The sequence below is a fragment of the Ranitomeya imitator genome, chromosome 8 (genome assembly GCF_032444005.1).
Source record: "Ranitomeya imitator isolate aRanImi1 chromosome 8, aRanImi1.pri, whole genome shotgun sequence".
Taxonomy (NCBI): Eukaryota; Metazoa; Chordata; class Amphibia; order Anura; family Dendrobatidae; genus Ranitomeya; species Ranitomeya imitator.
The window spans coordinates 56,666,552-56,810,730 of record NC_091289.1 but is presented as its reverse complement, the minus strand read 5'-3'; the positions used below and the strand labels follow the sequence as shown (position 1 = coordinate 56,810,730).

Genomic DNA, 144,179 nt, shown 5'->3' with positions numbered 1-144,179 from the left:
TCCAGGTGCCTTCTGGGAGAAGCGAAGTCTCCCTAAGCTAGAAGATCGTTGGGTACAGCCGGGACCAGCTGCTTCGAAAGCATCACCAAACCAGGGATTCAAGCTTCAGGAGGCTAATTTGCATATTCCAGGTGCCTTCTGGGAGAAGCGAAGTCTCCCTAAGCTAGAAGATCGTTGGGTACAGCCGGGACCAGCTGCTTCGAAAGCATCACCAAACCAGGGATTCAAGCTTCAGGAGGCTAATTTGCATATTCCAGGTGCCTTCTGGGAGAAGCGAAGTCTCCCTAAGCTAGAAGATCGTTGGGTACAGCCGGGACCAGCTGCTTCGAAAGCATCACCAAACCAGGGATTCAAGCTTCAGGAGGCTAATTTGCATATTCCAGGTGCCTTCTGGGAGAAGCGAAGTCTCCCTAAGCTAGAAGATCGTTGGGTACAGCCGGGACCAGCTGCTTCGAAAGCATCACCAAACCAGGGATTCAAGCTTCAGGAGGCTAATTTGCATATTCCAGGTGCCTTCTGGGAGAAGCGAAGTCTCCCTAAGCTAGAAGATCGTTGGGTACAGCCGGGACCAGCTGCTTCGAAAGCATCACCAAACCAGGGATTCAAGCTTCAGGAGGCTAATTTGCATATTCCAGGTGCCTTCTGGGAGAAGCGAAGTCTCCCTAAGCTAGAAGATCGTTGGGTACAGCCGGGACCAGCTGCTTCGAAAGCATCACCAAACCAGGGATTCAAGCTTCAGGAGGCTAATTTGCATATTCCAGGTGCCTTCTGGGAGAAGCGAAGTCTCCCTAAGCTAGAAGATCGTTGGGTACAGCCGGGACCAGCTGCTTCGAAAGCATCACCAAACCAGGGATTCAAGCTTCAGGAGGCTAATTTGCATATTCCAGGTGCCTTCTGGGAGAAGCGAAGTCTCCCTAAGCTAGAAGATCGTTGGGTACAGCCGGGACCAGCTGCTTCGAAAGCATCACCAAACCAGGGATTCAAGCTTCAGGAGGCTAATTTGCATATTCCAGGTGCCTTCTGGGAGAAGCGAAGTCTCCCTAAGCTAGAAGATCGTTGGGTACAGCCGGGACCAGCTGCTTCGAAAGCATCACCAAACCAGGGATTCAAGCTTCAGGAGGCTAATTTGCATATTCCAGGTGCCTTCTGGGAGAAGCGAAGTCTCCCTAAGCTAGAAGATCGTTGGGTACAGCCGGGACCAGCTGCTTCGAAAGCATCACCAAACCAGGGATTCAAGCTTCAGGAGGCTAATTTGCATATTCCAGGTGCCTTCTGGGAGAAGCGAAGTCTCCCTAAGCTAGAAGATCGTTGGGTACAGCCGGGACCAGCTGCTTCGAAAGCATCACCAAACCAGGGATTCAAGCTTCAGGAGGCTAATTTGCATATTCCAGGTGCCTTCTGGGAGAAGCGAAGTCTCCCTAAGCTAGAAGATCGTTGGGTACAGCCGGGACCAGCTGCTTCGAAAGCATCACCAAACCAGGGATTCAAGCTTCAGGAGGCTAATTTGCATATTCCAGGTGCCTTCTGGGAGAAGCGAAGTCTCCCTAAGCTAGAAGATCGTTGGGTACAGCCGGGACCAGCTGCTTCGAAAGCATCACCAAACCAGGGATTCAAGCTTCAGGAGGCTAATTTGCATATTCCAGGTGCCTTCTGGGAGAAGCGAAGTCTCCCTAAGCTAGAAGATCGTTGGGTACAGCCGGGACCAGCTGCTTCGAAAGCATCACCAAACCAGGGATTCAAGCTTCAGGAGGCTAATTTGCATATTCCAGGTGCCTTCTGGGAGAAGCGAAGTCTCCCTAAGCTAGAAGATCGTTGGGTACAGCCGGGACCAGCTGCTTCGAAAGCATCACCAAACCAGGGATTCAAGCTTCAGGAGGCTAATTTGCATATTCCAGGTGCCTTCTGGGAGAAGCGAAGTCTCCCTAAGCTAGAAGATCGTTGGGTACAGCCGGGACCAGCTGCTTCGAAAGCATCACCAAACCAGGGATTCAAGCTTCAGGAGGCTAATTTGCATATTCCAGGTGCCTTCTGGGAGAAGCGAAGTCTCCCTAAGCTAGAAGATCGTTGGGTACAGCCGGGACCAGCTGCTTCGAAAGCATCACCAAACCAGGGATTCAAGCTTCAGGAGGCTAATTTGCATATTCCAGGTGCCTTCTGGGAGAAGCGAAGTCTCCCTAAGCTAGAAGATCGTTGGGTACAGCCGGGACCAGCTGCTTCGAAAGCATCACCAAACCAGAATTTTTGCCTGTAGGACATTATTGCAAGAGAGCTTGGCTGAGTAGATTACACAAGAAGGAAAACACACAGCAAGTCAGCAGGATCTAGGAGCAACATGGCAGATGTGACAACCTACATGGTGAGCTGCAGCATGTGCTACATGTTCACAGATCGACCAGAAGAAGAATCCAATTTCACCTGTCAGAAGTGTAGACTAGTGGCCCTTTTAGAAGAAAAGGTGCGGGGTTTGGAAGAAAGAATAGCAACTTTGAAACCCATCAAAGAGAATGAAGACTTTCTAGACAGAACAGAAGCATCTCTACTGGTCACAGAAGGTGCAAAAAGTGTCAGAGAACCTCCAAAAGCAGATGAGTGGAAGCATGTGACCAAAAGAAGCAAGAAGACCATGGAGAAATCACCAACCACACAACTGAAGAACCGATATCAAATCTTTGTAGAGGATGAAGATGGCACACCTAAGAATGAAGCAATACCAGCAAGCAAAAAAGAAAAGGGCACACAGCAACAAGTGACAGCAAAAAGTACAGCCAAGAAGCAACGAAGAGTGGTGGTGGTGGGAGACTCACTACTGAGAGGCACAGAAGCAGCCATCTGCAGACCGGACATAACTGCAAGAGAAGTATGCTGCCTTCCAGGTGCGATGATCAAGGATGTGACCGATAGGATACCAAAGCTCTTCAGCTCCAAGGACGTCCACCCATTTCTTCTGATACATGTTGGCACCAATGACACGGCAAGGAAGGACCTACCGACAATCTGCAAGGACTTTGAAGAGTTGGGGAAGAAAGTAAAGGAACTGGATGCACAGGTAGTTTTTTCTTCTATCCTTCCAGTAGATGGGCATGGCACCAGGAGATGGAACAGGATCCTTGATGCAAACAACTGGCTAAGACGATGGTGCAGACAACAAGGATTTGGATTCCTGGACCACGGTGTGAATTACTGGTATGATGGACTCCTCGCCAGAGACGGACTACACCTCAACAAACCTGGGAAACACACATTCGCCAGAAGACTCGCTACACTCATCAGGAGGGCGTTAAACTAGAAGAAGAGGGGACGGGAAGAAAAACATTAGACTCGAACAAAGACGACCCAGGAAAACATACTCAGAAGGGAGGTAAGAACATTTCTAAAACAATCCACAGTGAGGAGATTGGAACAAAACAAAATCCTCTAAACTGCATGCTCGCAAACGCCAGAAGCCTGACAAACAAGATGGAAGAACTAGAAGCAGAAATATCTACAGGTAACTTTGACATAGTGGGAATAACCGAGACATGGTTAGATGAAAGCTATGACTGGGCAGTTAACTTACAGGGTTACAGTCTGTTTAGAAAGGATCGTAAAAATCGGAGAGGAGGAGGGGTTTGTCTCTATGTAAAGTCTTGTCTAAAGTCCACTTTAAGGGAGGATATTAGCGAAGGGAATGAGGATGTCGAGTCCATATGGGTTGAAATTCATGGAGGGAAAAATGGTAACAAAATTCTCATTGGGGTCTGTTACAAACCCCCAAATATAACAGAAAGCATGGAAAGTCTACTTCTAAAGCAGATAGATGAAGCTGCAACCCATAATGAGGTCCTGGTTATGGGGGACTTTAACTACCCGGATATTAACTGGGAAACAGAAACCTGTGAAACCCATAAAGGCAACAGGTTTCTGCTAATAACCAAGAAAAATTATCTTTCACAATTGGTGCAGAATCCAACCAGAGGAGCAGCACTTTTAGACCTAATACTATCTAATAGACCTGACAGAATAACAAATCTGCAGGTGGTTGGGCATTTAGGAAATAGCGACCACAATATTGTGCAGTTTCACCTGTCTTTCACTAGGGGGACTTGTCAGGGAGTCACAAAAACATTGAACTTTAGGAAGGCAAAGTTTGAACAGCTTAGAGATGCCCTTAATCTGGTAGACTGGGACAATATCCTCAGAAATGAGAATACAGATAATAAATGGGAAATGTTTAAGAACATCCTAAATAGGCAGTGTAAGCGGTTTATACCTTGTGGGAATAAAAGGACTAGAAATAGGAAAAACCCAATGTGGCTAAACAAAGAAGTAAGACAGGCAATTAACAGTAAAAAGAAAGCATTTGCACTACTAAAGCAGGATGGCACCATTGAAGCTCTAAAAAACTATAGGGAGAAAAATACTTTATCTAAAAAACTAATTAAAGCTGCCAAAAAGGAAACAGAGAAGCACATTGCTAAGGAGAGTAAAACTAATCCCAAACTGTTCTTCAACTATATCAATAGTAAAAGAATAAAAACTGAAAATGTAGGCCCCTTAAAAAATAGTGAGGAAAGAATGGTTGTAGATGACGAGGAAAAAGCTAACATATTAAACACCTTCTTCTCCACGGTATTCACGGTGGAAAATGAAATGCTAGGTGAAATCCCAAGAAACAATGAAAACCCTATATTAAGAGTCACCAATCTAACCCAAGAAGAGGTGCGAAACCGGCTAAATAAGATTAAAATAGATAAATCTCCGGGTCCGGATGGCATACACCCACGAGTACTAAGAGAACTAAGTAATGTAATAGATAAACCATTATTTCTTATTTTTAGTGACTCTATAGCGACAGGGTCTGTTCCGCAGGATTGGCGCATAGCAAATGTGGTGCCAATATTCAAAAAGGGCTCTAAAAGTGAACCTGGAAATTATAGGCCAGTAAGTCTAACCTCTATTGTTGGTAAAATATTTGAAGGGTTTCTGAGGGATGTTATTCTGGATTATCTCAATGAGAATAACTGTTTAACTCCATATCAGCATGGGTTTATGAGAAATCGCTCCTGTCAAACCAATCTAATCAGTTTTTATGAAGAGGTAAGCTATAGACTGGACCACGGTGAGTCATTGGACGTGGTATATCTCGATTTTTCCAAAGCGTTTGATACCGTGCCGCACAAGAGGTTGGTACACAAAATGAGAATGCTTGGTCTGGGGGAAAATGTGTGTAAATGGGTTAGTAACTGGCTTAGTGATAGAAAGCAGAGGGTGGTTATAAATGGTATAGTCTCTAACTGGGTCGCTGTGACCAGTGGGGTACCGCAGGGGTCAGTATTGGGACCTGTTCTCTTCAACATATTCATTAATGATCTGGTAGAAGGTTTACACAGTAAAATATCGATATTTGCAGATGATACAAAACTATGTAAAGCAGTTAATACAAGAGAAGATAGTATTCTGCTACAGATGGATCTGGATAAGTTGGAAACTTGGGCTGAAAGGTGGCAGATGAGGTTTAACAATGATAAATGTAAGGTTATACACATGGGAAGAAGGAATCAATGTCACCATTACACACTGAATGGGAAACCACTGGGTAAATCTGACAGGGAGAAGGACTTGGGGATCCTAGTTAATGATAAACTTACCTGGAGCAGCCAGTGCCAGGCAGCAGCTGCCAAGGCAAACAGGATCATGGGGTGCATTAAAAGAGGTCTGGATACACATGATGAGAGCATTATACTGCCTCTGTACAAATCCCTAGTTAGACCGCACATGGAGTACTGTGTCCAGTTTTGGGCACCGGTGCTCAGGAAGGATATAATGGAACTAGAGAGAGTACAAAGGAGGGCAACAAAATTAATAAAGGGGATGGGAGAACTACAATACCCAGATAGATTAGCGAAATTAGGATTATTTAGTCTAGAAAAAAGACGACTGAGGGGCGATCTAATAACCATGTATAAGTATATAAGGGGACAATACAAATATCTCGCTGAGGATCTGTTTATACCAAGGAAGGTGACGGGCACAAGGGGGCATTCTTTGCGTCTGGAGGAGAGAAGGTTTTTCCACCAACATAGAAGAGGATTCTTTACTGTTAGGGCAGTGAGAATCTGGAATTGCTTGCCTGAGGAGGTGGTGATGGCGAACTCAGTCGAGGGGTTCAAGAGAGGCCTGGATGTCTTCCTGGAGCAGAACAATATTGTATCATACAATTATTAGGTTCTGTAGAAGGACGTAGATCTGGGGATTTATTATGATGGAATATAGGCTGAACTGGATGGACAAATGTCTTTTTTCGGCCTTACTAACTATGTTACTATGTTACTATGTTACTATGTGTGTGCTGGATGTGAGTGTTAGAGTCCTAGATAGTGCCCCATCCTTACCTGACAGTGGGATACCACACCTCTGGGCGAGGTGCAGTACCTCTGTGGTGACTGGACCCCAGGGGCGCCACATAGGGATCTGGCAACTCACTAGGTGCACAATACTACTGAATGGAGAACGTTGCTCAGGCACCTCCCTACTGGGTAGCGTGCCTTTTATACTTGATGCCTCCCAGCATTTCCAAAGTGCGTGAGTAGGCCAAAGGAGAACCACGGCAGGAAACAAGGATGCTGCTGTGCATCCATGGCTATGAATATTTCGGCGTCCCGGCCAGGAGGAGGGAGTGGGAATACGCAGGGACGCTGGCATTAGTATTACACTGTCCATGTCCATCTCATTTGTATCAAGTGGATGGTGTGTTCAGGAGACACAGGAAGGTGAAAAGGTGTCAAGTGTGCACAAAGTAGCATATTTCTCTTATAAGATATTTTACAAAATCGCCTACATTTATTTAGTTTATGCAAAGTTTGTTTCAACTACAATGAAACTATTTCTTAATAGGATGTTATACTGCAAGTCCCATCTACCTAACAAAACCAGGGACATGCAGCTGTACTGTAAGTTATTAAAGTGGTAGCCATGCCCTTGTTAAGTTAGATTAAGCAGCCTTAGGCTTCTTTTACACTTACCATGTTTTTGCAGGCCGTTTTTGCGGCCCCAATAGATTTTGTCAGAGCTCTGTACACCGTAAGAGGGCCGTGTTTACAGCTGTGAAAAAATATCGAGCCTGCTCTATATTTTTCACGGCTTATGGACACGGCCCCCATTGAAATCAATGGGGCCGCAAAAACAACGGACGCTTGCCCAGTGTGTGGATTTGAAGAACGCCGTATTTTTAACTAGGACACTCCCATGTACTTCCTGTTTATTACTTTGAAGGCCTGCAGAGACACGAGATGGACACAGAGCTTTGCACACTGTGAAGACCAGAAGAAAATGGCACTGGAGAAGGGTGGATCCTTTCTTTGAGGTGTTTTTTTTTTTTATTGTTCCATTATTGAGATTTTCCTGCTTTTTTTTTCCAATTTTATTTACAATTTCCATTTTTTTTCTTTTCTTTCCTACTTTTCAAAACCTATTCGAAACCAGAAAAACGGCGCAAAAAACATGGCAAGTGTAAAAGAAGCCTTAGAAAATCGGCATGCATCACTCCTTCCACTAAACCGTAGTGAGACTAGTCACCATTGGATGACTCTGTGGATGGAGATATTGTGCTATAAAAGCAATGAGCCAAACATGAGTGTGTGACAAATTTTACAGAACAAAGTCAAGACTAGCGTAAATCTTCATGACAGTCTCAACCAAATGGAAAAGAATGAGGAAATTGAATGAACTCAACCAGAGAAGGTGCCATCCATGATGGGTGGATTTTATTCACTTATATGGTTTGCGTAGAACTTGTATGTATCACTATATGGGCCCTATATTGTAGAAATAATGGTATTTGTATAGCGTTATTTTCAGCAAGCGTATTGTGGCATTATTATTATTTATATAGCATCATTGATTCCATGGAGCTGTATACAAATTACATACAAATTACAGACATCACTTACAGTATGCAAACTAACAATGACAGACTGATACAGAATGGCGAGGACCCTGCCCTTGCGGGCTTACATTCTACAGGATGGTGGGGAAGGAGACAGTAGGTTGAGCATACCTCCCAACCGTCCCGGATCCAGCGGGACTGTCCTGATTTTGACAGTCAGCCCCGCGATCCCGGGCGGGACATTAATTGTCCTGCAATGGTTGGGAGGTGTGTATATCACCCGGTCAGCTGAGAGCTCCCTGAGTCCCTGCACCCGGCCCGCACAGCAGCACACCACATAATGGCTGGACCTGTGATGAGGTCACAGGATGGGAGGAGTCAGGGGTCACATGATCGGGAGGAGGACCTCCGTGTACAGGACTCTGCTGGTTGCCATGGCGCCGGAGGAGGGTAAGGCAGCGTATGTGTGAGGTCTGGAGGTGTTTACAGTGTGGATGTAGCAGAGCCGTGTGTGTACGAGGTGTATGGATCAGAGCAGCGTTTGAAAGGTGTATGGAGCGGAGTCGTGTGTGTGTATGATGTGTACGGAGCCGTGTGCATGAGGTGTATGGAGCGCAGCCGTGTGTGTACGAGGTGTACGGAGCGGAGTCGTGTGTGTAAGACGTGTACGGAGCGGAGTCGTGTGTAAGAGGTGTATGGAGCACAGCCGCGTGTGTACAAGGTGTACAGAGCAGAGCCACGTGTGTACGAGATGTGCAGAGCAGAGCCATGTGTGTACAAGGTATACGGAGCGGAGCAGCGTGTGCAATGTGTATAGAGCGGAGCCGTGTGTGTCCGAGGTGTACGGAGTAGTGCCGGGTGTGTACGAGATGTATGGAGAGGAGCCGTATGTGTATAAGGTGTATGCAGCGGAGCCGTGTGTGTGCAAGGTATACGGAACGGAGCAGCGTGTGCAGTGTGTATGAAGCGGAGCGGTGTGAGTACGAGGTGTACGGAGTAGTGCCGTGTGTACAAGATGTATGGAGCGGAGCCGTGTGTGTATGGAGTGGAGCCGTGTATGAGGTGTATGGAGCGGAGCCGTGTGTATAAGATATATGGAGTGGAGCCGTGTGTATGGAGCGGAGCCGTGTGTGCAAAGTGTATGGAGCGCAGCCGCGTGTGTATGAGTAGCTATGTGTGGCCATTATACGGTACGAAGTATCATGTGTGGCCATTATACAGTATGGAGCATCATGTGTGGCCATTATACAGTATGGAGCATCATCTGTGGCCATTATACAGTATGGAGCATCATGTGTGGCCATTATACAGTATGGAGCATCATGTGTGGCCATTATACAGTATGGAGCATCATGTGTGGCCACTATACAGTATGGAGCATCATGTGTGGCCATTATGCAGTATGGAGCATCATGTGTGGTCATTATACAGTATGGAGCATCATGTGTGGCCATTATACAGTATGGAGCATCATGTGCAGTCATACAGTATGGAGCATCATGTGCAGTCATTATACAGTTTGGAGCATCATGTGGGGTCATTATACAGCATGGAGCATCATGTGCGGTCATTATACAGTATGGAGCATCATGTGCGGTCATTATACAGAATGGAGCATCATGTGCGGTCATTATACAGTACGGAGCATCATGTGCAGTCATTATACAGTATGGAGTATCATGTGCGGTAATTATACAGTATCGAGCATCATGTGCGGTCATTATACAGTATGGAGCATCATGTGCAGTCATTATACAGTATGGAGCATCATGTGCAGTCATTATACAGTTTAGAGCATCATGTGGGGTCCTTATACAGTATGGAGCATCATGTGCGGTCATTATACAGTATGGAGCATCATGTGCAGTCATTATACAGTATGGAGCATCATGTGCAGTCATTATACAGTTTGGAGCATCATGTGGGGTCATTATACAGTATGGAGCATCATGTGCGGTAATTATACAGTATGGAGCATCATGTGCGGTCATTATACAGTATGGAGTATCATGTGCGGCCATTATACAGTATGGAGCATCATGTGTGGCCATTATACAGTATGGAGCACTGTGTGGCCATTATACAGTATGGAGCACTGTGTGGCCATATTTTTTTGTTTATAATTATTCTTTCTGAACAGTGTGATCAGCAGTGCTAAATTGGTGTGGTAGAGACGTGGATATGGGTGTGACTAGTAAATGGGTGTGGTCAGAGGCGTGGCCTAAAATTTGCCGCTGCGCGCGTTGCGCGCCGCAAACTTTGTCCCTCTTTCCCAGCTTCAAAAGTTGGGAGGTATGGGTTGAGGGCTGCAGGAGCTCCGGTGTTGGTGAGGAGGCAGTGGGGTCATTGCAGGCTGTAGGCTCTCTTGAAGAGGTGGGTTTTCAGGTTCGGGCTGAAGGATTATTTAGTCTATGTAGTGATCGTACGTGGCCATGGTCTGGTGATATTATATGGCTATTATATACTAGATGATGGCCCTATTCTAACATATCGGGTATTCTAGAATATGTATGTATGTATGTATATAGCAGCCACATAGTATATAGCACAGGCCATGTACCAAACAGTATATAACACAGCCCACGCAGTATATAACATTTCCCACGCAGTATATAACACTGCCCACATAGTATATAGCAAGTCACATAAAATATAACACTGGCCACGTAGTATATAGCACAGCCCACGCAGTATATAACACAGCCCACGCAGTATATAGCACAGGCCACCCAGTATATAACACAGCCCACGCAGTATATAACACTGCCCACGTAGTATATAACACTGCCCACGTAGTATATAACACAGCCCACGCAGTATATAACACAGGCCACGCAGTATATAACACTGCCCATGTAATATATAGCACAGCCCACGCAGTATATAACACAGCCCACGCAGTATATCACACAGCCCATGCAGTATATAACACAGCCCACGCAGTATCTAACACTGGCCATGTAGTATATAGCAGCCACGCAGTATATAACACAGCCCACGTAGTATATAGCAGTGTGGGCACCATATCCCTGTTAAAAAAAATAATTAAAATAAAAAATAGTTATATACTCACCCTCTGGCGTCCAGCGAAGCTGTGTCGATGCGCACGCGGCTGCCGCCAGCTTCCGTTCCCAGGTTGCATTGCGAAATTGCCCAGATGACTTAGCGGTCTCGCAAGACCGCTAAGTCTTTTGGGTAATTTTGCAATGCATCTCTGGGAACGGAAGCTGGCGGCAGCCGCGCACGCCTCGGCGGACAACAGAAGGTGAGAATAGCAGGTTTTTTGTTTTTTTTAATTATTTTCAACATTAGATCTTTTTACTATTGATGCTGCATAGGCAGCATCAATAGTAAAAAGTTGGTCACACAGGGTTAATAGCAGCGTTAACGGAGTGCGTTACCTGCGGCATAACGAGGTCCGTTAACGCTGTCATTAACCCTGTGTGAGCACTGACTGGAGGGGAGTATGGAGCGGGCGCCGGGCACTGACTGGATGGGAGTAGGGAGGGACTAATTATCGGCCGGGCTGTGGCCGTCGCTGATTGGTTGACGCGATGAGGGATTTCCGTGACGGAAGTTGCAGACAGACGGAAGTACCCCTTAGACAATTATATATATAGATTGTTTTTATGGTAATATTGAATTTGGCATAGTGGAATAAGTTCAGTAGCAGTATGGTAAGAATATGTATAACGGTAATATTATGAAACCATATGACTATTATTTAAAGATATGTTATAATACTTATATCAGTAATATTACAGAGGCAAATAATGTGTGAGTCTTACAGTGCTGATATCTACTATATAATTGTCTAAGGGTCACTTCTGTCTTTCTGTCTTTCCTTCTTTCTGTCACGGATATTCATTGGTCGCGGCCTCTGTCTCTCAAGGAAATCCAAGTCGCTGATTGGTCGCGGCAAAACAGTCACGACTAATCAGCGACGGGCACAGTCCGGAAGAAAATGGCCATTCCTTACTCCCCGCAGTCACTGCCCGGCGCCTGCATACTCCCCTCCAGCCACCGCTAACACAGGGTTAATGCCGGCGGTAACGGACCACGCTATGCCGCGGGTAACGCACTCCGTTACCGCCGCTATTAACCCTGTGTGTCCCCAACTTTTTACTATTGATGATGCCTATGCGGCATCAATAGTAAAAAATGTAATGTTAAAAATAATAAAAAAACAAATAACCTGCTATACTCACCCTCCGTTGTCTGCAGAGCCGGCCGCCATCTTCCGTTCCCGGCGATGCATTGCAATATTACCCAGAAGACTTAGCGGCCTCGCGAGACTGATCAGTAATAAAAAAACACAATACCATCACCATAAGTGCCATTATACACAGGAGATCTGTACTTAGTATGCAGTGTCTGTGTAGAGGTTATACAGTGATCACCGGTGACATTGTACACAGGAGCTCTGTATATTGTATACAGTGTATAGTGTCAGTGTATAGGTAACACTGACTCACCAGTGACGTCTCTAGGTGAAGTCCTTCATCTTTCATCCAGCACAGACCGCCATCACTTCATCCAGCCAGGACTCGTCTCTGCAGGAAATAACACAGTTATCTCGAGCTCCGCTTGCAGCACACATTACTTAATTTTTCACAACTTCTACATTACACCACATAAAGAAAAAGAGGCGACATAGTATCACTCTACACAGTAACAGGACCGCCCCCTCATTTAAAACAGTATACTCAAAAAATAAAATAAATACATCACTGCAGTAATAATATCCCTAAATTAGCCCCTATGGTAATAATATTCCCCATCCTGGCCCCTGTGTGTCTCATTTCTGGCTTCAGCCATATGTTCTCCCATCCTGCCCTCATGAGTATCCATTCTACCCCATATGATCTCCCCATCCTGCCCCATCTGTCTCCATCGTATCCATCCTGCCCCATGATCCTTCATGATCTGTCTCCAATCCTGCCCTCAGTGTCTCCAATCCTGCCCTGTATCTCCATTCTGCCCCTTATCTCCTTTCTGCCCCCTATGTCTCCATCATTCTGCCCCGTGTCTCCAGCATCTCTGCCCCCAGTGTCTCCAGCATTTCTGCCCCCAGTGTGTCCAGCGTTTCTGCCCCCAGTGTGTCCAGCATTCAGCCCTCAGTGTGTCCAGCATCTCTGCCCCATCTGTGTCCAGCATATCTGCCCTCATCTGTCTCCAGCATCTCTGCCCCATCTGTGTCCAGCATCTCTGCCCCATCTGTGTCCAGTATCTCTGCCCCATCTGTGTCCAGCATCTCTGCCCCATCTGTGTCCAGCATCTCTGCCCTCATCTATGTCCAGCATCTCTGCCCCCAGTGTCCAGCATCTCTGCCCTCATCTGTGTCCACCATCTCTGCCCTCATCTGTGTCCACCATCTCTGCCCCCATTAGTGTCCAGCATCTCTGCCCCATCTGTGTCCAGCATCTCTGCCCTCATCTATGTCCAGCATCTCTACCCCCAGTGTCCAGCATCCCTGCCCTCATCTGTGTCCAGCATCTCTGCCCTCATCTATGTCCAGCGTTTCTGCCCCCAGTGTGTCCAGCGTTTCTGCCCCCAGTGTGTCCACCATCTCTGCCCCCATTAGTGTCCAGCATCTCTGCCCCCATTAGTGTCCAGCATCTCTGCCCTCATCTGTCTCCAGCATCTCTGCCCCATCTGTGTCCAGCATCTCTGCCCCATCTGTGTCCAGCATCTCTGCCCCATCTGTGTCCAGCATCTCTGCCCCATCTGTGTCCAGCATCTCTGCCCCATCTGTGTCCAGCATCTCTGCCCTCATCTATGTCCAGCATCTCTGCCCTCATCTGTGTCCAGCATCTCTGCCCTCATCTGTGTCCACCATCTCTGCCCCCATTAGTGTCCAGAATCTCTGCCCTCATCTGTTTCCAGCATCTCTGCCCTCATCTGTGTCCAGCATCTCTGCCCTCATCTGTGTCCAGCATCTCTGCCCTCATCTGTGTCCAGCATCTCTGTCCCCAGTGTCTCCAGCATTCTGCCCTGGGCCCCCTGGATCGCTGCTCTCAATTAAAAAAAAAAAAAAGTTCTTCTTACCTGGCCACGCTTCTGCGGCGAAGCTCCCTCCACGCAGTTGAAGCGCGCACTCGCCGGCGACTGACAATCACGTCAGATGCCGGCGACGTGTTCGCTGCGGCTGATGTCAGCTGCCAGCCTCCGATTGGCTGGCGGCTGGTAACTACTGACATGCGGGCACAGACCCGCACGTCAATAGCATTAAACTGCCGCAGCGCTGGTAGGGCCTGGTGAGCAGATGAGACGGGCCCGATGCGGCCCCCACTGCCCACCGTGCCCCATACACCAGTCAGGGCAGTAACGCCCTGGTGGCGGCCGGGGTCAATCTCAGCGGTTGCAGAGGGCCCCCCCACAGCACTGGGCCCTGGGCTACCGCCCAGATTGACCTCATTATAATCCGCCACTGTATGGGGAGCATTATAATATTTGGAACGCAATGTGGATCCCAGTGTACTATATGGAGGGCCATATGAGGCCCATTATACTACATGGATGGCTATGTGGGAACATTATAATATTTGGAGGGCTTTGTAGAAGCCTTTATACTTTATGGAGGGCTATGCGGGGGTGATTATACTGTATGCAATTCTACAGAGTGGGGTCCATCATATTGTGTTGAGGGTTGTGTGGGGGTGAGAATAATATTTGGAGGGATAGTGCAGGCCATTATACAGTGTGAACAGGTGTGGAACCATTATACTTTATGTAGGTTGATTATACTGTATGGAGGGCTGTGTGGGGGTCACAGTTGGGGGATCATACTGTGTTGGGGTCACCATACCTTGCTGGGGAAGTGTAGGTTGTGTACAGTAGGGTCATCATACAGTGCATATAGAGGGTGGTGTGGAGGAATTCACGGTGGGGTATCATTTAGTGTTTGTAGAGCACTTTTGTTGGCATCATACTTTATGAGTGCAATAAAAATGGAATCTAGGGCTTCAGTAGGAGGAAAAGTGCTTGGTAAAGGTTGAAAAGTTGTGGGACATGTTCTGTGACCCTCTAGATATTTTTTTTTTTTTTTTTGTGGGGAAGGCCCAATTAAAACTTTGAAAAATTAGGCCCCATGATTTCTATGTATGCCTCGGAATCTACGCACTGCTGCCTCTCCTTTGGAAACAGGAGCCATAAGGGTATATGCACACGTTGCGGATTTTCTGCACTACAGATCCGCAATTGATTTACAGTACAATGTAAATCAATGAGAAAAAAAACGGTGCACATGTTGCGGAAAATCTGCTGCGGAAATGCTGCAGTTTAAAAGAAGTAGCACGTCACTTCTTTTTTGAGAATCTGCAGTGTTTTTTACCCATTCCATTATAGAAATCCGCAGGGGTAAAAAGCGCAGCAAATCCACAAGAAAAACACACAAATAATGCTGCGGAACCGCACAAAAAAAGGCGACAAATCCACAGCTGCGTTTTCTGCCAGGAGAGGCAGAATCCGCACCAGAAATTGCTAAGGCTAATCCGCAACGTATGCACATAGCCTAACTGTACAAAGTGGGAAAATCAGTGTAAGTTTTTTTGGACAGTTGCACAAGTTCTGCCCCTAGATGGCGCTGCTACACTGTATAGTGAATCTTCACTTTCTGTTGGTTACTGGGCATCTATTTGTACAGCTCTGCAGAATATGTTGGCACAATGTAATAATGACAATGGCCTAACACACTCACATTTCAGTTTCTCTGAGTTTGGTAAGGTTACCAGTGGAATAATACATCTCCAATAACTGACTGGCAGATGCTATTCTGGGGACCGCTATTCTTCTCACCTCCCTTATACACATGCCCTATGTGTTGGCTGACTCCACTTGCAGCTACTTATGTCCTGGAGAAACAAAGGATCCTGCATGAATTCTGCACTGATGTTAATGCAAGTTTTCATTGCACATAATCATTATTTTAGAATATGCATTTTGCAAAACAAAACTCTTTTACAAAGTAAATGTGGGGGGTTTATGTTCATTATGTGACATATTTCCAGTCACTGTACAAATACCACATTTATCATTTATTTCCTTATAAAGGTTATTAAAAAGGACCCTTAACAGTCTGAGCATGGTAAACTGCTGCAGAGCAGAGTGAAATGTAGTGTTCATTTTTTTAATTTCTCATCTCCATTGCGGAGATATTGGGCTATGTGAACACATTAGAATATGCAGCAATCCCCTAACAGTATAGATCAGGGGTCTCAAACGCGCGGCCCGCAGGCACATACACCCCGTAATGACCGCACTCGCTCCAGCAGCCACCGACATCCGCACTGTAGTGCAGTGTATTGCCGCGCAGAGATGCGCTCATTAATTGTCCTAAATGTCCCAGGCGACCTAACAAGGTGTTGGCGGCAGTAGGGGATTATGACACTGAGTCAGAAGTTTCGGAGACCAGTTTAGGCTGGTTTCACATTTGCGTTTTTTGCCGCAGCATTTTTACCGCATATAAACGCATGCGTCGTGTTTTCCTATATTTAACATTAAAAACGCATGTGGTTTTTTTTGTTCGCGTTTTGCCACGTTTGACGACGCATGCGTCTTTTTGTCGCTTGCGGCTTGGCACGGAAATGCAACATGTAGTAATTTCTAGAGGCGTCTATTTGCCACCAGGAAACGCATGCGTTCAATTGCGCACGGTTTGCATAAAAAAAAACGCATTGCTGTCTATGTAAATGCATGCGTTTTTAAGCACATGCGTTTGGTTGCGTTTTTGAACGCATGCGTTTCAATAGAGAAAAACAAGTCTAGACACTGATAAGCCACCCCCGACCATCAAGGTGATAAAGGGATCCAAACCCTAACCCTAAGCCACCATCAAGGTGATAAAGGGATCCAAACCCTAACCCTAGCCCTAACCCTAACCCTAAGCCACCATCAAGCTGATAAAGGGATCCAAACCCTAACCCTAACCCTAAGCCACCATCAAGGTGATAAAGGGATCCAAACCCTAACCCTAGCCCTAACCCTAAGCCACCATCAAGGTGATAAAGGGATCCAAACCCTAACCCTAAGCCACCATCAAGGTGATAAAGGGATCCAAACCCTAACCCTAACCCTAGCCCTAACCCTAATGGGAAAATGGAAATAAATAAAAAAAATTAATTTTTTAATTTTTCCCTAACTAAGGAGTTGATGAAGGGGGTTTGATTTCTATTTATAGGGGGTTTTCTAGTGGCTTTTTATGATTTGCAGCTGTCACACAAAGAAAGACGCTTTTTATTCCCAAAAATATTTTTTGCGTTACCACATTTCGAGAGCTACAATTTTTCCATATTTTGGTCCACACAGTCATGTGAGGTCTTGTTTTTTGTGGGACGAGTTGACATTTTTATTGGTAACATTTTCGGGCACGTGACATTTTTGATTGCTTTTTATTTCAATTTTTGTGAAGCAGAATGAACAAAAACCAGCTATTCATGAATTTCTTTTGGGGGGCCATTTATACCGTTCCGCGTGTCGTTATAATACACACCCTCTGTAGTTCCATTGGCGATGTCTGGATCTTGATTTTTCTCTTGTGAAATTTCTCATCATGCGTACCAAAAGCGTAAACGCAGAAAACAACGCATGTAAACGCGTACAAACGCGGCGTTTTTTTAACCGCATGCGACAACGCACGCGTCTAAAAAACGGAGCGTTTGTACGCGTTTACATGCATTTTTTTCACCACTTGCGGATGCGTTTTAAACGCTGCAGATTTAAACGCAAATGTGAAACTATTCTTACATCTAGATGCTGTGGTTCCCCTAACAGTGATGTTGACTTCCCCTAAAGATCAAGGGGAGAAATAATCACATTGTTCTCTTGATAATCATATTCTGTGGGAGGGACAGTGGATACCAAGTTCTGCTATGATAGACTCTGGAGCAGGCGGGAATTTCATGGATTCTTCTTTTGCCAGGGAACATGGTATTAAGACACAACTAAGAGCCTCGCCAGTCACCATGGAAACGGTGGATGGTTCTCCATTAGTGTTATGATCAGGTGACCTGGGAGCAGCATGAAAACTTTCACTGGAGTAGGTGGTAACTATACTGACCCTGATCTTATCACCGCAACTAGAAGTAGCCGTGGGGTGTGCCTAACAAAACCTAGACACCTCGACACAGCCGGAGGACTAAATACCCCTATAGATGGAAATAGGAAAGGATAGGACAGGATACTAAGCGGTCGGTATTACAAATCCTTCCAAAAATATCCACAGCAGAAAATACAAAAACTCCACCATCTAACTAAAGATGTGGAGCGTATATCTGCATCTCCAGAGAATCCAACAAGACCGAGAAAACACTGACACAGTCTAAGCTGGACAAGAGAAAAACAAATGAATAGCACAGAATATAAGCACACTGCATGTGTGCCACAGAAACAAAAACCAGACACTTATCTTTGCTGAATTGACAGCTGAGCAGGAGAAGCCAGAAAGTGATCCAACACTTCAGAAGAAACATTGACAACTGGCAAGGACTAATGAATCCTGCACACCTAAATATCCCAGTCAGAACTGCAATCAGTAGATACACCTGGCCAGGACTGTGACTTAGAGATAACTGCATTCCCACCTACAACCACTGGAGGGAACCCAAGAGCAGAATTCACAACAATTAGTTTCCGGGCCAGTAGACCGAGAGACGGTGCTTCTGAAGTGTAAGATGGAACCAGACCATCAGGAAACCCTTTTATTTATTTATGTTGATATATTCTCCTCCCCTCATTTTCCTGTAATTTTAGGAATTCCCTGGTTACGGTCACAAAATCCAAACATCAATTGGGAAACCAAGGAGATATCCTTCCTCCCGAAGTGTAGTCCTACCATCAGTCCAATGGTAACGGCTCCAGTTACCCAGAATTTGGAGGAAACAATACAGGTATCTACTCTCCCTCTGGTTTACCAGGAATTCTCGGACGTTTGTGACAAGAGGAAGGCAGACCAACTCCCTCCAAATAGATCATATGACTGCCCCATAGAACTGCTTCCTGGGGCATCGATTCCTTTCGCCCATGTTTACCCGTTGGCAGCTGCAGAATTAAAGATATTACGAGAATACATAGATAAGAATTTAGCCAAGGGTTTATCTGACCATCTTCTTCACCAGCGGGAGCCCCCATATTCTTTGTAAAGAAGAAAGATGGGACTCTAAGACCTTGTATTGACTACCGGGAGCTAAATAAGGTAACAATTCGTAACAGGTACCCGTTGCCGCTAATTCCTTAATTGTTGGAGAGAGTTCGCGAAGCTAAAATATTTACCAAATTAGATCTTCGCGGGGCATATAATTTACTCCATATACGTCCTGGGGACGAATGGAAGACAGCTTTCAGATGCCGGTATGGACATTTTGAATATTTAGTGATGCGATTAGGACTTTGTAACGTTCCTGCTGCTTTCCAACACTTAGCCAACAATATTTTCAGGGATTTACTGGATCATTATGTAGTAATTTACCTGGATGACATCTTGATTTTCTCTAATTCCCTACAGGAACATCAGGAACACGTTACGACCGTGCTCAGACGTTTGAGAGATAATCATTTGTACATCAAACTCGAAAAGTGTGAATTTCATTGTTCCAAAATTCAATTTTTAGGCTATGTTATTTCTCCCCAGGGATTGAATATGGAGTTCAGCAAGATCCAGGCGATCATAGATTGGCCGGAACCAGGAAACTATAAAGAGGTACAACGATTTATTGGTTTTGCTAATTTTTCTAGACGTTTTATCCGGAATTTTTCAGAAATTGTCCGTCCCATCACTCTCCTCACTAAAAGGGGGAAGAAGTTTGTATCGTCTTCACAAGCCCAGGGAGCCTTTGACCGCCTCAAGGTTTGTTTTACCACGGCTCCGATATTGACGCATCCGGATCCTGCACTGCCTTTTGTTGTGGAGGTGGACGCTTCTGACTGTGCACTGGGAGCAATCCTCTCACAACAAACTGAAGACAAAGGTTTGCTGCACCCGTGTGCTTTCTTTTCTCGCAGGTTATCATCTGCCGAAATGAACTATGACATTGCAGATAAGGAACTTTTGGCAATCATTTCCGCCTTTAAGGAATGGAGACACCATTTGCAGGGAGCAACTCAACAGGTAGTAGTGCTCACAGATCACCGAAATTTGGAATTCCTTAAGTCAGCCAGATGTCTCTCTACCCGACAAGCTAGATGGAGTTTGTTCTTGAAGATCCAGGGAAATCTCTAATTGCCAGCAATGGGGTCAGGAAGGAATTTTTTTTCCTCCCTAATGTAGAACTGTTCGTCGGGTTTCTTTGCGTTCCTCTGGATCTTTGGGTCCCAGTGGCTCTCAGGTGGTCCCCAATGACCGCAGCTCGTTCTGTGGTCTCCACCGGGGCCAATCTGAGAGTCCTGGTGACCATAGTTTAATTTCTTAAAGGGCCAGTAATATTTTCATTACAATGTTGCTTATTGCTATTCCAATAAAAAACAAAATTCTATATAATTATATTATGTTGTGTGGTTTTTGTCTGGATTTAACTTTCCACAGTGACAATGATAGGGATGATCACCACTATCCTGAATATTTCACAACTAGACCTGGAAGTATAGGGGGCTCCATATAGAGAGAGCAGATGTCATAATGTCAGCTCCAGTACCAAAACACACTACAATTGTTATAGGGCTCAGCCTGTGATGGAGGCACCAACATTTTATACAGTACATCCGACACAACATACTACAGAGACTGAAGACCAGGACACAGAGCTGCAGAATACAGGAGACACAGGTTCCGCAACCAAACCAGGTGGGAGGTCTCAGCCATCAGTGGCCACTGTTCCCATGGAATGGCCCACATTCACCAACCGTTTTGCAGCCATTTGTTTCCCTTTGTCCATTGTAGTGACCAGAAAAAACATTACTAATGTATGTTATATGTCATATGGTAAGCAGGGGTGGATTAAGGGTAGCCAGGGCCCCGGGCTGTTCAGACACTGTGGGCCCCCCCCGGTCATGTGACGGGGGTCATGTGACGGGGGTCATGTGACGGGGGTCATGTGACGGGGGTCATGATATACCCGAACCAGATTATTCCAGAAAAATGGCCGGGCCCTACTCTACTGTAACCTATTAAATATTTGTTAGAATCTGCAATACAATTTAGGTATATTTTGACCAATAATATCACATACAAGGAACAAATACCACCGCACCGTGACCAGACCACAAATTACAACCACAGTGATCGAATAATATTACATACAAGGATCAAATACCACTGCGCCATGACCAGACCACAAATTACAACCACAGTGATCGAATAATATCACATACAAGGGACAAATACCACAACACCATTTCCAGACCACATATTACCACCACATAGTGACTGAATACTACAATACTGATCAGTAAAAAACAACAACACAATACTATCACCATAAGTGCCAGTATTCACAGGAGATCTGTACTTAGTATGCAGTGTCTGTGTAGAGGTAATACAGAGATCACTGGTGGTATTATACACAGGAGCTCAATATAGTATACATTGTATAGTGTCAGTGTATAGGTAACACTGACTCACCAGTGACGTCTCTAGGTGAAGTCCTTCATCTTTCAGCCAGCACAGACCGCCATCATTTCTCCCAGCCAGGACTCGTTTCTGCAGGAAATAACACAGTTATCTCGAGCTCCGCTTGCAGAACACATTACTTAATTTTCACAACTTCTACATTACACCACATGAAGAAAAAAAGGTGATATAGTGTCACTCTGCACAGTAACAGGACCGCCCCCCATTTAAAACAGTATACTCAAAAAATAAAATAAATACATCACTGCAGTAATAATATCCCTAAATTAGCCCCTATGGTAATAATATTCCACATCCTGGCCCCGTGTGTCTCATTCCTGGCTCCAGCCATATGTTCTCGCATCCTGCCCTCATGAGTATCCATTCTACCCCATATGATCTCCACATCCTGCCCCATATGTCTCCATCGTATCCATCCTGCCACATGATCCAATCCTGCCCCATGTCTTTAATTCTGCCCCGTGTCTCCAATCATGCCCCGTGTCTACATTCTGCCCATGCCTCCAGTCCTGCCCCCATTGTGTCCAGCAATCTGCCCCAGTATGTCCAGCATATTGCCCCAGTGTCCAGCAATCTGCCCCAGTGTCTCCAGCATATTGCCCCCAGTGTGTCCAGCATTGCCCCCAGACAGTGTGTCCAGCAATCTGCCCCAGTGCGTCCAGCATTGCCCCCAGACAGTGTGTCCAGAATATTACCACCAGTGTGTCCAGAAATCTGCCCCAGTAAGTCCAGCATTTCCCCCAGTGTCTCCAGCATTGCCCCAGTGTCCTCCAGCTCCAGCAATCTGCCCCAATGTCCTCCAGCATTGCCCCAGTGTCCTCCAGCATTGCCCCAGTGTCCTCCAGCAATCTGCCCCAGTGTCATCCAGCAATCTGCCCCAGTGTCATCCAGCAATCTGTCCCAGTGTCATCCAGCAATCTGCCCCAGTGTCATCCAGCATTGCCCCAGTGTCATCCAGCCATCTGCCCGTGTCCTCCAGCATTGCCCCAGTGTCTTCCAGCATTGTCCCAGTGTCCTCCAACAATCTGCCCCAGTGTCCTCCAGCCATCTGCCCCAGTGTCCTCCAGCCATCTGCCCCAGTGTCCTCCAGCCATCTGCCCCAGTGTCCTCCAGCATTGCCCCAGTGTCCTCCAGCATTGCCCCAGTGTCCTCCAGCCATCTGCCCCAGTGTCCTCCAGCATTGCCCCAGTGTCCTCCTGCCATCTGCCCCAGTGTCCTCCAGCCATCTGCCCCAGTGTCCTCCAGCCATCTGCCCCAGTGTCCTCCTGCCATCTGCCCCAGTGTCCTCCAGCCATCTGCCCCAGTGTCCTCCAGCCATCTGCCCCAGTGTCCTCCAGCCATCTGCCCCAGTGTCCTCCAGCATTGCCCCAGTGTCCTCCAGCATTGCCCCAGTGTCCTCCAGCAATCTGCCCCAGTGTCCTCCAGCATTGCCCCAGTGTCCTCCAGCATTGCCCCAGTGTCCTCCAGCCATCTGCCCCAGTGTCCTCCAGCATTGCCCCAGTGTCCTCCTGCCATCTGCCCCAGTGTCCTCCAGCCATCTGCCCCAGTGTCCTCCAGCATTGCCCTCAGTGTGTCCAGTCCACCGTTGTAAAAAAAAAACAAAAAAAAAAACAAAGTCTCCTCACCTGTCCTCGCTCCAGCGCCGCGGTGAGCTCCCTCCAACAGAGCACACTCGCCGGCGACTGACAATGACGTCACACGCCGGCGACGTGTGCGCCTGCGGCCGACATCAGCCGCCAGCCTCCAATTGGCTGGCGGCTGGTGTTAACTATTGACGTGCGGGCGCGTGCCCGCACGTCAATAGGAAACCGCCGCAGGCAGCGCCGGAAGGGGCCCGGTGAGCAGATGAGAAGGGGCCCCATGCGGGCCCCCTCTCTCTGCCCACCGGCTACGGCAGGGGGCCGGGGGCGGGCACATAAATGCCGGCGGCGGCCGCCGGCAGCGGCATTCGAATAACAGATGATCAGAGGGTCAACAGTGCGGTAGCCCAGGGCCCCCCCAGACCACTGGGCCCTGGGCTACCGCCCATATTGACCCTCTGATAATCCGCCCCTGATGGTAAGTGTGTTCTCTATTCCTTACATGATTACGCTTGTGACACCGGCTCCCCGTCCTGCCTTGGGAGGAGGTAAATTATTTAATACCATGCTGCCATCTCCTGCCTTGTCTTGGTATTATAACTTGTAGTAATATGCTGCCCTATTCTGCCTTAGTTTGGCATTACAACTTGTTTTTCTGATTTGAAGATAAGTGGCAGTTGGAGGTGGTGCGTGGGAGAGGAAAAAGGTTGCGTTACGGGCAGTTTTGGTGAGGAGAGGAGGTAGAAAATTGGGGCTCCTGGATTGGGACAAGCAGGGAGTACAAATAGCACCCTATTCGGAGTGCCCCGCTTTTACAGCAATAGAGTGCTGAGACAAGAGAAGGAACTGCAGAACTGCACAGAAGATTCCCCGGATACTCTGAACCGATTAAGGTTGCTTGATCCTCCCCCTTCACGCAGCACAGTTAGTCAAATGGAAAGTTACCGCCTTCCTCCCAAGGCCAGGACTGAGAAAAGGCTTTGACCATCGAAATGTGCGAGAAAAATTTTATCAGCTACTCATGACTGTTATATTGAAAAAATATAAGAATTGTTACCAGTCTTCAGAAAAGTTCATCTTTCAAGTTTGCACGGGACCCCCAGTGTATGCTTCTTTCATCCGCGGCCTCATACCTTGCGGGCATCAACATAACTCTGTCTCATATATCCGTCGTCTCCCCCTTTATAATTGCCACCGAACCTAGGGATTGTTAGAACCATCGGAGTCACCGTGACTGAACCATCCTCCGAGATACTAGGCCCTGCATCTCACAAGGCGGTGCGTCAATTAAAATGGCGTCACGAACAGGGGCGGTGCGTCACATCACCTCCTTGCAGATATTAGGCCACTACTGAAATTCTTTCCTGATTACACACAGGCATGTAGATACAAACCATGCATCCCACCATCACCGTACACAACCAGGGTCCTGGTCAGGACCAGCGGCCTTTACAATTCAAGTTCAAGTGGGTTTACCCAAGGTGCCATCTCTATAAGAGAACCATGTGCTTGTAACATGGACCAGTAGTAATACAGTAACATCAGAGTAATATTCTTCAGGCCCAGAGAGGAACATGCTGTGAACCCTCTCAACAAGGAGAATTGGACTCCCAATTTGCAGTAAGTACGCTCACAATTGGAGGGACACATTGCTCGCCCTTGCTGCCCCATGTTGTGCGTTCAGTGGTGGTCACTCTTACTCTGCTGTAAGTTGGCTCTTCACATTGCATGGTGGTAAGGAATCTGATTGTGCAGGAACCAGCAGTGGGACAACCAGTGATCAGTAAGTGATCACCTATTCTGGTAATAAGGCGGATGACTGGGGAACACAAGGTCTTTACACCTCAAGAATCTAGAGCTTTTAGAACCACCTTTAGAAGCAATAACTTCAAGTAATGGTCGGGTACGGGTTCCCATAGCTCCCTGCAGTGCTGTGTGTCGTGTCATTACATGCCTCACACAGAGAAAGTTAGATATGACTTACTTTGGGGCTTTACCCCTTAAGTACATGGCGATTTTTAATTTTTACACTTTTGTTTTATTTTCTGCGTTTTTCTAAGCATTTTGTATTGCTACGGTTGTGTGGTAAGTAAACAGGACATGTGCTGCCAAGCAAAATTATATTCTATGCATAAAGAACAATAATATTAGTGATTATTTTGTGCATTTGGAAGTTCAGTCAGTCTGTCTGATCAAGTGATTAAATGACCACCAAATAGCTTGCATATAGGCAATTTGCAGTCATTCAACAGCCACAGTCAATACATGAATGAAAGCCAATTCATGATCCAAGCACAGACATCCCGGCTGGCTGCAGGTCTCCTGACCCGAACTCAAAAGTTTACCTCAGTAGACACAGAGCCGGATCAAATATGATGGACTATGAATGTCAGACAATCATATTATTTTATTATTAATTAAAGGGGTTGTCGAGGGTTATCACAAAAGTCTGTAGTCACTCTATGTCACTGCACACTTGAGAATCCTCACATTGCATGCAGCACACTCTGTGAGGATTCTCTGGTGCAAGAGGTGAGACCAAGTGGCCATATGACCTTGATTTTGCGTTAGTTGAAGGGCTGCGCAATGGGGACGAGATTCGCCCTGAGTTATGCTAATCTCTTCATGGGGCTTTTCGAGTCCGTCCACATTGCACAGTCCACCCTGGCTCTAACCCATATAATTTTATATCGCCGCTTTATCGATGATCTGTTTTTTTATATGGAGAGGCACGAGGGAGGAGGCTATTGAGTTCGTGGCTCATTTGAATTTTAACTCTTGGGGGCTGTAATTTACTTCTAACATTGCTGACGGAGCTATTCAATTCTTGGACTTGTCCATCCGGCTGGATGCCTCTGGGAGTTTGTCCACAGCTACGCATTTCAAACAGGTCGATGTGAACAGCTACCTTGGGTTCGACAATGGACACCTCCCTAGTTGGATTAAAAACATTCCATACGGACAATATTGGAGGATACGTAAGAACTGTAGTAATGATCTCTGAGGAAAAAGGGGGTAATCTTGAATGCAAGCTAGGTTGTTTTCGGTGTAATGCTCCTAAATGTCTATGCTGTCCTATTATTGTTAATAGGGCCAGAACTTTTTTATCTCGCACTACAGGAGAAACTTTTCAAATTAAATGTAATGTTTCATGTCATTCGTCCTATGTTGTGTACTCGATGGAATGCAATACGTAGGCCGCACGATACAGACCATGCAGGCCAGACTTAATAAATATAGACACAACATTAGGACAGGTTACCTTCTTCACAGTGTTTCTAAACATTTTCTATTGGAACATTCAAAAACCCTAGGGAGAAAAGGGTGACTATTATTGACCATATAGTCCTGAGCAAATAGATACAGGAGACTCATTAATAAGGAGAATTACTGGATCTTCAAACTCGGTACATTGTCCCCTAAGGGCCTTAATTTATCATTGGAGAAGGTGATGGAGATCGGGTGATCTCCGAGTATTTGTGACTGCTCTGAGATTTAGTTTTTGTTGACGCAGCTGCATGATTTACGGCTGCTAGCCAGCTTGAATACATGTGGGGATTCCCTAGCAACCAGGCAAACCCTACATGTACTCAGGCAATGGCCACAATGCAATGCCCCAGTCCACAAGATCCAAACCCATGGCCGGTAATTCCACTCCCCATACCAGGCGATAATCACTGTCTCTCAACTTTTGGTTGGCCCACAGCTTTTATATCTCCGGCCGGTATAATCTGCAGTCACAGCCCATGCTGCTCCAAACGACAGATACCACGACCATACACACATATATCCAGCACCAGTTGGCAACAACATATAGTACAGTTCCAACCAGGGTTCCCCAAATGTCTTTGTGAGTTCAGTGATGGGCAGCGGAGCAGATATGCATTTCACCAGCTGGAGCTATGGTCCCTTGAGCTGATTCTGGAGAGTCTCTCTGGAGAGTGAGACAGATCCCTTTTTTACCCACATCTCCCATTCAGGACATGATCACACAGGATTAGGGGAAGGTGGGAGGAGGAAATCCCTCATTGCTCCATTGTTCAGTTAACCTGCGCATTTTTCCTCCAAGGTTTGAACACTAGTAAACCGCAGTGGGCTGATACAATGCATAATCAACAGGCATTCCACAGATTAACATACAATAAAGTCAACTTATAGGTTCATATGAACAATGGATCATGTCCCTTCAACTACTGAACAATAAGTCAGGCATAATTAAAAATAAACGCCTTCTGCTGACCGAACCGAGAAGGGTGGAATTAGAAGATGGATGAAGCATTTCTGGAGGGATGAACTTGAAAGAAACACTGGCTCAGGTGGTAGCTGTAGCACAGTTATCAAATATAAAAGGCCGGAGTGATAAGGTGGGAGTTTAGTTAGTGCCAACAAGTGAAAAAGGAAGCATCTATGAGCAGTGAAACACAGAGACAGAGAGACCGAAGAGTGGCTGGAGACTGAGACAAGCAGGACATTGAGAATTATATACTGAAGCCCAGACTATGTTGTTCAAGACCTGAAGTCCAGTCTTCACCAGATAAGACCTGCAGGTCAAACACTGAAGGTCGAACACTGATCCTTGTGCTGGGCCGGTCGTCTGTCTTGGTGACCAGGAGACGTGAGTGAACAGAGTGGTCATTTCCAGGGTAGACGTGTGGTACAGGATGTGGACTGGGGCGATGTTACAGAAGGGACCGGGGACAGTCAGTGTGATGAAAACACATAGGGTTGTCTCGCTGCCGACATCGGAGAATCTTCCTAGGATGTGAGGATTCACAGGTCTGCAGTCACATAGAGTAAGGCTACGTTCACATTTGCGTTGTGCGCCGCTGCGTCGGCGACGCAACGCACAACGCAAATCAAAATGCACCAAAAAGCACGCAAAAACGTTGCGTTTTGTGACGCATGCGTCGTTTTTTGCCGAAATTTCGACGCAAAAAAAATGCAACTTGTTGCGTTTTCTTTGCCCGACGCTTGCGGCAAAAAAAACGCATGCGTCGCACAACGCAGCACAACGCATGTCCATGCATCCCCCATGTTAAATATAGGAGCGCATGACGCATGCGTCGCCGCTGCGTTTCCCGACGCTGCGTCGGGAAACGCTAATGTGAACGTAGCCTAACTCCAAACTTTTGTGATAATCCTGGGCAACACCTTTGTTTGTTTTTTTTTTATTTAAAACAAATAATGCATTTGTTGGAAAATATACAATTAAAAAAGACAATAAAACAACAAAAGAAGGAACACAGAAAAAAATACAATAAATTGTATAAAACCAAAATCACCAAGGTACAGTGTGGTAGAGTCACTGCCTTCAATTTCATAAAAATGTAAGGTAAAAAAGCCCTTAAAATATTGTGAGCATATTCGTATTATTTACATTGTCTTTTCTTGATTCGGAGCTTTGCTGCTCTCTCCTTATGTAAAGCTCTGCCTGATAAACCATAATACTATCTATTGTTACATATCTGATTACGTATTGTCACTTCGCTCCAATTTAATTGCAATAGTGCGATATCAATAGGTCATGTAACTTACAGCCTTGTGTAATAGTGCCACATGTTCCTTTTGCTTTTTCGTCTTAGCCATGACCTCAAGCAAGTAGCGTATCCTGTATTCAGGCCCTCTGTGTACTCACCTGTTTACGCAACATCTTAAATATACAAAGCTACCACTACATTTGTTTTTACACCTTTACACAAGTTTTATGGGCACTTGTGCTTTCGTGTTTATTTTTTTTATTCAGTCTGTTTGCTAATTGCTACTTTTAAATGTATGATATTTCTGGAATTTGGTTCCCAGCTTAAAATGTATTTACATGAGTTTATTTTTTGTCCATTTTTTTTGTTACATTTTTTTGTAATTGTAACAAAGTTACAACTTTTTTCCTGTTTTAGAAATTCCATCATTTTGGTTATGTAATGAAAACCACGATAAAATAAACTACAAAAAATCATATAAATATGCAATTAAAAGCTCTTATGATGGGATGTTCAAGTATACAAAAATTATCATCTTTTGACCGGAAAGGTGATAATTATTAGATCGGAGAGGGTCTGATTCCTTGGGCTCTCACTGATCACCAGAGCAGAGTACTCATGTCCCTCGCTCTCTCCTGGCCACAAGACTGCAGCGTCTACGCCTGCGCCCTGCCTCTCCCTTCAATGTCTATGGGAGTGCCAATATCTTCACTTTTGCCATCGACTTTGAACATGTGCAACTTGCAGCAAGGAACCAACAAGGGGAAGGCGTAGGACGTTGGTTGGGATCCCAATGGGATTCATCCTGATGTAACATCAGATAATCAATTAATAGGGGATAATTTTTGTAGCTAGGGGATAATTTTTGTAGCTAGGGGATAATTTTTGTAGCTAGGGGATCATTTTTGTAAAAAAAAGGATACCTCTTTAAAGTCTGAACCTGACAGTCGGACGACTCCTGTATTTTGAATATTCTACTTCACTAAGACCAGGTAAAGTTTACTCTGAAGTGAACCCTATGGCCGGCGTCACACTAGCGCATTGCATCCGATGCGAGAGCATCGGATGCGATATGCTAATGACCCTCGGCTCCTGCTCGCAGCAGAGCAGGAGCCGAGTGTCATGCGTCTGTGCTCCGATTCTCTCGCACAGGGAGGATCGGAGCACAGCTGAGGAGGAGGCAGAGAAATGAATTTCTCCATCTCCTCCATTGCTGGGGTCCGCTTATAGCGCACATCACTCGGATGTTATCTGAGTGTTGTGCGCTGTCTCACTCGCACCCATAGGCTTATATGGGTGCGAGTGAGCCGCGAGTTTTCCTCGGTCCGAGACAATCGCAGCATGCTGCAATTGTCTCGGACCGAGGAAAACGGCCGACAAAAAGTCGGCTGCTGGGAGCGGCCCCATAACTAAATATTGGTCCGAGTGCAATGCGATTTTTTATCGCATTGCACTCGGCCGTTTTAAACGCCAGTGTGACGCCGGCCTATCCCAAAATGTAGACAACCTTCTGCAGTACCCTGCCACCATTATCCACAGCTGCTATGTAGAGACCCACAAAACTATTCTCTTCTAATTCCAATTACACATTAAATGCACCCAGTAAGATACAAGATGGAGTAGGGGAGAAAAGTGAGAAAGCTCAAGGTTGCATAAAGTTTATTTCTGACTGTTTGATGGAGTGGATGCACAGTATGGATCAGGAGGGAATGATTAGCGCTTTTGGGGCCTACTGGAGCATGCATTAATGCTGTACATAAACTCCATCCCTTTTATCATTCCCCATCCCTCAGATGAATGTAATGGAGATTTGTAACATATACGGTACCATGTAACATATTACAAATGGCCAATCTGTAAGTTAATATTGAAAAGTGCGCCCCAACCCCTTCAGGTATGATCAGATATTTTCTGTTAACATAGCACTATACAGTATATGGAGTATTGTATCAGATAGTGTAGTAATACTTTCTTCAGAATATCTCTTTTCACAGACTTTACATGGAAGAATAAAAAGCGTTCAGGAATTTTGTACAGTACCTTGTAGACATTGGGAGGGCTTAACTCTTCATTGTCAGTTGATAGGATCTTCTGACATGTCTACATGACGTCAAATCACTTTACAAGAATTTTCCCGTAAATAGGCTTAACAAAATATAACGACCTATTTTCAACTCCATGAAACAGAGTTGGGCCACTAGATTTGATATGGTTTGGTGAAGCAGCCTCTGGATGCACGTCATCAGATGATTGACAGCTCATTGCTTAGTCTCTTATTGCCCCTTTAGGCAAAGTGGCAAATACCTCGGCCTCCACAAGAAATCTCATACCTCCTAATGTCACACAGCATGACTCTTCCAATCTACTGTTGCATTAACCTCAGTCATCACGAACTCTGCATTTCTCAAAGAGGTCAGGGTCATTAAAACACCAACCAGCCCCACTTAAAACCTCTGACCACGGCCAGCAGTGCACTCATACATTCCTCCGGATACACATTAGGGCAGCACCAAACATGTACTTATGTAGGTTTGCCAGCAATAAGTCTGCAAACTGAAAACATATGATGTCATTTAATGAGTACCTACCATTTATTTTTGTTTAACCCCTTAACGACTAGAGGTATTTTCCGTTTTGCATTTTCATTTTTTGTTCCCCTTCTTCCCAGAGGCATAACTTTTTAATTTGTTTGAAAAATGTCCATGTGAGGGCTTGTCTTTTGTGGGACAAGTTGTAATTCTGAAGGACACCATTCGTTTTAACATATCGTGTACTGGAAAACGGGAAAAAAAATAAATTCCAAGTGCTGTGAAGCTGCAAAAAAAGTGCAATTCCACAATTGTTTTTTTTGTTTTTTTAATATGTTCACTAAATGCTAACACTGACCTGCCATTATGATTCTCCAGGTCATTACGAGTTCATAGACACCAAACATGTCTCGATTCTTTTTTATCTAAGTGGTGAAAAAAAATTCCAAAGTTCGAAAAAGAAAATTGCGTCATTTTCCGATACCCGTAGCGTCTCCATTTTTCATGATCTCTTGTTGGGTGAAGGCTTACTTTTTGTGTGCCGAGCTGATGTTTGTAATGATACCATTTTGGGACAGATACGATGTTTTGATTACCTGTTATTGCATTTTAATGCAATGCTGACGTTTTGATTTTTTTCTCGTTACGCCATTTAGCGATCAGGTTAATCCTTTTTTTTTTATTGATAGATCGGGTAATTCTGAACGCGGCAATAACACATATGTGTATGTTTGATTTTTTTATTGCTTTATTTTGAATGGGGCAAAAGGGGGGTGATTTGAACTTTCATTTTTTAAAATATTTTTATAAACATTTTTTTTTCTTTTGGCATGCTTCAGTTGTTGGGAGACTAGAAGCTGCCATAACCCGATTGGCAATCGTATCAATCTGACAGTGTCAACCATAGAGGACTGTTGGAGACCTCTGGTTGTCATGCCAACCCATCGGCGACCCGCAGTCATATGACATGGGCGCCGATGGGTGGGATTTCTGGTGCACTTGCCGGAAGCCCGTCTTAAATGCCGCTGTCAGAGTTTGTCAGCAGCATTTAACTAGTTAACAGCCATGGGTGGATAGGTATTCCACCCGCAGATGTTTGAGGCACATGTCAGCTATTCAAAACAGCTGATATGTGCCAGAAAAGATGTGGGCTCAGCGCTGGAGCACACATCAAAGAGAGGGAGTCTGACATTGGCGTACTATTACACCCGATGTCGGAAAGGGGTTAAAACAGTTATCCGAGATTTTGCTCATTTTTCCTTATGGGACTAAGCAATTACAGGCACATCGTTGCTAACTCGCTGCCTGTTCTGCCTAGTGCCGATCTCTGCCGGCTCAGAGCTGCCACAGACCTCTCTTGCTAGCGACTCTGCGGCTTCTGATAACGTCACATCAAAGAGCAGCTTCTTCTCTTCTGCTCGGCTCTGTCCACAGAGTGTCACTGACATAGTCATGCTGATTGACTGCCGGCTCCCTGCTGCCTAACTGTGGGAAGCCAGCAGTCAATAAGCATAATGTTGGTAGATACACCCTGTCGACAGAGCAGACCGGAAGAGAAAGAGCTGCTTTGTGGACATGAGGTTAAATAAAAGAACAGAATCAGCAGGAGTGGTCCATGACTGTGCTGAGCCGGCAGAGGTTGGCACTGGGCAGAACAGGCAGGTAGTTAGCAACTATGTGCCTGTAAGTTCTTAGTCTTATAGGGAGAAATAAGAAAAGTACCGGATAACCCCCTTTAACTGATGGGTACTAGCAAAGATATTCTGCAGATCAGTGAAGCTCCTGGTACTGAGACCCCCCCCCCCCCCCCAGAAATCTCAAAAAGCAGCTCTGAATTATAAGTTTGTTATTGCTGACATCATATTGACTTGAAAATTGTGTTACCAGGTCCCTTTTATTATACAGTGAACACTGTCAAAGCAATCCTCCCCCCCCCCCCCAAAAAAAAAAAACAAAAAAAAACAACAATGAATTGCGTTCATTGACTGCTTGTTATATTGCACTGTGGGGAGGGGCGACATTTCAATTCAATCAGCGGGAAAACTAGAATCAGCACTGTCAGCAGTAATCAGTGACACTGTCCACATGTCAGTATACGACTACAGTCACCAATAAAATGTCTCTGCACTGTGATCCTAAACTTTATCCTCTCCCCTCCTTTTGCAAACATTCAAAAGGGTGCGGAAGAGTGACATCAGACACATGCAGCAGATCCTGCCACATTTACAGCAGTCATAATGCGAGCCAGCAGTACACAAGATTCTCATTGCACATTTTAGCAGCTGCTCCCCCTAGTGTTTAAAAGTTGAAAATAACAAAACTTTAAGCATTTTTCATATTTTTTACCAGGAAAATTTTAATTTTTTTTTTACAAAACCTGCCTGGTGGTCCAACCTCACAGCTCTCCTGTACCACAATATCAGAACAATTAAAGGACAGATTCCCTGGAGCTTGCCTGATATTTGCCTTTGCATATTGCTTGAATTAATAAAACTTACTATGAAAAAGCAACCCAGGGCGTTATTTCTTCAGTGATAATATACTTCCTTATACAAAAGTGTTTCTGTATGAATATGTAAAATGACAGAGGCATGCACAGTATTGACCAGATCTGGGCAAACTGCCACCCGTGGGCCACATCTGGTGCTTTGGCACTTCCCATCTTCTGCCGGTAGACCAGGACAACCAAAGGGCTGGAAATTATATATAATGTGGCAGTGCAGTGATGACAGCGATGGAGTGTGCATCTGACCTGCGTAGATGTATAAATCAGACCCTTAGGGCTTATGCAGACATCTGTGCCACATGGTCTGTGCATGGACCACAATGCACGGACTGGCCAAAAGACCCCCAGACCTGAGCGTGATAGCGTCACATAATTCTATAAGGTTGTCATGCGTAGGTCAGGAGACTCGCGACCAGTCCGTGCACTGCGGATCATACTCAGACCGTGTTGCATGGATATCTGCATGAGCTCTTAGACATAGGTCAGGTACTCACAAGACACTGGAGAACCAAGGGAAAGGCAAAATGAGAAGAGTGTAAGAATGGGAACAAGGCAAGCGGCAGAAGAAAGTGGAAGAAAGAGCAGAATTGTGACTAAAACAAAGAGATAGAGACCGAGACCGGGACAATGATAGAGACAGAGACAAGGATAGAGACCATAAGAGAGATTATAGTAAGGATCATTGCCATTCAAGGTACATCTATTCTTATTACATTTAGTACCGTGCATGAGTTTTAGGCAGGTGTGGGAAAAATGCTACAGATAAAAAACAAAAACAGGCAGAGATGCTTACCTGTCTAACTAGGCCTCAATACAAATGCACTAATAGGGTGCAGTGGACTTAAGTAAAATGGCAACTGCACAGGTGCAATAATACCAAATGAGACAGCCAGTCTTCAATCAGGGATTGGCCGTGTGGCACACCAGTGCAAAAAAATATAAGTACCCTCACTTGTATTCCCGTCCTTTGAAGTCCATGCTGTCAGACTCTACATAATAAATAATAATCTTTATTTTTATATAGCGCTAACATATTCCGCAGCGCTTTACAGGTTGCACACATTATTGTTGCTGTCCCCGTTGGGGCTCACAATCTAAATTCCCTATCCCCTTCTCCATGCAAGTGGCGGTGGTGTATCGTCCTCCCGGCCCTCTCATCAGTTCCTGGATCACTTTGCCACCTGGCTTCCACACTTTCTCTCCTGTGACATCCCCACCCTCATCATGGGTGATTTCAACATCCCCATTGCTTTTCCCCTCTCCCCATCTGCTTCTCATCTTTTATCTCTAACCTCCTCTTTCGGCCTTTCGCAGCATACTAACTTGATTTGGTCTTCTCCCGTCTTTGCTCAGTGGACGATTTCACAAACTCCCCTCTCCCGCTCTCTGACCACCACCTTCTTTCATTCTCTATCAAGAACTGCCATCCCGCTCAGGTCAACTCCACTTTCCATACTTATAGAAACATACAGGCCATTAACACCCAGAAGCTTATGCAGAACTTGCAGTCCTCATTGGCTCCTATATCCTTCATCTCATGTCCTGATTCTGCACTGAAGCATTACAATGAAACCCTCCAAAGTGCCCTGGATGAAATTGCACCTCCTATACATAGAACAACTCAGCACAGATGGCGACAACCGTGGCACACGCTGCAAACACATTTCCTACAGCAGTACTCCAGGTGCGCCGAATGTCTGTGGAGAAAATCTAATCTACCCGAATATTTCATCCATTATAACTTTATGCTTAAAACATACAACTCTGCCCTTCACTTCTGCAAACAAACCTATTTTAACACCCTCATCACCTCGCTGTCCAATAACCCTAAACGTCTCTTTGACACTTTCCATTCCCTACTCAACCCAAGAGTGCAGGCCCCAACCACGGATCGCCGAGCTGACGATCTGGCCAATTACTTCAAAGAAAAAATTGACCACATTCAACAGGAAATTATCTCCCAATCCCTTCATACCATGCACTGTCCTCCCTCCCCCACTGCATTTAGTTCACTCTCTGACTTTGAACCAGTTACAGAAGAAGAAGTAATCAGGCTCCTTGCATCTTCTCACCCGACCACTTGCACCAGTGACCCCATTCTGTCATATCTCCTCCAGTCCCTTTCCCCAGCTGTCGCCTCTCACATAACAAAAATATTTAACCTTTCTCTCTCTCCTCCGGTATTTTTCCCTCCTCATTTAAGCATGCCATCATACACCCATTACTTAAAAACCATCCCTCGATCAAAACTGTGCCGCTAATTATAGACCTGTCTCTAATCTTCCCTTCTTCTCTAAACTCCTCGAACGCCTGGTCCACTTCCATCTTATCCGCTATCTCTCAGATAACTCTCTTCTCAACCCTCTTCAATCTGGTTTCTGCTCTTTACACTCTACTGAAACTGCCCTCACTAAAGGCTCTAATGATCTACTAACAGCTAAATCTAATGGTCACTACTCCATGCTAATTCTCTTGGATCTCTCCGCAGCATTCGATACTGTGGACCATCAGCTCCTCCTCACTATGCTCTCGGCTCCATCGGCCTCAAGGACACCGTTCTCTCCTGGTTCTCCTCCTATCTCTCTGACTGCTCCTTCACTGTAACTTTTGCTGGTTGCTCCTCTCACCTTCCCCTATTGTTGGGGTTCCTCAAGGATCAGTCTTAGGCCCCCTCCTCTTCTCTTTGTATACTGCCCCTATTGGACAAACAATCAGTAGATTTGGTTTCCAGTACCATCTCTATGCTGATGACACCCAATTATACACTTCTTCTCCTGATATCACGCCTGCCTTTTTAGAAAACACCAGTGATTGTCTTACCGCTGTCTCTAACATCATGTCCTCCCTCTGAAACTGAACCTGTCAAAAACTGAACTCCTCGTGTTCTCTCCCTCTACTAACCTACCTTTGCCTGACATTGCCATCTCCGTGTGTGGTTCCACCATTACTCCCAAGCAACATGCCCGCTGCCTTGGGGTCATCCTTGATTCTGAGCTTTCCTTCACCTCCCACATCTGATCATTGGCTCGCTCTTCTTATCTGCATCTCAAAAACATTTTGAGAATTCGCCCTTTTCTTACTTTCGACACTGCAAAAACTCTTACTGTTTCACTCATTCATTCTCGTCTGGACTATTATAACTCTCTCTTAATTGGCCTCCCTCTTATCAAACTCTCCCCTCTCCAATCTGTCCTGAATGCTGATGCCAGGATTATATTCCTCACCAACCGTTACACCAATGCCTCTACCCTGTGCCAGCATTACACTGGTCACCCATCTGTTGTGAATTCCGCTCTTGGGCTCCCTCCGGTGGTTGTAAGTGGCACTTTTGTGAGTTCTGCTCTTGGGCTCCCTCTTGTGGTTTCAAGTGGTATGGCTGCTCCTTGGAGTTAGCTGTCATCAGCTGCCTCCACTTATCGTCTCTTCTGCTCGGCTATTTAGGCATGGCTGTTCCTTCAGCCAGTGCCACTTGTAAATGGTTCCTGGTTGGATTCACATCTCTTTGGATTTCCCTGTTATCCTGACCAGTTCAGCAAAGCTAAGTTTTTGCTTGCGCTTTTCTGTTCACAGATTGTGGACTTATCCGTTCAGTGCTTTCTATGTTTGTCCAGCGTTATCAGTATGAATTAATTCTGTCTTGCTGGAAGCTCTGGGAAGCAGATTTACCCTCCACACCTTTAGTCAGGTGTGGAGATTTTTTTTGTAAACTCTGCGTGGATTTTTGTAGTGTTTTATACTGACCGCACAGTATTCCATCCTGTCCTATCTATCAAGCTAGACTGGCCTCCTGTGCTCATCCTGGTTTCATTCTGTGTATGTCTTTTTCCTCTCCACTCACAGTCATTATTTGTGGGGGGCTAATCTATCCTTTGGGGATTTTCTCTGAGGCAAGATAGTTTTCCTGCTTCTGTCTTTAGGGGTAGTTAGCTCTTAGGCTGTGACGAGATGCCTAGGGAGCGTTAGGAGCATTCCACGGCTACTTCTAGTGTTGTGTTGAGCTTAGGGACTGCGGTCAGTACAGTTACCACTTCCTTCAGAGCTCGTTCCATGTTGCTCCTAGACCACCGCATCATAACACCCATCCACTCAAGAATCCAGTACAAAACAATTACCTTCATTAAACAAAGCACTCCATGGCTCAGCACCACCCTACATTTCCTTGGTCTCAGTCTACCACCCTACCTGTGCTCTCCGTTCAGCTAATGACCTGAGGTTAGCATCCTCATTAATCAGAACCTCCCACTCCCGCCTCCAAGACTTTTCATGTGCTTCGCCAATTCTTTGGAATGCACTACCCAGGATAATAAGAATCTCTGCACAAAGAGGGAGCAGAAGCAGTGCCTCAGCACAAGGCAAGACCAGTCTGGCCCAATAGTGGCAAAGTTTTGTGTGCCCGCCACAAATGTCTACACCATCACAGACGGATCCAGTCAGCAGGAGGCCACGTTTCCGTCAGATGGTGACAAACTACATACCTTGCCCTCTCAGCGTACTCCCAGACGGCTCTTCCCCCTTCAAGTTTTGGGTCTCTAAGCTGGATACATGGCCAGAGCTTAGCCAGTATGCATTGGAGGTGCTGGCTTGCCCTGCTGCCAGAGTATTATCTGAATGCGTCTTTAGTGCCGCAGGTGGAGTACTAACAGACCGTCGCATGCGACTATCCTCCGATAACGTTTACCGGCTTACTTTCTTGAAAGTTATGTGATTCCTTGTTGCTGGTTGCTCTAGTGGGCTGATATTACTCCTCATGTTCCATGAGTTGGCACATGAGTTCAGGTAATTTCAGGATGTTTTTTTGTAGGGTTTTTCGCTGACCGCGCAGTTCACTTTTGTATCCTCTGCTATCTAGTTTTAGCGGGCCTCATTTTGCTGAATCTGTTTTCATTACTACGTATGTGCTTTCCTCTCATTTCACCGTCATTACATGTGGGGGGCTGCTATTTCTGTGGGGTGTTTCTCTGGAGGCAAGAGAGGTCTTTGTTTCTTCTAATAGGGGAAGCTAGTCCTTCGGCTGGCGCGAGACGTCTAGAATCATCGTAGGCACTGTAGGGATTTCACTCACTCAGCTGCGACGGCTGACACTCAGGAGACGTGTTCCTTTAAAGTTCACTGGGTTTATTGCTTCATAAACCATGTGGCAAACAACAGAAAACAAATAGCCTTTGGTTCAGGTAAAGAAAAACAAGTGTCCAGTTCATCCGGCTCAGTCCTGAAGCCGTAACACACTCAGGAGGGTTTCACCTCCACACATACCTACCTGTGTTAAGCATTAGGCTTTCTTTTATATGTCTAACCACACCCAGAACCCATCACATGACCAGACATGTGGTTGTGACATCACCACAGGTCCTGAAACACATATAGGTAGCCATGGTTACATCACAGCAACAAGCCATCTATAAGACACATATCTCCCATCGATTAGACATCCTTTAGCCACGCTACATACCTCCCCCCTCTGCCTAAAGCCGTGGGGCTTGGCACTTTCTCCCACTAGACAAGGGATTCTTGACAGGGCATCAGCATTACCGTGCAGCTTTCCGGCCCTATGTTCCACATGGAAACAGAAGTCCTGCAGGGCTAAGAACCAACGGGTGACCCTAGCATTTCTACCCTTCGTTTCCCTCATCCACCTAAGTGGGGCATGGTCGGATATCAGTCTAAATTTACGTCCCAGCAAATAGTACTGTAATGTGTCGACTGCCCATTTTATGGCCAAGCACTCCTTTTCAACGACTGAGTAGTTCTTTTCAGACGAGGACAGCTTCCTACTCAGATAGAGAACAGGATGCTCCTCTCCATGTAGTTCTTGGGAAAGGACTGCTTCCACCCCAACATCTGAGGCATCTGTCTGAAGAATAAACTCTTTCTTGAAGTTTGGGGCCATCAGAACGGGTTGCTTACATAAAGCCTCTTTCATTTCTTGGAAGGCTGAATCTGTTTCTTCGGACCACTTAACCATTACTGATTTTGTCCCTTTTAGCAGGTCAGTCAGAGGCGCCGCCATTGTGGCGAAGTTTGGGATGAACCTCCTGTAATATCCCACGATTCCCAGGAAGGCTTTAACTTGCTTCTTGGAAACTGGTTTTGGCCATGTTTGAATTGCCTCCACTTTACTGATTTGGGGTTTTATTTCTCCATGACCCACTATGTATCCAAGGTACTTAGCTTCTTCTTTACCCAATGCACACTTCTTTGGGTTTATTGTAAATCCGGCCTCTCTTATAGCATCAAACACCGCTTGGACTTTCTCCAGATGACTCTCCCAGTCCGGGCTAAAGATGACGATATCATCTAGGTACGCAGCAGCGTATGCCTTGTGGGGTGCAAGGACTCTATCCATAGCCCTTTGGAAGGTGGCCGGAGCTCCCTGTAGGCCAAATGGCATCCGGACATACTGGAAGCATCCATCTGGTGTAGAAAACGCCGTCTTCTCCTTGGCTTCCTGTGCCATGGGGATCTGCCAATACCCCTTCGTCAAATCCAAGGTGGTTATGTACCTGGCGGGCCCAAGCCTTTCGATGAGCTCATCAACTCGGGGCATGGGATATGCGTCGAACTTGGAGACCTCATTCAACTTCCTATAGTCGTTGCAAAATCTCCACTCCCCATCAGGTTTTGGGACCAGGACAATTGGGCTCGACCAACCGCTCTTGGATTCCTCAATGACTCCAAGCTTCAACATACGCTCCACTTCCTTGGAGACTATTTCTCGACGAGCCTCAGGAATTCTATAGGGCTTCACGTTCACGCGCACATGGGGCTCTGTTAGGACCTCATGCTCTATGACCTTCGTGTACCCAGGCAACTCGGAAAACAGGTCCCTGTTTTTCTGGAGTAACTCCCGGCATTGCTGTTTCTGAGACTCCGATAGCGTCTCCGCTATAGTAACCGCTCCAACCTCATCTTCTGGGTTGCTTAACAACGATGGAGTTACTGTCGGCTCTCTATCTTGCCACGGCTTGATAAGGTTGACATGGTATACTTGGAATGGTTTCCGTCTTCCTGGTTGGTGAATTTTATAGTTTACTTCACCAAGTTTCTCGACAACCTCATATGGCCCTTGCCATTTGGCCAAGAACTTGCTTTCCACTGTCGGAACTAACACAAGAACTCGGTCTCCCGGATTGAATTGCCTCACTCTTGCAGACCGGTTGTAGACCCTGGCCTGAGCTTCTTGTGCTTGGAGAAGGTGTTCTTTCACGATAGGCATCACCTTTGCAATCCTCTGCTGCATCAGGGCCACATGCTCAATGACGCTTCTGTGGGGCGTGACTTCGGCTTCCCAGGTTTCCTTGGCTATATCCAGGAGTCCTCGTGGATGTCGGCCATACAGAAGCTCAAACGGTGAGAAACCTGTGGAGGCCTGTGGAACTTCACGAATGGAAAACATCAAATAGGGTAAGAGACAATCCCAGTCTCTACCGTCTTTCTCTATAGCTTTTCTCAGCATGCTCTTCAGTGTCTTGTTAAATCTCTCAACAAGGCCATCTGACTGGGGATGGTACACCGAGGTCCTCAACTGGGAGATTTTCAGGGCTTTGCATAGTTCCCTCATCACCTTGCTCATGAAAGGTGTCCCCTGGTCAGTCAGGATCTCCTTCGGCAGACCTGTCCGGGAAAAGACATGGACCAACTCGCGAGCTATACTCTTTGAAGAAGAATTTCTCAAGGGAATTGCCTCAGGATAGCGTGTGGCGTAGTCCAGGATGACTAATATATACTGATGGCCCCGGGCTGATTTAACTAAGGGACCGACCAAGTCCATGGCAATTCTCTCGAATGGCACCTCAATAATGGGCAGTGGCACAAGGGGGTTCCGGAAATGAGGAGTGGGAGCAGTTAGCTGACATGTAGGGCAGGACCTGCAATAGTTCACTATTTCCCGGTGGCACCCAGGCCAATAGAACCTCTGCACAACCCGTTCCTGCGTTTTTTCCACCCCTAGGTGTCCACCCAAGATGTGTGAATGGGCCATGTCCAACACCTTCCGTCTATATGGACCCGGCACTACCAACTGCTCTACCAACTCCTCCCTTATTTTCGTGACCCGGTACAACAACTCCCTGCTCATTAGAAAATGGGGAAATCTTGTGTCTGCCCCCGGCTCCTGTACCACCCCGTCAATAACTGTGACATTATTAAAGGCTTCCCTCAGAGTGGGGTCCCTATGTTGGGCAGTCCCAAAATTTTCACCGGATACCTCTAACTCCAGAATGTCAGATGCAGGGGACACTTCCTCCTCATCTCCAGCCAGGACACAAAAAGGAAATCTGTCTGACTCTGGGTGTGGCACCACCCTTCCCGGGTTCACTGGTTCCCTACTCTTGCTAGGGAGCTCAGAACCTTTCCCCCACAAATCCCAAAACAAACAGAAATCCCGGCCAATAATTATAGGGTGCAACAAGTCCTGAACGACGCCGACTATGTGGGACTCCGTGCCACATGTCGTTTCAATGTTCACACTGGCCACAGGGTAGTCCTTTGCATCACCATGTATGCACCGCACTCCGACCTTCTTTCCCGGGAGCAGGTGGAGAGGAAAAGTGGCCCTCACCAGGGTCACTAGGCTCCCCGAGTCTAATAGTGCCGTTACTGCTTGACCGTTCACCTTCACGGGACATGCTTGAGGTCCCTCGTTGGGCGGAGAGTTCACACTGCAAGCTGGATACGCATAGTATGAACAACGGCGTCCCATGCTGCAGTCCATCTGCTCAGTGGTTTGGGAACAACGGGCAGCTATATGTCCTGGCTTGTGGCACCTCCAACAAATAATATCACCCGTGGGGACCTTGGGCACCACCTCCCCCGCCCTTTGTGACCTTGGACGCACCACCCCTTTTTGGGACTCAGCTGCCTTCTGGGATCCCCAGTACGGCATGGGCTGCCTCCCGAAGGAGCCTTCCAACCCTTGGTACCTCTCAACCAGTCCGATCAGCTCATCGGCATTCTGGGGATCACCCTGGGCAACCCAAGACTGTATAGGCCTCGGGAGGGAATGGACAAACCGATCCATCATCACCCGTTCTACCATCTGTGCAGGCGCAGAGGACTCTGGCTGCAGCCATTTCTGGACCAGGTGCAACAGATCAAACATTTGGGAACGAGGTGGTTTGTCCCGGTGATAGCCCCAGGAGTGAACTCGCTGTGCCCTGACAGTCAGTGTCACCCCCAAACGTGCGAGAATCTCGGCTTTCAATTTGTGATACTCTTTGGCATCCTGCAAGGTCAAATCATAGTACGCCTTCTGGGGTTCTCCCGTCAGGTATGGCGCAAGTACCTCTGCCCACTGCTCTGGCGGAAGTTTTTCCCTCTCAGCGACCCTCTCAAACACCGTCAGGAAGGCCTCAACATCATCCCCGGGAGTCATTTTCTGCAATGCGCGTCTTACCGTTTTCCGGACGTGGGTGTCATCAGCCAAACCTGGGGTTGGGGCGCTCGCCTTGCCCTGGATGGCGGTTGCCAGAAGCTGCATCTGCTGCTGATGCTCCTGCTGGCTCTGCTGCATCTGCTGCTGGCTCTGTTGTAACTGCTGCCGTTGCTCCTGCTGGCTTTGTTGCATCTGCTGCCGTTGCTCCTGCTGGCTCTGTTGTATCTGCTGCATCAACAGCCTGTTGGTCTCTTGCTGCCTTTTCTCCTGCTGTGACTGCATCTGGACCAATTGTTTCAGCAGGTCCTCCATTTTCTCCGGCAATGCTTGCTGGCTTGCAACAGCCTTGACCCAGGACATTCAAAATAAACTCACGTCTCCGCTGGGAACGCTGCTCGCACGTCTACCACCAATTGTAGGGATTTCACTCACTCAGCTGTGACGGCTGACACTCAGGAGACGTGTTCCTTTAAAGTTCACTGGGTTTATTGCTTCATAAACCATGTGGCAAACAACAGAAAACAAATAGCCTTTGGTTCAGGTAAAGAAAAACAAGTGTCCAGTTCATCCGGCTCAGTCCTGAAGCCGTAACACACTCAGGAGGGTTTCACCTCCACACATACCTACCTGTGTTAAGCATTAGGCTTTCTTTTATATGTCTAACCACACCCAGAACCCATCACATGACCAGACATGTGGTTGTGACATCACCACAGGTCCTGAAACACATATAGGTAGCCATGGTTACATCACAGCAACAAGCCATCTATAAGACACATATCTCCCATCGATTAGACATCCTTTAGCCACGCTACAGCACGTTCTCCGGCTACTGCTAGTGTTGTGAATTAGGTTCAGGATCGCGGTCAGCTCAGTTTCCATCACCCTAGAGCTCGTTCTGTTTTTTGTGTGCTTGTCCTTTTGTGATCCCCTGCCATTGGGATCATGACACTGTCCCCCACCAGGCGTTTGTAACTGAAATGCTGCACAAGGAACAGGTGGCTCTTTTAGTTATGCTCCTTGGAGACGCTGCACTTAACACTTATAAAATATGTGTCCCCTCATACCGTGAAACCGTGGGACTTTCCTTTGCAATGAGACGCAGCACAGCTGGCATTCATACCCCCATGGCGCCAAGCGCCGCCTCCTCAGCGTTGTATGCATCTGTCCCGGAGCCTGCGCTGCTATGTTTAACCTTGGGCATGCGCAGTAAGCACTGCCCATCTTCTGACATCATTTGATGTCATGCTGACTGTGCCTGTGCGGCTGCGCTGCCAGAGATCACTGGGATTCATGGGCATGCGCAGTGCATATCTTCGCCTCTCACTCTTCTCCCTCCGCCTTCTACAGACTGTGTGGCGTCAGCTGATCCCAAATCACATGCCACGGCCGTGACGCCGCACACTCTGAAGAAGGCGGATGGAGAGGAGTGAAAGGCGAAGATATGCACTGCGCATGCCCAGGAATCCCAGCCCTGCAGTGGGACTAAATCAGAAGACACTGCGAGGCGGGTTCTCGGGCAGCGCGGCTGCACATGCACAGTCAGCATGATACCAAATGATGTTAGAAGACGGGCAGCGCTAACTGCGCATGGCCAAGGTTTAACATAACAGCGCGGGCTCCGTGACAGATTCAAACAACGCTGATGAGGCGGCGCCAAGTGCCAAGGGGGTATGAATGCCGGCTGTGCTGCGTCTCATGACGACGGAAAGTACCACCTCTGGGACCGTATCACGGTATCAGGGGACACATTTTATAAGTGTTTAGTTCAGCGTGTGCAAGGAGCATAATTAAAAGAACCACCTTTTCCTTGTGCAGCATTAGTGCTGCAAAAGTTGGCTCTTTCAGTTGCTAATGCCTGGGGGGGGAGTTAAAGGTTCACTTTCAACTTGATCCAATTAGGCCTCAGTCTACACTCTGCTTCTCCTTTATTCCCTGGACTCTAACACCGCCAGTTGGTGCCTGGAAGTGCTGTCCACGCAGAGACAAACACTCGCTCATGTATTAGTGGGGTTCAGTAACGCCAGCTACTCCCCTGCTGTGTGTGCGGCAATAACTCTAATCTGCTGCTCCTGCTGTCCCTGGGCTCTAACACCGCCAGTTGGTGCCTGGAAGTGCTGTCCGCACAGTCAACAGTCGCTCCTCTGTTATTGGGGTTCAGTAACGTCAGCTGTTCCCCTGCTGTGTGTGTGGCAATACCTGAAATCTGCTCTTCCTGCTGACCCTGGGTGTTATGATTAGGCAATTCAGTACCACAGTGGACATAGAGGTCAGAGCACATACAGTGATCTGACAATAACCCAAAAACATAGAACGAGCTCTGAGACGTGGGAACTCTGTTGACCGCAATCCCTGATCCTCTCCAACAACACTAGAGGCAGCCGTGGATTGCGCCTAACGCTCCCTATGCAACTCGGCACAGCCTGAGAAACTAGCTAGCCTGAAGATAGAAAATAAGCCTACCTTGCCTCAGAGAAATACCCCAAAGGAAAAGGCAGCCCCCCACATATAATGACTGTGAGTTAAGATGAAAAGACAAACGTAGAGATGAAATAGATTTAGCAAAGTGAGGCCCGACTTTCTGAACAGAGCGAGGATAGGAAAGGTAACTTTGCGGTCAACACAAAACCCTAAAAACCACGCAAAGGGGGCAAAAAGACCCTCCGTACCGAACTAACGGCACGGAGGTACACCCTCTGCGTCCCAGAGCTTCCAGCAAACAAAAAGATAAGCTGGACAGAAGAAAAGCAAACAAAATAGCAAAGGAAAACTTAGCTATGCAGAGCAGCAGGCCACAGGAATGATCCAGGAGGAAAACAAGTCCAATACTGGAACATTGACAGGAAGCCAGGATCAAAGCACTAGGTGGAGTTAAGTAGAGCAGCACCTAACGACCTCACCACATCACCTGAGGGAGGAAACTCAGAAGCCGCAGTACCACTTCCCTCCACCAACGGAAGCTCACAGAGAGAATCAGCCGAAGTACCACTTGTGACCACAGGAGGGAGCTCTGCCACAGAATTCACAACAGTACCCCCCCCCCCCTTGAGGAGGGGTCACCGAACCCTCACCAGAGCCCCCAGGCCGACCAGGATGAGCCACATGAAAGGCACGAACAAGATCGGGAGCATGGACATCAAAGGCAAAGACCCAGGAATTATCTTCCTGAGCATAACCCTTCCACTTAACCAGATACTGGAGTTTCCGTCTTGAAACACGAGAATCCAAAATCTTCTCCACAATATACTCCAACTCCCCCTCCACCAAAACCGGGGCAGGAGGGTCAACAGATGGAACCATAGGTGCCACGTATCTCCGCAACAATGACCTATGGAATACGTTATGTATGGAAAAAGAATCTTGAACGGTCAGACGAAAAGACACAGGATTAAGAACCTCAGAAATCCTATACGGACCAATGAAACGAGGTTTAAACTTAGGAGAGGAAACCTTCATAGGAATATGATGAGAAGATAACCAAACCAGATCCCCAACACGAAGTCGGGGACCCACACAGCGTCTGCGATTAGCAAAACGTTGAGCCTTCTCCTGGGACAAGGTCAAATTGTCCACTACCTGAGTCCAAATCTGCTGCAACCTGTCCACCACAGTATCCACACTAGGACAGTCCGAAGACTCAACCTGTCCTGACGAGAAACGAGGATGGAACCCAGAGTTGCAGAAAAATGGCGAAACCAAGGTAGCCGAGCTGGCCCGATTATTAAGGGCGAACTCAGCCAAAGGCAAAAAGGACACCCAGTCATCCTGATCAGCAGAAACAAAACATCTCAGATATGTTTCCAAGGTCTGATTGGTTCGTTCGGTCTGGCCATTAGTCTGAGGATGGAAAGCCGAGGAAAAAGACAAGTCAATGCCCATCCTACCACAAAAAGCTCGCCAAAACCTCGAAACAAACTGGGAACCTCTGTCAGAAACGATATTCTCTGGAATGCCATGTAAACGAACCACATGCTGGAAGAACAATGGCACCAAATCAGAGGAGGAAGGCAATTTAGACAAGGGTACCAAATGGACCATCTTAGAAAAGCGATCACAGACCACCCAAATGAATGACATCTTTTGAGAAACGGGAAGATCTGAAATAAAATCCATAGAGATATGTGTCCAAGGCCTCTTCGGGACTGGCAAGGGCAAAAGCAACCCACTGGCACGAGAACAGCAGGGCTTAGCCCGAGCACAAATCCCACAGGACTGCACAAAAGTACGCAAATCCCGTGACAGAGATGGCCACCAAAAGGATCTAGCCACTAACTCTCTGGTACCAAAGATTCCAGGATGACCAGCCAAGACCGAACAATGAACCTCAGAGATAACTTTATTCGTCCACCTATCAGGGACAAACAGTTTCTCCGCTGGACAACGATCAGGTTTATTAGCCTGAAATTTTTGCAGCAGTCGCCGCAAATCAGGGGAGATGGCAGACACAATTACTCCTTCCTTGAGGATACCCGCCGGCTCAGACAAACCCGGAGAGTTGGGCACAAAACTCCTAGACAGAGCATCCGCCTTCACATTTTTAGAGCCCGGAAGGTACGAAATCACAAAGTCAAAACGGGCAAAAAACAGCGACCAACGAGCCTGTCTAGGATTCAACCGCTTGGCAGACTCGAGATAAGTCAAGTTCTTATGATCAGTCAATACCACCACGCGATGCTTAGCTCCTTCAAGCCAATGACGCCACTCCTCGAATGCCCACTTCATGGCCAGCAACTCTCGGTTGCCCACATCATAATTTCGCTCAGCAGGCGAAAACTTCCTGGAAAAGAAGGCGCATGGTTTCATCACTGAGCAATCAGAACCTCTCTGCGACAAAACAGCCCCTGCTCCAATCTCAGAAGCATCAACCTCGACCTGGAACGGAAGCGAAACATCTGGTTGACACAACACAGGGGCAGAAGAAAAACGACGCTTCAACTCTTGAAAAGCTTCCACAGCAGCAGAAGACCAATTGACCACATCAGCACCCTTCTTGGTCAAATCGGTCAATGGTTTAGCAATACTAGAAAAATTGCAGATGAAGCGACGATAAAAATTAGCAAAGCCCAGGAACTTTTGCAGACTTTTCAGAGATGTCGGCTGAGTCCAATCATGGATGGCTTGGACCTTAACAGGATCCATCTCGATAGTAGAAGGGGAAAAGATTAACCCCAAAAATGAAACCTTCTGAACACCAAAGAGACACTTTGATCCCTTCACAAACAAAGAATTAGCACGCAGGACCTGAAAAACCGTTCTGACCTGCTTCACGAGACTCCCAATCATCCGAGAAGATCAAAATGTCATCCAAGTACACAATCAGGAATTTATCCAGGTACTCTCGGAAGATGTCATGCATAAAGGACTGAAACACTGATGGAGCATTGGCAAGTCCGAATGGCATTACTAGATACTCAAAATGACCCTCGGGCGTATTAAATGCAGTTTTCCATTCATCGCCTCGCTTAATTCGCACAAGATTATACGCACCACGAAGATCTATCTTGGTGAACCAACTAGCCCCCTTAATCCGAGCAAACAAATCAGATAACAACGGCAAGGGGTACTGAAATTTAACCGTGATCTTATTTAGAAGGCGGTAATCTATACAAGGTCTCCGCGAACCATCCTTCTTGGCTACAAAAAAGAACCCTGCTCCTAATGGCGACGAAGACGGGCGAATATGCCCCTTCTCCAGGGACTCCTTCACATAACTGCGCATAGCGGCGTGCTCAGGCACAGATAAATTAAACAATCGGCCTTTTGGGAACTTACTACCAGGAATCAAATTGATAGCACAATCGCAATCCCTATGCGGAGGTAGGGCATCGGACTTGGGTTCATCAAATACATCCCGGTAATCAGACAAGAACTCTGGAACCTCAGAAGGGGTGGATGACGAAATTGACAGAAATGGAACATCACCATGTACCCCCTGACAACCCCAGCTGGACACCGACATGGATTTCCAATCTAATACTGGATTATGGACTTGTAGCCATGGCAACCCCAACACGACCACATCATGCAGATTATGCAACACCAGAAAGTGAATAACCTCCTGATGTGCAGGAGCCATGCACATGGTCAGCTGGGTCCAGTACTGAGGCTTATTCTTGGCCAAAGGCGTAGCATCAATTCCTCTCAATGGAATAGGACACTGCAAGGGCTCCAAGAAAAACCCACAACGCTTAGCATACTCCAAGTCCATCAAATTCAGGGCAGCGCCTGAATCCACAAATGCCATGACAGAATACGATGACAAAGAGCAGATCAAGGTAACGGACAGAAGAAATTTAGACTGTACTGTACCAATGGTGGCAAACCTAGCGAACCGCTTAGTGCGCTTAGGACAATTAGAGATAGCATGAGTGGAATCACCACAGTAGAAACACAGCCCATTCAGACGTCTGTGTTCTTGCCGTTCAACTCTGGTCAAAGTCCTATCGCACTGCATAGGCTCAGGTTTAAGCTCAGGTAATACCGCCAAATGGTGCACAGATTTACGCTCACGCAAGCGTCGACCAATCTGAATGGCCAAAGACATAGACTCATTCAAACCAGCAGGCATAGGAAATCCCACCATGACATCCTTAAGGGCTTCAGAGAGACCCTTTCTGAACATAGCTGCCAGCGCAGATTCATTCCATAGAGTGAGCACGGACCACTTTCTAAAATTCTGACAATATAACTCTATCTCATCCTGACCCTGACAAAGAGCCAGCAAATTTTTTTCTGCCTGATCCACTGAATTAGGTTCATCGTACAGCAATCCGAGCGCCAGGAAAAACGCATCGATATTACTTAATGCAGGATCTCCTGGCGCAAGAGAAAATGCCCAGTCCTGAGGGTCGCCACGCAAAAAAGAAATAATGATCAAAACCTGTTGAACTGGATCACCAGAGGAGCGAGGTTTCAAGGCCAGAAATAGATTACAATTATTTTTGAAACTCAGAAACTTAGTTCTATCTCCAAAAAAACAAATCAGGAATAGGAATTCTTGGTTCTAACATAGATTTCTGATCAATAGTGTCTTGAATCTTTTGTACTCTTGCCGAGAGCTGATCCACACATGAAGACAGACTTCTAATGTCCATTGCTACACCTGTGTCCTGAACCACCCAAATGTCTAGGGGAAAAAAAAGGCAAAACACAGTGCAGAGAAAAAAAAATGGTCTCAGAACTTCTTTTTTCCCTCTATTGAGAATCATTAGTACTTTTGGCTTCCTGTACTGTTATGATTAGGCAATTCAGTACCACAGTGGACATAGAGGTCAGAGCACATACAGTGATCTGACAATAACCCAAAAACATAGAACGAGCTCTGAGACGTGGGAACTCTGTTGACCGCAATCCCTGATCCTCTCCAACAACACTAGAGGCAGCCGTGGATTGCGCCTAACGCTCCCTATGCAACTCGGCACAGCCTGAGTCAACAGTCGCTCCTATGTTATTGAGGTTCAGTAACGTCAGCTGTTCCCCTGCTGTGTGGCCGGCAATACCTGAAATCTGCTCCTCCTGCTGACCCTGGGCTCTAACACTGCCAGTTGGTGCCCGGTAGTGCTGGCTGCACAGTCAACACTTGCTGCCGTGTAATTGGGTTTCAGTAACGTCAGCTGATTCCCAGCTGTGTATCCAGCAATGTGTGCAGCGACCATCATGTTGACACAACAATAGATATTAAACTGTCTCGAGTGCAGGCTTCGGCCTACACTCTGCTGCTCCTGCTGTCCCTGGGCTCTAACACCGCCAGTTGGTGCCCAGAAGTGCTGTCCGCACAGTCAACAGTTGCTCCTCTGTTATTGGGGTTCAGTAACGTCAGCTGTTCCCCTGCTATGTGTGCGGCAATACCTGAAATCTGCTCCTCCTGCTGTCCCTTGGCTCTAACACCGCCAGTTGGTGCCCGGTATGTTATGATGTGGTGGCTTAGGAGCAGCATGAGACGGACTCTGGAGAAGGTGGTCCCTGTACTGACCGCAAACCCTGAACCTAGCAGCGCAACTAGAAGTAGCCGTGGGGGGTACCTAACACTCCCTAGACCCCTCGGCACAGCCTAAGATCTAACTACCCCTAAAGACAGAAACAGGAAACCTATCTTGCCTCAGAGAATAGCCCCCCACAAATATTGACTGTGAAAGGAGAGGGAAATAACATACGCAGATATGAAATCAGATTTTAGCATAGGAGGCCATACTAGTTAAAAAGAAAGAATAGAACAGAGTACTATGCGGTCAGTATAAAAACACTAGAAAATATCCACCGCAGAAAATACGAATCACTACATCTGACTAAAGACATGGGGGGTATATCTGCATCTCCAGAGAAATAGCTAGGCTGCAAAAAATCCTTCACAGACTAAGCTGGACAAGACAAAAACATGAAAATGCACAGTACTATAAGGTCCACAGCAGGTGGACAGCAAAAACAAAGCCAGGACTTATTTTTGTAGAAAACACAGCAAACTGGAGAGACCAACAGGGAAGTGAATCCTTCAAGAACACTGGACAACTGGCACTGACTAAAGGATCCTGCAAAGCTATATACCCCAGTCAGCTCTGCAATTAGTAGATACACCTGTCCACTCCTGCAGTTCAGGCACAACTGCATTACCCTCTACAACCACCGGAGGGAGCCCAAAAGCTGAATTCACAACAGTACCCCCCCTTGAGGAGGGGTCACCGAACTCTCACCAGAGCCCCCAGGCCGATCAGGATGAGCCCGATGAAAGGCACGAACCAAATCAACGGCATGGACATCAGAGGCCGAAATCCAAGAATTATCCTCCTGGCCATAACCCTTCCACTTGACAAGGTACTGAAGCTTCCGCCTCGAAAAACGGGAATCCAAAATCTTCTCAACAACATATTCCAACTCCCCATCGACCAATACAGGGGCCGGAGGATCAACAGAGGGAACAACGGGCTCCACATATTTCCGCAACAAAGATTTATGGAAGACATTATGAATAGCAAAAGAGGCCGGAAGCGCCAGGCGAAAGGACACCGGATTAATAATCTCAGAAATCCTATAAGGACCAATAAATCGAGGCTTAAACTTAGGGGAAGAAACCTTCATAGGAACATGACGGGAAGATAACCAAACCAGATCACCAACCTGAAGCCGGGAACCAACACACCGACGACGGTTAGAAAAACGCTGAGCCTCCTCCTGAGACAGCACCAAATTGTCCACCACATAAGCCCAAATCTGCTGCAACCTGTCGACCACAGAATCCACACCAGGAAGGTCAGAAGGCTCAACCTGCCCAGAAGAAAAACGAGGATGAAAACCAAAATTACAAAAAAAAAGGCGAAACCAAAGTAGCCGAACTAGCCCGATTATTAAGGGCAAACTCGGCCAATGGCAAAAAAGCCACCCAATCATCCTGATCAGCAGACACAAAGCATCTCAAATAGGTCTCCAAGGTCTGATTAGTTCGCTCAGTCTGGCCATTTGTCTGAGGATGAAATGCAGAGGAAAAAGACAAATCAATGCCCAGCTTGGCACAAAAGGCCCGCCAAAACCTAGAAACAAAGTGGGAACCTCTGTCGGACACAATATTCTCCGGAATACCATGCAAACGTACCACATGCTGAAAAAACAACGGAACCAAATCAGAAGAAGAAGGCAATTTAGGCAAAGGCACCAAATGAACCATCTTAGAAAATCGGTCACAGACAACCCAGATAACCGACATTCTTTGGTAAACAGGAAGATCGGAAATAAAATCCATAGAAATATGCATCCAAGGTCTCTCAGGGACCGGCAATAGCAAAAGCAACCCACTAGCGCGGGAACAGCAAGGCTTAGCCCGCTCACAAAAACCCACAGGACTGCACAAAAGAACGCACATCCCGTGACAAAGAAGGCCACCAAAAGGACCTACTAACCAAATCTCTGGTACCAAAAATCCCAGGATGGCCAGCCAACACAGAACAATGAACCTCAGAAATCACTTTACTAGTCCATCTATCAGGAACAAACAGTTTCCCCACAGGACAGCGGTCAGGCTTATCAGCCTGAAATTCCTGAAGAACCCGTCGCAAATCAGGGGAGATGGCAGAAAGAATCACCCCTTCCTTCAAAATGCCGACCGGCTCAAGAACCCCTGGGGAATCAGGAAAAAAACTCCTAGAGAGGGCATCCGCCTTAACATTCTTAGTACCAGGAATGTACGAGACCACAAAATCAAAACGGGAGAAAAACAGGGACCATCGAGCCTGTCTAGGATTCAGCCGTTTGGCAGACTCGAGGTAAATCAGATTCTTATGATCGGTCAGGACCACAATACGGTGCTTGGCCCCCTCAAGCCAATGTCGCCACTCCTCAAATGCCCACTTCATAGCCAACAACTCCCGATTGCCGACATCATAATTGCGTTCCGCAGGCGAAAACTTCTGAGAAAAGAAGGCACACGGTTTCATCAAGGAACCATCAGAATTCCTCTGAGACAAAACGGCCCCTGCCCCAATCTCAGACGCGTCAACCTCAACCTGAAATGGAAGAGAAACATCTGGCTGACGCAGCACAGGGGCAGAAGTAAATCGGCGTTTAAGCTCCTGAAAGGCAGAAACAGCCGCGGAGGACCAATTCGTCACATCAGCGCCTTTCTTGGTCAAATCGGTTAGAGGTTTAACCACACTGGAGAAGTTGGCAATGAAACGACGATAAAAATTTGCAAAGCCCAAGAATTTCTGAAGGCTCTTCACAGATGTGGGCTGAATCCAATCATGAATGGCCTGAACCTTAACCGGATCCATTTCTATAGATGAGGGAGAAAAAATAAAACCCAAAAAAAGAAACCTTCTGCACTCCAAAGAGGCACTTTGACCCCTTCACAAATAAAGCATTATTACGGAGGATCTGAAATACCATCCTGACCTGTTTCACATGAGACTCCCAATCATTGGAAAAAATCAAAATATCATCCAAATATACAACCATGAATTTATCAAGATAACTCCGAAAGATATCATGCATGAAGGATTAGGACACAGATGGGGCATTAGAGAGTCCGAATGGCATCACAAGGTATTCAAAATGGCCTTCGGGCGTATTAAATGCAGTTTTCCATTCGTCACCCTGCTTGATACGAATAAGATTATATGCCCCTCGAAGGTCAATCTTAGTAAACCAGCTAGACCCCCTAATCCTAGCAAACAAATCAGTAAGCAAAGGCAAGGGGTATTGAAATTTAACCGTGATCTTATTCAAGAGGCGATAATCAATACAGGGTCTCAAGGAGCCATCCTTCTTGGCAACAAAAAAGAACCCCGCTCCCAACGGTGAAGAAGATGGCCGAATATGCCCTTTCTCCAAAGACTCCTTAATATAGCTCCGCATGGCGGTATGTTCAGGCACAGACAGGTTGAAAAGTCGGCCCTTAGGGAACTTACAATCTGGAATCAAGTCAATAGCACAATCACAGTCCCTATGCGGTGGAAGGGAACTGGATTTGGGCTCATCGAATACATCTTGGAAGTCAGACAAGAACTCAGGAGCTTCAGAAGAGGGGGAAGAGGAAATTGACATCAAAGGAACCTGATCATGAACCCCCTGACAACCCCAACTAGTCACAGACATGGATTTCCAATCTAACACCGGATTATGTAGCTGCAAGCAGGGAAAACCCAGCACAATATCATCATGCAAATTATGCAACACCAGAAAACAACAATCTTCCTGATGGGCTGGCGCCATGCGCATGGTCAGCTGTGTCCAAAACTGAGGTTTATTTTTAGCCAACGGTGTAGCATCAATGCCCCTTAAAGGAATAGGGTTCTGCAAAGGCTGCAATTGGAAATCACAACGTCTAGCAAATTCTAAGTCCATTAAGTTCAGAGCGGCGCCTGAATCCACAAATGCCATGACAGAAAATGATGATAATGAGCAGATCAAGGTCACAGATAACAGAAATTTAGGTTGTATAGTACTGATGGCAACAGAACTAGCGATTCTCTTAGTACGCTTAGGGCAATCAGAAATAACATGAGCAGAATCGCCGCAGTAAAAACACAACCTATTCTGATGCCTGAATGTTTGACGTTCAGCTCTAGACAAAATCCTATCACACTGGATAGGCTCAGGGCTCCGCTCAGAGGACAACGCCACAGTGTGCACAACTCTGCGCTCGCGCAAGCGCCGATCAATCTGAATGGCCAGAGACATAGAATCACTCAGACCAGCAGGCGTGGGGGACCCCACCATAACATCTTTAACCCCTTCATGACCCAGCCTATTTTGACCTTAAAGACCTTGCCTTTTTTTGCAATTCTGACCAGTGTCCCTTTATGAGGTAATAACTCAGGAACGCTTCAATGGATCCTAGCGGTTCTGAGATTGTTTTCTCGTGACATATTGGGCTTCATGTTAGTGGTAAATTTAGGTCAATAAATTCTGCGTTTATTTGTGATAAAAAGGGAAATTTGGCAAAAATTTTGAAAATTTCGCAATTTTCACATTTTGAATTTTTATTCTGTTAAACCAGAGAGTTATGTGACACAAAATAGTTAATAAATAACATTTCCCACATGTATACTTTACATCAGCACAATTTTGGAAACAACATTTTTTTTTGCTAGGAAGTTATAAGGGTTAAAATTTGACCAGCGATTTCTCATTTTTACAACGAAATTTACAAAACCATTTTTTTTAGGGACCACCTCACATTTGAAGTCAGTTTGAGGGGTCTATATGGCTGAAAATACCCAAAAGTGACACCATTCTAAAAAATGCACCCCTCAAGGTACTCAAAACCACATTCAAGAAGTTTATTAACCCTTCAGGTACTTCACAGCAGCAGAAGCAACATGGAAGGAAAAAATGAACATTTAACTTTTTAGTCACAAAAATTATCTTTTAGCAACAATTTTTTTATTTTCCCAATGGTAAAAGGAGAAACTGAACCACGAAAGTTGTTGTCCAATTTGTCCTGAGTACGCTGATACCTCATATGTGGGGGTAAGCCACTGTTTGGGCGCACGGCAGGGCTTGGAAGGGAAGGAGCGCCATTTGACTTTTTGAATGAAAAATTGGCTCCAATCTTTAGCGGACACCATGTCGCGTTTGGAGAGCCCCCATGTGCCTAAAAATTGGAGCTCCCCCACAAGTGACCCCATTTTGGAAACTAGACGCCCCAAAGAACTTATCTAGATGCATAGTGAGCACTTTGAACCCCCAGGTGCTTCACAAATTGATCCGTAAAAATGAAAAAGTACTTTTTTTTCACAAAAAAATTATTTTAGCCTCAATTTTTTCATTTTCACATGGGCAACAGGATAAAATGGATACTAAAATTTGTTGGGCAATTTCTCCCGAGTACGCCGATACCTCATATGTGGGGATAAACCACTGTTTGGGCACACGGCAGGGCTCGGAAGGGAAGGCGCGCCATTTGACTTTTTGAATGGAAAATTAGCTCCAATTGTTAGCGGACACCATGTCGCGTTTGGAGAGCCCCTGTGTGCCTAAACATTGGAGCTCCCCCACAAGTGACCCCATTTTGGAAACTAGACCCCCAAGGAACTTATCTAGATGCATATTGAGCACTTTAAAACCCCAGGTGCTTCACAGAAGTTTATAACGCAGAGCCATGAAAATAAAAAATAATTTTTCTTTCCTCAAAAATGATTTTTTAGCCTGGAATTTCCTATTTTCCCAAGGGTAATAGGAGAAATTGGACCACAAATGTTGTTGTCCAGTTTGTCCTGAGTATGCAGATACCCCATATGTGGGGGTAAACCATTGTTTGGGCGCACGGCAGGGCTCGGAAGGGAAGGCACGCCATTTGGCTTTTTAAATGGAAAATTAGCTCCAATCATTAGCGGACACCATGTCACGTTTGGAGAGCCCCTGTGTGCCTAAACATTGGAGATCCCCCACAAATGACTCCATTTTGGAAACTAGACCCCCAAAGGAACTAATCTAGATGTGTGGTGAGGACTTTGAACCCCCAAGTGCTTCACAGAAGTTTATAACGCAGAGCCATGAAAATAAAAAAAAAAAATTATTTTCTAAAAAATGATCTTTTAGCCTGCAATTTTTTATTTCTTCAAGGGTAACAGGAGAAATTTGACCCCAAAAGTTGTTGTACAGTTTCTCCTGAGTACGCTGATACCCCATATGTGGGGGTAAACCACTGTTTGGGCACATGCCGGGGCTCGGAAGTGAAGTAGTGACGTTTTGAAATGCAGACTTTGATGGAATGCTCTGCGGGCGTTACGTTGCGTTTGCAGAGCCCCTGATGTGGCTAAACAGTAGAAACCCCCTACAAGTGACCCCATTTTGGAAACTAGACCCCGAAAGGAACTTATCTAGATTATTTTTCCAAGGGTAAAAGGAGAAATTTGACCCCAAAAGTTGTTGTCCAGTTTCTCCTGAGTACGCTGATACCCCATATGTGGGGGTAAACCACTGTTTGGGCACATGCCAAAGCTCGGAAGTGAAGTAGTGACGTTTTGAAATGCAGACTTTGATGGAATGCTCTGCGGGCGTCACGTTGGGTTTGCAGAGCCCCTGATGTGGCTAAACAGTAGAAACCCCCCACAAGTGACCCCATTTTGGAAACTAGACCCCCAAAGGAACTAATCTAGATGTGTGGTGAGGACTTTGAACCCCCAAGTGCTTCACAGAAGTTTATAACGCAGAGCCATGAAAATAAAAAAAAAAAATTATTTTCTCAAAAATGATCTTTTAGCCTGCAATTTTTTATTTTTTCAAGGGTAACAGGAGAAATTTGACCCCAAAAGTTGTTGTACAGTTTCTCCTGAGTACGCTGATACCCCATATGTGGGGGTAAACCACTGTTTGGGCACATGCCGGGGCTCGGAAGTGAAGTAGTGACGTTTTGAAATGCAGACTTTGATGGAATGCTCTGCGGGCGTTACGTTGCGTTTGCAGAGCCCCTGATGTGGCTAAACAGTAGAAACCCCCTACAAGTGACCCCATTTTGGAAACTAGACCCCGAAAGGAACTTATCTAGATTATTTTTCCAAGGGTAAAAGGAGAAATTTGACCCCAAAAGTTGTTGTCCAGTTTCTCCTGAGTACGCTGATACCCCATATGTGGGGGTAAACCACTGTTTGGGCACATGCCAAAGCTCGGAAGTGAAGTAGTGACGTTTTGAAATGCAGACTTTGATGGAATGCTCTGCGGGCGTCACGTTGGGTTTGCAGAGCCCCTGATGTGGCTAAACAGTAGAAACCCCCCACAAGTGACCCCATTTTGGAAACTAGACCCCCAAAGGAACTAATCTAGATGTGTGGTGAGGACTTTGAACCCCCAAGTGCTTCACAGAAGTTTATAACGCAGAGCCATGAAAATAAAAAAAAAAAATTATTTTCTCAAAAATGATCTTTTAGCCTGCAATTTTTTATTTTTTCAAGGGTAACAGGAGAAATTTGACCCCAAAAGTTGTTGTACAGTTTCTCCTGAGTACGCTGATACCCCATATGTGGGGGTAAACCACTGTTTGGGCACATGCCGGGGCTCGGAAGTGAAGTAGTGACGTTTTGAAATGCAGACTTTGATGGAATGCTCTGCGGGCGTTACGTTGCGTTTGCAGAGCCCCTGATGTGGCTAAACAGTAGAAACCCCCTACAAGTGACCCCATTTTGGAAACTAGACCCCGAAAGGAACTTATCTAGATTATTTTTCCAAGGGTAAAAGGAGAAATTTGACCCCAAAAGTTGTTGTCCAGTTTCTCCTGAGTACGCTGATACCCCATATGTGGGGGTAAACCACTGTTTGGGCACATGCCAAAGCTCGGAAGTGAAGTAGTGACGTTTTGAAATGCAGACTTTGATGGAATGCTCTGCGGGCGTCACGTTGGGTTTGCAGAGCCCCTGATGTGGCTAAACAGTAGAAACCCCCCACAAGTGACCCCATTTTGGAAACTAGACCCCCAAAGGAACTAATCTAGATGTGTGGTGAGGACTTTGAACCCCCAAGTGCTTCACAGAAGTTTATAACGCAGAGCCATGAAAATAAAAAAAAAAAATTATTTTCTCAAAAATGATCTTTTAGCCTGCAATTTTTTATTTTTTCAAGGGTAACAGGAGAAATTTGACCCCAAAAGTTGTTGTACAGTTTCTCCTGAGTACGCTGATACCCCATATGTGGGGGTAAACCACTGTTTGGGCACATGCCGGGGCTCGGAAGTGAAGTAGTGACGTTTTGAAATGCAGACTTTGATGGAATGCTCTGCGGGCGTTACGTTGCGTTTGCAGAGCCCCTGATGTGGCTAAACAGTAGAAACCCCCTACAAGTGACCCCATTTTGGAAACTAGACCCCGAAAGGAACTTATCTAGATTATTTTTCCAAGGGTAAAAGGAGAAATTTGACCCCAAAAGTTGTTGTCCAGTTTCTCCTGAGTACGCTGATACCCCATATGTGGGGGTAAACCACTGTTTGGGCACATGCCAAAGCTCGGAAGTGAAGTAGTGACGTTTTGAAATGCAGACTTTGATGGAATGCTCTGCGGGCGTCACGTTGGGTTTGCAGAGCCCCTGATGTGGCTAAACAGTAGAAACCCCCCACAAGTGACCCCATTTTGGAAACTAGACCCCCAAAGGAACTAATCTAGATGTGTGGTGAGGACTTTGAACCCCCAAGTGCTTCACAGAAGTTTATAACGCAGAGCCATGAAAATAAAAAAAAAAAATTATTTTCTCAAAAATGATCTTTTAGCCTGCAATTTTTTATTTTTTCAAGGGTAACAGGAGAAATTTGACCCCAAAAGTTGTTGTACAGTTTCTCCTGAGTACGCTGATACCCCATATGTGGGGGTAAACCACTGTTTGGGCACATGCCGGGGCTCGGAAGTGAAGTAGTGACGTTTTGAAATGCAGACTTTGATGGAATGCTCTGCGGGCGTTACGTTGCGTTTGCAGAGCCCCTGATGTGGCTAAACAGTAGAAACCCCCTACAAGTGACCCCATTTTGGAAACTAGACCCCGAAAGGAACTTATCTAGATGTGTGGTGAGCACTTTGAACCCCCAAGTGCTTCACAGAAGTTTATAATGCAGAGCCGTGAAAATAATAAATACGTTTTCTTTCCTCAAAAAAATTTTTTTAGCCCAGAATTTTTTATTTTCCCAAGGGTAACAGGAGAAATTGGACCCCAAAAGTTGTTGTCCAGTTTCTCCTGAGTACGCTGATACCCCATGTGTGGGGGTAAACCACTGTTTTGGCACACGTCGGGGCTCAGAAGGGAAGTAGTGACTTTTGAAATGCAGACTTTGATGGAATGGTCTGCGGGCGTCACGTTGCATTTGCAGAGCCCCTGGTGTGCCTAAACAGTAGAAACCCCCCACAAGTGACCCCATTTTAGAAACTAGACCCCCCAAGGAACTTATCTAGATATGTGGTGAGCACTTTGAACCCCCAAGTGCTTCACAGACGTTTACAACGCAGAGCCGTGAAAATAAAAAATCATTTTTCTTTCCTCAAAAATTATGTTTTAGCAAGCATTTTTTTATTTTCACAAGGGTAACAGGAGAAATTGGACCCCAGTAATTGTTGCGCAGTTTGTTCTGAGTATGCTGGTACCCCATATGTGGGGGTAAACCACTGTTTGGGCGCACGTCAGGGCTCGGAAGTGAGGGAGCACCATTTGACTTTTTGAATACAAGATTGGCTGGAATCAATGGTGGCGCTATGTTGCGTTTGGAGACCACTGATGTGCCTAAACAGTGGAAACCCCTCAATTCTACCTCCAACACTAACCCCAACACACCCCTAACCCTAATCCCAACTGTAGCCATAACCCTTATCACAACCCTAACCCCAACACACCCCTAACCCTAACCCTAAGGCTATGTGCCCACGTTGCGGATTCGTGTGAGATTTTTCAGCACCATTTTTGAAAAATCCGCGGGTAAAAGGCACTGCGTTTTACCTGCGGATTTACCGCGGATTTCCAGCGTTTTTTGTGCGGATTTCACCTGTGGATTCCTATTGAGGAACAGGTGTAAAATGGTGCAGAATCCGCACAAAGAATTGACATGCTGCGGAAAATACAACGCAGCGTTTCCGCGCGGTATTTTCCGCACCATGGGCACAGCGGATTTAGTTTTCCATAGGTTTACTTGGTACTGTAAACCTGGTGGAACACTGCTGCGAATCCGCAGCCAAATCCGCACCGTGTGCACATAGCCTAATTCTAAAGGTATGTGCACACGCTGCGGAAAACGCTGCGGATCCGCAGCAGTTTCCCATGAGTTTACAGTTCAATGTAAACCTATGGGAAACAAAAATCGCTGTACACATGCTGCAGAAAAACTGCACGGAAACGCAGCGGTTTACATTCTGCAGCATGTCACTTGTTTCTGCGGATTCCGCAGCGGTTTTACAACTGCTCCAATAGAAAATCGCAGTTGTAAAACCGCAGTGAAATGCGCAGAAAAACCGCGGTAAATCCGCCATAAATCCGCAGCGGTTTAGCACTGCGAATTTATCAAATCCGCTGCGGAAAAATCCGCAGAGGACCAGAATACGTGTGCACATACCAAAACCCTAACCCTACCCCTAACCCTACCCCTAACCCTACCCCTAACCCTAACCCTAGCCCTAACCCTACCCCCAACCCTACCCCTAACCCTACCTTAGTGGAAAAAAAAAATTCTTTATTTTTTTATTGTCCCTACCTATTGGGGTGACAAAGGGGGGGGGGTCATTTACTATTTTTTTATTTTGATCAATGAGATAGGTTATATCTCAGTGATCAAAATGCACTTTGGAACGAATCTGCCGGCCGGCAGATTCGGCGGGCGCACTGCGCATGCGCCCGCCATTTTGGAAGATGGCGGCGCCCAGGGAGAAGACGGACGGACCCCGGCAGGATCGGTAAGTATGATGGGGTGGGGGGGAGCACGGGAGGGGGATCGGAGCATGGGGGGGGGGATTGGAGCGCGGGGGGTGGAACGGAGCACGGGGGGGTGGAACAGAGCACGGGGGGGTGGATCGGAGCACGGGGGGTGGATGATGCACGGGGGGGGTGGATCGGAGTGCAGGGGGGTTGGATCGGCGCACGGGGGGGTGATTGGAGCACGGGGGGAGCGGACAAGAGCACGGGGGGAGCGGAGCACAGGACGGAGGGGAGCCGGAGCAGTGTACCGGCCAGATCGGTGGCTTGGGGAGGGGCGATCGGTGGGGTGGGGGCACATTAGTGTTTCCAGCCATGGCCGATGATATTGCAGCATCGGCCATGGCTGGATTGTAATATTTCACCAGTGTTCATAGGTGAAATATTACAAATCACTCTGATTGGCAGTTTCACTTTCAACAGCCAATCAGAGCGATCGTAGCCATGGGGGGGGGAGGGTGAAGCCACCCCCCTGGGCTAAACTACCACTCCCCCTGTCCCTGCAGATCGGGTGAAATGGGAGTTAACCCTTTCACCGGATCTGCAGGGACGTGATCTTTCCATGACGCCACATAGGCGTCATTTGTCGGATTGGCACCGACTTTCATGACGCCTACGTGGCGTTTAAGGTCGGGAAGGGGTTAATGGATTCAGAAAGACCCTCTCTGAAAATTGCCGCCAAGGCATCCTCATTCCATTTAGTCAGTACAGACCATTTTCTAAATTTCTGGCAATACAATTCTGCCGCTTCTTGACCTTGACACAGGGCTAATAAGATTTTCTCAGCCTGATCCACAGAATTAGGCTCATCATACAACAACCCCAATGCCTGAAAGAACGAATCAACATTAAGCAAAGCAGGATTGCCAGATTCCAGGGAAAATGCCCAATCCTGTGGGTCACCACGCAGCAGAGATATGATGATTTTAACCTGCTGAATAGGATCACCAGAAGACCGGGGTCTTAATGCAAAAAACAGTTTACAGTTATTTTTGAAACTCAAAAATTTGGATCTGTCACCAAAGAATAAATCAGGAGTGGGAATCTTAGGTTCTAAGGCAGGAGTCTGAACAATGAAATCTGAAATACCCTGTACCCTAGCAGCAAGCTGATCCACCCGAGAAACTCACTCCTGAACATTCATGTTAATACTAGACTCCGTAGCCACCCAGAGGTAAAGAGGAAAGGAAAGACACAACAGACTAAAGAAAAAAAAAATGGCTCAGCACTTTCCTTCCCTTCTTCTGAGATGCGTTTAACTCATTGTTGGCCAGTTGTACTGTTATGATCTGGTGGCCTAGGAGCAGCATGAGACGGACTCTGGAGAAGGTGGTCCCTGTACTGACCGCAAACCCTGAACCTAGCAGCGCAACTAGAAGTAGCCGTGGGGGGTACCTAACACTCCCTAGACTCCTTGGCACAGCCTAAGATCTAACTACCCCTAAAGACAGAAACAGGAAACCTATCTTGCCTCAGAGAAAATCTCCAAAGGATAGATAGCCCCCCACAAATATTGACTGTGAAAGGAGAGGGAAATAACATACGCAGATATGAAATCAGATTTTAGCATAGGAGGCCATACTAGCTAAAAAGAAAGAATAGAACAGAGTACTATCCGGTCAGTATAAAAACACTAGAAAATATCCACCGCAGAAAATACGAATCACCACATCTGACTAAAGACATGGGGGGTATATCTGCATCTCCAGAGAAATAGCTAGGCTGCAAACAATCCTTCACAGACTAAGCTGGACAAGACAAAAACATGAAAATGCACAGTACTATAAGGTCCACAGCAGGTGGACAGCAAAAACAAAGCTAGGACTTATTTTTGTAGAAAAACACAGCAAACTGGAGAGACCAGCAGGGAAGTGAATCCTTCAAGAACAATGGACAACTGGCACTGACTAAAGGATCCTGCAAAGCTATATACCCCAGTCAGCTCTGCAATTAGTAGATACACCAGTCCACTCCTGCAGTCCAGGCACAACTGCATTACCCTCTACAACCACCGGAGGGAGCCCAAAAGCTGAATTCACAACACCGGTAGTGCTGGCTGCACAGTCAACACTTGCTGCCGTGTTATTGGGTTTCAGTAACGTCAGCTGATTCCCAGCTGTGTATCCAGCAATGTGTCCAGTGACCGTTACGCTGACACAACAACAGATATTAAACTGTCTCGAGTGCAGGCTTCGGCCTACACTCTGCTGCTCCTGCTGTCCCTGGGCTCTAACACCGCCACTTGGTGCCTGGACGTGCTGTCCGCACAGTCAACAGTCGCTCCTCTGTTATTGGGGTTCAGTAACGTCAGCTGTTCCCCTGCTGTGTGGCCGGCAATACCTGAAATCTGCTCCTCCTGCTGTCCCTGGGCTCTAACACCGCCAGTTGGTGCCTGGAAGTGCTGTCCGCACAGTCAACAGTCACTCCTCTGTTATTGGGGTTCAGTAACGTCAGCTGTTCCCCTGCTGTGTGTGCGGCAATACCTGAAATCTGCTCCTCCTTAATTCCTTGGGCTCCAGTACCGCAAGTTGGTGCCCAGAAGTGCTGGCTGCACAGAGAAAAACACTCGCTCATGTGTCAGTGGGGTTCAGTAACGCCAGCTGTTCCCCTGCTGTGTAGTCGACAACGTGTCCAGCAAAAGCCACGCTGGCACAATAACAGACATTAAAATGCCTTCAGTGCAGGCTTTGGCCTACACACTGCTCCTCCTGCTGTCCCTGGGCTCCAATACCGCCATTTGGTGCTCGGAAGTGCTGGCTGCACAGAGAAAAACACTCGCTCATGTGTCAGTGGGGTTCAGTAACGCCAGCTGTTCCCCTGCTGTGTAGCCGGCAACGTGTCCAGCAAAAGCCACGTTGGCACAATAACAGACAATAAACTGCCTCCAGTGCTGGCCTCGGCCTACACTCTGCTCCTCCTGGATTCCTTGGGCTCTAATACCGCCAGTTGGTGCTCGGAAGTGCTTGCTGCACAGAGAGAAACACTCGCTCATGTGTCAGTGTGGTACAGTAACGTCAGCTGTTCCCCTGCTGTGTAGCCGGCAACTTGTCCAGCAAAAGCCACGCTGGCACAATAACAGACATTAGACTGCCTCCAATGCAGGCCTCGGCCTACACTTTGCTCCTCCTTAATTCCCTGGGCTCCAAAACACCAGTTGGTGCCTGGAAGTGCTGGCTGCACAGAGAAAAACACTCGCTCATGTGTCACTGGGGTTCAGTAACGCCAGCTGTTCCCCTGCTGTGTAGCCGGCAACTTGTCCAGCAAAAGCCACGCTGGTACAATAACAGACATTAGACTGCCTCCAGTGTAGGCCTCGGCCTACACTCTGCTCCTCCTTGATTCTCTGGGCTCCAATACCGCCAGTTGGTGCCCAGAAGTGCTGGCTGCACAGAGAAAAACACTCGCTCATGTATCAGTGGGGTTCAGTAACGCCTGCTGTTCCCCTGCTGTGTAGTCGGCAACGTGTCCAGCAAAAGACACGCTGGCACAATAACAGACATTAAAATGCCTCCAGTGCAGGCTTCGGCCTACACACTGCTCCTCCTGCTGTCCCTGGGCTCCAATACCGCCAGTTTGTGCCCGGAAGTGCTGGCTGCACAGAGAAAAACACTCGCTCATGTGTCAGTGGGGTTCAGTAACGTCAGCTGTTCCCCTGCTGTGTAGCCGGCAACGTGTCCTGCAAAAGCCACACTGGCACTACAACAGCAATTAAAGGGAACCGATCCCCCCCAGGCATTTGCAACTGAAAGAGCCACCTTGTGCAGCACTAATGCTGCACAAGGAACAGGTGGCTCTTTTAGTTATGCTCCTTGGAGACGCTGCACTTAACCCCTTTCTGCCAGCTGACAGAATAGGAAATACCAACCACCAGAGTTATAGACCAAATACCAAGAAATTAGTGGCACGGATATACGTTTTATAAAATATTACTTTATTTGAACTGGTAACAACATATTTTATGTGCACGTGTTGGAGAACATAAAAACAATATAATAGGTGACATATGTATAAAAATGATCACCAATATATAAAAACCGAAATAGGCATGAGATGTACCATATAAGGAAGGGTTAATCTCAGGACTCCTATAGAAAAAAATATACAATACTGTGTACCACAAGTGATGAATATATATGCAGTGTATAAGCTTAAGGTATGGGGTTAAAATATATTACCCACGATGCAAGCCGTAGGCTATATGCCTGTGCAAACAGTGCAATGTGCAATGTGCAAAAAATGAAGCCAAGATAAAGTGCTATGTGCTAAGGATAAAAAGTACAACAGCGAGGGGAATATATAGGAGTGCCTGTACCTTTATGGCGTCACCGGATCCAAACAATGCACACCACGACGCGCCTTTCGGATATAGAATCCTTCGTCAGGGGATTTCATTCGTCAGGGCTTCATTTTTTGCACATTGCACTGTTTGCACTCCATGGTGCCTGCAGTTTAGGTGCTTCCTATGTTGGCTGCGGGAAGTGGCAATCAAGGCTGGTTCTGTAGTGCTAATAGGACAAGCTCCCCCTGTAGGACTGTGTGTTTTCGGTAACTGCGGCCTGCTCGCGGCCTAGCTATTTTTTCTTTTACTGTGGACCTTCTGCTGCCTGAGTTCCAGCACCGTTAGCTGGTTCTTGGGAACACAATCTTGACTAGATACCCCTGGTTCCAGCACCGTCAGCTGGTTCCGGCTGGTTCCGGGCAGAGCCTTTGGCTTAGGTGCCTCCTTCTGGGTATCTGAGTTCCACCAACGTCAGGTGGTCCTTGGTAGTGCTTTGTGGCACGGGTACCTCCTGCTTAGTAACTGGGTTCCAGTACCGTCAGCTGGTCCTCGGTCGTGCCATTGGCTCTTCTACTTTCGGGTAGCCATCCGGGTTCCAGTACCGTCAGCTGGTTCTCGGCAGTGACTTTTGCTCTTTTACCTTCTGCTCCCCATCCTGGTTCCAGCACCGTCAGCTGGTTCCAGGCAGAGCCTTTGGCTTAGGTGCCTCCTTCTGGGTATCTGAGTTCCACCAACGTCAGGTTGTCCTTGGTAGTGCTTTGTAGCACGGGTACCTCCTGCTTAGTAACCGGGTTCCAGTACCGTCAGCTGGTCCTCGGTCGTGCCATTGGCTCTTGCTCCTTCGGGTAGCCATCCGGGTTCCAGTACCGTCACCTGGTTCTCAGCAGTTCCTCAGCCTTCTTGTACCTCCTGCTACAGCTCCAAGTTCAAGACCCTAAGCATGACGACCCTGAAGACTGAGAAGCAAAAGAACAAGAAGCTGCAGAACAAAAAGCAGAAGAACATTAAGCATAAGACTAAAAATCAGAGCAAAAGATATTATCTAAATTATAATCAGAAGAAGACTAAACAGTGTATGGGAGTGAGTCCGTTCCTCCTCGTGGTGCCCCTGGAAAAAACCTGCTGCTGCAGGCCAAACTGAACGCGGACAAATCCTGTTTTAAATCTTTTGTGACAGGCAGAACGGAAGGTGTAATCTTCAAACTTTGATAGATAACAACTACAGGAATGCCTGTCACACATAAGATTTTGATGAAGAAGAGGAATATGAAGGAGATGATGAAGTTGAATATAAAGAAGAAGAAGAGTTGAATGAGAAGAATATGAAGAATTTTTAAAAAAGAATAATAGGAAGAAGGTGAAGAAGAAGATGAATAAGGTGAAGAAGAAGTTGATGAAAAAGATGCTGCTGCTGAGGATGATGAAGAAGAAAGTGTGGTAGAAGTAAAGAAAAGGTGCAGAGCATGGAAGTAGAGAAACATAAATATCTGACAAAATCTAAAAAATCTAAACATAGTCAAAATCTTTGCAACTCCGAACGTCTTAAAAAATTTATAATTCCTGCTATTCCATTTGAATGGGCTAAACCTCTATGCCTTTAATGTCTCCTCCACCTCCTCCGATACATTCTACGTTATTCTTAGTTGTTTTCCTTCATGTGGAATTAACCTACAAGGAAAGAAAGGGTTTATTTTAATTCCAATACTTTTGTCCCATTGATTTGCTTTGGTATCGGGTATCGGTATTGGCGAGATCCGATATTGTTCCGATATCGGCCGATCCAATCCGATACCGATACTTACGAATATCGGAAGGTATCGCTTAACACTACTGGATAGGAAGTTAGGCAGAAGCAGACTGGGCTTCACCCAGGCAGCACCTGTCAGGCAGACAGGGGGAAAGGAGGAACATCTAAGAGCTGCAGACAGAGTGGTCCCTGACAGGGGTGGGATCCTGTCAGAGGCCTAGATAGAAGGCCACGGAGCTGCGCCTGCCCCACGTGCGGCAGCATCCTAAGAAAGGACTCGAAGAGAACTGTGTTGTAACGGGTGAGGAACGAAGTCATAGCAAAAGGAGAGTGTTACGTGTTACGGAACCACTCAGCACCCAGAATATGTTGTGCAGTTATATGTATGTATAATAGGTTCCATGTGAGATGCATGTCCCGAATGCATTAGCCCACAGGCTGTGCCCCTGGGCAGAGGGGACACGATATTGCCCTTTTGTCCGCCCCCCACCTTTGTAATTCCCACAGTAAATATCGGCAGGCTCTGGCCACCTGCAGCTATTGTAATGTATGTCTGGCCTGCCGCTTTTCTATTGGCCTGCCCTCTGTATCTGTGTGATATATTCTGTGTCCTGTGAGTAAAGTGTTGTCAGACTGGAAATACGTGGAGTAGCAGTGATCTTTTATATGCGACCATGTAACCAAGCAATTCCAGCCAGCGTCCTTCTTTCAGACTCCAGCCAAAGCAGAGTGGACCTCCTGAAACACGGGGTGGTACTGAAAGAGGTACCCCAGCTTGGTAGACCCCGTTACAGAGAGAAAACCAGAAGGAGTTCTGCCCTGTAAAAGGCTGCCTCCTTTCTGAGGCGCAGAAGCCGGTAGCCGAAACACCGAGGGAGTCATCGTCTCCAAGCCTGGCTCCAGAGACCGGCAGGACAGCTAGTTCCATATTAGTTGCCTGACCTTATACCCAGGAGGCACGGTGGCAACTTGTGGGGGCTGTGGCATGATAGGGTCCCTGTAAAAAGCCTCAGGCCATCAGTCATACGGCTTGTTCCTATCCATCTGGGGCACAGAGAGAAAGACTTAACATCTAGAACACCAACAACAGTTGTGAGGACCTAACTGAGAAGCTCAGCAGGGAGGGACTACAACACTCAGGCGCTAGAGGAAGGCTACTGATTTCCACCTGGATAAGGGGACTCTGGATTTGCCTTCAGACCGGCCGGACTCTGCCAGCCCTGTGATACGGGGCTCTGGACTGTGGACGCTGAAGCCTTCAGTAAAGGTAAAGAGACTGCACCCTTGTGTCCTCGTTCTTCACTGCGCCTCACACCATCCACCATCTACACTCTGGGAAGCCCTGGGGACACACTTCACCTGTGGGAAGGTACACCAACTAGCTGCCATCACATCACCCCAGCGGACCCCTAAGCAGCGTCGATCACCCTGACCGAATACCAGAGGTGGCGTCATGAACATTATCCCTTTAAAGACCTTTCCCCCCCTTTTCTTAATGGACGACCCTAGGGCCACGGACCGGGTCAGCCAACGTGATATTCCCCTTTTAGAACTGAAGGGCTCGGCTGTTGCGAATTCTGCTTTTGGGCTCCCTCCGGTGGTTGTAGGTGGTAATGCAGTTGTCCCTGGGCTGCAGTCTTGGACAGGTGTATCTACTGATTGCAATTCTGACTGGGGTATTTAGGTTTGCAGGACTCATTGGTCCTTTCCAGTTGTCAATGTTTCTTGGGAAGTGTTGGATCTTTGGCTTCTCCTGCTTAGCTGCCAATTCAGCAAAGATAAGTGTCTGTTTCTTTTTCTGTGGCACACAAGCTGTGTGCTTATATTCTGTGCTATTCATTTGTTTTCTCTTGTCCAGCTTAGACTGTGTCAGTGTTTTCTCAGTCTTGTTGGATTCTCTGGAGTTGCAGATATACGCTCCACATCTTTAGTTAGATGGTGGAGTTTTTGTATTTTCTGCTGTGGATATTTTTGGAAGGATTTTAATACTGACCGCTTAGTATCCTGTCCTATCCTTTCCTATTTTAGCTAGAGTGGCCTCTTTTGCTAAATCCTGTTTCCTGCCTGCGTGTGTCTTTTCCTCTACTACTCACAGTCAATATTTGTGGGGGGCTGCCTATCCTTTGGGATTCTGCTCTGAGGCAAGGTAGAATTCCTATTTCCATCTATAGGGGTATTTAGTCCTCCGGCTGTGTCGAGGTGTCTATGATTTGTTAGGCACACCCCACGGCTACTTCTAGTTACGGTGTTAAGATCAAGATTTGCGGTCAGTATAGTTACCACCTACTCCAGTGAAAGTTTTCATGCTGCTCCAAGGTCACCTGATCATAACACCGGCTCCGAGAACCCCTAGCCCTTGGGGGCGCTCCATATATATATATATTCATACACATGCATGTGCACACATGCATAGTACTACACATGCATATATATATACATACATAATAGTATACATGCACATATACATACATGTTCACACATACATATACACATACTATACATATACAGTTAGGTCCATATATATTTGGACAGAGACAACATTTTTCAAATTTTGGTTATAGACATTACCACAATGAATTTTAAACAAAACAATTCAGATGCAGTTAAAATTGGATGAAGGGTTTAGGAGTTTCAGCTCCTTAACATGTGCCACCCTGTTTTTAAAGGGACCAAAAGTAATTGGACAATTGACTCCAAGGCTATTTCATGGACAGGTGTGGGCAATAAAACAGGGTGGCACATGTTAAGGAGCTGAAACTCCTAAACCCTTCATCCAATTTTAATGTGGATACCCTCAAATGAAAGCTGAAAGTCTGAACTTCAACTGCACCAGAATTGTTTTGTTTAAAATTCATTGTGGTAATGTCTATAACCAAAATTAGAAAAATGTTGTCTCTGTCCAAATATATATGGACCTAACTGTATATACACATATGCATGTACACAAATATATAATACTATACATGCACATATAAATTCATACACATGCATGTGCACACATACATAATACTATACATGCACACACATATATATATATATATATATATATATATATATATATATATACACACACACACAGACATGCATGTACACACATACCGTATATACTCGAGTATAAGCCGAGATTTTCAGCCCACTTTTTTTGGGCTGAAAGTAACCCTCTCGGCTTATACTCGAGTCATACCCAGGGGTCGACAGGGGAGGGGGAGTGGAGCTGTGTAATAATACTCACCTGCTCCTGGCACGGTCCCTGCATGTCTTTTCCCCGGCGTCGGCAGCTTCTTCCTGTAGTGAGCGGTCACATGGTACCACTCATTACACTAATGATTATGGACTCCCATAGGGTTGGAGATGCATATTCATTACTGTAATGAGCGGTACCATGTGACTGCTCACTACAGGAAGAAGCTGCCGGCGCCGGGGAACAGACGTGCAGCGATGGCGCCAGGAGCAGGTGAGTATAACTCAGTGTGCTATATTCACCTGCTTCCCGTTCCACCGTCGGCGCCGCTGCGTCTTCCGGGTCCTCTGCAGTGACGCTCGGGTCAGAGGGCACGATGACGCGATCTGTGCGCGCCGCCCTCTGTCTGAACATTGGTGCAGAGGATGGGAAGACACAGCGGCGGTCGGCGGTGGAACGCGGAGCAGGTGCCGGGGGCCTGAGAGGTGAGTATGTGATTTTTTTAATCGCAGCAGCAGCATATGGGGCAAATATCTGTATGGAGCATCTTATGGGGCCATGTGCAGCATTACATGGGGCAAATAACTGTATGGGGCCATGTGCAGCATTATATGGGGCAATTATCTGTATGGAGCATCTTATGGGACTATGTGCAGCATTATATGGGACAAATATCTGTATGGGGCCATGTGCAGCATTATATGGGACAAATATCTGTAAGGAGCATCTTATGGGGCCATATGCAGCATTATATGGGGCAACTATCAGTATGAAGCATCTTATGGCGCCATGTGCAGCATTATATGGGGCAAATATCAGTATGGAGCATCCTATGGGGCCATGTGCAGCATTATATGGGGCAAATTTCTCTATGGAGCATCTTATGGGGCCATAATCCACATTTGTGCAGCATTGTATGGGGCATATTTTAATATGGAGCATCTTATGGAGCCCATCATAAACTGTATGGAGCATTATATGGGGGAGTATTTTGTATGGAGCATTATATGGGGCTACTGATTTAATATGGATATTCAAAAACACTTAACCTACTGATGTCTCAATTAATTTTACTTTTATTGGTATCTATTTTTATTTTTGAAATTTACCAGTAGTTGCTGCATTTCCCACCCTAGGCTTATACTCGAGTCATTAAGTTTTCCCATTTTTTTTGTGGCAAAATTAGGGGGGTCGGCTTATACTTGAGTATATACGGTAAGTAATACTAAACATACACACAAACATATTCATACACATACATGTTCACACATACATAATACTATAAATACACACATATATATATATATATATATTCATACACACACATACATAATACTATACATAGATATAATAGTATACATACACACATATATATTCATACACATGCACACACATAGTACTACACATACACACACATATATTCATACACATGCACACACATAATACTACACATACATACACACATATATATTCATACACATGCACACACACAATACTATACACACACACACATATATATATATTCATACACATGCACACACATACATGATACTATACATACACACACATATATATATTCATGCACATGCACATACATAATACTATACATACACACACACATATATTTGTGCACACACATACATAATACTATACATAGACATATATAATAGCATAAATACACACATATATATTAATACACATGCACACACATACATAATACTACACATACACACACATATATATATTCATGCACACACACATACATAATACTATACTTAGACATATATAATAGTATAAATACACACATATATATTAATACACATGCACACACATACATAATACTACACATACACACACATATATATTCATGCACACACATACATAATACTACACATACACACACACACACATATATATTCATACACATGCACACACATACATAATACTATACATACACACATATATATATTCATACACATGCACACATACATAATACTATCCATTCCTTGCCCGGCCGGCTTCTATGAGCCCTGCATACACTGAGGCTCCTGCTCCAGGATGAGTCAGTATGAGATGGACTAACATCTATTAAACAAAAGGGGTGTTGTCCCTTTAAGTTTCTCCGGATGACATCAGCGCTGGGTTTGGCAATCGGATTCAATGAGAGCGGCCGAGAGCAGAGACAGCAGCCACAGACGGAAGGGGAAGGAAGGAGAGGCAGCAGGCAGACGCAGCACCGCAGGTGAGCGCAGCGCCCCACAATCCCTCGTCATCCTCCCCCCTCCAGCCCCTGTCTGACATGACACCCCGAGGAGCAGACGGAGGGGACCCCCAGCAGTACACACATAGCAATATTTTGGGGGTTGGTTGTGTTTTTAGGGCTGAAATGAAGGGGGAAACACAGTACCCCTAGAGCTTGTTTTCTGTGCGCTGCTGGGGGATGGGTGTAATACAGCACAGACACCACTGAATATTAGGGGCATTGGGGGTCTACTCGTATAAAGTCCTAGCTCTTATGCTGTGATGTTCATGCTTAGTTTATACCTCTATTAATTCCGGTTTGGCTGGTGGGGGGCCATCGATTATTTTAGCAGAGGTCCTGCTGTATGACATTGGGGTACCGCTGGGGGGGCTGCCACTGGGCCATGTATCTGTTCTCTGTACATTTAATGGATACATTTTATTTTTGGAGGATAATTGAATTTCCATTTGTGATGAATTACTGCTATTTCCAGTAGGTCCATAACCTATTACATAACATGGAGGGCATGTCATATAGTAAGGGGTGCTAGGATGACCCCCCCCCCCCCCCAATATCTCCACTGCAATATATCATTGACTATGTTCTGTATTCAAAGGGTGGGGTGAAGGCCTGGAAAAAAAAATGCAGAGCCCACCCCCTTTGTTCTCTGCTGGCCAGAAAATACAGATAATACATTGCTGATCTGAATTGTGGGCTGTTTATTCTGAGCGAGATCTGACAATTCCATGCAGGGACTTATTAGGAAGGCAGAACATTACATAATCCCCAGTGTTATTCACTCTGCTGCCTCCTGGTCCTGGGGGTTATTCACTCTGCTGCCTCCTGGTCCTGGGGCTGGCTCAGGCTGGAATCATTTCTGCTGTTAGGAATGGTCTCCACTTGTCATGCTCCAGTTATAGGGATACATATGTGCAGGCTGTGTATACATGGGCGCCTGGGTTACAATGTATCGTGCTCGGTATGGCGGAGAAGAACCTCTATGTTTCGCTCTTCTTGGATTCATTGAATTTTTGTACACGAGATGTTTCCAAAATCTCTATAGTGTCTGCGAATGAGGAAGTATTGTTGCTTGTAAACAGATACCGAGTCCTCCATACAATGCACAGAGCCCCGGATACTGACCTGGGGGATCCAACCAGCGTCGCCCACCCTACAATTATATTAGTGTGCTCTGTGGCTGGGGTGATGCTGTGCTCCCTGTTTGTTATTGTCTGTCTGAAAAAAAAAATATACATACATACATACATACATACATACATACATACATACATACATACATACATACATACATACGAACACACGTTTTTTAATTCCATGGAAGCCACGATACGTTATATCATTTTTGCCACTTCTGGTTGTATCCCGTAAATCGTGCCTCGTGTAGGATCTACATTCTTCGCAGTGATTTACCATCCAATAATTTTAAGATTACTTTAATTTCAGTTCTGTGTCGAATTCACATAGCAAAACGACACGTGCCGTTATATTAAAATTATGAGAAGTCACCGTCAGCATTTTGTTTATTGGCCAGTGTACACACCGTTGACAGGTGTGTGTAAATATTTATAGATTTATCTTTGTTACCCTTTTTATTTATATTATTGCAATCCTGGTTTTGGCATACAAGTTATGACCGCACCTATCGAGAAGGTATGTGCTCCTTTTGGACATTTTAGTACGTGGCTTGAGCAACCACCTCTGCCCCTCCATCCTAATATCGCAGTGTGAAAATCAATGTTCTGAGACCCCACTCACCACTGGAATACAGTCCATTTATCTTGTCAGATATTTGTGGTAGGGTTTTGGGTCAAGGACCCAATAAATTAGTGTTGAGCAAATGTGCTGGGATAAGGTGTTATCTGAGCATGCTCGTGTGCTAACGGAGAGTCTTTGGCGTGCTCGAGAAATATGTTTGAGTCCTTGCGGCTTCATCTCTCGCGGCTGTTAGACGCAACACATGTTGGGATTGTCTGTCTCTTAGGCAATCCCTGCATGTGTTGAGGATGATTTTTTGAGCACGCCGTTAGGACACGAGCATGCTCAGATAACACCTTATCCAAGCACGTTCGCTCATCACTACACAAGATGTATAAAGATGAATTAATTTAAACTGTCCGCTGTTGGACCTGTCTAGCTTTATTGGATCAAACCGATGGATACAACTATTCATGCTCCAGTGCGGAGTGTCGGCAGTGATATTCACTTTACTGCACCATAGTAGTCATTGCTACGTGATTTAGCCCTTTAAGGCTGGTTTCACATTTGCGTTTTTTTGGGTGCGTTTTTGCGGTAAAAAACGCAAAAAAACGCATGGTGAAAAAACGCATGCAAACGCTGCGTTTTTTTGACGCATGCATTTTTGCATGTGGTGTAAAAAACGCGGCGTTTTACCGCGTTTACATGCGTTTTTTCATGCGTTTGCGTTTTTTAAACGCATGCTGAGAAATGTGTGACAGCTGCCAATCATTAAAAAAAAGTAAAAAACCCACTATAAACAGAAATAAAGAGCCTTACACATACCCCCAAATCAAACAGACGCTAAATATGTATTGTATTGCGTCCAGATAATTAACATAGTTTGCACATGTTCTACGCTAGATATACAAAGAAAACCATATAGAGGAAATGCGTATTAAGAACAAATTCTTTATTTGAAATAAATATAAACAGAATATATACTGAAGACCATAGAAAAGCATAAAAAGTTAAAAAAGTCTGGTAGCCAACAAAGTGCTCGAAATATGAGCCAAGTAAATATATGCGGCACCCCTCCTGGACAAACAGCATTACTAGTACCTGATAGTCCACATAACAATGTGTTCGTACCCCTGGCACACATCCATATAGTAATTTTAAAGAGCAATCCTTAGAGTAACCTATCGGCCAAAATGGCACATCTAAATGCTCCTACTCAATAATGTCCATAATTATAAAGGTAGTATATGCCAGTATACTCACACGGAGATGATAGTTCTTGCTGATGTCCAGGAGATGGTGCCACAGCCCCTACGCGCGTTTCGGCGGCGTGCCTTCGTCAGGGGAAGTGGCATCATACTCCCAGAGTGCTCCATACGGAAGGAGACCCCTTGATTATATTGAGGTTTGTTTATGCATGTTCGGGATTTATATGAGAGGGGACCTATCACCTACCAGTATTTGGGTATGTGGAGACGGAAGATGTCCCTATCTCCACCTTTGAGAGACTTGTAGTCCATCTATGGAGTGCGATGATCGGGGCGCATGCGCCTTGGCGTCCCGGGGAGTGGCCGGTGGTGGTGCGCGTCATGTGTGGAGGACGGACTGGTGGGCGGGGTCTCCTTCCGTATGCGGCCGCGCGGTCGGGGACCCTGTGCTCACCATGTCGTCGGCCACTATGGGCGCGCCTACTGTTTCCGGCCGGCCCTGTGATCGCCGATGATGTGTGCGTCCCTCTTTGCAAAAACCACGGGAGGTATTATTACCATACGGGACTACAGATACCGATATGCAATGCGGCCGTGTCACATGTCCACGACTTCCTTTTGGTATAGGATCATGTGACACAAATAAACAACTTGGTGATTGGTCCATTGTGGTTTAAAAGGAGCACTCTGGGAGTATGATGCCACTTCCCCTGACGAAGGCACGCCGCCGAAACGCGCGTAGGGGCTGTGGCACCATCTCCTGGACATCAGCAAGAACTATCATCTCCGTGTGAGTATACTGGCATATACTACCTTTATAATTATGGACATTATTGAGTAGGAGCATTTAGATGTGCCATTTTGGCCGATAGGTTACTCTAAGGATTGCTCTTTAAAATTACTATATGGATGTGTGCCAGGGGTACGAACACATTGTTATGTGGACTATCAGGTACTAGTAATGCTGTTTGTCCAGGAGGGGTGCCGCATATATTTACTTGGCTCATATTTCGAGCACTTTGTTGGCTACCAGACTTTTTTAACTTTTTATGCTTTTCTATGGTCTTCAGTATATATTCTGTTTATATTTATTTCAAATAAAGAATTTGTTCTTAATACGCATTTCCTCTATATGGTTTTCTTTATAAACAGAAATAGTTAGGGGTAGGGTTAGGGGTAGGGATCATAACCCTAACCCTAAAGAGATCCTAACCCTAACCCTAACCCTAACCCTAAGGGATCCTAACCCTACCCCTAACCCTACCCCTAACCCTAACCCTACCCCTAACCCTACCCCTAACCCTAAGGGATCCTAACCCTACCCCTAACCATAAAGGGGTTAGGGGTAGGGGTAGGGTTAGGATCCCTTAGGGTTAGGGGTAGGGTTAGGGGTAGGGTTAGGATCCCTTAGGGTTAGGGGTAGGGTTGGGGTTAGGGGTAGGATCCCTTAGGGTTAGGGGTAGGGTTAGGGTTAGGGGTAGGGTTAGGATCCCTTTATCACCTTTACGTTGGGTGGTGGCATATTAGTGTGTTTTTAATAAAAAAACGCATGCGTTTTTTAACGCAAAAAACGCATGCACCAAAAAACGCATGCGTCCCCATTGACTCCAATGCATTTTTTTACACAAAAAAAACGCATGAGAACGCATGCGTTTTTTTTGGTCCAAAAAACGCTTCTAAAAATACTACAAGTAGCATTTTAGAAAAAAAACGCATGCAGTAAAAAAACGCATGCGTTGCAAAACGCGACCAAACGCATACACAAAAAAACGCATGCGTTTTCAATGTTGAATATAGGAAAAAAAAACGCAGCAGACAAAAACGCAAGTGTGAAACCAGCCTAAGTGGAAAGCATTGCCATTTGGATGTGTGCACATGTCATGGCCTGGGTGGCTAAGTATCAGTCCTGAGTATTTCATGCACAAATACAATGAAGCCTTTCACTGGAGATTCCTCTTCAATCAATAAGAAAACCTAAGCATAGACAAGTTTGTGAAGGTTTTGTTGTCTAATCATATTTCTGATCTCAAGGACCCTGGGTCATGTGACGTAAGATTCTTACGTTTTCCGGCCTGGTTGTCTCTGCTGTTTATTACACTCTTACCAGCATGTCCCTAATTTACCTCTGTGTCTGAAATCACTGCCCCTAATGAGCCGGATCGATCACGTAATAAAACAAGGAAGCTGCAGGGAAATCAAGTTCCCAGAACGTCATTTATGGCAGCCTGAGCTGCGCTGCCGCTCCGGCAGTACAACATGGCAGCGGGCGGCCTCTATGAGGCTCAATTCACACAAGCGTATATTCAGGCCCTGTGCACAATGGACGGCGCAAGGAGAAATGTTAGCCTGGACTCTATTTGAGGTCCTTGTGGGAAAAACGCACCATGCACTAGTCAGATTTACAGACCGGATTGTGGGGTGTAAATGGTGTGCAGCTCCCGCACCTGTCCGCTATATGGATGAGCACACGGAGCTGGGCAACAAGACGTGTCTGAACGAAGCCTTACAGATACTAAGGTACAAAACTCACTCAGAAAACAGGGTAGATAGAGGGAAAACAAGTAGGTGGGAAGGTGTACATATGTTTGGCTACACCAAGGGTGCACCGAGCGCCTGTGCTTGGTTTGAACAGTCCTTTTAAAGGAAACCCGTCATTAGGTTTTTATACTGCAAACTCTCATCTTTGTAAAGTCGCTATAATGTTAGAAATCTGTGTTTCCATTGTAGAGAAATCCATCTATATTCCTTATTTCCCGACCGTTGCCTGCCTCCTGTTAGTACTGGACTGACAAGTCACTTTTGTTCCATAGACCTATCTTCTCTTACCGAGATCTAGCACAAGCACAGTCATTTCTCAGAGTGGCGCATGCGCAATAAGGTGCTGATGATAAAGACTTCCTGTGCATGAACTGCCCCAGGGAATGACACCACTGAAAGAGAGACCTGTCAGTCGCTGAAAAGCGGAAGCCAGTGGTGAGGGAAAAGGCAGGAGATCTGTGAGTGCAGCGCCAGCCCCCACTGCACTTGTCGCTCATTTGCATAAATGCATAAGAAATTGGATGATGGATTTCTAAAAGAGAGAAAAGAGAGAGGGATATGGATTTAATTAATATTACAGCGTTTTTAACATAACTACAACACACACACGTACACACACACACGTACACACACACACGTACACACACACACGTACACACACACACACGTACACACACACACACACGTACACACACACACACGTACACACACACACACGTACACACACACACACGTACACACACACACACGTACACACACACACACGTACACACACACACACGTACACACACACACACGTACACACACACACACGTACACACACACACACGTACACACACACACACGTACACACACACACACGTACACACACACACGTACACACACACGTACACACACACACACACACGTACACACACACACACACGTACACACACACACACGTACACACACACACACGTACACACACACACACACACACACACACGTACACACACACACACGTACACACACACACACGTACACACACACGTACACACACACACACGTACACACACACACACGTACACACACACGTACACACACACACACGTACACACACACGTACGTACACACACACGTACACACACACACGTACACACACACACGTACACACACACACGTACACACACACACGTACACACACACACGTACACACACACACGTACACACACACACGTACACACACTACACGTACACACACGTACACACACGTACACGTACACACACGTACACGTACACACACGTACACGTACACACACGTACACGTACACACACGTACACGTACACACACGTACACGTACACACACGTACACACACACACACGTACACACACACACACGTACACACACACACACGTACACACACACACGTACACACACACACACGTACACACACACACACGTACACACACACACACGTACACACACACACACGTACACACGTCTGATCATTTTCATGGGTTTCAGTGGAAACTTCTGACTAAGGCCACGTTCAGTATTTGGTCAGTATTTTGTGTGTGAACATGGCCTAAGAGCTTAATTTCCCATTGCAGTTTCTAACAGTGTCATGTGTATTGTTTATCTGTTGTGGTTACATGATCTTTTTCCAAAGTCAATAGCTTTTCAAGAACATAATACCTACAGATAGTTAATTCTTAACCACTTGATGCGTTGCCGCATATAAACCACCCCCATCTTATACTCTAAAATAAAACCTGAGCTGGCTTGTCAGGTTGATGGAGAAGTGTCGGGTAGAAGACAGTAATAATTATTTTTTTTCCCCTCTTTTGGTATTGTCTGCAATGGGTTGCAACTTCTTAAAAATTGTCATTTGTGTGAAAGCGATAATCCAGGCTTAGAATGTCATTGTGACATGTTTACTTCAAATATTCAGAATATATATAGTTTTCTGCTGAGTCTTTCAATAAGTCGCTAATTTTGGGAGTATGGTTCTCTCATGGCCCCATACAAGTTAAATTCATCCAAAACCGCCAATGTTGGCGAGATTGGCTGCCCGTGTGTGTTTAGGAGCCTCCTGACGGCAGGATCGGGCATGCCGAGTTGGAATGTCCTATCAGTTGCACGGCACGGACTTGTGCATTTAGAAGAGTAGAGAATCGGGGGAACGAATATTTAGCTCATTTAATGTTATACACTAGTGTAAAAAAAAAAAGGTCGGCGATCAAAATGACCTTTTATATTAATGATTGGACCTTCATAAGATGCAATGATGGGCTCAAATTGGTACATTTAAAGGCACCATAGCATTGTTGGAAAGAGAAGGAGATCCAGCTCAACGAAATAGTGAAAAATCCATAGTTTATTTCACTTAAAATATAGTGAAAGGACAAAACATCAGCATACAAAAAAATATTATAAAACCAAGGTCAATGCGTTTCCGGTGACTAAGCACCCTTAATCATAGCATTGTTGCATATGTATGTCCAAACATTTGGCAAGGCTATGTGCACACGATGCGGATTTGCTGCGGATCTTACCTCGCAGAATTCCGCAATTTTTGTGCACATGAGTTTTTTTTCCGCGAAAAAAAAAAAAACGCATTGCGGTAAAAAAAAACGCAGTGTGTTCATTAATTTTGCAGATTTTTTGCGGCTTTCCCACTATATAATGCATTGGGAAATGTCCGGAAAAATCCACAAAAAAAGGCACCAAAAACGCGTTCAAAAAGCACATGCAGATTTCTTGCAGAAAATTTCCGTTTTTTTCTCTGGAAATTTCTGCAAGAAATCCTGAACGTGTGCACATAGCCTGAACGTTCTGCCAAGCATTCATGTGTTTCCACTGGGGGGAGAGGAGTAAGGATCTATTCTAGATTGAAATTCCTATTAAACGGGTTATCCCGGAATATTTTAATTTTTTTTTTGTTTTTACTATGAGCTACCGGTCTGTTCTGCCCTGTTCTGGTTCAGAGTCGTCCCACGCCGCCGCCGCCGCTTCACGCCTTCACAGCAGCTGTTCCTCTTCTGCTTTGCTCTATTGACGGGACGGGACGTCCCTGCCGATGTCATGCTGATTGACAACCGGCCAGGGAACTGGCTGTCTATCGGCATGACATCTGCAGTCTCGCGCCATCGGTAGAGAGGAAGAGAAGCAGCTGCTCTGTTGACGTGACGTCAGTAGAACCCACTGATTCTCCGACAGGGGCGTCTGTGGGGCTGTGACAGCTCTTGGCTGACAGTGGTCAGTGGTGGGAAGAACACACACCTCCCTGCTAGTTACTAGACCCAGAAGAAGAAAAATAGCCCTAGATAACCCCTTTAAATGTCATTAATGTATGGTGGGAATATGGGCTACTGCCTGTGACCATTTTTGTGTCTACATGTATGTTGTTTCAATTATAATACTACAATCTTTGGTGCTGCTGTTCACTCTTGTTCTTCTGGTTGATAGAACTTTTTATATAAGAGTCAGAAAATTGTTGTGCATTTCTTCTACAGCCTGTGGCACCGACAGTCCTATGCACCAAAAGGCAAGCATCGGTCTCTAAGCTCTTCTTTTTTATTAAAGCCATGCTCCCATGTAGCATAAATGTTGATTTTTTTTTTTTTTTTTTTCGCTGTATTTTTTTTTTTTTGCACTTAAAAAGCATTTAATTAAATGCAGCATCAAATCACCAAAAATGCATCACAAAATGGATAAAATAAAAAAATAGAAAAATAATCAGTCGACTGGTATTGCATATTTTGGTGCTGACGTTAGACAAACAGAACTCAGTTTCCGCACGTAGGAACGTATAAACTCTGCTCATATCTTCCTTCAGGGGTGAATCTGGCTCATGCTGGACGCTATCAGTAGCCAAATAGCTTTGTCAAATTTTGCGTACACCGTTATAAATTGATAATCTGCAACACCAAGCCTCCAACTCAGATGAGAACAAAGTCTAAATAAAATACCGTATGTGGAAATGATTAAAGCCTGGGCTACACTGCGCCTTTCTTTTTTGTAGTGCTAATAATTGACTTTGACTATTAGGCCGGCGTCACACTGGCGTATTGCATCCGATGCAATATGCTAATGACACTCGGCTCCTGCTCTGCTGTGTCATGCGTCTGTGCTCCGATTCTCTCGCACAGGGAGGAGGCGGAGAAATGAATTTCTCCATCTCCTCCATTGCTGGGGTCCGCTTATAACGCATAGCACTCGGATGATATTTGAGTGTTGTGCGCTGTGTCACTCGCATTCATAGGCTTATATGGGTGCGAGTGAGCCGAGAGTTTTCCTCGGTCCGAGACAATATGGTAACATTGGTCCGAGTGCAATGCGATTTTTTTTTTTTTTTTTTTTTTTTTCTTCTCTAATCGCGTTGCACTCGACCGTTTAAAACGCCAGTGTGACGCTGGCCTAAAGCAGCAGTCCACCCCATTGCATTCAACTCAATGTATTACTTTGGACTGCAGCGCTTCCTAAATGGTTAAAATCAATCAATAGCACTACAGAAAATCGTAGTGTAGCCCAGGTCTAATATCTTTCTAACTCCGGTGAACTGGGTTTTTCAAGCAGACTTCATTTCGGGCCGGTTTCACACGTCGGTGGCTCCGGTACGTGAGGTGACAGTTTCCTCACGTACCAGAGACACTGACTCACGTAGACACATTAAAATCAATGTGTCTCTGCACATGTCAGCGTGTTTTCACGGACCGTGTGTCCGTTTGGAAAACACGGAGACATGTCAGTGTTCGTGGGAGCACACGGACCCATTAAAGTCAATGGGTTCGTGTAAAACATGTACCGCACACGGATGTTGTCCGTGTGCCGTGCAAGAGACAGTGCTACTGTAAGCGCTGTCCCCCCGCGTGTGGTGCTGAAGCCCCATTCATCCCTTCTTCCCAGCAGCATTTGCTGGAAAGAAGGAATGAATCATTTTTTTTAATTTATTTTTGTTTTTAAAATAAAGTTGCCAGTAATCTGCCCCCTCCCACCCCCTGTGCGCCCCCCCGCTGGCATTAAAATACTTACCCAGCTCCCTCGGCGCTTACATCCTCTCAGCATCGCTGCTTGTCCTGTATGAGCGGTCACATGGTGCCGCACATTACAGTGATGAATATGCAGCTCCACCTCCCATAGGGGTGGAGCCGCATATTCATCACTGTAATGGACGGTACCACGTGACCGCTCATACAGGAGAAGCTGCGGCGCGGAGAGGAAGCAGCGAGGGAGCTAGGTGAGTATTTTATTAACAGCGGGCGGGCGCACAGGGGGTGGGAGGGGGTTGGGGACAGGGATCTTTATTTTAAACACCAAAAACAAAAAAACAAAAAAGATTTTTCATATCTTCTCTCCAGCGACGCTGCTGGGGAGAAGAAATGAATGGAGCTTTAGCACCCATAGCAGGGGACAGCGCTTACTTGTAGCGCTGTCTCCTGCACGGTCCGTGTGGTACCCAGCTGGCACACGGCTGCCGCACGTATGCCACACTGATGTGCAACGTGAGCACACGGACACGGATAATTCCGGTACCGATTTTTCCGGTACCGGAATTATCTGGATGTGTTAGACTGGCCTAAGGAAGCTTGTTTTGTTTTTTTGTGGTGTGCTCTGTTTTTTTTGTTTTTTGTTTTTTTTGTTTGTTCGTTTCCTGAGCAATTTTCTGTCCTCCAATGGTTTTTGGCCTCTGGCATCTTAATTGTTTTTTTTTTTCCCACAACGCCATTGAATAATGGAGAAACCACTAGCATTTTTTTTTCCAGGAAAAGCTATGGCAAAACACGCCAAAAAGACATCCGGGTGCCTTTTTACCTTTTCCTTTGACCCCTATTGTAATGCACAGAGCGTCTTAGCAGTGGAAAACTCCAGAGGAATGGACAGTCTTTTTTTTTTTTTTTTTTGTGAGTGTTTTATCCTATAGGTATTTTAGGTGGTTTCCTCTTCGGAATCTGCTTGAAAAAGTTATGGCGGACATGTACTTCGTGCGGTTTCAGTCTTTTGTTAAAAAACATAGCTGCATTTTTTATGCAGGTTTATTAAAACCAAAGTATATGGGTATGTGCACAGGTTGCAGATTTGCCAATGGAATTTTCTGTGCGGATTCTGCATCTCTTGGCAGAAAATGCAGGTGCAGGTTTGATGCGTTTTTCTTGCGGATTTAGGGTATGTGCACACGTTGTGGATTTTTGCTGCGAATCCGCAGCGGTTTTGTCGCTGCGGATTCGCAGCTGTTTTCTATGAGTTTTCTATGTAAACCTATGGAAAACAAAATCTGCAGTGCATATGCTGCTGAAAAAAAACGAACGGAAACGTTGCTTTTATTCCGCAGCATGTTCATTCTTTGTGCGGATTCCACAGCGGTTTACACCTGCTCCGTTATAGGAATCCGCACAAAAACCGCATAAAATCCGCAGGTAAAACGCAGTGCTTTTTCCCTGCGGATTTCTCAAAACAGGTGCGGAAAAATCCGCAGAGGTTCCATCTACGTGTGCACATACCCTAACTGCGGATTCTGTGCGAATTTCATGCATTTTTTTTTTTACCCCTGCGGATTTCTATAATGGAATGGGTGCAGAAACGCTGCAGATCTGTACAACAGAGTTGACATGGTCCTTTTTTTAATCTGCTGCGTTTTCCGTGCAGATTTTTCTGCACCATTAGCACAGCGTTTTTTTTTTCCATTGACTTACATTGTACTGTGATCACTTGCAGATCTGCAGCGTTTCTGCGTGGGAAAAAACGCTGCCGTTCTGCAGGAAATCTGCAACGTGTGCACATAGCCTATAAGTCGTTCCTTGTTATTACCCATTTCTTATAAATCTGCTTCTGCTCTAAAACACACATGAAAAGCTATATTTTTAAGAAGCAAAAGTGTATAAAATCAACCTTTAAAACTTGTGCTAGTGTAAAATGCTGGGCACAACCTGGATGCAAAAGGTATATGTTGTCTTCAATTTAAATCCTATTTTTAAGGGTAAGTTCACACCAGGCATTTTTTTGAGCAGCAAAACGTGATCTGTTGGCAGGAAAGAATTTGCAGAAAAAAGCAGGTTTTGCATGTTTTATGCATTTTGTTTCCTGTTTTTGGAATGCTAGATTTCTCTTGTGCATGCTGATAAAGTTTAGTGTTGGGGAAAAAAAGTCCTACCTATAGAATCAGGTTTTGGCCCAAAAAAACGAAGCAAAACCTTACACCTGCATGTTTTTTTTTTTTTTTCACCACCCATTCATATCAATGGGAGAAAAACATTGAAAAAAAACATGAAAGTGGCATGCTCCATTGTGCAAAAAAACCCATACAAAGCACAAAATATTGATGACACAAAAAACAAGGTGTAGGTGTGTGCGTGAGATTTCTGAAATCTCAAAGACATAGCTGGTACTGTAAAACACAGCTGAAAATTTGCATTAATAAAATACAATACGCCTAGTGTGAACTTAGCCTTAGGGATTTCTTGGATATCCTTGTTCAGGAGATTTCAGTATAACCACAAAGGAGGCAGATTTTAATTTCCAAGGTCACCAGCGCTGTGGTTCAGTTTTGGTGCATTGTACCAACAATCTTGGCATACGTTGCTCGCTGTAGTTCTGATTCACAGCCCCGAGTGTTCTTACAGATGATTGCGCCTACTTGGACAACTGGAAATGTGCTTTTTACTGCCATTTTATTTTTTTCCTGAAAGGGGCTAAAATCTATAATGTTTAAAAAATGTTTCGACTCCCCTTGGGAAACGTGGAGCGCATGTATCGGCATATGCTGCTTTTATTGCAGCAATTCTGTTTAGCTTACCATAGCTACTTTTATTTTTTGCTCTTTTCTCCACTCCCAAGATAATACTATTAGGTTCCAGTAAATGACAGCGGGCGCTGTGCTTTTTCCTGCCGGTGTAAATGGATAGATATTAGCTAATTGCTGTCTGTTTTGTCTTTTCTTACCCTGTTTATCATTTAGTGGTCTCTATTTACTGTGATGGTTACTTTAGATTAATTTGTATTGTATGTGATGACAATTGCATAACTTGCAGCTACCGCTAACCTGCCTGACCAGTCCAGAACTGGACTTTGTTGTGAACTGTGTTCCGGTTGCCAGGCAAATGGTGGTTTTCACCAAGTTGCCGCAGGTGAAATAGTAATGTTCTAGACCTATGTCAGTTTTGCAATCGTATCTTTGGCTCGTATACTGTTCACTTTCCATTTTGAACCTTTGCTGGTCTCTGGATCTCTGTTTAATTACTTATTTATTCAAAGGCCTTCAGCTCGATTATTATCTTGATTTTCTCGAGCTTGGTGATCCTTGCTCCGAGTGATATGTCTGGATTGATTAATTCCAAGATTGATTTGTTCTTCTTGCCATCCATGACATTGACAACATTCGTCTCCAGCACCACATTGCCAAGGTGTCAGTTCTTCTTTAGTCTTGTTTCTTTATCGTCCAGCTTTCACCTCCATATGTTACTACAGAAAAGACTAGACCATGTACAAGCTGTGAGTGCAACGTTCCTTGATTTGAAGACCTTGTCCAGTGACTTGTGTTGATTTGCTCATAGCTATTCCCCTATTAACTTCCAGTCTTGTCACTGCATCTTGAGTTATCGATTTGAGTAGGTTGAAATCCTTTACTACTTCCAGTCCATCGCCATCCTTCTCCGATGAGTTCTGGTCGTACCTGGCAGTAGGCAATATTTTTGTTTTCTTTGTATTGAATAGCAGTCCCGTATTTGAGCTTTCCATCTTGACACTCCTTCTGGTCTCGTTGCTTTTAACTTTCGCAGTAGTGAAAATCCGCAGAATGTATTGACAGGCTGGGGATTTCATATCCACGGTGCCAATCAATTTTCACTGTATATTCACTCTACAGTGTGTGGATCAGAGATTTAGTAAAATGCTAGTACTGTCCAATGGATATTCTATATTCACCCTTACAAAATGCCTTCCAACTATGGATGTAAGATTTACAATATTAAATTACAATAATTTATAATATTAAAACATCTGTCACCAGATGTTTTGCTACACCACCTTAGAGCAGCATGATGTATGGGCAGAGACCCTGATTCCAGTGATGTCACTTACTGGGCTGCTTGTTGTAGTTTCAATACAAATCACTGTTTAACATGTTGCAAATCTAGCAGTTCTCTAAGGGTATGTGCACACGCTGCGGGTCCACAGCGTTTCCGCAGCTGCGGATCCACAGCGGTTTCCCATGAGTTTACAGTACCATGTTAACCTATGGGAAACGAAATCCGCAGTTCACATGCTGCGCAAAAAAAAGTGCGGAAACGCAGCGGTTTACATTCTGCAGCATGTCAATTCTTTATGCGGATTCTGCTGCGGTTTTACACCTGCTCCAATAGAAAACTGAAGGTGTAAAGCCGCAGCGGAATCCGCAGTAGAAACCGCGATAAATCTGCAGGAAAAACCGCAGCGGTTTTTCCAAATCCGCTGCGGAAAAATCCGTAGTCCTCCAGAATACGTGTGCACATACCCTCAATGCTGAGCTCTGTATAACTCACCCACACCACTGATTGGCAGCTTTCTGTGTACACTGTGCATAATCAGAAAGCGACCAATTGGGGGTGGGGTTATATAGAGCTCATGAATATGGAGTAACAGGTTTACTAGTCCTCTAGTGATCACTCTTATTATTAAGAGATTATCAAAACTACAGCAAGCACCGTAGTAAGTGGCATATTGCTGGAATCAGGGTCTCTACATAATTTTGCTCTCAGATTTGGTATCAAAAACCTGGTGACGGATTCCCTTTAAATAATATGATATACCACTAACTCCAAAATAATGAGAGAAAAAAATCTGGATACCCTATATGTATTAAAGCTGCTCAGTTGTTCAGATTGTCAGAAAGAACAAGGAATGACAGGAAAAGGCCACAAACCTCTTGATGACTAAGCAGTGTTACCCTTAAGCTTACAATTTTTTTTTATCTCGAAAGTCAAGGCAGTGATTATAGTTTTGTGGTTCTTAAAGAAACGTATTGTGGGAACTGTGCTCCATCTAAACACGTATATCCTGTCGGAGACCAATACAGAGAGCCTCGAGGGCAGATCCTCTGAGGCCGTGGCTTTTGTCTTCTGTCCTAAATATGCTTTTAGTAACTCGAGCACTTGTACTGTGAGAAAAAAAAAATAAACGTAACATCTAGTCGCTCATGGGGAAGGCCCAGCCAGAGCGGAAGAGCTTCCTGTTGCTCAACTATGCGCTTTATTTCTTCACTCCTTTTTATGAAAGTGTCTCTTTCAGGCAGGGACGTACGTGGTATAAGAAATGCTAATTGGTGTGCCAGAAATAATGAAAAATGACAGCAGTAAAAGCTGGTATTGGCCCTGCTGTGTTTACCAGGGCTGAAGGCCTAAGCCGTGTGTGGAACAAAGCCCTCCTAAGCCACCGCACCACGTTTTCCACTGTTTCGCCCTCACAAATGATGACTTGAAAAAGCAAGAGGCTTGATGTGCCGCAATGGAGACTGCCGGGGCCTATTCTCCGTATGCAAATCTAACCTGACATCATGGAGACAATAAATATGTATGTTCCACAGATCTGCTGAATTCACGGTGTCGGCGTCCTTATATGAATCTGTCATGGCAGGTCAACATCTTCAGTCGTGACTGATCAGAGCAGACAAGAAGCCAGAAGTGTGTAGGTTTGGTCGGCTACGATGGCTTTGTGCTGCTGGCTCTTCTGTGTGCACCAGGTCAAGGGGTCCCATGGTGGTCCTCACACAAGCTCCTGTATCACGTCCATCATCGATGGGACCTGTGCTTAAAATCCCATTGCTTATAGTGACACAAATCTGACCAATGCATGCAATTTAATTACTGATTTATCAAAATCCGTTTATGTGCACGTGAGGATAATGGCCGCGTTATATGGCTGTTCGAAGAAAGGCCATTTGCCAGTCGGCCATTTCCTGGTTTAGTACCCAGACTGACGATTGCTCAATATGCACTGAATCGTTGTTCTTTTCCTGTAGAGTATCATCTTATTGGCAGCTCATCTTTTTCCTCAGCACGCTGAGATACCAACTAGACAATGTTCACACAACAATGTTTTTTCTGTGGCAGCATTCAGAACAAAACTACGGTCCGACCTATGTTATTAAACTAGGCTGTTCAGATTAGCGGATTTAAGTTATTTATTTATTTATTTATTTTTTATTTTTTATTTTTAACCTAATCTGTGCATGAAAAAAACCTGCAACACGGTCTAGTTTCTTCCAGATGTCGGATGAGACTTGCCTGTTCGAATGTATGGGTGCGCAAAAAACATCGGATCTCGTACAGATCAGTCTGCTAAGATATATATATATACACACATACATACATACATACATACATACATACGTACATACATACATATATATATATCTCTCTCTCTCTCTCTCTCTCTCTATATCGAGAGAGAGAGAGAGAGAGAGAGAGAGAGAGAGATATAGATATAGATATCTCTATATATCTCTATCTATATCTATATATCTCTATCTCTATATATCTCTATCTATATCTATATATCTCTATCTCTATATATCTCTATCTATATCTATATATCTCTATCTCTATATATCTCTATCTATATCTATATATCTCTATCTCTATATATCTCTATCTATATCTATATATCTCTATCTCTATATATCTCTATCTATATCTATATATCTCTATCTATATCTATATATCTCTATCTCTATATATCTCTATCTATATCTATATATCTCTATCTCTATATATCTCTATCTATATCTATATATCTCTATCTCTATATATCTCTATCTATATCTATATATCTCTATCTCTATATATCTCTATATAGATAGATATATATATATATATATATATATATATATATATATATATATATATATCTTCATTTATAATAGAAATATAGATACGTACATATATATAAAAAAAAAATTTATTTATAAATGAAAATTATTTATTTATGGGCTAAGCTCATGAGCATATCAGTGATTTTTAAGCCAGCCTAAAAAAATCACCGCACCAGACATGAGTCTCACTTGATTATTGGGTGTTTGCCTGTTTATTTAGACTGAATCATGTTTGGAATCTACCTTTTCTTACAGATTCCCTTTTTATTGACTCATCTAGAGCCATTATACTGTAAGGGGGAAAAATATGCATACTATATAGTCGCTTAAAGGGAACCGGTCACCTGTTTTGTCACATATAAACTTTGCCCATCACCTTTAAGATCATAAGAATGAGGATACTGCGACCCCTTTATATCCTCACATGTGCCCCTGCATACCTGTGTTTTATACTTGTCCTGCGCTGTATGTAAATTGCGCAGTGCATCCTACTCGTATGTTGTTTAGCGGATATCAAAGGAAAAACAGTTTGGCTACTGAATTGGATACTCGACTTCAAAATTTTCTGTCTGCAGAAATCGCTCAAACATTTTGGGCATTTAACAACAATACAATATTGCCACATAATATACCTGCAAAGTGTAAGAGCAAGTTCACACTGACAAAAACCCACGGAGAAATCTAAATAAAATGAGCAAGTAAATATGAATCACTATTTTGATTTAAAAATATCCTAAACGCCGTCCCACCATGACAAGGTGCACCCATTGGGACGCTTCTAACATGTCTCTAGTATTAAAACCTTACCATGTGTCTCAGTTGGGGCCCTCTGTAGTTCTGCCCTTATTCACATTCATGTGGTATGACATATGGTAAAGTTTTAATACTAGATAGGTTAAAACCATTCCGATGGGTACACCTCGTCATGGTGGGATGGCTTTTATGCCCTCTTGATCAAAATAGCGATAACTGTTATTTAGGCCACGTTCACACGTTGAGTATTTGATCGGTATTTTACCTCAGTATTTGTAAGCCTAAATCAGGAACTGAACAATCAGAGGAAAAGTATAACCAAAACATATCATCACTTCTGTATTTATCACCCACTCCTGATTATGGCTTACAAATACTGAGGTAAAATACTGACCAAACACTCAACGTGTGAACATGACCTTACATGTACTATTTACTTGCTGTAGGGTATATGCTCGTTTTGTTTTGTTTTTTATCTCTTGGGTTCAGATGTATAACCATGCCAGGTTTTGAGTTGTCTGTCAACAAAATCGGGCATATAGAGCGCCTTAATTTTCAGTGTTCTGGGGCTGTTGGTGTGAACAGAATCGTGATTGTTCCGTGGTGGTTTACAACTCCTACAGATGAGATCCTATCAGAAGTCTTGGTGCTGAGCTCGGCTCTTGTTTGTGCAGTTCTGTTTATGAATCTGCGGTGAAGAGTCCTTGATGTAAACCTCGGAGAAGGCATGGGCCTAGCTGGGGGATGTGGCTGTTTACAGATTTGACAGTGCTAAATTTCCATTTCAAGGTAGAAATTAACATGAAATCTACAGACGAAGCCTTTAAATTACTCTAGAGCCAGATCTTGTTCTTATACCCACCAATATCGATTTGTCCACGTGGGAAATGAAGTGTTTTTTTTTTGTTTGTTTTTTTTTTTTTTTAATCTTTTATACAGCTGGCTGCAGCATTTGGGATCAATATGATCTGAATTTCAGTCTCCATGTAATAAGTCGCAGTACAAACATGTTTTATTCAATGATACAGTTGTAGACCCCACAAAGGCGATTAGTTTGGCTGAGTCAGTGCCAGATTGGTTTGGAATGTAAATTGTTAGGTTGCATTATGGGCAACCTAACCCCCGGATAAAAAAAAAAAAAACACTGGGCACACATTGGAGAAATCTGTCAATCAACTAAACTTGAGATAAGCCACCTTTAAGCTATGTGCATACGTATAATGGTCCACTGCAGATTTTTCAGCAGCGGATTTGATAAATCTGCAGGGCAAAAAACGCTGCGTTTTTGCTGCAGATTTATTGTGGATTTACCACGGATTTCACTGCGGTTTTACAACTGCGGTTTTCTATAGGAGCAGCTATAAAACCACTGTGGAATCCGCAGAAAGAAGTGACATGCTGCTGAATGTAAACGGCTGCGTTTCCACGCGTTTTTTTCCGCAGCATGTGCACAGCGTTTTTTTTGTTTCCCATAGGTTTACATTGTAATGGAAACTCATGCGGAAAATGCTGCGGGTCCGAAGCAGTTTCCCATCGTGTGCACATACCCTAAAGGTACCGTTACACTGAGCGACGCTGCAGCGATACCGACAACGATGTCGATCGCTGCAGCGTCGCTGTTTGGTCGCTGGAGAGCTGTCACACAGACAGCTTTCCAGCGACCAACGATCCCGAGGTCCCCGGTAACCAGGGTAAACATCGGGTTACTAAGCGCAGGGCCGCGCTTAGTAACCCGATGTTTACCATGGTTACCAGCGTAAACGTTAAAAAAACAAACACTACATACTTACCCTTCAGCTGTCTGTCCTCCGGCGCTTTACTTTCCTCTGCACTGTCAGCGCCGGTCAGCCAGAAAGCAGAGCGGTGACGTCACCGCTGTGCTTTCCAGCTGGCCGGCGCTGACACAGGATGCAGGAGGAGTGCATAGAAGCACAGCGCCGGGGACAGACAGCTGAAGGTAAGTATGTAGTGTTTGTTTTTTTAACGTTTACGCTGGTAACCATGGTAAACATCGGGTTACTAAGCGCGGCCCTGCGCTTAGTAACCCGATGTTTACCCTGGTTACCAGTGAAGACATCGCTGAATCGGCGTCACACACGCCGATCCAGCGATGTCAGCGGGAGATCCAGCGACGAAATAAAGTTCTGGACTTTCCTCAGCGACCAACGATCTCCCAGCAGGGGCCTGATCGTTGGTCGCTGTCACACATAACGATTTCCTTAACGATATCGTTGCTACGTCACAAAAAGCAACGATATCGTTAACGATATCGTTATGTGTTAAGGTACCTTAAGGCTGAGCCGATCTTACTGGGTCTCGCCCTATAGTCCCCTCCCGGCTTTTCAAACTGTTCAGTAGTGCAGCCGGGCTCTGATTCATTCTGCGTGTGGTTTGGGCAGCAAGAATCCAGTGACAAGTTCCCTTTCAATCTTTAGACATTGTTGTGCAGTTGATGGGTTTATCTTGTTTTTTTCACTTTTTACCCATTATTTTTGTGGGTTTTTTTTTCTATAGTGCAGTATTAGTTGCTGTTTTCTTTATAAACTTTACGCAAAGCCCCCCACCCTCACTCTAATTCTTATTTTTGTTTTTTATTTTTTTTTTTGCCACTTGTCCAAAAATTTACATGCAAAGAAAAAATGTGCATGCTTTTTTGGCGTACATAAAATCACTCCAGAAAATACAACTACAGTACATTTCAAAAAAGTCGCAAGATTTTTGTGCCAAAGTCACAAATCTGGAAAGTTTTTAAACCTTGCCCACAATTGTGAAATAAATCAAACCAACAGATGATGATTTTAAAATAAAAAAAAAAAAAAATTAAACATGCAAGTGAATAGCCAAAAAATGTCAAGAGTAATGCTGAATCAGCCACAAAGCATTTAGGGTATGTGCACACGTCAGGATTTTCTAGCAGAAATTTCCTGACAAAAACCGGACATTTCTGCCAGAAATCCGCATGCGGTTTTTTTCGCGTTTTTGACGTGTTTGTTGTGCGTTTTTCCCCAAATGCATAAAATAGCGGGAAAAACACAGAAAATCCACAAAATTAATGAACATGCTGCTTTTTTTTTACCGCAATGCGTTTTTTTTTGCGGAAAAGAATTGCATCATGTGCACAAAAATTGCAGAATGCATTCTAAATCAGGGGTCCCCAAACTCCAGTCCTCAAGGCCCACCAACAGGTCATGTTTTCAGGATTTCCTTAGTCTTGCCCAGGTAATAATTGCATCACCTGTGCAATGCAAAGGAAATCCTGAAAACATGACCTGTTGGTGGGCCTTGAGGACTGGAGTTGGGGACCCCTGCTCTAAATGATAGGATGCATATGTCTGCAGTTTGTAATGCGTTTTTATCGTGAAAACGCAAAAAAAAAAAAAAAAACACGAAAACCTGAACGTGTGCACATACCCTTTAGGTACCGTCACACTCAGCGATGCTGCAGCGATATAGACAACGAGCCGATCGCTGGAGCGTCGCTGTTTAGGTTGCTGTAGAGACGTCAAACACAGCAACTCCAGAACAATGCAGGAGCGATCCAGTGACGTAACGGCGACTCACTTATCGTTCTCGCTGGTTGTTCGCTCCATGTAAAAACATTGCTGGCATCGTTGCTTTTGCTGTCAAACATGACGATACACGCCGACCTGAGGACGAAATAAAGTTCTGGACTTTCAGCTCCGACCAGCGATGGCACAGCGGGATCCAGATCGCTGCTGCGTGTCAAACACAACGAGATCGCTATCCAGGACGCTGCAACGTTACGGATCGTTGTCGTTCTCTTTGCAAAGTTGCTGAGGGTGACGGTACCTTTACTCCTGGTGTTGGTGTAAGCTCCCTGTGTTTCTAGGACTGGTGAACAGGAGAATCCTCCGGTGGACCACCACCCTCTGAGTGAGCAGTACTTGGCACAATACACTTGAATCACTATGTACAATGGCGGGTTCTTATTCATTTACCAATCTACCCAGTTCATTGTTCTATAAATCTGTGATTGAGGATGTCATATTTTCATGTCGCTGAAAAGAGGGACCCTGGAGTTGGTTACTGGTGGGCTCTTGGCACCCCTGCCTGATTCCTCCTACCCTACAAAAACATATTGTTTTCCAATGATATTGGCCTGAGTGGGGCAGATAAAAGTAATGCGAGAGAAAAATTAGATTGAGGCCAAATGGAGGAAACAGCCGAATGTGAGTGATGACTATCTGTATAGTGCTGAGAAAATTAGAAATCCGAAGTTGATGCGAGCTTTGAATTTACTGTATTCTTCCCCTTTTAGTCCTACTGCTACCCACATCATTGTTCATTTTTATATTTATAATTTATGAAGCGTCCATTTATTTTTTTCTTTTGGAGAGGGGCTGTTTTTCTGTTTGACAGATGGCGGTGTCACTTTGGTAAATGAACAACTGATCTTTTCTTTGTATCTGATTACACCAATTTTGTTTGGCATTGATGTAATGCAAAAATTTTTTTTTTTTTTTTTTACATTGCCCTTGAGCACAACAGACTGGCCGGACTGGTGCTGACATCACACCTTGGGTTTCACTTCCTGTACAGGAAGCCATTTGCTTATACGGTTATTATTAAATCTACGGTACAGTCTCAAGACCTTGTGACATGTCTACGGCAAGTTCCTTAAAAACGTACATATAGATGATGGTGATGGGAAGCAGATGGCTGTATGGCCTGATTAGGCCACCTTTTTACGGAGACTCAACATATTACTACTTTGGGTATGTGCACACGTTGCGGATTCTCTGCGGATCCGCAGCTTTTTTGCAGTGCAGAAACACTGCAGATCCGCAATTGATTTACAGTACAGTGTAAAATCAATGATAAAAAAAAAATGCTGTGCACACTTTGCGGAAACGCTGCAGTTTAAAAGAAGTCGCACGTCACTTCTATTTGTGAATCTGCAGCGTTTTTGTACCTATTCCATTATAGAAAACCACAGGGGTAAAAAACGCAGCAAATCCGCAAGAAAACCGCTGCGGAACAGCCCAAAAAACACGACAAATCCACAGGTGCGTTTTCTGCCAGGAGAGGCAGAATCCGCACCAGAAATTCCTATGCCTAATCCGCAACGTGTGCACATAGCCGTAGTGTTGGATGAGCAGATCACCTTAGGAGCCATTTAGACTCAGGAATCAGGCTATTTCTTACGCAGCTAGTAAATAAAAATATCAAGAGAAAATGGCCCAAACAGTTCCAACGGGGCCATCAGCAAATGTCTTGAGGCATATGGCTGTTGGGGTGGCCCAATATTTAGTTGTAATCTGAAAATGTCAAATACAATTTTCTGCATCAACAAACATTGAGGCCAAATGTTCCCTGTGAGTATATAGGAATATATTAATGCGAAGCTGTCCCCAGATTTCACAATAAAAACTGAACATTATTGATCAGATCTTGGGCCTGACAAGGCAGGTCTACTTATATGGAAAATGATCAGGAATAATTGATGAATTCCTTTAGAAATTTTCCACTGATATTTTGCTGTTCAGTTTAAAGCGGTCAATTCTCTTTTATTCCATAATCTTAATAAAATGAACATTTTAGCTGGGCCCAAAATATAATTTTAGGGTGAATTTTTTTTTCTCTTGATGATAGATATATATATATATATATATATATATATATATATATATATATATATATATATATATATATATATATATATATATATATATATATATATATATGTGTGTATTTTTTTTTAATCTATTTTAGTGGCAGTTCTGAAAAATGTTAAATACTTTTCAAGTTTTGATTTTGGATTACGGTAATTTTCAGTGTTCATTCATGCTGTATAATTGGCTGGTTAGCATGTACTGGACCGTACAATTATGGTGCTGAAAAAATTAATGTACGGTAATTTGTTTTACTACTTTTTGCACAAGGAAGAAATGAATTGGAACATAATTTGTGTTATTCTGAGCCATACATTTGCAGCAGATCAGTTCCTAATTACCGTAAGTGAATGGAAGCTGAGCTGCAGTACCAAAAACGACCACTACAGTGTTTGAACTCTAGTTGTGTACACACTTCCTCCAGCCACAGGGCGAGCTGCGATCAGCTGATCCATGGGGGTGCTGGTTGTCACGTACCTTTCACCTGACTATTTTAGGAATAAGTCATAAATATCCATGCCCCGAGCATGCTCAGATAACACCTTATCCGAGCACGTTTGCTCACCACTATTGATCATATTTGTGTTTTGTAGGTTCACTTACCACTTTATTGCTTCTTATGTGTTGTCTTTTCTAGAGTTTATCAATGCTTGAGTTGTCACCCTTAGCTAAGCTTCCTTCTGTGTACCAGCTGTATGTGTCCCTGTTTCTAGGAAACGTTCAATGTTGTTGTTTCTGTGTAGAGAAGGCATTTGTGTGACTGGAGCTGTAGTGACAGCTTTTCAGCTTTTACATCCCCCTGGACCTCCTTTTTTTTTTTTTTTTTTTTTTTTTTTTGGTTCTCTCACATATCTTGTCCGGTTTAATAAATGGGTCATAATTTATACTTGTGAAGGTCATTCTACCTTTCCTGTCTTCCAAAAAACATGCAAGCAATGCAAATTAGAAAAAAAAATGCAGTCTTTTGTTTTTTTTACTTGTAGTTTTTATTGAAAAATTTGTTTTACAGAATAGACTTGTAAAAAAGTAAAAGACTTGTACGCTATCCGATTACAATGAAAACAGATTAAACTGGATACATAATGGATGTGCAGTAATTTATGATAAAGTTCAAATTGCTTCTATATCTAACAATCTGAAAAGGAATGAAGACTTAGAATAGACATAAAGGGGGACGTATAAGTATAGGGGAATGAAGAGGAAGGGAAAATAAATGACCCAGTTAACAAGGCTCTTAGATATTCAGGAGGGTCCAAAAAGTGTCCCGAGGAGACCAAATGAGACTGAATCTCTCAACCGTTTCATCGTTCAAAGCGGGACAATATTCAAAATGTCTTTGAACCTGGTCAAATAAAGACGGGGGAGAAGATTGTTTCCAGTGAGAAGCTATTAAATATCATGCAGCTGTCTAGATTTGTAAGAGAAGGCTGTGTTCACACGTTGCGTTTTTGCTGCAAATTTTCAGCTGCGTTTAAGGCTACTTTCACACTAGTGTCGTACGACGCACGACGCAATGCGTCGCGGCAACGTACCGACGCTTGCTGTGAAAGCGCAGCACAACGGGGGCAGCGGATGCAGTTTTACAACGCATCCGCTGCCCCATTGTGAGCTCAGGGGAGGAGGGTGCGGAGTTCCGGCCGCGCATGCGCGGTCGGAAATGGTGGACACAACGCACCAAAAAAAAACGTTACATGCAACTTTTTTTGGTGCTGACGGTCCGCCACAAAACGACGCAACCGTCGCGCAACAGTTGCGACGTGGCAATGTGTCGCAATGCGTCGCTAATACAAGGCATTGTGACGTGCGTCGTACGACGCTAGTGTGAAAGTAGCCTGACAGTACCAGCAAAGTCTGAGATTTCAGAAATCTCATGCGCACACATTGGTTTTATTTTCCTGATTGATTTGGAAAACTGTTGCGTTTTTTTTAAAACTGCGGCATGTCGCTTTTTTTCCTGCGTTTTTTTTCCGCCTATGAGGAAGTTCAAAAATAGCAGCAGAAGAGGCAAGAAGTTTTGCTGCATTTTTGGTACAAAAACTTTTAAGGAAGTTGCATCATGATTTTTTTTTTTGGGGGGGACACTAAACTTTATCAGCATGCACATGAGAAAACACCTTACATACACATTAAAAAGCAGGTTTTCCAGCATTTTTTTTTTTTGTAGCAGCTTCGAGCAATCAATAAATTGTCTAAATTAATTTGCCGAAACAAAATGCAACAACGCCGAACTTCTGCCGCATCAACGGTTGTCTGTCTATTGTCTAGGGCCACGTCGTGCATGTGAATCTGCCGGCCTTACTGGCATGGCAAGTGCCCTTGGTTTGCTGTGTGACGTGGGCAGAGGAATTTGGTGGGGAGGGGAACATTGTAAAGTTTTGCCATTATGTCACTCCATCCAGAGGCCACATTGTCGTAGCCAGCAGATTTAATTACAAGTAGATTTAATAAAATGGCATAAAGGTGATGAAAATGATTCTAACCCTGTAGTGCCCGAGGGCGCTCGCAATGGAGGGAACATGATCCTGTATAAGTCTTTTATTAAAATGGGTTTTTGTTTTTGCAAGTCGCGGCCTGCGATGTGAATGCTGGTATATGAAGTCCGGCCTGTGGCTTATGGGTTTGAAAGAAGACCTCTGTCACTGGCTCTCCTGTTCCGTATGTATTGTGACCACGCTATCGAAACTGGGGCATCCAGATGGTGCTGGGGATATCCATTTATCACTTGTACTAGACTAGTACCTAACGGACCCAGCTATGTAAATTGGGTACAGTCTGGATCACATTGGTGCCAACACCCATGACACTTTTAAAGGGGCTGTGTCATGAAGGTGCCCTCGGTGGGGGATCGTGTGCCCTCGGTGGGGGATCGTGTGCCCTCGGTGGGGGATCGTGTGCCCTCAGATCCTACCGACATGCGCTGTAAGTGACCCGCTTTGTGCAAGTGGCTCTGCTTCTGACCTTGTATTGCATAGATAGCCGTTCCTCTGAATGGCCGGCCATGGAATACTTTTTTTTTTTTTTTTTTGTGGCTGGTTAGATTTCCCTGCCTAAATAGTCTGAGTGTCTGGTGAAACGCAATTTTAAAGTGCTGCCATTAAACGCTGTTCAGTGAAATTCAGGGAAATGGAGCTTTGTTGCTATAGCCTCAAATTACGGTAAGCCATGTAATCCATCATATTCCTGAGCTCTGCATAACTTCGCCTCTACCAGTGATTGGCAGCTTTCTGCCTATGCACAGTGTACACAGAAAGCTACTCATCAGTGATGTTGGCGGGGTTATAAACAGCTCAGTATATAGAGAATTTGTAGATGAAACTGTTTATAATCAAAGGTACAGCGAGCAGCCCAGTAATGTGAATGTGTCTTTGCCCCATACATCATGTTGCCCTCTGCTACGATGGCAAAAACCTGGTGATGAATTCCCTTTAATCCTGTGTGCTCAATATTTGACCTGTAACTGAGGAAATCCTCAAAACGTAAGAAATTTATCAAGACCCATCATCAAGATACCCCAATATTTTATCATCAATAATATTTTAAGGGTTGTACAGAATTAGAATAGCATGGCTGTTTTCTTCCATAACTGGCACCACAGCTGCCCCCAGGTTCTGTGTGGCATTGCATTCAGTGTCATTCACTTCTGTAGAACTGAGCTGCAATACCAGACAAAACCCTTAGACGGGGGTGGCGCTGTTTCAAGATAATAGCAATGATGTGCTTCGAATCCTATAAGGGTCCTTTAGCCATGAAGTCGTTCTGTAGCTTCTGAAGCTCTGCAGGTTTGTAATCTCAGATGTGCTGAATTGATGTGATCACGAGGTTGGCGTCGTCTTGAGCTGCTCGTCTTCTCATTGTGTATTACCATCTGGTCATGAAGTACAGGTCAGTAGATAAAGGGCCAGCTTGATTTGAAGGAGCAGACTTTTGGGAATAAGTTGTCTGACAACCCAACCAGTAGATGTCAGGCAATTTACCACTAAGCCATCAGTCCGTCCTTGGTCCCCTGCGTGTGCAGTCCGCAGAGAAGAGGATTTGGGGTAATAGTCCTTCTCCCCCTATCCTGCTTCAGAAGTGATATTTTTATAACTTGGGTAGGAGATCCCTAAATAGAGAAAAAAAATACAAATTATCTTTTTAGTCTGTAATTAGTATATTATTTCTGTAGCGAAACCTTGTCTGTGTGTGTGTGGGGGGCGCATGCTTCTTTCCTGGGTACATTACCAGGAGCAGGCGTCAAGATGTGTTAATTTCCATTCTGTGTATTTAGTATTCTTCTTTTCTTTTAAATGTAATAAGAATGACGATTTAAAAAATCGATTTCGGGGAAGTGTTTCCATTGTTTCTAATCTGCTGCAAGATGGGGGTTAAAAAAACAAAACAAAGTAAAGTAATGTCTCCCTGCTTTCTTATAGGTTACAAGATGGAGCTCAGAGTAGGAAACAAGTACAGACTGGGCAGGAAGATTGGAAGCGGCTCCTTTGGAGATATCTATTTAGGTAAGCAAAAAAAAAACGTATATTGTCAGCGACTTTCGGATAAATTGTCAGGGGAAAAAAAAAATAGAAATGATCTATTTTGGCAACCTTCCTATTAAAATAAAGGTGTGCACTTGCTTGACTTTAGCTTGCATGTCTATCGGACAAAGTAGTGAGAGCGTGGCTTTGTATAAACTGCAATCTTCTGGCTTTCGATAGCCAAGCGTTCGTCTTCAGATTAGTAAGTAGAGGGGTGTACGCTGCTGCTAAACCCCTCTGTCATCACTCAAAGAATAGCACTTGATATTGTGAGGCTATGTGCACACGTTGCGGATTGGCCGCTGCGGATTCACAGCTGTTTTCCATGCGGCTTACAGTACCATGTAAACCTATGGAAAACTGCGGAAAATGCGGGGCGGAAACGCTGCGTTGTATTTTCCGCAGCATGTCAATTCTTTGCGCGGTTTCCGCAGCGTTTTACACCTGCGCCATAATAGGAATCCGCACAAAAACCGTGGTAAAAAACAGTGCGGAAAAATCCGCACACGAATCCGCAACGTGGGCACATAGCCTTAGTCTTCACTTTACTGTGTTCAGCCAACTGCTGTGTTCAGCCAAAACTGCTGTGTTCAGCCAACAGTCCTATATATATCTCTATATCAGTGTACATAGAGGTCAGCAATAAATGCGTTGTCATTAGTACTATTCAGCATTGCGGCCTCTGGCTTCAGTAAATCCCAACCAGAATATTCTAGAATAGAAGCTAAAGGGGTGTTCCCATCTCCAAGATCATATCCCAATATGTAGTGGGTGTAATAATAATAGTAAATCCCTCCAATTAGAAATGTAGCATAGTTTTTCCAGTTAGTTATGTATCCTACGTTTCCTCATGTGCAGGCATTGCAAGACCTTGGGTATCCATGTTATAGTGACAGCTAGCTAGTTGCGAATGGTCATAATAACCATGGATACCTAAGGTCCTGCAATGCCTGCACATGAGGAAAGAAACAAAGTGAATCACAAATACTATACCACATATCTAATTGGAGGGATTTGCTAATATTATTACACCTACTACTTATTGGGATGGGATGACTCCTTTAAATTGCCCTTACACCTTTTAATTGTTAGCTGAACACTCAATCAACCAACAACTATTCCTCCGCATTCCTATATGCAGAAGTAAAATGGCAAAAGCGTATTTAAAAAAAACCTAAGGTTCTTGGTACACGCTGTGTTTGATCAAAAAGCATAAAAGCCATCCCACCATTTGCAAGGTGACCCTTTTCATGTTGGTCCTGCACTAATATTAAAAACCTTACCAACCCTGAAAAGGGTCATCTTCTGGGATTTTTTATGATTTTTTTTTTTTTTATGAAAAACAGTGTTTATTAAGAACCCTATATTGTTTAAATGCGCTTTTGCCATTGTACTTATTTAGTTACAGCAGGGTATATGATCATTTTGTTTCTTGTAGGTTTTGTCTGTTTAATGGCCAATGTGAACACGCGTTTATGTGCTGCATGTATACCAACTTAAACCCAAGCTCAATTTTTGGTGTTTTTTTTTTTCTTTGTATTTCATTTTGTGCATGCCCAGGGCATGGCGTCTCTTCCTTGAGCTGGATATTACATTTGAATAGCTTCCCATGACTGGTGTCCACAGTTTGAGACCCGCTTCATTGTCTGCCCTTATACACACTGAGGTCAACTCTGACACATGGTCCTACACCAATATTAAAAACCGTAACCATGTGTCAGAGTTGATCTCAAAATGTATAAGGGCAGACAATGAAGTGGGTCCCAAACTGTGGACGCCAACCATGGGAAGCTTGTTAAATGTAATATCCAGCTTGAGGAATGACTGCCATGCCCCAGCTTGTACAAAATGCAAAAATTCAAAGAAAAAACGCAAAAAATATTGAGCTTAGGTTTAAGTTGGTATGCATGCATGTAGAACATAAACGCGTGTTCACATTGGCCATTAAACAGACAAAACCTACAAGAAACAAAATGATCATCTACCCTGCTGTAACTAAATAAGTAAAAAGGCAAAAGTGCAATTAAATAATATTAATATAATAATTCTATATGTACGAGTGTACATTGGTCTTCCATGGGGAGAGGGTAGTCAGCTTCTGCCAGGCAATTCTAATGGTGGCTCATCTCCCCTAAAAGCAAATGGATAAGATGTTGAAATCCACCTGCCCTATTCTTGTCTCCGCCGATATCCTTTGGTCAGGAGGACCGTATACATATGATATACTTAACAGATTTTGTTGAAATCTACAGGACGGGCTTGACCAGGTTTTTTTTCTGTGCATGGGGGCACTGTAAAGGGCATGCCCACATTTTAACAAATGTATGATTTTGTGGCTCTTAGAAATGTATAAGTATTACAGGTCCTCCCTCTGTACTCGTTAGCACAGCCCTCCTCACAGACGGCTCTAATGTCCACATAACGCCCGCTGATGGAGGAGGCGTCTGGTCAGCAAGTGCAGGAGGAGAATAACGGTATATTACGAAGTGCCCCAAAATCATGTCCTCAACACAATTGTTAGAATGAAGATAAAATGATGAACCCCTTTTAAGAAATTGCGTGAACTAAATGCCCATTCTCAACTTCATCCTGGTAGGTATCCTTCTACCTGTTACCGAACACAAAATTACTGGTACTTTTAATACTAAAAACCAGAAACTTTACATTCTTCCATGTGTAATGTTTGGCGTGGGGCGGCGCGTGTAATGTTTGGTGGCGCGTGTAATGTTTGGCTTTGGGTGGCGCGTGTAACGTTTGGCGGGGCGTGTAACGTTTGACGTTGGGTGGCGCATGTAACGTTTGGCGTTGGGCGGCGCTTGTAGCGTTGGGTGGCGCTTGTAAGGTTTGGCGTTGGGAGGCGCGTGTATTGTTGGGCGGCGCGTGTAACGTTTGGCCTTGGGCGGCGCGTGTAACGTTTGGCGTTGGGCGGCGCATGTAACGTTGGGGCGTTGGGTGGCGCTTGTAACGTTTGCCGTTGGGTGGCGCTTGTAACGGTTGGCGTTGGGTGGCGCTTGTAACGGTTGGCGTTGGGTGGCGCTTGTAACGGTTGGCGTTGGGTGGCGCTTGTAACGTTTGGCGTTGGGTGGCGCTTGTAACGTTTGGCATTGGGTGGCGCGTTTGGCGTTGGCCGGCACGTGTAACGTTTGGTGTAGGGTGGCTTGTGTAACGCACTGACCACTGTTACAGCACGGATGTTATTCCGGCTCACACTAGGGTCAGTGTTTCTATTTCTGGGTGTTCTTGGGGAACATCTGCTGACTGCCTTCCACTCCTGGGTGCTGGAGGTTTCCTGTGCCTGAATTCGCTGCCCCCACCTTCTCTGTCATGCGGGTTATGGGAGTCCCTTGGGATTACTTCTGTGCAGACATTGTACTTAAAGTATTGGCTGCAGAACGAGGACAAGCAATGTAAAGACGGCTCAGACCCGACATAAGCAGGTACTTGGCTCATCCTTTCCTGCGTAACAGCGTACTCTGCCTGGCTTAGTACAAACCGTTCTTCCCGTTCTAACAAATCCTGCTGACGGAAGGTAAGGACTCCCTGCACCTCCCAGACTCTCTTCCTAGGTTTTGCTAAACCTGAGGGTCTATAGCCGGTGCTGATCTGTTCGCATAGTTTTACTTCAAACGTGCCGGTAATTGACCTTTTGTCACACGGCTAACCCTGGACTTCTATGTTCCTCTGCTAAGATCCATTGCAGTTTTTGATTTCAAAATTATGGAGTTAACATTACGTATAGAATTACATTCTGTGGAAGCCATAGGGAGAGCGTGCCGCCTGGTATCTATTCACACATGGCTGGTAGTCTCCTACATTTTTGCGCCTCCAATTTTACATTTACCGCACAGAAGCCATTAATATTTGTAAAATAAATGACAACATTAGATAAGTTGATGTATATAGTTCAGCTGTGAGTTTTGTGGCAGCTACATGCAAGCCTTACATCACCAAGCACAATTCCAAGTGATGGATGAAGTGGTGTAAAGCAGCTGCCACTGGACTCTGGAGATGTGGAAATATGTTCTGCAAGGAGCACTGACCTCAGCACTTTCAGGATGACAATACTAATTTTAATTCATTTATATAGTGCCAACATATTCCATAGAAATGTACAATAAGGGTCAGACATTACAGTCCGGGGTTGCCAACTTGACTTTTATATTTTTCCTGGACAGTTTATCATAAAATCACGGACAGACAATATTTTTTTAAGGACACATTGGAAAACCATTAAAAATATCTGATTATGAGTGATGGGAGTTTACAGCCCAAATTTCTGATACGAAGATATCAATTGCATTTACTGCAAAATTGATTAATCTAAACAATCTGTATGTTTCTTCAGTCTCAAACACAAAAAAAAAATCAGGGATGCCTTAAATCAGGGGTGTCAAACTGCATTCCTCAAGGGCTGCAAACGGGTCATGTTTTCAGGATTTCCTTGTACTGCACAGGTGATAATTTAATCACCAACTCATTATTTGTGTAGGTGATTAAATTATCACCTGTGCAGTACATGGAAATCCTGAAAACATGACCTGTTTGCAGCCCTCGAGGAATGCAGTTTGACACCCCTGCCTTAAATGGTTATTTTAGAGACGGTGCAAAAAAAAGTGTGTCCAATTTTTACGTCCGGTCTAGGGAATTTCTGGACTTTTGGCAATCCTGATTAGAGTAAGGAATAATTCAACAATTCATATTAGAGGCGTGAGGACCCTGTTTTCTGCCAAAAATATGAGGAACTGGAGGTGACACTAAAAGTAAAAGTCCCTTTGTTGAATGGACAGTCCGGCTATGTTTTATAGTAATGGCGAGGATGAACTAGAATGGAGCTTGTGAGCTCGGCCTCTTCTCCAACAACCGGGTGTGACCTCACAAATGCTCTTCTGGATGAAGGGGCAAAAGTTCCCCTAGACTCCGAAATCTTGTAAAAAGAACCTTTTCAGAAGATTGGAAGGTGTTCTGTGTGCAAAGGGGGAATGAATGTCATGTGAATGCCGATGGATCTAGAATGAGGGGTCCTAGAAGCCCCTGTAGGTGCAATGTGTATGTGTCACAATACTTTGTTGTCCACAAAGCTTCGCTGTTGGCTGAACACCCTTTTAGATGATTTTTGCACAAAGCAAACATTAATTATTCAACATGGGAGAGGCAGGCGAGCTGCTGCCAGTATTTCCCAGTACGGAATATATAGTATGTAGCAACATGCCTGATCTTAGAGAAAACTTTCTGACCGTGAGGGTGATCAATGAGTGGAGCAGGCTGCCGCGAGAGGTGGTGAGTTCTCCTTCAATGGAAGTCTTCAAACAGAGGCTGGACAGACATGTGTCTGGGATGATTTGGTGAATCCTGCTTTGAGCAGGGGGTTGGACACGATGACCCAGGAGGTCCCTTCCAACTCTAAACATTCTATGATCTTCATGGGGGGTGCCACGTAATTCCCATGCTGCATATATGGCATTGGCGGATCCTGCTGATGCTACATAGTAACATAGTAACATAGTTAGTAAGGCCGAAAAAAGACATTTGTCCATCCAGTTCAGCCTATATTCCATCATAATAAATACCCAGATCTACGTCCTTCTACAGAACCTAATAATTGTATGATACAATATTGTTCTGCTCCAGGAAGACATCCAGGCCTCTCTTGAACCCCTCGACTGAGTTCGCCATCACCACCTCCTCAGGCAAGCAATTCCAGATTCTCACTGCCCTAACAGTAAAGAATCCTCTTCTATGTTGGTGGAAAAACCTTCTCTCCTCCAGACGCAAAGAATGCCCCCTTGTGCCCGTCACCTTCCTTGGTATAAACAGATCCTCAGCGAGATATTTGTATTGTCCCCTTATATACTTATACATGGTTATTAGATCGCCCCTCAGTCGTCTTTTTTCTAGACTAAATAATCCTAATTTCGCTAATCTATCTGGGTATTGTAGTTCTCCCATCCCCTTTATTAATTTTGTTGCCCTCCTTTGTACTCTCTCTAGTTCCATTATATCCTTCCTGAGGATATAATGCTAAAGCGGGCTGTCCCCTTTTTAGAAAAGTGGACCCCAAACGACACCAGTAATGTAAACTAACCAAAGCGGCTCCCATAACCGCTGCAGCTAGTCACTGAGATCAGTGATTGGCTGCAGCGGCCATGTGAGATGTCATCAAGGTTGGAGTAGTTTGCAGGTGCTGGACCTGGACAGAATTAGAATATGATCTTTTTTATTTGACTTTTTCTGATTTATTTAGAGGTCAGTGCTTTTTTTCCTTGACGCGTTCTACTCTATAGACTTGTTCACTCTGCTGTTTGGCGGATAGGACTTGACTACTCAAGTCAGTGAAAAATGGACGAAGCATGGATGTCATTTGTAAGGACCAATTTGCTAGGAGGCCCCCAATATATGATAGCGGGGATATGTTTGGGTTGTACATGTAACCGCTGTGACTCCTGTGTTGCCTGGCTCTTTCTGTAATAGGAAGGATATCCCCAGTATTCCCCAGAGCTCGGGAGCTGATTTCTGTGCTGTGGAGAAGGGAAAACAGGATGTTTCTTGCCATTATAGAGAGCGTGGAAAGGGGGGACAGCTGCAGTGTAAGGGGTCCTTGCTGGGGGCTCTGCAGCTGCTCATACAGCCATGTTGGCTATCGTGCGGCCTGGGCTCAGCAATGGGGCTGTTTATGGATTGTGAGGGAGCAGAGAAGGCTGGAGACATGAGGGATCTGTGTGCACATGATGGGAGGAGGAGAGCAGCTCCCTGCCCCCTCTCCGCTGTCCTCCCCGCTGTGACTGCCCCCATCTGCTGGGCCGGGCCCACAGCTTCTGGTTTATCTCTCATTAGACATGTAAAGCAGTATCACCCAAGGGCCACAGGAGATCCAGCCAGGACCTCTGCGTGTTTACTTAGATTTGCCTAATTTGGGCCCATTTATTGTGGATTTCTGTCAGAATCGTTCCATCTCCATTCTCACATTCCGTGATGTTCCATGATGGCACACAAGCATTACATTGCTTTAGTTATACATCTGCCTTCATCTCCTCATTAATGCTTACTTTACTTTACCTCCGTTGTCTCCTCAGTTGGATTTAGGATTTTTTTTTTTTTTTTTTGTGATATTTTCTGACTTATGCTCAATTATTTTATACCCCTCTGACACAGAGAGGCTAGTCGTGTGACCGTGGTTAATGACGGACATATTAGTGTCAATTAAAGGGAATCTGTCACCAGGTTTTTGCCGTCTAATCTATCAGCATAATGTAGAGGCAGAGACCTGGATTCCAGTGAGGTTTCACTTACTGGGCTATTTTTCTTAATTTTGATAAACCCCTGATTAAATGGCAGTATTTTTTTTATCACTTGAGGACTAGAAAAACAGCTGCCATTTAGTTCTACATTACTCATGAGCTCTGTGTAAACCCGCCCGATTGGCTATTTTCTGGCTATGCACAGTGTACACAAATGCCAATCAGTGGTGTTGGCGGTTTATTAACTGATCGCACTGCAGAAACGCAGTGTGAGCCGAGCCTTAGGGGCCAACACCTAAATTGATCATAGGTGGATGGCTACATTTACACAGTAGTGTCAGTTTTTACATCCAAGAAGTACAGATTGATTATTATTTTTTTTTTTTCCCAAAAAAATCATTCATTTTATAGCCATTTTTTTTTTCCTCATCACTTTTTGCTGTGTGACTAGTGCCATTATTCTCTATTGTTCAGGTTATTTTCAAGTGTGCTGTTTGGAAGAATGTGTGATTGTAGCCTAATTTGAGTATCCTTGGCGGCCAGAACTGTTCATTTGCAGAGCTGCACAGCTCCATCGGCAGAATAGTGGCCGCGGCTGGGTACTGCGCGGCTGGGTACTGCGCGGCTGGGTACTGCGCGGCTGGGTACTGCACAGCTGCCACCTATTGATTTGAATTGGAGGCGATTGTCTAGTACCCGGCCAATATACTATTGACAAGGCTGTGCTGAGCAGTCCGGCTGCTGCCGACATCGGGAACAGCTGATCATCAGGGGGTACCGTTCATTGCACCCCCACTGATCGGACATTGATGACCAACAGTGCTAAAGTCCTGAACAACCCCTTTAAGTATTGAACAGTTTTCTAATAATTTACCCGGTGTCAATTGAGAATAGAGACCTTTTGATAAGAGATAATAAAGCAGAGTATCGAATGATGAAAACCTGATACTAGGATTCCTAGATCTTTATGGGAGTAATTGTACTTGTACTCCATGATCGTCTACAGGTATATTGAATTCTGGATGAGACTTGTGAGATGTTCAATAATAGTCATTAGAGGGGCGGCAGATCAGGGCAGAAGAACACAGGTGGTGGTAAGAGTCACAAGACACAGCCAATTGATCAATGGATGCAGAGTTTGTTTTCCTTGTTGTGTCTGAATTGATCGTCTGGGTAACAATCTCCCCTTTTGATCTTTGGTTTGTATTGGAAGTGGTAATCGTCATCCTTTTGTCTAAAAGGTACATTGGTGCTTTAGGGCAATCTCCTTGGAGGTCCCTTGAAGGATCCTATCTGCTCTGTATGGAAGCCCCCATGTATGCTTCACCTTACTACAGTCTTTCACCGCTAAATTAAATTCTGCTCGGTTGGAGATTCCTAAACCTTGTTGTTCTTGATTGCTTTGTTAGAGTAAGCATTGGTGTGTAAATGAAAGAAGGCAAAGTAGTCAATCTGTAGGCCCACACAATCTAGGAACATGGTGCTCCATCCTGTCTTTTCAAGATATTACACAATGACATATGGGCCATTCTTGTAGGACAGAGGGTGGTATTAGATGGGACTTGTTTGGTAAAGTCTGGGAATTGTGCAACATTTTCCTCTGTGGCCACAAGAATACAAGCCCTTTGACTGATGGGATGCTGCCAGGTCTTCTCGAGAGCATGGAGGCTCCACAAGTCATAGCCTGACTTGCTAAGCAAAATCACAAACTTACTAATCACTACAGTAAGTGATCTAATATGGAGTCTCAATGGCCTCCCTTAAAGGGCTTGTCTAATTTAGAAAATGGGATAATCTGAGTTACTAGCAGAAGATCCTCCGTTCAGAATCATCAACTCTTGTGCAGAGTGGTTGTCCCTCTGGAGGACCTGTCCTAATGGCTGCCAACGTAACGTCTTAAAGGTATTTTCCACCTATTTGATCTTGAACGGATTGGTCATCAGTATCAGATTGGTCGGAGTCCAACACCAAGCACCCCACAAAATCTGTGTACATCAGCCCCTGCTAAAGCTGAGAACAACTGTTCATGGAGCGGGACATAATAGGAGCTGATCAGCAGTACCCTGAAGTGACCACTAGACACGTGATGGCGCTCTTGTGTTCCACTCCGTATACGGTTTACAGCCGACCTCTGCTGGGGCTGCAAACAGCTGATAGGTGATGGTGCCGGATGATGGACCCTTCCCATCTGATATTAATCACCAGTACCGAACATGGAGAGGTTTTCCACTCCAGACCCTGCAACAATAGAAGTGTCATTCCTTCCTTACTTTCCTTAGGTGCTCATTCAGACATTTAGTTTTTTAGGTGTGAGAAAATCAATCTGATTTTCATCAGTATGTTTGCCTTGGGGTTTTTTTTTTCTTTTTTTTTTTTTTAAATCCTTGTCATCAGATTGGTGTGGACTTTTAAGGGAACCTGTCATCCGAAAAAAATGCTATTGACCTGCCAACATGGAGGTTAATATGCAGGTTAATGGAGTTTATTAACCTGCCCGTGCCCGGTGCCCGCACTTAACTGAACACCGCAGGGAGAAAATGAGAAAATAACCAGGAAGGTTATTTCTTTTTTTTGTACTATTGAGATAATTTCTTAAAATCATAGAAAATCATAGGTGCAGTGGGAGGGCACTCTGCTTATTTCCTCCAAATAGAGTCCAGAAAATTTGGTCTATGATACCAACATTCTGTGACGTCCTACATGACCTCGAGGAGTGGATCTGGTGCTCTGACATTTTGAACCAGGAGGCCTCTTGTATGAAGGGTTCTCCTTGAAAGTAAAAGCTCGATTTGCATGAAGGAAAGGTAGACGGGTAATTTGTATCATTGAGGGATCTGTGCGGACAAGTTTTATGATGTGATGTACACAGCAGGAGACATTTGTTTGCTTCTCATGTTTCCACAGGTGCAAATATTGCCACCGGCGAGGAGGTCGCCATTAAGCTGGAATGTGTGAAGACAAAGCACCCTCAGCTGCATATTGAGAGCAAATTCTACAAGATGATGCAAGGGGGAGGTGAGGACTAAGGGTCCTGTGGCTTCAGCATTACCAATGGAGGCTACCAGTTTTCTAAGCCCTATAGAGGTTGCCTTTGTAGAAGTAAAAAACGAAATGTAAGCTAGACTGCGATTACTGTATTTTGCTTGATTTGAGATCTCCTAATCCCAGAATACAGCGTCTACTGCGGTGGCCACATAGCTAGTGCTCACATCTACGTCCCGTCTACGGTGGCCACATAGCTAGTGCTCACATCTACGTCCCGTCTACTGCGGTGGCCACATAGCTAGTGCTCACATCTACGTCCCGTCTACGTTGGCCACATAGCTAGTGCTCACATCTACGTCCTGTCTACGGTGGCCACATAGCTAGTGCTCACATCTACGTCCCGTCTACGGTGGCCACATAGCTAGTGCTCACATCTACGTCCCGTCTACTGTGGTGGCCACATAGCTAGTGCTCACATCTACGTCCCGTCTACGGTGGCCACATAGCTAGTGCTCACATCTACGTCCCGTCTACTGCGGTGGCCACATAGCTAGTGCTCACATCTACGTCCCGTCTACTGCGGTGGCCACATAGCTAGTGCTCATATCTACGTCCCGTCTACGGTGGCCACATAGCTAGTGCTCACATCTACGTCCCGTCTACTGCGGTGGCCACATAGCTAGTGCTCATATCTACGTCCCGTCTACGGTGGCCACATAGCTAGTGCTCACATCTACGTCCCGTCTACTGCGGTGGCCACATAGCTAGTGCTCACATCTACGTCCCGTCTACTGCGGTGGCCACATAGCTAGTGCTCACATCTACGTCCCGTCTACGGTGGCCACATAGCTAGTGCTCACATCTACGTCCCGTCTACTGCGGTGGCCACATAGCTAGTGCTCACATCTACGTCCCGTCTACTGCGGTGGCCACATAGCTAGTGCTCACATCTACGTCCCGTCTACGGTGGCCACATAGCTAGTGCTCACATCTACGTCCCGTCTACTGCGGTGGCCACATAGCTAGTGCTCACATCTACGTCCCGTCTACTGCGGTGGCCACATAGCTAGTGCTCACATCTACGTCCCGTCTACTGCGGTGGCCACATAGCTAGTGCTCATATCTACGTCCGTCTACTGCGGTGGCCACATAGCTAGTGCTCACATCTACGTCCGTCTACTGCGGTGGCCACATAGCTAGTGCTCATATCTACGTCCGTCTACTGCGGTGGCCACATAGCTAGTGCTCACATCTACGTCCCGTCTACGGTGGCCACATAGCTAGTGCTCACATCTACGTCCCGTCTACGGTGGCCACATAGCTAGTGCTCACATCTACGTCCCGTCTACGGTGGCCACATAGCTAGTGCTCACATCTACGTCCCGTCTACGGTGGCCACATAGCTAGTGCTCACATCTACGTCCCGTCTACGTCAGGCCTCGGAGCTCAGCTGCTGATGACAATCTGCTTTTGTCTCTTTCCATTACCGTCTTATCTGACAGTGGGAATTCCTTCTATCAAGTGGTGTGGAGCCGAGGGAGATTACAACGTGATGGTGATGGAATTGCTTGGCCCTAGCCTAGAAGACCTTTTCAATTTTTGTTCTCGCAAGTTCAGCCTGAAGACGGTGCTCCTCCTGGCCGATCAGATGGTAATTACGATGCCTCTACGATGGAGGAATTTATATGATCTTTTTATTTTTAGGAATTGGATACAGGATCGCGATCATCCGAGGAGGTGTTCGCTCTAAATACAGTCTAGGGATTCCGTAAAATTAACTTTCCATTTGCCATCTTCAAGGATCCAGCATTGGCAACTCCATGGTCCAGAAATGAGGACGTCCCCGTTTCCCGGTCACAAAACTGCTGGTCTGGGATGGGCGGCAGCAGTCAGGCGACATCAGATGTTTCACTCGCTGACCGCTGCAGCCAATCCCAAGCCCTAGTGGTTCTCTGATATGGGAACAGCGATGCCTTCATTTTAGGTGCCGGAGTAGCCTTTGCTGAAACCTCAAATGATGGCAGATGACCTATTGTTTATAATAATAATAATATTTTTTTATTTATATAGCACCAGCATATTCCACAGCACTTTACATTATGGTATTGTTTAAATCAGATTGAATGTTACCGTAAATGTATTTGAAATGAAAATCTATTATTCTTCCATATCCTTGTCTAATATTTTATGAAAAATCAGAAATATTGCAGTTTTCACACTCGCATATAGACATTTTCCTGGACTTCTTTTCTGTACAGAGCTTTTCAGCAATTTCATTATCAGAGGTGGCACCTGTGTACAGTACATAACACCAATATCCATCATTCACAAGAATGTCACAGCTCATCCCTTGTGTGCGCAACAAGTAGGACTCTTAAATTATTAGCCCAAGTGGCCACCGTGAAAGGAGCTAAATGTTGTGTATAAATTGCCACATAAACGGATTCAAACAATTGTCTATTTTATGATGACAACCCCTTTAAAAAGAACGTATCTTTAAAAAAAACAAAAAAAAAACAGCAGTGGATGTGTTAAAATATGAGCTACACTGTACTCGCATGATCCAGCATTGAAGCTCCAGTAGGTGTCCTGGTCTATTTAGTAATGGCCGGCATGTATCCTTTGCCAGTGATCATGTGCCATACTACTTCCATTGCCGGGCGGCGGTTCTAGTAACATGGTATTGATTGGCTGCAGCGGTCAGGTGTCGGCAGCTTGTAAATAAAAGCCATGAGCCCTGCTCTGTAGCCATGGAGGAAAGAAGCAAGCATAGTTTTCTCAGGTTTTTTTTATCTTCTCCTCACAAATGCTGTTACATGTTAGTTTTTTTTTTAGGGTTGGACAACTCGTTTGAACCCATTCCTGACATGATGTTGCACATGTATGTTACATGTGGGGTGCTGATTTATGAAGCGAGGTCTGGAGTTGTACTACTTTTATTCCCTGAACAGGAATTTGTCAGCAGGTTTTTGTAATGTAATCAGAGAGCAGCAAGATAAAGGAGCAAAGAGCCCGATTCCAGCGATTTATCACTTACTTTTGTTTGGTGCTGTTCTGATAGAATCCCTGCTTTATCTGCTGTAGATGTAGCTGAGCTCTGTATAACCCTGCCCCCTCCGCTGTTTGGCAGGTTGCTGACAGAGTGATCAGTGGTGGGGGTGAGGTTACACAGATTAGCTGGACTGCCTAGCACGCAACACCTAGTCCTGCTGTAATAATCTCCTACTGATAAAATACTGATTGTTTTGTAACTAGGGCAAACTGCTGAGCAAGTGGCACATCCTGGAATCGGAGTCTCTGCCTGTATGTTATGCTGCCCTCAGATTAAATAGTAAAAATCTGCTGACAGGCTGAATGAATGTAAAGGTGTTTTCTCAAGTTGGCATCTTCAGGAGTACGCTGCTCCCTACCCCAGTGGGAGGGATGATCGTACACTCATCAACACTCATTTTGGACCAGCAGGATGGCCATGCTGCTGAACCAAGCTGTGCTTTCTACCATTATACCTCGCATTCACTGACCCAGCCGGCTTCAGAGTGGGCTCCTTTGGTCATGTATGGACTGCAGGGTGACCGCTCTCCCCGCCATCGAGAAGTAAACTATAGCATTAGAAAGGCCTCTGTACTTGGGAACGGAGAGGATTTTTTAATTGGGCGTAAATTGCAAATCTGCTTGTTTTTACAAGGACCTTTTTCAATTTTACCTATTCATAAACTCGAGACAAATCCTTTAAATGATGCTTTTCATCTGAGTCACAGGCGGAGTATAGGCGACCATAGTATGTCCTACAGTTTAGAATATACGAGACAGGATCGCAGGTCCAGGTCCCTTAAGGCTAAGTTCCCACCATGAGTAGTTAGTGAGTTTTTGATATTGCTGCATTTCTGCACCTATTATGTCAATTGGGTTACTTTGCCTTTTCTTTTTTTTTATTACGTTGTTTAGTGCAGTTTTTGCCAGCGTTTATCACCTTTTTGCCGCTGCGGTTTTTGTCTCGTTGGTATGTCATGTTTTAAGTAAAGCTTTGTTTGATACTTACTTCTATTTGGCTTTTATTGAGTCATGTGCCGATTACATATGCTTTTAGTGCGATTCCATAACGGAAAAACACGTGGTGTTTACCTGCGGATTTTCCACATTCTATGTAAGTCTATGGGGAATATCTGCACATAGCACTCAGCGTGCTGGTAGGAGAAATTGTCATGTTGCGGATTTGAAAAATGTACCACAGGTCAGTTTACACTGCATTAAAGAAAAAAAAAAAAACAGTGGCCATAAAAGTTCTATAAATCCCATACACTTTGCTGGGACTGTAGGTTGCTATTTGTTTGTTGTTGTTTTTTTTGCTCCTTGAAAAACTCTTGGGAACGTAGCATAAGGGGACGAAAGTATAGCAGTTTACAAAACAAAATTATAAATATAAAGAGTAAATTTGAATCACTTTTTTTTTTTTTTCTCCCCTTTTAAAAATAAAGAAAATAAGAAACTTTCAGGTCTGCGAGAAAAAAAATCAAGATATAAAATAGTGTATGCTGTAAAGCAAATATACAAATAATTATAATATAATGAAAATAAACAAATACAAATAAAAAATATTGTAAATATAAAAGAGAAAAATGTGAATAGCCCTTTATTTTTTCTCCTTCAAAATAAATGAAAGAAACTTTCCGCTCTATGAGAAAAAAAAATCTAAATATAAAATTATGTATTCTGTTGACTGCTGTAAACAAATGCAGAATTAATAATAATAATATAATAGAACCGAAATACAGAATTGCCCTTTTCCAGTAGCTACGCCTCCCGTCCCAATCCAAAAACAAAATAAAGCAACAAAAAGTGATCAAAATATCGTATGGACCCCAAAATGGCACTAAAAAAAAAAAAAGATTACTGCACAAAAAACAAGTTCTCGTACAGCTCCAATAATAAATGAACAGAAGAAAAAGTTGCAGGTTTTTTTTTTCACTGCTAGGTCAATGGAAGAATGGCCATTCAATGACAAACAAAAATTAATTTGTTCACAGGAGGATTGTGTTAATTTTAAAGCTGTATTGTACATGCCGTATAGGTCTCCTGACTTTTTTCTTCATGTATTACAGATAAGTCGCATTGAGTACATTCATTCCAAGAACTTTATTCATCGGGATGTTAAACCAGACAACTTTCTGATGGGACTTGGAAAGAAGGGAAATTTGGTGTACATCATTGATTTTGGCCTTGCCAAAAAATATCGCGATGCTCGGACGCATCAACACATACCCTACCGAGAAAACAAGAACCTGACCGGGACTGCAAGATACGCCTCTATAAATACGCATCTGGGCATAGGTGGGTGATGGTAGGAATATGTACCCGCCATATATTTGTGTCCTGCCAAGGCATTCCTCCTCTCCACTTTATATAGCACTCGCCGCTTTTGACCACTTTATGAACAATACAAGTGTAACCATGGTTACTTGAAGGGGTTGTCCACCACCTATACAACCCATTTTTAAATAAAGTGGTCCATCTTGTAAAGTAAAAATAAGATCTTCCCCTCCCACACCAGCGCTGTTCCAGCAATGTTGGCGCCTTTTCCTCAGAGCTCACTTGACACTGTCATGTGAGCCCTGCAGTCATTTGGCCTTGGTCACTTTATTTAAAGAGGTTGTCCAAGTAATTGTGATTTGAACTTGGCTAAATTGTTGCTTTCGGGGCTAGCACGGGAGCTCGTTCCATATATGCCATATGCACATCAGCCGTGCATGTGCGACGCGGGTTCGTAAAAGGGTCCGTTCCACTGTCCTGAAGACTTCACCAAGCGGAATATTCACATTCTTTGTTAAAAGTAAAATTGGAACTATCGCATTATTATATGTGAAAGCGGATTTGTCTCCAGTTTTCACAATCCAATCTGGAAACTTTATTATAATGCATGGTGTTTGCCTGATGAGGCCGGTGTACTTGTAACATCTGTCCAGAATCCAGCTCTGTTTTACTAACTTGTATATGCCATTGCTAAGCAATATTCCATAGCTCTTGTATGACGGATTTTCAGAAAGGTAACTTCTTGTTGGCCTCACTTTTTCCTTGTAGAGCAAAGTCGTCGGGATGACTTGGAGAGTTTGGGATATGTTCTTATGTACTTTAACCTCGGCTCGCTGCCCTGGCAGGGATTGAAAGCTGCAACCAAACGGCAAAAGTATGAGCGCATCAGTGAGAAGAAAATGTCAACCCCTATTGAGGTCCTCTGCAAAGGCTACCCCTGTAAGTATTAGCAGATCAGCGATTAATTTCTCATACCGATTTAGCATGACGATACAATCTCCGCATGCTGCGCGTGCGTCCGAGAATCTGATCACGCACACTCATACGCACTCGGACAATGGAGAAGATGGAGAAATGAAGTTCTCCATCTTCTCTGCACCTGAGCTGCGATTCTCTCATGCGACAGAATCTCACCACATTGAGATGACCCTGATCAAGCTCTGACAGCGTGACCCCAGCCATAAATACTATATGAAAATTGTCTAAGAATTACACATTGCACAGGGCTGGGTCCTTGGTTAGCAATATGCGGACATTGTGAGTTCTTGCAAGGGTTAACAGAGCGATCATGCCCCCTTCTGGCTCCGTCACCTATTGCATCCCTGTGGCTACATTACATGATCACATTATGGCAGATGACGTGTGCGCACAAGAACATTGAAATAACGTTCTTCCCATACAGTAGATGAAAAGCAGAAAATTGTGTTATTTTGCCTGCAGGGCTGTAAATCGGCATCTCCAGTGTTTAAAAAAAAAAAAAAGCGCTAAAAGGGAGAGACCCCTCTGTTTGCTTGTTGTGGCATATTTCGTTGCACCAAATTGATTTGCGCACGTTCTAATTTAAGTGTTTGATAATGACACTATTTAAAGAGAAGCTGCCATCAGGTCAAAAGTGCCTAGTTTTTGCTCCTTTTTTATTCTTGCTGCTCCTCATGACACGGAGTATTCGGTTTTGATGTGTGTTTTTTTTTTTTTGTTGTTTTTTTTTTAAATGCACTATAGAGTTCCAGCGATATAAGACTTTGGATTTAGTGCAGATGATTATGGTCTTTACCGAGGGCAGAACTTACATGATCCTCTGGGGCGGGGCTTACATGATCCTCTGGGGCGGGGCTAGGTGTCACTTTATCATTACCTTGTGAGCACCCCCACCTTGATAGACCATAAAATTAGCACTGAGGGGAAAAACATATCTCTGGAACTGTTTGGCAGCTTGGGGAGCAGAGGGAATAAAAGAGCAAATACTGACTATTGTTGATGATGATATGGGGTCCTTCTGTGTTAGGTTATATGTCCTTTTTATAATGGAAGAAAAGGTTTTGCTCTCCGCATCTTATTTAAGGTGGGCAGATTAAGGTCACTACGCACATAAGGTCAGCTGAATGATTGTTCAGCCAGCAGCAATCTGCCCGACTCCTCCATACACAGGAAAGCTTGGCCGAGCCTTCCTGTGGTCTGTATGGTGGAGACGCTGTGAGGCTCCTCTGCAAGCGACTTATCTGTCGGAGACCAGAAGGATCGGCTGCTGAAAATCTAACGTGGGATCCTTGTCTGACATACATCTTCTTGTATAAGGGAAGAGACCCCGCAGACCCCCATAAACATCAGGCGATATTGGCCAGTTCAGCCAAATTTAGTCCCGTTTTCGGTGGCTTTAAGGCTAAAGAAAGAAGGATTGGGAATGTTGAGTATCAGAGCTGAAGAAACTTTGTTTTCATGGAAGATGAGCCACAGGGAGCGTGTTTGATCCCGTCTCCTGTTTGAAAATGCGTGCGCAGCTAGCCAAACTGAACGTGTGTGTATGGGGCGCAGAAGGGATAGATTTTGGCTAATGCAGCTTTCCTTAATGATTAAAATGATGCAATTCCTTTGAGATCCCTGGTGTTTGCAGGTATGAGTCCAGTGGGTGGTCCTATCAGTGATTGCCAGCCTTGCCTGTACTGTGCAGGCAGATACAGCTTTCAGTCACTAGAAGGACCGCCCACTGGACTCATGCATGCAGGTGTCAATTATTTCAATGCAGAAAAACATAGATTATACTGAATCTTTTTCAACAAACCTATATATCATTCTCCTCCTCTATACTGTCCACAGATCAAACTGCATGTTCAACGTGACAGATTTCCCTTAAGGCTCTGCATGCTGCCTCCATCCTCCAGTACCAATCTGTTGGCTCACATTGATGTCAGCTGTCATGTTATATACACCCTGCTGTACTGACTGTATGGGAATATAGGGGATTTACAAGTCAGACGAAGGGGCACAGTGTGCGCTCCCTATCCCACTGTCGGATGCCAAATGATCTGATTTTTGCTTCTGAGAAGAACCTGAGTGTATGGTGCCATATGAAGTCTTGTAGTGTGGTGCTGGAGGGACTCTGTGTGCCTCTGTATGCACCATAACCAAATATTCAGGGGGCAAGATGGAGACGTGAATTTATTAAAAACAAAAAAAAACCAATGTATTAAGCCAGTGTTTCTGCTGTTCTTTTAGCGGAGTTCTCCACATATCTGAATTTCTGTCGTTCCCTGCGATTTGATGACAAACCAGACTATTCGTACCTGAGGCAGCTCTTCCGTAACCTCTTCCATCGACAAGGCTTTTCATACGACTACGTGTTCGATTGGAATATGCTCAAATTCGTGAGTATTTTTTTTTTTTTTTAAATTAGTTTTCTTAATGATATTAATACTGTTTTATGATCAGATATACATGTAAGCTTGGTTCTTACAATATAATGTAGAATGAAATGCATATTCAATTTTTAGATTTTGATTTTTTTTTAATTGGTTATGTTGCTAATTAGTTATTTTTAGTACATTCCTTAACTTCCATATGTTATTTGCAGTGTTACATGGATTCATTAGTTGTTTAGCAAGTGTACGTTTTGTTACCAACCTTCTGACGTTTGCTAATAAAGTGCAATATCCGGGATTACAATTTGTATAGCGTTGCGGCCGAGAACCACAAAAAAAGAAATATTTGCTTTTCTATTCAGAAAACTAATTCAGTTGTGTTTGATTTGTAGGGTGCAGCTCGGAATCCAGAAGATATGGACAGGGAAAGAAGGGAACATGATCGAGAAGAGAGAATGGGGCAGCTTCGAGGTTCCGCCACTCGGGCGCTCCCTCCGGGCCCTCCCGCAGGTGCTGCCCCTAATCGGTTAAGGAATGGAGGAGACCCTGTAGCTTCCACACCAGCCTCAAGGATTCAGCAGAGCGGTCAGTACTTGCCAGTTGCACCTGTCTGTTCTGCATTATTAATGAACTTGTCTAAAATGTTGTTTTTTCTCCCAGAGACTGACCAACCCCTACAATATAACCTGGGGTCCTGTAGAGCTGATGTATCTAGCTATGACTGTACTTGCTGAAAGACTTTAATGTCCCCATCCGTGTCATAGCACTGTCACCTTAATAAAGTAGTACTCTACTTAAAGCGATTGTCCACTACTAGGACATTAACATAAAAACACCTATACTCGCCTCACGTGCCAACGCCATTCCGGCAGTGTCGGTACTCGCGTTTTTGGGGCTCACGTGATGTTGTTGCATCACGCAAGCCCTACGACCAATCAGCGCTGGCGTCACTGTCCCCATCTTGAGACACATAAGTAATCGAGGAGTCGGGACTGTGACTGAACACTCACTTCCTCTTGATTACTTATACATCTGAATTTCGGGTAGATTGACGCCAGCGCTGATTGGTTGCAGGGCTCGTGTGACAAGACATAACCTCATGTGAGCCACGGGTCTGCGAGTGCCGACACCGCTGGAACCGCCTGGGCACGCGAGGTGAGTATAGCGGGCAAACAATAAGATTAAGAAAGGGTAGTCCTAGTAGTGGACTAGCCCTTTAAGGTCGCCATACACATTAAATCAAAGGAAGTAGCCGATTTCGACTGTCACTACCGATCGCCGCCTGGTTTGATAAAACGTCCGGTCATTTGTAATAGTTCAAAACATTGGTCAGATGTGGGTTTTGTTCGAGTGATTATCTGCACTGGCTGCATCTAATTGCTGTTGTTTGCAGCCATTGCAGATCAGCGACCAATGTAAGAATGGAAAGTTAGTACAAAGTGGTTTTGCCTCCCAAAAAAAAAAAAGATGCATCCAAGCATGATTTCTGATTTCGGCCTAGAATATTTCCCATAGAGCCCATCAGTGGTGTTGAGTCTGTGCCACAATGCACCTGTGACTCCTCCAGGGCAGACCGGCTGGCCCTTTGTCAACATGGCAAGCTATCTGTGCTGAGCTGGGCTGTCTTCTCCTGCTTACTATCACCATGTGCATGCTCGTGGCGGTGTAACAGGTGTAATATACACTCCGTTTTCCCCCTGTTGCTCCAGGTAACACCTCCCCTCGGGCAATTTCACGGGTGGACAGAGAACGAAAGGTCAGCATGAGGTTACATCGGGGAGCCCCAGCAAATGTCTCTTCCTCTGATCTTACAGGGCGACAAGAAGTGTCCCGGATTTCCGCATCACAGGTAACTGTCCTCTTGACCCATTGGCATTTAGATGTTTGTCTTTCTTTTGTTTGCACAAAGATGCATGTAAGTTTGTGCACCCCTGGTCAAAATTACTGTTATTGTGAACAGATAAGCAAATTGAAGATGAAATGATCACTAAAAGGCAGACAGTTAAGATGGCATATTTCCCCTTGTATTTTAAGCAAAAAATATGTATTGTAACTTGTTACATTTTAAAAATTACAAAAAGGAAAATGGACTGATGCAAAGGTTTGGGCATTCTTTAAGATTTGTGTGCTCAGATAACTTTGACCAAGGTTCGAAACCTTACTTAGCCTGTTAGGGTTATGGCTTGATCACGATCATTGTTAGGAAAGGCCAGGTGATGTACATTTCCCAGCTTTATAAAAACCCAGCCTCCTCTAACCTTGTGCTAAAAAACCAGCAGCCATGGGTTATTCTAAGCAGCTACCTAGCAATGAAAATGGGAGAAGCCCACTAAGCAGGAGAAGGCTATAAGAAGATGGCAAAGCATTTTCAAGTTGCCCTTTCCTCAGATCAAAATGTAATTAAGAAATGGCATTTAACAAGTGGCTAATATATGGTGCCAATATTCAAAAAGGGCTCTAAAAGTGAACCTGGAAATTATAGGCCAGTAAGTCTAACCTCTATTGTTGGTAAAATATTTGAAGGGTTTCTGAGGGATGTTATTCTGGATTATCTCAATGAGAATAACTGTTTAACTCCATATCAGCATGGGTTTATGAGAAATCGCTCCTGTCAAACCAATCTAATCAGTTTTTATTAAGAGGTAAGCTATAGGCTGGACCACGGTGAGTCATTGGACGTGGTATATCTCGATTTTTCCAAAGCGTTTGATACCGTGCCGCACAAGAGGTTGGTACACAAAATGAGAATGCTTGGTCTGGGGGAAAATGTGTGTAAATGGGTTAGTAACTAACTTAGTGATAGAAAGCAGAGGGTGGTTATAAATGGTATAGTCTCTAACTGGGTCGCTGTGACCAGTGGGGTACCGCAGGGGTCAGTATTGGGACCTGTTCTCTTCAACATATTCATTAATGATCTGGTAGAAGGTTTACACAGTAAAATATCGATATTTGCAGATGATACAAAACTATGTAAAGCAGTTAATACAAGAGAAGATAGTATTCTGCTACAGATGGATCTGGATAAGTTGGAAACTTGGGCTGAAAGGTGGCAGATGAGGTTTAACAATGATAAATGTAAGGTTATACACATGGGAAGAAGGAATCAATATCACCATTACACACTGAATGGGAAACCACTGGGTAAATCTGACAGGGAGAAGGACTTGGGGATCCTAGTTAATGATAAACTTACCTGGAGCAGCCAGTGCCAGGCAGCAGCTGCCAAGGCAAACAGGATCATGGGGTGCATTAAAAGAGGTCTGGATACACATGATGAGAGCATTATACTGCCTCTGTACAAATCCCTAGTTAGACCGCACATGGAGTACTGTGTCCAGTTTTGGGCACCGGTGCTCAGGAAGGATATAATGGAACTAGAGAGAGTACAAAGGAGGGCAACAAAATTAATAAACGGGATGGGAGAACTACAATACCCAGATAGATTAGCGAAATTAGGATTATTTAGTCTAGAAAAAAGACGACTGAGGGGCGATCTAATAACCATGTATAAGTATATAAGGGGACAATACAAATATCTCGCTGAGGATCTGTTTATACCAAGGAAGGTGACGGGCACAAGGGGGCATTATTTGCGTCTGGAGGAGAGAAGGTTTTTCCACCAACATAGAAGAGGATTCTTTACTGTTAGGGCAGTGAGAATCTGGAATTGCTTGCCTGAGGAGGTGGTGATGGCGAACTCAGTCGAGGGGTTCAAGAGAGGCCTGGATGTCTTCCTGGAGCAGAACAATATTGTATCATACAATTATTAGGTTCTGTAGAAGGACGTAGATCTGGGGATTTATTACGATGGAATATAGGCTGAACTGGATGGACAAATGTCTTTTTTCGGCCTTACTAACTATGTTACTATGTTACTAAGAACAGCGAATGTCAAGATAGGTCTAGAAGACCATGCAAAATTTCAGTGAGAACTGCTTGTTGGATTGCTAGAGAGCCAAATCAGAACCCCCGCTTGACTGCAAAAGACATTCAGAAACATTTAACAGACTCTGGAGTTGTGGTACATTGTTCTACTTTTCAGAGACACCTGCACAAATATAGCATTCAAGAGTCACCAGAAGAAAACCTCTTCTGCATCCTCTCTATAAACTTCAGAGTCAGAAGTATGCAAAAAGAACATCTAAACAAGCGTGATGTTTTTCTCAAAAAGTCCTGTGGACCGAGGAGGTTAAAATAGAAGTCTGTGGCCACAATGATCAAATGTATTTGTGGAGAAACAAGACCACAATATTTCAGGAAAAGACCATCTTGCCAACCATTAAGCATGGGAGTGAATCAATCATGCTTTGGGTTTGTGTTGCAGCCAATGGCACGGGGAACTTTTCATGGGTAGAGGGAAGAATGAATTCAGTTAAATTTAAACATATTCTTGATGTAAACCTTACACCATCTGTCAGTAGCGTAGCTACCAAGGGGGCGGTCGCCCAGGGCCCCGCGCTCTGAGGGGGCCCACCCGGAGCTACGCTACTGTAACTATATACAGTTACATTCTGCGGCAGGGAGAATCTATCTCCCTGCTCTGGCGCCTGGCCGCTATGGGGCCCCTGAGCAGGCGTGGGGGGCCCCCGATGACAGCAGAGGGCCCCCCGCAGTCATCGGAAGGTCAGCTGTACCGGCATTTAGCTGATACAGCTGATCGCATTGATGGGAGAAGGAGCACTACACTGCTTCTCCCATCATCCCCCTCTCAGCGTATGACGTCACTAGCCGGCGCCCGCTATCAGGAAATGAGCGGGCACTCAGAGCTGCGGAGGAAGAGAGGTATTTATTTTTTTTACGGGTGCTGCCTTATACTACAGGATCTGCCTATTGGGGTGCTGCGTTATATTACAGGATCTGCCTATAGAGGTGCTGCCTTATACTACACGGTCTGCCTATGAGGGTACTGTCTTATACTACAGGGTCTGCATATAGGGGTGCTGCCTTTTCCTACAGGGCCTGCCTATAGGGGTGCTGCCTTTTCCTACAGGGTCTGCCTATAGGGGTGCTGCCTTATATTACAGGGTTTGCCTGTAGGGGTGCTGCCTTATATTACAGGGTCTGCCTATAGGGGTGCTGCCTTGTGCTATAGAGTCTGCCTATGGGAGGTGCATTGTACAATATAGATTAGGCCTATGGGGAGTGCATAATACTGTATGGAGGATGGGGAGTGCATTATACTACATTTAGGACTATCTGGTGCATTTTACTATATTGAGGACTATCTTGTGAATTATACTATATGGAGGCTATCGTACAGTGTGGAGATTACAGTGAAGGGGCCATCATTCTGTGTTGGAGCCATCAAACAGTTTGGAGGCTACTAACTGGTCAGTATACTGTGTGGGTGGTACTTAACAGTGAGGGGCATTATACTGCGTATAAGAGAGCATCATACTGTGTATAGGGGAGCTGTACAGGGGGGAGACTCGGGACATTATTCAATGTGAAGTGGGCACTTATTGTTAAAGGGGGACTCAGGTTACTGTGACTATCAAAGGGGCACACAGGGCATTATTACTTTCTAGGGGGGCAAAATTTGGGCACTGTTTTCTAGGGCACTTGCACCCGGCATTACTATATTATCGAGGGTGCTTTAGAATTTAGATGGCACAGACAACCACACAGCAGGTGCAGTAATAAAGACACATACGGCAGCAGCGGCTCAGTATTGGGGTATCAGCAGGATGAGGGGTTTGTGCAGGTTGAGATGGTGATGGGGCTGGATGGTGATGGGGCTGGAATATGAGAAGTTAAACGTGTTCTTTGCAGCCGAGTCCTGGGTGGAAGAAGTTGTCATGTCAGTCTAAGCCAGATGGCAAAGACGGGAAAAATGAACGATTCCATCAGAAAGAACGTCCTCTGCCCATTTTCCTCTTGTAATTTTTAAAATGTGTGATTATATATGTGTGTGTGTATATATGTATGTATGTGTACATACATACATACATACATACATACATAGTCATCTTTAATTTTAGTCCTTTTTAGAGATTATTTTATCTTCAGTTTGCTTAACTGTTCATAATAACAGTAATTTTGACCAGGGGTGCACAAACTTACTTGCCACTGTAGTATGTGTCTTTATGCACCATAAATGTTGGTGTATATGGTGTGGCCTCCCTTCCCACCTACTTATTTTCCGATCACTACTCTTCGATGGCTCTTGTAAAGTTAGAGCTGCCAGTCAAGAAAGTGAAGGGCGGATATGGATGGATGGAAAATACCGTATATACTAGAGTATAAGCCGAGACCCCTAATTTTGCCACAAAAAACTGGGAAACTTAATGACTCGAGTATAAGCCTAGGGTGGAAAATGCTGCAGCTACCTGTAAATGTCAAAAATAAAAATAGATACCAATAAAAGTAAAATTAATTGAGACATCAGTAGGTTAAGTGTTTTTGAATATCCATATTGAATCAAGATCCCAATATAATGCTCCATGCAGTTCATGATGGGCCCCATATGATGCTCCATATTAAAATATGTCCCATATAATGCTGCACAAATGTTAATTATGACCCCATAAGATGATCCATAGACACATTTGCCCCATACAATGCTGCACAAATGCTGATTATGGCCCCATAAGATGCTCCATACAGACATTTGCCCCATATAATGCTGCACAAATACTGATTATGGCTCCATAAGATGCTCCATAGAGATATTTGCCTCCCATATAATGCTGGACATGGCCCCATAAGATGCTCCATAATATTTGCCCCATATGCTGTTGCTGCGATTTAAAAAAAAATCACATACTCACCTCTCGTCGCTCAGGCCCGTGGCACTTGCTATATTCACCTGTCCTTCGTTCCACCGCTGGGCGCCGCTGTGTCTTCCGCGTCCTCCGCACTGGTGCTCAGGCAGAGGGCGGCCCGCACACTAATCGCGTCATCGCGCCCTCTGAACTGAGCGTCACTGCAAAGGACGCAGAAGACACAGCGGTGCTGACGGTGGAACGAGGAACAGGTGAATATAGCGCACTTCCCCCGCCATACTCACCTGTTCCCGGCGCGGTCCCTGGACGTCCCTGGTTCTCCATATTAAGATATGCCCCATACAATGCTGCACAAATGTTGACTATGGCCCCATAAGATGCTCCATACAGACATTTACCCCATATAATGCTGCACAAATGCGGATTATGGCCCCCATAAGATGCTCCATAGACACATTTGCCCCATATGCTGTTGCTGCGACTTAAAAAAGAAAAAAAAAAATATATATATATATATATGTACATACTGACATGCTCATCTCTCGTCACTAAGGCCCCCGGCGCTTGCTGTAGTCACCTTTCCCCGTTCCACCGCCGGGTGCCACTGTGTCTTCTGCACTGACGTTCAGGCAGAGGGCGCACACAAACCACGTCATCGCGCCCTATGACCTGAACGTCACAGCAGAGGACACGGAATACGGAGCAGCGATGGAACGCAGACAGATGAATTTCGCGCAATGCCCCCGTTATACTCACCTGCTCCTGGCGCGGTCCCTGGTTCTACGGGCGCCGGTGAGTATTGTTAGACAGCTGCCGCTCCCCTGCCGACACCTGGGAATGACTCGAGTATAAGCTGAGAGGGGCAATTTCAGCCCCAAAAAATGGGCTGAAATTCTCAGCTTATACTCGAGTATATACGGTAAATAAGTGAGAAGGAGCTCTGAACAGCTCCAAGGATGCACCGCTCAAGCACCTCTGCTTGGTTTAAACAATCATTCTGTCCTGAGAATCCCCTTAAGGCCGGAGTCACACTACAGCGAGATACGTCCGAGTCTCGCAGGTTAAAAACAAGCTGTGGCACCGGCACTCCGGAGCGGAGCGTGCGGCTCCATGTATTGCTGTGCGGCCGCACGCTTTTTAGCCTGCGAGACTCGGCCGTATCTCGCTGTGTGTGATCACGGCCGAAGGCTAAATTTGTTTTACCTCAGTACTTGTAAGCCAAGACCAGGAGTGGGTGATAAATCCAGAAGTGGTGACGTGTTTCTATTATACTTTTCCTCTGATTGTTTGACTCCTGGTTTTGGATTCAAATACTGAGGTAAATAAACCTCACCAAATACTGAGCGTGTGAACGTGGCCTTAATGCCATCTGATTTCTATGTGACTCTTGGGCCACGTTGAGTATTTGGTCAGTATTTTACCTCAGTATTTGTAAGTCAAAACTAGGAGTGTCTGAAAATTACAGAAGTGGCGACGTGTTTCTATTATACTTTTCCTCTGTCTGTTCCGTTCCTGGTTTTGGCTGATAAATACTGAGGTAAAATACTGAGCAAATACTCAGTGTGAACGTGGCCTAACTTGTTTCAACACGTATTGTGGTCCCTATCTCTTATTTTTTGATGTCTTGAACTGCAGTGACCCTGTCATTGTCTTTTTCACATGTTGCAGCCGGGGTACTTTTTTCTGCTGCGATTGTGGTACGGCTCTGATCGTAGAAGAAAAATAATGCAACTCATTTCAGGCCCATTTAGACTAGCCAATAATTTTGAACAAATATTCTTTATATCATTCATTCACCTATTTATTATAGGTTTAATTAAAAATGCTGGCAATTGCCTAACAAACGAGCAGAACTTTTATCAGGAGATTGGATTTTAAGTGTCTGCAATGAAATTCTCGTTCGTGGTAGCACTTCTGTGTAAACAGGAGATGTGCGGCTGACAACGAGGATTGTTTGAGCACAGAAAGATCATATTAACAGTTGTTCTGTGAGAACACAATACAGGCCGGCCTGTGTAAACCAAGCCGGTCAGCTCCTCTAAATGGATCCTTCTGACACAGCGTCTTGTAATTACTGACACTTTTTTTATTTTTATTTTTTTTAGGCCAGCGTACCGTTTGACCATCTTGGAAAATGAAGGCCGTCACCGGACCAATGTTTGCTTAGGTGAGATCTCTTTAAATCTCACATAAAATTACCATGAGAAATGATGAAAATAATGGGACTTGTGGTGCTGTAACCTTAAGGGTGAAAAAAAAAACAACTATCCAATTGGTGCAGGATTGTGTGGGGTTTGGTGCTCTAGAAGGGATATCCTCACTGTCGTGCACAGTCACATGGCCAAACGTTCAAGCTCCAAACACACGAATGGATCTGTGCAGCGGTAGATAAGATCTTTCATATGGAAAAGATTGGCGCACTTCTAATTAATTCCTGTTATTAGCAAGAAATATTGAGCTGTCACTCGGGCTGAGCGTGCAATGCCAAGTCGGAGGCTGAGCCGTTCTTTGCAGTCTTCCTAAACCCTTGTGACGTGAGATGTCTCTTTATCCATTACCATGCAAATTGGGTTCTCCAACAAAGCATCCTGGAAACTATTAATTTTGCGGCCATATAGTGTCACTCCATTGAGCACCTGATGATCCAAATTTAATGGACTCCAAATATATGAAGAGAAAATGGAGGCTGACCTTTCTAGTAGGCTTAGTTTTTGCAGCCTGAGCTGTTCCTCTTCTTAGATGGATTATCCCACTATAAATGTATGAACGCTCAGTGTCTGACCGCTCCAATTCCCCATTTGTCTCCATAATAGTGGTTCCTAGATGCCTGGTGAAAATGGAGTGGTATAGTGTATGACCCCCCACTCCATTCCTTTCTATGGGACTGATGACTGTCACATAAGCGCACTACCTCTCCGTTCACACAAAGGACTTTGGGGCGCCCATTCTTGGGATCGGTTAAAGTCCCAGCAATAGCACGCCCAGTGACACATTTACCACCTATCAGAGGAGGTTGGGGGCATACAAAAGATAACTGGTGTAGGTGCTGTTTGGTAATGCCAACCGGTGCTACTCACCGTCTACACAAAAGCATATGGATCATCCTTGGCTCTGGAAAAACTCCCCTAAATTCCAACTATTTAATTAGCAAACATCTTAATACATTCCCAATAAGCATATGAAACAGAAAATTGGTGAACATGTGACAGATAAGCTGGAGTAATATACTATGTATTTTATTTATATTGGTCATTAATTCCACAGTGCTTTAGAGGCATCATCTCTGTCCCCGTTGGGGCTCATAATTTAAGTTCCCTACCAGTATGTCTTTGTAGTGTAGGAGGAAACCCAGGAAAACATGGGGGTAGCATACATGGGGAAAACGCCTTGCAATGTTGCAAAGTAACAGTGCTAACCACTGAGCCACCGTGTAGGTGAATTATGCAGCCATGTATCACCAAAGCCAACAGTTACCCAGCCTCTCATAGATTAGTAGGTGGATCAATCACAAATCAACAAGACTGTCCCTAATTGTCCTTGTTCTTATATGCCTCCCTGACGTGCCATAGTGCCTGGATGGATGGTGCCTGGATGGTCGTGCCATGATGCCTGGATGGGTGGTGCCATGGTGCCTGGATGTGTGGTGCCATGATGGTCGTGCCATGGTGCCTGGATGGGTGGTGCCTGGATGGGTGGTGCCATGGTGCCTGGATTGATGGTGCCATGGTGCCTGGATGGATGGTGCCTGGATGTGTGGTGCCATGATGGTCGTGCCATGATGCCTGGATGGATGGTGCCTGGATGGGTGGTGCCTGGATGGGTGGTGCCTGGATGGATGGTGCCTGGATGGGTGGTGCCATGGTGCCTGGATGGGTGGTGCCTGCATGGTCGTGACATCCTGGGGCCATTGCACATCATTGCTATGTATGGAATGATCGCTTCTTCACCTGACCATAGCTTACCAATTAACCTAAATGGTATAGGGGGAAAAGCTTTGGGGCCAAGGTACATGAATCGAAATTAAAGTTATTCTGCCTATATGTCCATGTAAGCCAACAAAGACAGGAAGTTAAGTGGCATCTTGTGTCCGTTAACATATATCTTCATGGCAATTGATACACCCAATTACTGTTCCCATATTTAATAGTATGGTATGATGTACTAATTACTGCATAGTAATAACATTTGGGTGCCTAAGCGAACTATTGGTATGGTTTGTGGTTGGAGGTTTGGGTGTGTTTAGATTTTGGGGTCCCTTTTTAGGGAGAGATGACTGAAGTTGGGGGCACCTTCTTGCACTTTTTATTGGGTGCCAACCTCTGTGGTCAAGCATGCATATGAGAACAGGGATAATTAGGGACTCTTATTAATTTGTGACTTGATCCACCTGCTATGTACAGTTTAGCTTGGGTAACTGTTGGGTTGGCGATGCATGGTTGCATAATTCACCTGTATGTAGTAAAGCACTAGCTTTATCTGTCACATCTACTACCTTCCATAGTATACCTGTTCCATAGGCTTATTAACCCTTTTATTCATTTTATTGCCCAATTTTTAATGCCAATGTGCGATACTTGGGCAATTTTTAATATGCAAAAAAAATTACAGAATTTTTAGGGAAGGCTTTTGATTGATATTTTCTGAATGCCACATGACTTTTAGATCTTAAAAAAAACCAAACCTGGAATGCTTCCAGGGGAGAATTGCTATATAATATGGGGCTTTATATACCATGAGTATGGGTACAATATCTACACGTTCTCGCTCTTGTTGTGTGACTAGGGGGATGTTATAATATATTAACACTTGTTCTTTTCTCTTTTTTTTCTTTCCAGTGTCTTCACTGTATTTCATTTTCTTTTAAAGATGACAAAATTTACATTTTTAACTTTTATTTTCTGCCAATGAGGAGAGCCGCGCAGAAGACGCTGGTTCCAGCAGCGCAGACACAAGAACCTGTGCATCGTGGAGGGATTTACCGCTCCCCTTTCCTTACCGACATACTGGCAGACCAGGGACAGCAGATGTTCTTCCTGCTCCTTCTAAAACTGAACACTACATATAGATATATACTGTATATATTCTTTTTATTTTTTAGCTTACTCTCCCCAAACCACCATCCCCCCCCTCAAAAAAAACAAAAAACTTTAAACGTTACATTTTTCTAAATGTAAGATTTTAGCTGTACCTTTATTTTTTTTTTTGTTCCTAATCACCTTTCAAAGATGAGAAGAATTAGCAAGTTGGAAAAAGAAAAGACTTGTGACCATTACAAGACTGAAGCCTTTCCTAGGTACGGGAGCCGGGGTTGGGCTCCATTCCCCTTCCAGCCGCCACCTTAATTAACCACGGAAGGGATAAATGGGGCTTTACTGTCATTAAAGGTCCCGGAGTACGCAGGGATGGAGAGGGGCCTAATTCCTGATCCACAGTGGAGGCTTAGCTTGCTTTTAGTATGCACCTGCTCCAAAGAACCATGCAGATTTTGGAGAAAAGGGTGGAGTGGCCTGACCGGTGGGCGATCCCAGCAGTTACTGGCCGTTTTATTTCTAGGTTAATAGTATTTTAGTAGTAGGTTTATTGTTCGGTATCTCCCACTGTGGCTGCTAGTGGCTTGTGGTCTAATTCTTTTGAGAAAAAAAAGGCAAAAAAAAAAAAAACCAACGCACATCCTTCTGCACCTCCCCCCTGCCCTTCTGCAGTGACGAGAGACTGAGACGGCTGCTTTTTGACTTTTTTTTTGTTTGTTTTTTTCTGATGAAGACTGTGAAGGTGCATACATAATTCTAGTGAGGGTTGTAAATGGTTGGGATAGTCCCGGATGGTAGGATACCGAATGTTGGATCTCCTATTTCTCACCGTGACCTGGACAATCTCCATCTGTACCACCAGATGGCGCCATGTAACGTCGAACTCTTACACGCCCTCCAAACGGTTTCAATATTTAACAATGTTTTGGTTTCCTAATTTATTTACTATATATTATCGTTTTCATTTTTATTTCTAGTAATTTTTATTACTTTATAATTTTAAGAAAAGGGGAAAAAAAATCCTATTTTGGGGGGGAGGGGAGACTCAACTTTTTGGGGGGTTTTTTGTACTTCCTGTGTAAATATAGACTTTTTCAGCTTTAATGTGTTTGTTAATTTGAGGTAATAAAGTAGAAAATGATAAAGTGGTGAAAAGGTGTGCTGACTTATTTTCTAGATGTTAATGCAGCTTGTGTGTAGTACATTGTGGCGTGAGCTTTAAATAGGACCCGTCACCAGGTCAAAAAAGCGCTCTGTTTTGGCTCTTATTTTATTCCCGTTGCTCCCAAGTATTACCATATTAATTTTTTTTAAATGTGCCCATGTAGTTCCAGAGATATGGGCCTTATACTGTGTTCCAAATTATTCTGCACAAAGAGTTTAGGAGTGATAAGGTTAGAATTGTTTTGTTTGTCATTTAAGCTCATTGATGGTGATGTGTGTCAGGGCTCTTTATATCACTGAAAGCAATTGCAGATATCTGTGCAAATTAGTTTGGCAGTTGTGTCCAAATAAAGGCAAGACTACTTAAGAAGGCTGTTCCACATTATTAAGCAGCCTACATTTTTGGCCAAACTGGGAAAGAAAAAGGATGTGTCGGCTGCTGAGAAGCAACAAATTGTGGAGTATTTAGGACAAGGCATGACTACAATCAACATTGCCCAGACACTTCATCGTGATCATCGCACAATCAAGAAGTATGTAGCTGATCCCCAGCACACACGTGTGCGGGCTGATAAGGAAAAATTGAGGACTCTTTCCAACAGGCAATTGCGTAAGGTTAAAAGAGCAGCTGCAAAAAATGCCTTGTCATAGCAGCAGACAAGTTTTTGAAGCTGCTGGTGCCTCCGACGTCCCCAGAACAACAAGATGCAGGGTCCTTCAGAGGTTTGCAGCTGTGCGTAAGCCATCCTGTCGACCACCTCTATCCACTGCACACAAGCAGAAACGGCTCCAGTGGGCCAAACGATACATGAAGACTGACTTCCAAACTGTTTTGTTTACCGATGAGTGCCGTGCAACGCTCGATGGATGGTCCAGATGGATGGCTGGTTGATGGACACTCCATGAAAACTCGGCTAAGGCGCCAACAAGGAGGAGGTGGAGTAATGTTTTGGGCTGGAATCATGGGGAGAGAGATTGTCGGCCCCTTTATGATCCCTGAAGGGGTAAAGATGAACTCCATAATCTATGTAGAGTTTCTAAAACAAGACTTCCTGCCATGGTTCAAGAGGAAGAACCGTGCTTTCCGCAGCAAGATCATTTTCATGCATGATAATGCACCGTCTCATGCTGCAAAAAACACATCTGCATCTCTGGCTGCTATGGGCATAAAAGAGGATAAACTTATGGTGTGGCCACCATCTTCCCCTGACCTCAACCCCATTGAGAACCTCTGGAGCATCATCAAAAGGAGTGTCTATGAAGGCGGGAGGCAGTTCACATCTAAGCAACAGCTCTGGGAGGGTATTCTGTCCACACGCAAAACAATTGAAGCAGAAACCATCCAAAAACTGACAAATTCAATGGAAGAGAGTTCAGAAGCTTCTTTCGAACAAGGGGTCCTATGTGCAAATGTAACATCACCTAGAATACAGTTTTCACTTGAAAACTGTTTGATTTCATTTTGTAATAAGCTGATATTGCTTATAACTTCACAATTGACCATTTTTTTGTTCAAAATTTAAAAAAAAAAAAAAAAGTTAAACTCTGCTGTGCATAATAATTTGGAACGTGCATTTTGAGTGTTTATTTTTTTTTTTTTAAAGATACTGTTTTCATAGGCAGTTTGTTCCAAAACATTGCAATTATACTAGAATAGTAGATGACTGGAAAATAACAATGACCGCAATTCAGATAGGTAATTTAGAGAAAATATGAGGAAATATTATTTGTATAATAATTTGGAACACAGTGTATTTAGCACTACCAGGGGGCATGGCTCAAAGACACACCCCAGAGGTTCCTGAGTACCGCCCACATTGTAAACACTATAAAAATGTGCACTAAACAAAAAGGCCCATATCCCTGTAACTGTATGCCAAATAAAAAAAAAATGTAAGTATTGTATGTACTAGTAATTTCTTGCTATGTATATAAAGTGTGCCCCTACCTTATTATTCCCATTCTATACTTATGGATGTGTAAGTGAGCTTTCAGACCGATAGGCATGTTACACTATGCAATGTGTAGACATGTAAGTGGTGTGAACATGGCACAAGGCAATAGGGCTCACATCTTTCTGCCCACTACTTTTAGTAAGAATTTATCATCTTATAGATCTGTGGTGGTCTAAATGCTGAGCCCCCTCATCTCCACAAGATTAGGACACGATTACCCCCGATTTTAAATGGAGTGGCAGTGCGCACACAAGACCTCTACTCCATACGTTCCCTATGGGTCTGAAGGAGAAGTCTAGCGTTCTGCCATAGAAAACTAATTTTGTGGCAGTCGCATATGTGGTGTGCTGCTCCATGCTAATGGGGGGGGGGGGAAATGCCCCCAACTATGCTGCTTGGTTAAAATCTGAGCCTCCTGATTAAAATACGGCCTATACATAGCCTCCCTCATGATACATGGTACCCATACCACTTTCTCTGTGAAATAAACCCCCCACGCTGTGGCCATTTAATAAATTACAGCCTCCACCCTGCCCCTCTGTGAAACCCGCTCTGCACACCATTCCCTTTTTAAAAGATAACCTCCATATTGAGCTCTTTCATAAAATCTAGCCCTACACTACCCCTTTTCTGAAATATGGTCTCCATAAATTGTCCCTCTTATGAAATATGTGCCCTCCAAAAAGAAAAATATATATATTTTTTAATGTCCTCGCTGCTCTTTAGGGCTCGTTCACACGCCCATTTTTTTCACATATAAGAAAACCGGTAAGTGTCGTCATTAGTGATGAGCGAGTGTACTCGTTGCTCGGCTTTTCCCAAGCACGCTCGGGTGACCTCCAAGTTTTTGTAACTCCTCGGAGATTGTTTTCATCGCCACAGCTGAATGATTTACAGCTACTAGACAGCTTGATTACTTGTGGGGATTCCCTAGCAACCAGGCAACCCCCACATGTACTCAGCCTGGCTAGTAGCTGTAAATCATTCAGCTGCGGCGATGAAAACTAAATCTCCGAACACTAACAAATACTCGGAGGTCACCCGAACATGCTCAGGAAAACCCGAGCAATGATTAAACTCGCTCATCACTTAGTCGTCATCTCTACCTTCTATCTAGCATTCTGTGAAAAATAGACTGCACTCGGATGGTATGTGGCTGGTGTCGTTTTTTTCATGGACCCATAGACTTGCATTGCCGTGTTTGATCCAACACACGGATCAATATTGGACATGTCCCAGGATTTTGCACTCGGTCTGCAAAAAAAAAGACAAAATATTAAAGAAAACAGGTGCGCACATTCAACCCAATATGTCCGTATCTCTTCCCTTATGCTGAATTGCGTTCTGAAGCCACATGAGACTACGGGTGCTCTTTCAGAAAAAAACGTGCCAATTATGAAAAACATGAAGAAAAGAAGAGCACTCACCATCCGTGCAAAAAGTCCGTTCTTTATTTAAGGCTCCTGCGCTTCTACGGGTCCGATCTGCCAATTATGAAAAACATGAAGAATCGGACCCGTAGAAGCGCAGGAGCGCGAAACGGCCGCCGTCGTCCATCTCCACTGTTTCTCCCTGCCATGTCCTGCTATTTTATTATGAAGCCTTAAATAAAGAACGGACTTTTTGCACGGATGGTGAGTGCTCTTCATGTTTTTCAAAAAAAAAAAAAGTACAGCCCCATAGATTTTACTAGGAACCAGTGCAATTTGTGAAAATACAAATGAATCTTGTATGTGAATGAGCCTTTAGCAAACCTTTCCTCCACCATATTGTCACTGCCTCCTTCCACCATTCTCCAAATTATCTGCTAATCCTAAAGGTTGACATACTTTTGCCACTCTGGCAAGTGATATTGGAGCATTTTCCTCAATAAAAAACCATGTAAAATATTTCATTTGTTTGACTTGGTTCTTTTCATCTGCTTTTAGGACTTTATGGGAAATTCTTAAAACTGCATCAGATTTTCATCAATTTTTGCAAAAATTTGACTTAAGGGTTCAGAAACGTTTAACCACTGGATGCCGAAACACTTGTATCTTCAATTGTACATGCGCTGATACAATTGAATCCAGTAAGGGGGATGAATGGTGAGATGCAAGGAGAGGGACGAAGGAGCTTACCACACGGAGAATGTGTAGCTGGAAATTTGGCCCAGAGTTCCTCCTGAGGGTTGGTGATCACAGGAAGGTAGACGAAAGATTCTGGCACAACCATTCAGGGATAAAATGGATTTCTAGACTAAGGCCAGTCTCACACGTCCAGATAATTCCGGTACCGGAAAAATTGGTACCGGAATTATCCGTGTCCGTGTGCTTACCATGAACATCAGTGTGGCACACGTGCGGCAGCCGTGTGCCGCCCGTGTGCCAACTGGGTACCACACAGACCGTGCAGGAGACAGCGCTACAAGTAAGCGCTGTCCCCTGCATCTGGTGCTGAAGCCGCCATTCATAGCGTTCGCTAGAGAGAAGATATGAAAAATCCTTTTTTTTTTCGTGTTTAAAATAAAGATCCCTGTCCCCACCCCCCTCCCACCCTCTGTGCGCCTGGCCGCTGTTACTAAAATACTCACCCAGCTCCCTCAAAGCGTCCTCTCCGCGCCGCACCTTCTCCTGTATGAGCGGTCGCGTGGTGCCGACCATTACAGTCATGAATATGCGGCTCCACCCCTATGGGAGGTGGAGCCGCATATTCATGACTGTAATCGGCGGCACCACGTGACCACTAATACAGGAGAAGCTGGCGCTGAGAGGATGCTGCGAGGGAGCCGGGTGAGTATTTTATTAACAGCGGACAGGCGCACAGGGGGTGGGAGGGGGGTGGGGATGGGGATCTGTATTTTAAACACGGGGAAAAAAAAGGATTTTTTTCATATCTTCTCTACAGCGAACGCTGCTGGAGAGAAGATGTGAATGGCGGCTTCAGCACCACGCTGGGGGGACAGCGCTTACTGTAGCGCTGTCTCCTGCACGGCACACGGACAGCGTCCGTGTGCGGTACGTGTTTTACATGGACCCATTGACTTTAATGGGTCCGTGTAATCCGTGCGCTCCCAAGAACACTGACATGTCTCAGTGTTTTGCACACGGACACACGGTCCGTGAAAACATGCTGACATGTGCAGAGACACATTGATTTCAATGTGTCTGCGTGAGTCAGTGTCTCCGGTACGTGAGGAAACTGTCACCTCAAGTACCGGAGCCACTGACGTGTGAAACCGGCCTAAGGGTGTGTATACACCTGAACCGCGTCAGGTACGAGGCCTCACCTTTTAAAGTTTTAACTACGTTTGAATAAAGAATCCACTTTATCCCTGGATGGTTATGCCGAAATCTTTCCCCATTTTTCGTCTATCTTTGAATAGTCAACCTGCTGCTCCACTAAACTGGGTGTTAATTTAACTGTTTGGGGAGAGATGGCCGAATCTCTCCCTTGACCTAACAGTGGACACAAATGCTTTTTTTTATATATATATATATATATATATAAAGTGTGATTTTATTTTTTTTGCAAAGAAAAAAAAAAATTAGGCTAGAGTTTGACTAAAGGTACCGTTACACTTAACGATTTACCAACAATCACGACCAGCGATACGACCTGGCCGTGATCGCTGCAGCGTCGCTGTGTGGTTGCTGGAGAGCTGTCACACAGACAGCTCTCCAGCGACCAATGATGCCGAAGTCCCCGGGTAACCAGGGTAAACATCGGGTTACTAAGCGCAGGGCCGCGCTTAGTAACCTGATGTTTACCCTGGTTACCATTGTAAATGTAAAAAAAAAAAAAACAAACTACATACTCACATTCCGATGTCTGTCACGTCCCCCGGCGTCAGCTTCCCGCACTGACTGTGTCAGCGCCGGCCGTAAAGCAGAGCACAGCGGTGACGTCACCGCTGTGCTTTATGGCCGGTGCTCACAGTCAGTGCGGGAAGCTGAAGGCGGGGGACGTGACAGACATCGGAATGTGAGTATGTACTGTTATTTTTTAATTTTTACAATGGTAACCAGGGTAAATATCGGGTTACTAAGCGCGGCCCTGCGCTTAGTAACCCGATATTTATCCTGGTTACTAGTGAACACATCGCTGGATCGGCGTCACACACGCCGATTCAGCGATGACAGCGGGTGATCAGCGACCAAAAAAAGGTCCTGATCACTCCCAGCGACCAACGATCTTCCAGCAGGGGCCTGATCGTTGGTCGCTGTCACACATAACGATTTCGTTAACGATATCGTTGCTACGTCACAAAAAGCAACGATATCGTTAAAGAAATCGTTATGTGTGAAGGTACCTTAAGTCAACAGGTGAACATGAAATTTTCAGTCAATTGGGTGGTGCGATCAGCGACTGCCAGTTCTCTATGTATGTGTCCATACAGCCTTTTAAGAATTCATCAAAAATTCATGAGCAAAAAAAAGGAACAAATTACCAAATTTCAAATAAAAAAAATAAAAATGAATACAAGACTATGTCCGACCTCACCTACAAGTCTTCCCCTTGCACGGTGGTTACTCCACACGTACACCGCTGTCCTGTTAAATTTAGACTAGTCCATATCTACGGACTGCGGCGACGTGAAATCAGCAGAGGTGTCACGCTGAGAAAACCAACAAGAAGTGTTTTTGGCGTTCCTGTCACATGCTTACAAAAGGACATGGTATTGTGCGTCTAAGAACAAAGGCATTGCTATTTTTACACCCCTCCTGTCACCACATGGCGGCTGTTCTCCATATCTGGTCTGCTGGGCGAGACCAGCCATCAATAAAATAGTCTGTATAAAATAATAGAAAAAATATTTTGTTAATGTAGTAATTATAAGTCCGGTGGCTGACCTGCTATCTGTAGACTCTGGCATATAAATTGGGATTATTTTGCAGTCCCTTTACCCTGCTGACGTTCTTCTACCACTCTGCATTTGTATTGTTTTGAGCTTGCAGAAAAAAAAAATTAAATTCTTTGCTAGGGTTTATTAAATTATAGCACCGAATCCAACGATTTGTTAGGCGATGTTCACGTTTTTCTTTCTCTGTCTTCTCTTGGTCTTTTGAGCGGGCGTCCTTTGAAAAAATGCTGCAAAAAACACTGTCAAAATGCTCAACAGGGTCTTTCTAATGTTCTAATTAATTTCTCTGGGAAGACAACTTTCTGTTCGCCATGCTCAAGGACTGGACCATTTTCTCAAAGAGCGTTAATACTTTACAATAAAAGTCAATGGGAAAGCAGAACAAAAAAACAGCCTAGGTGAAGCTTAGAGCTTTTTACAAGCATGTTTGCTTAAAAAAAAAAACACGAGTTTTATTCATTGATGAATATTGTCAAACGTCTGAAACTCTCCAATAAAGAAAACACTAAGTTTACAAAAATTGTTACCAAATGTTATATATTTACTAGTATGGATAATTATGAGTCCAACATCTATTGACAGATTTACCAATACAACCAGGGCCGGGATAAGGTATTTTGGTGTTGTAGACAGATGAACCTGATACCAGACACTGTAATCCAGCATTCCGCAGATACCCTAATGGAAACTAAACAGACCCCATTATAGATAAAGGGATATGGCTGATTGTTTTTGCATCCATCATGCGACAAATACTGTTTGAAACAAAACTGATGGTGGTTCTGCTGATATTTGCTGATATATCATGTACTAGTGATGGCGTTGGTGATGTATTCATGTAGTAATATGGTTCTGGTGCTGTATTCATCACCAGAACCATTATCAGTACATGATTACAAAACCAAAATCATTATTAGTGTCATGACTCTGTTGTCTGGTGTCCCTGGAACAGGGACTCCTTTCCTGTCCCTACTGCTAGGAGCGCCCTAGCTCGACCTCTTACCCGGATTACTTCTGATGATGAAGAACGCAGGGTCCAAGTACCTTGCCTTAGCTCCTGAATCCACCCTCAGCCTGTACCCTTCCCCCACCCAGGGAACAGGGGAGTACTAATGTACCATAATACACCAACGAGACTAACAAGGTAATACAAACAAGGATAAAGGAAAATACGACTCAAACAAATATATTCACACAAACAACAGAGGTAAACATGGGGGAGTGGAGGATGGGGATAAACCGGAGAAGGAGATTAGCACACAAGCAATGAGACTAGTCAGTATCAACAAGTAAACATTTACATCCAGGTACCTTATGGGTGACACATTCTCTAACTGGAATGGTTCTTTCTTTATTTCTCCATTTTATCTAGATGCCATGATCACCTTTCACAAACACAACTCATCTCTGCAGACCTCCCTCTTTCTGCTGTAGACTCCCTCATGGTGAAAAATAAATGTTACTAAAATGGCCTCTGCATAATAATATCTGTCCATACTGTAAGTCTCCTATGGTATATGGCCTCCACACTGTCTGCCCTTATGAGCTACATCTGCCATACTGCCTGTCTTGCGGCTCCTTCTCACTTGCGAGAAATACGTCCGAGTCTCGCAGGTTAAAACCCAGCTCTGACGCCGGCACTCCAGAGCGAAGTGTGCAGCCGCACAGCAATATATGGAGCCGCACGCTCCGCTCTGGAGTGCCGGCGCCAGAGCTGGGTTTTAACCTGCGAGACTCGGACGTATTTCTCGCAAGTGAGAAGGAGCCCTTAAAGGGGTTGTCCAGTCAAAACCGATAAGTCTGCAGTCACTCTGCAGAATCCCCCAGAACATGCACAATGTGTTGCGGGGATTAACTGGTTTCAGACCCGGGAACGGAGGATATATATGCGTTATACATACCCCTGGCAGTGGGCAGGGCCTTGCTCCATACACTTATATTGAGAGAAGGCCGCGCCCTGTCTGGCGATGTAGACAACCACTGGGCGTGTCCAACTCGAGGGCGAAGCCTTGCTCCACATAAGTGTATGGAGAGCAAAGCCATGCCCACTGGTCGGGGGTGTGTATAAGGCGGGCGTCACACTCAGCGTATAAAAATACGGTCCGTAACTTACGGGCGTAATACGCAGAAAAGTCCCCAAAATAGTGGTCCGTATCTCCTCCGTAGGCAGGGTGTGTCAGCGTATTTTGCGCATGGCATGCTCCGTATGTAATCCGTATGGCATCCGTACTGCGCGATTTTCTCGCAGGCTTGCAAAACCAACATACGGACATACAATGGATCCATGTTCTCAAAAAAATCATAGAAACGTACCGTATTTTTCGGACTACAAGACGCACTTTTTCCCCCCAAAAAAAGGGGGGAAATGGGGGGTGCGTCTAATAGTCGAAATGCAGGCCTTACCGTGGTGGCAGAGGTGCGGCGGCAGAGGAGGCGCAGTAAGTGGGGTCCCTTTCTCCAGTAAGGTGATGGTGCAGCAGCCCGGTAAGCAGGAGAGCCGGGTGAATCCTGCTGTTAGCGGTGGTGGCAGCCATTTTCCTGAGGCCGCGCATGCGCAGATGGAGCGCTCTGCTTCTCGGGGCTTCAGGAAAATGGCCGCCGCGATCTCCATCTGCGCACGCGCGGCCTCCCGCGGCCATTTTCCTGAAGCCCGGGAAGCAGAGCGCTCCATCTGCGCACGCGCGGCCTCAGGAAAATGGCCGCCACCACCGCTAACAGCAGGATTCACCCGGCTCTCCTGCTTACCGGGCTGCTGCACCATCACCTCACCGGAGAAAGGGACCCCACTTACTGCGCCTCCTCTGCCGCTGCACCTCTGCCACCGGAAGCCTGCACGGTAAGCCTGGGACCCCTCTCACGCCATACCTCTCACTGCACCTCCTGATCCCAGCACCTCCTGATCCCAGCACCTCCTGATCCCAGCACCTCCTCATCCCAGCACCTCCTGATCCCAGCACCTCCTGATCCCAGCACCTCCTGATCCCCCAGCACCTCCTGATCCCAGCACCTTCTCATCCCAGCACCTCCTGATCCCAGCACCTCCTGATCCCAGCACCTCCTGATCCCAGCACCTTCTCATCCCAGCACCTCCTGATCCCAGCACCTCCTGATCCCAGCACCTTCTCATCCCAGCACCTTCTCATCCCAGCACCTTCTCATCCCAGCACCTCCTGATCCCAGCATCACCCCACCTCTACCGACACCTTGCCTCCTGTGACCCTGCTCTGCCGCCACCAGCCCTCAGGTAAGATACTGTAAATTCGGACAATAAGACGGACCCCCATCTTATAAAAAATCTTTTTTTCTGCAATTTTCACCCCAGATTTGGGGTGCGTCTTATGGTCCGGTGCGTCTTATAGTCCGAAAAATACGGTATGTACTGTATGTGTATATATATATATATATATATATATATATATATGTGTATATATATATATGTATATATATATGTATATATATATATATATATATATATTGTCATTGAGACACATATATATTAATATTTACTTCAGCGTGGTATAGCAGAAAGCCGGTAATTCAATTGCCGGCTTTTGCCATCTCCTTCCTAAACCCGACATGATATGAGACATGGTTTACATACAGTAAACCATCTCATATCCCCATTTTTTTTTTTTTGCATATTCCACACTAATGTTAGTAGTGTGTATGTGCAAAATTTGGGAGCTCTAGCTATTAAATTTAAGGGTTAAATGGCGGAAAAAATTGGCGTGGGCTCCCGCGCAATTTTCTCCGCCAGAGTAGTAAAGCCAGTGACTGAGGGCAGATATTAATAGCCTGGAGAGGGTCCACGGTTTTTGCCCCCCCCCCCCCCGGCTAAAAACATCTGCCCCCAGCCACCCCAGAAAAGGCACATCTGGAAGATGCGCCTATTCTGGCACTTGGCCACTCTCTTCCCATTCCCGTGTAGCGGTGGGATATGGGGTAATGAAGGGTTAATGTCCCAGGCTCGAGTTCATATGAGGACAACCAGCAGAGGGCGCATCACCGCGAATGAAGGTAACTACAGGTCATTGACCTACATTACCTTCATTCCCCAGGGTTTTACAGGCACGAGCACAGCTGCATTATAGCAGAGCTCCTGCCTGTAAAATATTTTAACCCCTTCAGATGGATTTACATCATGGGACGTTACAGATCATCGGAAGGTATGTATATTGTTGGTTTATTATTTTTCCTT

The 144,179-nt window shown here is 44.9% G+C and overlaps 1 protein-coding gene across 1 annotated transcript; it reads left to right on the top strand.

The window, feature by feature from the left end:
• Positions 1–72,986: 72,986 nt before the first annotated feature.
• On the top strand, positions 72,987–133,174 carry CSNK1E (casein kinase 1 epsilon). Its single transcript, XM_069736971.1, has 11 exons — positions 72,987–73,196; positions 101,280–101,363; positions 111,521–111,631; positions 113,104–113,252; positions 116,701–116,929; positions 117,677–117,847; positions 120,122–120,270; positions 120,657–120,849; positions 121,974–122,113; positions 129,095–129,156; positions 131,825–133,174. The coding sequence occupies exons 1-10, from the start codon at positions 73,115–73,117 to the stop codon at positions 129,125–129,127; spliced, it is 1,341 nt and encodes a 446-aa protein (XP_069593072.1). The 5' UTR covers positions 72,987–73,114; the 3' UTR covers positions 129,128–129,156; positions 131,825–133,174.
• Positions 133,175–144,179: the final 11,005 nt, after the last annotated feature.

What these genes read in the sequence shown, in the direction of transcription:
- CSNK1E (XM_069736971.1), top strand. Translation starts at nt 73,115, where the DNA reads ATGAGAGCGGCCGAGAGCAGAGACAGCAGCCACAGACGGAAGGGGAAG. An exon ending in TCCTCCTGGCCGATCAGATG is followed by an intron (nt 113,253 to 116,700) that starts GTAATTACGATG and finishes CATGTATTACAG; the next exon opens with ATAAGTCGCATTGAGTACAT. An exon ending in CCCGGATTTCCGCATCACAG is followed by an intron (nt 122,114 to 129,094) that starts GTAACTGTCCTC and finishes TATTTTTTTTAG; the next exon opens with GCCAGCGTACCGTTTGACCA.